Here is a 133,892-nt window from a genome sequence, read left to right as displayed (position 1 = left end):
TGACTGCAACCAATTGCTAGCATTAGTCTGACTGTGTGTCGACAGCTTAGACGAGGCACACTTCTGCAGCCGCCCTAATACTTGTGTGGGAAGGTCCTGTAGGCTCTGGAACTGCGAGGTAAGAGTTCAATTATTGATGTTTACCTGCTAGTGTCCTTCACTTCTATTGCTCCAGAGAAAGAGCTATTCAATAGACGGAGGAGAAAATGTGAAACTGCACACAGTCCTTGAAATGGATCATGCTATATCAAGGCTGTGTATTATGTGCCTCCTGCCTTCTTTGAGTAATTCATAGAAATAAAAAGAATGTGACCGACAAAAAAAATACCATTTGCTTACAAAACATGCCACAAAAGGCAGCATTTATATTGATTACTGCTAGAAATTATTAATAAACCAATAGAGAAATATAAAGGAAGGAGGGAAGGAAAGAGATAAATTGGAGTCATTTTCAGAAACACACCATCCCTGGGGTTTTGCCCGCCTCACAATACTAAAGTGCTGGAAATCAGTCTGTAAGGACAGGCATTGTCACAGAAGTCAAGGTTATAAAAATAGGTATGGCTGTTGAAAATACGCCCTGTTTTTACTTTTCCACACTTTAAAACACTTGCCTGGTTCAGCATCTTCTTTCCAGCATTGCCTATATAAATATAGCACGGCATTTTAGTAATCCATCACGGTAAGATTAGCTGTACTGCAAAAAGAATTTTAGCCTTGTAATGATACTCAATTTTTTTCTCACAAGTTGAAAATATTAGCTTGTTAGATGTTATTGTTTGTCTGGCAAGTGATATTTTCTGAGCCCATTGGCAAATCTTTAAATGAGTAAAACTGCCTCACCTCATTTGCAACATTTTTCTTATTTAACTAAAAAGCACTAGAAATAAGATTTTAAATCTGAATACAGGACAAAAATATTTAAGACTGACTTATTGTTTCCTGTATTGTTACTGTTTGCTTGAGTAAGTTAAAATGTAAATGAAGCAATAAAAATAAAGTATATTAGTCTTGAATCTTTTGGGGGGTTTTGCAGCTGTTCTCTAATTTTAAGATTGTTGAGGAAAATATATAATCCACATTGCGGAGGAAAGGACCACTGTGATAAGGCACTCTTATTTTATGCAGCACAGAGAGAATTCATAATACATCAGCATGGTGCTTTCTCTGAAGCAAAGCAGCAAGCTCTCTGATTTATATACAGAGACTATGTACTGAATTTTACATCAAAACAATACACTTGAAGCATTCTATCCAGCTCCAGCCATGTACATATTCTTCCTGTTCCTGCTTAATCATCTCTTCAGCAAAACATCTTTATCACACAGCTGGGCAAAGCCACTTTATCTTACTGCTGAGGAACAGACAGACACAAGCACGCATGTGATCGCTCAAAAGTCATCCCTTAAGTGTGCGCAGTCTTCCACAAGATGAAGGAGTGAGGACGGGTGCTGTTTAAGAAGATATTAAAAAGCGAGTAGCCTCATATTTTTCCAGCCGCACTGTGCACATCGTTTGGAAAAAGGCGACACGCTCCCATGAGAGAATTCTCTGAGCGTCCACCGTGCCACTATAATGGGCGCTATACTGTGTCTTTTGAAATAAACCGGTATTAAGAAGAAAGCTTTACTCAGTCTCCATCGCTCGCGTGGACGGCACACTCTAACTTAATCCCCGGGCAGAAAGATGTGGTAACCATAGCAACGCAGCCTGCGCTAGAAGAATGGAAAAAAAAAAAAAAAGGGCGTAAAGTACCTCTCCTGGGTAACAAGGTCACACTGAAGAGAACTCTTCTCACAAGCGCAGGAAGGCTCTCCGGTCCACATCACCCAGCATGCACTGCTCTCCGCTGCAATATGAATACGACAATTGTGTTTCATTGGCCTTGGTCGAGTCCTCAAATCTCAGGTCCTGTAGGGACAGTAGGGGAAGGGAAATATAATTTTCACTTAGTCTGCCATGTCTACTGACTTCTGATGTTTTCACAGGGCAAATGACCATCCCAGACGGGGTAACGGATGGGGCTTCAGCGAGTGGGCTGATTGATGTCCTGATCCTGCAACTTCCCCCCCCACAGTCTCCCGGATCCCTCAGGCGGAATCACGGGCGTGATGAGAGGCGAATTCCAAAACCGTTCCCGGCATTCCAAACGGATCCGGGACCCATTAAGAGGAGCGCTGCACAGTGTGTGCAGCCCCAAGTGCAGATCAGACAGGCCGGGGGTGATGGGTGGTCAGGGAGCGGGGGAGAGCGCTCACACACTGGGTTATATAACGGCAGCCAGTCCTGCTCCAATGCACACATATTTCATTCAGCACGGAGATGGACAGTGAACATGGAGTTGCCATGCAATATAGCGTTTGAGTCTCGTAATGAGACTTAAAATCATATATATTTTTTTCTCGTTAGCTCATTAGTATTAGCTTTGCTTGACAAGTGAAATTCTGTTGGCAAATCTTGAAATTGAAATAAAACTGTCTCATCTCATTGGCAACGTCTTTTTTTGTTGTTGCAAAAACGTAATTGAAATATGATTTGAAAGATACTTGTTGAGGCTGACTTATTCCTTGGTTTTTGCAGTGCTGTGGAGAAAAGAAAGGAGACATTCGAAGAGAGTAAACATGCAGTACAGAGCTGAAAGAAGCGCGGTGTTGCAGTGAGAGTAGAGAGTAGAGTAGTCTCTGTTTCACTGTGTTTTCAGATGAACGCTGGTGCGGGCATATTTCCCTTTGACTTTGAGGTGCATGACAGTGCAGAGGAAAAATGATACTCCCCTGGTGAGCGTGCACACACACACACAGACACACGCACACACACGCACAGACAGACAGACAGACACACACACACACAGACACACGCAGACGCACAGACAGACACACACACACACACACACACACACACACACACAGACAGACAGACAGACACACACACACACAGACACACGCAGACGCACAGACAGACACACACACACACACACACAGACACGCACACACACACACACACACACACACACAGAGACAGACAGACACACACACACACACACAGACACACACACACACACACACACACAGACACACACACACACAAACACACAGACACACACACACAGACAAATGCACACACACACACACACACACACACACACACACACACAGACACACACACACACACACACAGACACACAGACACACAGGGTGTGTGGTAATGGAATGGGACGTGCTGCAGGTCAGTATTCACAGTGCGATCCACTCTCCTTCCCTGTGGTCAGTTTACTGTCATGTGTATCCAAGGATGAAGAATAGATTACTGTACATTACAGTCATTTAGCTGATGCTTTTATACAAAGCGACTTAGAGTTTATTAGAATAGGCAGGGGCCAATCCCCTCTGGAGCAATGTGGGGTTAAGGGCCTTGCTCAAGGGCCCAACAGCTGCACAGATCTTATCTTACAATGGGTCTTAAACCACAAACTTTCCAGGTCTGAGTCAAGCACCTTAACCACAAGGCTATATGCTCTCATTTCAACCAGAGGGCAACAAACAGGAAATCGTCCTTTGAATGTCTTTTCTGGGGGGCTGGGTGCAGGGGGTAATAACAGTACAACCCAATATAACATTATAATATTTTGGGGGTCCGTGTGATCCATCCATCCATCCATTATCTTAACCCGCTTATCCTGAATAGGGTCTGGAGCCTATCCCAGCATACATTGGGCGAAAGGCAGGAATACACCCTGGACAGGTCGCCAGTCCATCGCAGGGCACACACACCATTCACTCACACACTCATACCTATGGGCAATTTAGACTCTCCAATCAGCCTAACGTGCATGTCTTTGGACTGTGGGAGGAAACCGGAGTACCGGAGGAAACCCACGCAAACACGGGGAGAACATGCAAACTCCGCACAGAGAGGCCCCGGCTGACGGGGATTCGAGCCCAGGACCTCCTTGCTGTGAGGCGGGTCCGTGTGATGTTTTCCCAAATTTAGGGGGGTGGGGTGTCCCCTGTCCTCTCTGGGATCTACATCCTGGGACTCTAGACAGTGGGGCCATACACTGCATTTACAAACTGGATTATAATCATTATAATTGATTTGCATGTGGAGAGTCATGAACGGCTTAAAACCCTGAGACAGATCTAGGAAAGCTGAACTGATGCCAGTGCACCCAGTGACAGTAAGGAACATTCAGGGGCATTCTCAGGTCTGACCAGGGGATGATGGACCCACTATAAGGTTATGTACACCAGCGCTGAGTCAGAACATTCAGGGGCATTCTCAGGTCTGGCCAGGGGATGATGAACCCACTGTAAGGTCATGTACACCAGCGCTGAGTCAGAACATTCAGGGGCATTCTCAGGTCTGACCAGGGGATGATGGACCCACTGTAAGGTCATGTACACCAGCACATTCAAGAGGTCTCAGGTCTGACCAGGGGATGATGGACCCACTGTAAGGTTATGTACACCAGCGCTGAGTCAGAACATTCAGGAGCATTCGCAGGTCTGGCCTGCTCCCTATATCAATGGACAGCTTGCATTGTGAGTGATGATGCCATTCCACCTTTAAAAGGCAGTGTTTCTGTGTCTTGAATACTGCATGTTTTACAAACAATTGTTTGATTTCCCACCGATCTCTCTTTCAAGGCAATTACTTTCACACAGTTAAGCTCTGGGTCTAAATGATACTAATAATATAAAATAATGAATCTGAAGTGATTTTAGATCCCCCATTTTCTTATCAATATGAATACATTTTTCTTCAGCAGAGCCCACACTGTACCCAAAAGTTATTTAGTAATTTTGTTTTAATACATCACCAAACACAGAGGAACAGTATTATAAATGTTTCTCTGAACGTTTTTTTACATTTCTGTGCTTTCATTACTCAATGTCAAAGCAAGTTCTTTCGGTGCATCTATTCTGCATTTTTCTATTTAATTTCCCTGGAGGAGAACTTTAATCTCTCCAAGTTTTTTCTTTCCTTTTTATTCAGGCAAACTGAGGTCCAAGGCTTCTCCTTAGTCTTCTGCGCTGAAGGACAATTACTGCAGGAACGAAATGCATATATTTATGAGATCATCAATGATACATCTATTATAATAGTGCAGGGAGGGCATATATGTACCTTATATATATCAAAATATGAAGATCCTTCATCAAATCTGTCTGTTTGAATAGCTCAATCTGAGAATAAGCCAGTGAATAATGAAAAATGAAAAATAATGGCCAACTTCAGGCAAAAAAAAAAGGGGCAGACTCAAGATGTTTTTCTGTATTATGATCACATTAGTGCATGTGATGCATGGGGTAACATGTTGCCCATTCAATTTATAACAGTCATAGTGTTGCAGAGGTGTAACTGGGCACTGGCCAATCAGGAGACATTCCATGTTCCCTATAAATGAACAGTTACCTCAACTGTCCTTGTTTCTCCAGTCTTTGTATCTATGATTCTCTCTCCTCAAATGCTACTGTCTATCACAATCAACTAGGAAACAAAACTACCTTTCAAGAGTTTCTCCTAAACAATTACAGATGGGAGTTACTGGCTTTATTTTTCTTCCTTAAATGGAGTGGGCAAGGTTGTTTCCGTCTGTATGACGACCAGGTTTCTGGTTTTTCAGATGCTTTAAATTGGTGAAACTGCTCACAGACCCGTGCCTTTGTACCAAACAAACCCCCACCCCCTTCCACCGACCTGACCCAGTACAAGGACTTACAACAAAATACCAAACTAGGCACAAACATCCTTGTACCTCCCTGCACTGATCCAGAATATTTCTGCATACTCAAAATAGCACCCTGTGTGTCATATTTCAGAGGGAGTAACTATTGTCTTCCTGAACTTGTTCATAATAGGAAAAGAATCCATCTCCATCTATACTGCATTTCTATCTGATATCTAACAGCTGGATACTGCAGTGCAATCAGCTATGAAGATGTGGTCATCATAGTCCAAATACACTCAGTGGTCACTTTATTAGATAGACCTCCCTGCTGTCAGATCAGCTTGAAAATTGAGCCGGTCATAAGCTGGTCTGGCTGCGTACGAGCTGCTCAATCAGCATGGTCAAGCGGCTCATACAACCGGTCAAGCTAATTAATACCTAATAAAGTGGTAACTGAGCGTAGGCCTATTGAGGACATAGCCCTGCTACAGAGCTGCAGTACAGACACAAGCCGTTTCACTTGGGACAGTTTGTTTTTGGTTGCAGTGCAGGCCTGTTTGACATGTCAGCTTGAGCTGCAGGGTGACTAATGTCCAATCAGGCGAAAGCATTCGATGTGTCTCTTCACTGCTGCGTCAATGCCATCCAATCCAGGCCCTGCAGCCATCGTCTGGCAGACTCACAGCCAATAAGGTCACAGCGTGCCAGAGGCCTCCTTCTGCCATGGTTGGCCAGGGTCACACCAGGGGACCAGGGATTGACAATCCCCCCCCAGTGGTTACCAGAGGTATTGCAGCTTATTAAGCCTCTGGTGCCAAATACCCCATTGACATTCATTCAAAACTACGACTTTACCCTGGCGAATTGATACGATTTTGGCCAGTACTTTTACAAAGTAAAATTTCTTCACACTGGACTAATTACTCTCTGGGGGGGACCATTTTTTCTAATTCCGATTCATGCCTTCCAGTTTCTGTACCCATGCGGGGCCAAAAACAGCCCCAGTGCGGATGTTCTGGAGCCAAAAAGCCCCATAGTCAAACATGGCAGCCTCTGTGAATTGGCTTCTTGTGCCACTGAGGAGTTCCCATAGGCTGGTAAGCAGAAGCTGTCTCCAATTCTTACATATCTCAACGGAGCAGTCTATAGCCTGCTTTGGCTAAGGTACATGACTGGGACCCGGAAGGTTGGTGGTTCGAGCCCTGGTGTAGCCACGATAAGATCTGCACAGCTGTTTGGCCCTTGAGCAAGGCCCTTAACTCTACATTGCTCCAGGGGGGATTGGATTGCTTTGTTTAATCAACTGTAAGTCGCTTTGGATAAAAGGATCAGCTAAATAACTATAATGCAATGTAATCTGAGAGTATGAGGGTGACCCATTAATGGCATTTGGCAGACCCCCACCACAGGTCCTAGAGATGGATGGGGAGTGCGGTGACGCTTGTTCCTCCAGGAGCCCACAGTGTTATTGGAATCGGAGCAGAGACGATGAGGGGAGGTGACAGCCCTCCGACAATGTCATTCACAGAATGAGCTGAAAACAGAAAGAGAAAATTTAGGTCTAAGTTTAATCCCCCACAAAAAAAAATCTGTAACACACTTCAATCTTCAATCGCCCTTTCCAAGGCATCTCTACTGAAAAGCAATAAAACTCAGCACCGCCCCTGTAATGGGATTTTCAGTAGGGATGCGGGATAGTGGGTACCTCTCTATTACTTTTTTGTGATTATTGAGGTGGACTTTGATGGTATTACCGTGTTAATGCAATGTGCCAGTATTACTGACAGCAAAGCAAAACATGCATTTTGTGTCCTAACCCTTCTACTTTCTACTTTCCGAGGAGCATACGTAATGGGACTGAAATGAAAGAGCCGAAACAAGAGCAACGAGCAGCCTAACAATTACACGGAGATCAAAAGACGTTTTAGTTCAGAACCGGAGAGACATTGAACCGTCACAGGGAAATAGAAAGCCCATTTTGTCGGAGTTACTGCTGCATTATACATTTCAGCGTTCACGTACCAGCGCTCACGCGCCCTGAAGTGCCGCTCGTTTATTTCATCCGTCTTCTTTTGTGAATAATTTAAGATTTACTTTTGTGAAATTCAGCCAAGCCACAAGAAAAAACCCTTCTCTCTACTTTAAAGAACGGTGGCTTTTTTTTTTTTTGTCCCTTTCCTTCTGGGAAACCACAGAAACAGTCACAGGTAGGTTTTAGTGGCTCTATTCTCGCAGGGCCCCTGTGTGAAGCACACTTCACCGTGACCCACGCTCTCGTTGTGAATCGAGCCACATCAAAGTTTCAGCGGAGAGGACGATCTGACCTCGGGGTCTCATCGTTCTGATTCAGCGTCTGTGATACTGAGGGCTTTGTACCGGCACCACTGGGAGATGAGAAGACAATCAGTGAATACAGTTAAGAGTTTTGCCACGTACGGTCTTTTACCGCATTACCTTTCAAGACCCACAGCACTAAAAGCCAAATTATTCCTTTTCATCCACAGTCTCAGTCTTTGCTTGCCAGACTACCAACATAACCAGCACAATCTTTACTTTAACAACTAACACTGCAATTGCAATGATATTCACCATAATGTTAAAAATAAGCCCATCTTCACAAGAATCTTAGTCTTATATTTATACTTGAAATCTTATTTCGATGACTTTTTGGCTAAATAAGAGAAAAAAGATTGCCAATGAGGAGAGACAGCTTTGCAAATGATGTAAAACGTTTTCACTAAACTTAAAACAGACTAGTATTTTCTACTTAAGAGAAAACAAAATATGATTTTAAATCGTGCATGACTAAAATACTTTAGTCAACTTTTTTTTCCCCCAGTGTGATGAATCAATAAGAACATCACCACCATAACCACCACCGCCAGGAGCAACATTTCACATTTCACATTTCATTTTCAAAAGAACCGATAACCTGATTGCTTTGATCCGGGGAAACGAGATGAAGAAGCAGCAGACATCTCTTTCATCTTAAAAGGAGACAGAATGTACTACAGAGCTCACGATGTACCTTCAGCAGACGGTGAAGTAAGACTCCTCCCACAAGTGACTCAGCCTCATTAACAGAACCGGGAGGAATGCAGAGAGAAAGGATAACAGCATCGAGCACATCTCCTATCCCATCAACACCACAGACACCCCTACAGATAGACTCAATTGTGCTAACCTTACATAATTAACAGATCTATTCATTGCTACATGGATTTTATGTTTTCAATGCATTTGCCCTAGTAGCTTCATCAGCAAGGCCAGCAACTCTACCTGGAAACCTGTTTCTCAGGCTTGGAAATCTCTGATTGGTCAGTACTGAACAACCGTGACCAACCAACCATCCCCCCCCCCAGCTCTGTAGTTACAGGAAAGGTTGATGCATGCAGTTATTAAATTAATATGGTTCACTGCATTTCCTGTTTATTTTCCAATACGTTTCAGCAAGCCGGTGGAATTTTCTGCCTTGCTGCTAATTGATGTTTATGTTTTAACGAATTATTATGAGTGCCCTTTTCTGAAGTATCCAACGCACTGAATCTCCTGCTTTCAGCAGGAGAGATTTTCATGACTCCAATTAGATCTCATCATGAATTCATCTCCTTTTATTCACAGCAATTCAAGCTTGCAGAGAACCCTCAGGAGCGACTACTGCGGAAATTGTTACTTTTTCGCCTTACCTCATTAGTATGTGTGCAAACAGAAGCCCAAGCCCTGGTTTCAGAGTGCACCGTAACCACCAATTTCCCTTCACAACCACCTATAATGTACGTGCGCAGAATATGCACTTGATTCCGACGACTTGCAAAAAAGCCTTAGGCCCCAGGCAAAATATGAGCCACTAAAGCACATACGCGTGATTACCCTGAAATACCGAAGCAATTTACTTATTTACGGTTTTCACGGAAAGGCTGGCTTTCAGCTCTACTTCTCAGGACACACTGACTGCGTCCACTCTGCATGCCAAAACAAAGCAGGCATACATTATTCAACACAATAAGAAAGAACGGGGAGCTAATGCCAACATTACGGTCACATACTTTACATCGAAATATATGTTACATTAAGGCACTTTAGCAGATGCATTTACCCATAATGATTCACACCGATTATAGTTTGGCATACAATCCCTCCACACAACTGAATATTTGAATATTTAAGTCATGCTTAGTATGTTCAGGGGGTTAAACTGCAGTGCCCCAGCTGGTAGTAAAACCCACAGACTTTGAGTGACAAGTCCAGTTCTGTAGACATAATACTGATGTGGGTATTAATAGCGGCTCCTATGCACTAATTATGATGTTCATTAAAATGATGACTCATCATTATTATCAATAAGAACACCATCGCAACTATTACTGCCAAAAGCAACATTTCATAATTAATCTTCAAAAAGAACCAGCACATAAGCCCAGTTCTCTAAACATTATACTACACTGCCACTGTAAAGACCTAATACTATATACTGCATGTTCTTTATACCCATCTTATATTGAGGTTTTGTTTTAATAATGAGATAAAAGATAAATTGGTTGTCCATTTTCCTTTCAATTCAACCAGAAAGTGGAGAAAGTTTTCATCTGCTGACAGAAAATGAGCCATGAATCAATTTCTGCCCTCATCAAAAGTCGAGGATTTAGGTTGTGTGTTTTAATTCCCCTTTGCCAGTGTTATTTTTGAATTCAGGAGCTACAAATAGACAGTGTAGGAGATTAAAGATTCCCAAGCAAACAAAGTTCTTCAGTTATCGTTAGTCAATTATTGAACTGACGGTTCAGGCTTAGAGATTATAAAAACTCTTGTTCATTTAATCAGCACAGTGTCACTGTTTTGTGGTTTTGCCAAAGGTATGGTCCCTGTCCATGCTCTGAGTCCGGTTTTGGCATCTTCCAAAAACGATAATCATAAAATGAATATGTACAGCCTGCAGACAGTAAATGACATGACAAGCCATGCAATACCTTTAATATCCAACTACATTTTAAATATTCATATCTCAGCTTTTACCTTTTTTTAATTTTTTTTTACTCAAAGCCATTCATTATGGCCATCTGCTGATAGTTCAATACTCCTGACCTCATCCATTTGTGCAGAGACAAGCTCTTCCAATATCATACCCGTTGTCAATATACATTGATAAAGATAATTGTTTACAAACAGCGTGTGTGTATGCTACTTGTAGCATCCGGTGTACAGTGGCCGGGCACCCTGTACAACCATATATGCCCATTCAGCACAAGCACGAAGAGCATCGGATTAATCCCAGAAATGCACTGTAATGTGATACAGAGTAACGGGTGCTTATGAGGCACTCACGAAGTCATTATGAAGCGGATTCACTTTCGCAGAAAGCGTGACCAAGAATGGCTGCAGATCCTCAGACAAGTGGTTTCTCGCACTTACTCAAGAGCATGACACATTACATTCAGGTCAGCGCTGGCCTACTGAAGCCGGACGTTTATTTGAAGGGAAGAGGAATCAATTGAGAAAATGTGCACTTATTAGCAATAAATCATCCGTCCAGTGTGCGTATATGCCTTTACATGCAGTACAAGCGTGGGTAAATAAAGCATGAAGGTCGCTCTCCAGTGTCGTTCCTCTCCATCCATCCGATAATGGCCGCCAAACAAACGTTGAGTACAGACAACCAAGTCAACCAATTATTATGATATTACCCTGAATAATGGGCAGTCCAGCCCCATTCCGCCCACCTAGTGCAAAGGTAAAAAAATAAGAGAGAATAAAACACAAACACCAACACAAACACCTTTTTGAAGAGCTCTGTGCAGTTCCCAAGTATCAATATTCCCCTCCAACAGCTGCGCTTGCAGTAGCAAGCAACTGTTTGCATTTCACATCCTCAAAATAAGTCCTCCGTCTTCAGAGACCATGCCTGTCAACCACTTTGCCAGTGATATTTATACAAGCTGATTCATACTGTTGACAGAGCTGCATGCCCTCTGACCCAAAAAATGAAGCATAATTCTCCGAGCCATCTAACTCCATCTGTTCGTGGTAATGTTGCTTGGACCTGATTTTCCCTCAGAGACAAACAGGGACCAAACTGTTATACATTGTCTAAGTTAAACAACTCTTTACCACACCCAGGATTCAGAAGAAATAATCTATCGCAAGTAATTAGTTTCTTTAATCAGCAGAGCAGTGGTGCCAGGGAATCTGCTCATTAAACACGTTTTATTTTCAGCACGCATCAAACAAGCCCACTGACGAACAGCCCACTGACTGCTTCAAATGAGAGCTACTGCCCTCTCAAAAACAGCTTAATAAACACACAAATATAAATAAGTCTGATGGCATTTGCTGTAGACATCTCCGCAGGCAAACAACACTCATTTGCATTCCAAAACTTTAGTCGTTGAAATGCAAAACCAGTGGAAAAAAAGTTTCTGTAAAAACTTTGATATTTCACAAATATCAACCAGAATGCATGAACTCAATAATGCTATAAAAATGCATTGTTGTCATCAGATTATTTATATGGATTTTTTTTTTTCCATGTCAGGCTTGAGGAAATGCAAGAATCGCTTGTACAAAAAGATTTGTTCTTAAACCGCTCATACATGTGATTTAAGAGAATCAAGAAGTTTATTCAGAACGTTTAGGAGCGTTTGTCGAATCCGACCCGGCACACCCGACACGAGTCCTTAGTAAAAAAAAAAAAAAAAAGCTAAATAAATTTATGATAAGAATACGACAATGTTCTCTCACGAGGGTCAATGTTGATATGACTTTAAAAAGTAGCATTACTGTGCTGTTCCTCCTGCCAGGAGCAGGCCTTGCATTGGGGTAGCGTCGAGTGGATTTAGAAGCCCAGCATCCCGGAGTCCTTGAGAGTGATGAATAGTGTGCTGTCTGTCGGGAGTCAGGGGTGAACTGCACTGCATAGGAGAACTCGCCGCACCACGAGCAGAGGAAACGCAATCAGCAAGACCCATGGCATAATGGGAGAAACAGGGAAATAATGGAGGCTTTTTTTCATTAGGTGAATAAAGGCTGGCAGCCTACCGGGGTGGGTGTTGTTCAGCTGCAGTGTGTGGAAACCGCAAAGCAAGGGTCTGATATTGATTAATCTCCCATGTTTGTCCTAGCACATGCTCCTGAGCCGGAGCAGTCTGTCCAGTCAAATACAGAACATTTATGTTCTACAATTTAATAAAGCAATACACACACACACACACACACGCACGCGCGCTGACACACATACACGCACGCAGACACACGTGCACATACACGTGCACACACACAGGCACAGACACATGCACACACACGCGCACACACACACACACACACGCGCACACACACACACACACACACGCACACAGTGAGACAGAGAGAGAAGGAATAGTACAGTGGAAGAATAGATGGATATTTAGCTGGGCTAACCCACACCATCCTATGATATGGAAGTGAAACTTCACCCCATAAACATCTAGTTTTGTTTTGTAAGTACACTCTACACACCGTTTTCATAACATAACATGCTGCAACACGCCGTGGGCTCTGATAGACACATTAAAGGGCACGGCTGCCAGGCGGAGATACCCTCACATCCTGCTCTGGGCCCACTCCTGCCTCCCAGAATTCCTTCTCCTCGGTCAGCTGTTCTGTGTCTTATCCAGCGCCAGACACACTGAGGCCTTACGCACATTTGTAGAGCGGCTTGAGCCATCATTAACCGGGCAAAGCACCAAACGGAGACAAAACTGAAGCCTTTCAGGCAGCGGTCACCAACCCTGTTCCTGGAGATCTACCATCCGACAGGTTTTTACGGTTCCGAAAAATACACACGTCTGTATTCACAAAGCCCATCAAAGTCTAAGCGCCGAGTAAGTACCGACTAAGTGGAGTGCTGATCTCGTCAGCCGCAGTTTCGTAACTTGAATAAAGTCACAGAGACAAGTGTTTCTGGTCACTGACCTCCAGATCAGAAATCCTGGTGAATACGGACCTGTGCTATCACAGCAGTAACGGGAAGATAACGGATCTCGCCTGTCAAGTGTAAAGTCAGCAGGCGCAATAAAGAAGCGCAGTTACGACGCCGTCGGTGTGACAGGTCCGTGCAGCGCCGTCTCCGTTTCGCCATCAACAGCAGCTGTTGTTTTACTCCCAGCGCTCATCCGCACATCTGCGGCAGAGAGCTCGGGAACAGCAAACAGATGCCTGTTCATAAAAATCTAACCTCGTCGCCGTGAATTATGCAAGGCTACTCCACGACGAGAAGCCGCTTCCGTAGACTGCGCCCCGTGTTCGCAGTTAATAAGCGCGGCGTATTCTGAACGCTGTCTCGGCGCTGCGGTAAAAGCATTTGCCGTGAAGGAGTTCACATGTTTTTCCCCCCGGGGACTTACAGCAAACTGGTATGTTTTAATTTTTCCAGACTCAAGGGAGAACTGTATTAATGGAACAGCTTTACACAAACAAGCATACGGATAAATGCCTATATGGAGATGCCTGTCACTCGCATTGATTTGTGTATCGAGACTTCTGCATAAATAGCCAGAGATCCTGCTGCAGATGCCTGCACCGTGAATGTAAATTGGATTGCATAATCTTGTTTAATTTGAATATCTTTAACATTTTCAGTTTGCCTGCTTGGGGCATAAGCCACTTCAACAGCAACTTTCCCTTGAAAGCATCTAATATTTATTGTTTTCCAGAGGGACAAGGCATATATCCCATATATATAGCAGCTTGATGTATTGTACTGGAATTTTCTAAACTTTTAATCTGGATCAAAATCATCCAAATTAAAATGTATCCAGTCACCTGACCTTCCACAAGTTGCCTATATCAAACACAGTTGTTTCAAACACAAGTCAGGCTACCAGAGAGGTGTGTGTGTGTGTGAAGAACACACCTGCATGGAAATATCTGGTATTAAACATCTTCATCTGGTAAGGTAGTCCAACCCCAGCATTATGCAATGCTTAAAGAACGCAAATGTGCAATTTCCTTTAATTTCCTCTTCAATCAGACAAGATTGGATTTATACTCTGTACAGAGGATGCACAATTCAATATGCTGTTATAGTTCATGATTACACGTTTCATTTGTAATGGGTATTGTTTTTGAACTTGCTTTGAAAGTTTTTATTTTCTTTGGAGCTAGTGAGAACGTTAAATCGATGTCAAGAGTAAAATGAAATGGTTATTGCTGTAGTGCTATGAAGAAAAGTCTGTAAAATAGAATTTTCAAATCCACCCTCAGTATTAGAATCTATCCAATATATAGGATCTCTACCTTTAATCGTCATCAGATTAGATCATTAAGGCAGGATCCATATCAGAATGATGAGAATTCTTCAGTTCTGAAAAAGACAATCCAAAATGTAAAGATCTGGAAAGTTTAATAAAAAAAATCAAAAATCAAAAACAGGGTTCAGCCTTACCTGCTATATGGTTGGCGGTAGACAGTCATGGTGATGGGAGTCACTGCGATTGGTGGAACTGGTCATGTGGTGTCATCCTGCTGAATGTCCCAGTTGGGGAAGCAGTGTTGCTTCAGGTCATAGCCCTGCAGTTTTGGGCTGAGTGCTGGTTAAAACTGAGCATTTCTTGGTTCTAGAGGCAAGTCTTCAAGGCTGGTTTTTTTCAGAATTTGCTTTTAAGGATTTAACATAAACCATCACTCAGTATAAATTTCCCAATTTGGATTTGGACACATTTCAATATTTGCCAATGGGGTAAGAAGATTTCACTAGTCAAGCAAACTAAAATAAGCCCATATTTTCTATTTGAGAGAAAAATATTTCAAGATTTTAAGTCTCACTGCAAGGCTTGTTATCACAATTATCACTTGTTTAGACACTGTTTTCAGTAGAGTGAAGCCAATTCTCCTGCACTAGACACACTCCCCCACAACCATATTTGCCTGTCCCTGTAATTACATTTAAGATTCCACCATTTATTGCAGGAATCAAAGCTGGAAGACATGACCTTTCAGATGAAGACAGAGAGCTTAATTGTATGTCACAACAAATTAAATGCTTTAAATTCCTTTAATTTTCATGGTTCAGTTGGTATATTCAAGAGTTGGGCAGCAGCCAGATAACAATAACCAACCAATCGATATAAACTAGAAAGACAGATCTAAGCAAATCCATTTTAAGACTCAAGCAATAGCTATGCATCAACAGGTCATCACATTAAGAAGGTACGCAGCTCTAGTAACAGAAAAGAGCATGCTGTAAATATGGGTTGCAGATTGAATAAAAGTAACCAAATACACTGACAATCAAACACGTACAGTACAGAGCAGAACTGTAGGTCATATTAAAAACCTCACAAAAAAAAAAATGCATAGACAAATTCATTTTGTTTTTAAAACAAGTTTTCAAAACAAGACTAAAAATGATGGCTGTTTGTTGGCAAAATGCAATACACTGCCACTGTGTAGACATTCATAAAAAATTAAAAGTGATAAAATAATAAAAAGTTTAAGTCTCGAGACCACATTGACTGCATTCTATCAAACATAAAGACAAAGTACCAAGCATGTTAAAAAGAGCTTGTCTGGGTTTCAAAAATGTACAAACAATATGATTGTAGAAAGGGCTTTTACTGGATACTGTAAACCACATGGTAGGCATGCTTGATTTCAGAATATTAAGTTACAATTATTAATTTAAGCAAAATAACAAATACACAATAAACACAGAGCAAAAAGTAACATTACCACACACTGTCTATCAAAAGCAGGTATTCACAAAAAAGTGAAAATTCAACACACGCATACGTCCACACAGGCATCCATGCCAGCACAAACACACACATAATGCAATACTTCTTTCAAGATTTTTGCAGTTACAGTATAGAAATAAAATGAAACTAAGCCAGCTAGATTAGATCCAGATTAGTCTACTCTAAACCAGCTAAACCATGCTGAGTCATCTTTGAGGATTCTGAGGCCAAACTATTGCAAACTATTACTATTGCTCAGTGAGACACACCTGTGCAGTGTGTGTGTGTGTATGTGTGTGTGAGTGAGAGAGAGTGTGTGTGTGTGTGTGAGTGAGAGAGAGAGTGTGTGTGTGTGAGTGTGTGTGTGTGTGTGTGCTGTACATACAAGATGGCATATCTATTGTAAAACTGTTTAAGGCTATTTTCATGATATCGTCAATTCTGTTATTCTGGATATATAATTATGCTTTTTCTTACATTTCTTATACTCGTCGACAATAAATGAACACATCCCGCTTCAGAACAGTTTGAAATAATACAATAAATCAATAAATTAGACCCCCCAAGACAATCCCCTTAGAAACATTTTTGTTTTTTCTTGAACACAGGAATACAATAACACCAAACTGGCACATACCAGTTCTTTCATTTTCAGTGTTATGTCGTAATGGCCGACACGGTTCCTTTTTGCAGTAACACGGAGAGTGGCTGAGGGGGCCCTCTGCCTGAATTGTCCGCAAGCCCATCCCTTTCTGCAGCTGCTGCAGCGTCAACACACGACGCGTGTTCGGGCGGCAAACGTAAACAAAGACAAGTGGCTCCAAAAATAAAGAAACAGCGCACACGCACCAATGCTCACAATTCACACTCTTTCACGCTCTTTACAGCAGCATCACCCCGCAGAAAGTAAAGAAATGTAACAAAAACTGAATGGAGCAAAAAGAAAAAGACATTGTTTTCCCCATCACATACGCAACAGCCATTCGCTCCTTCATCCACCCTCTCCACAATGTTCTCCATCTGTTCAGAATTCACCACCCTGGAGTTAAAGAGCGAGAGCGCCACAGCGAGAGAGAGAGAGAGAGGGGGAGAGAGAGAGAGAGAGAGAGGGAGAGATAGGGAGAGAGGCATGACACGCTCTTGCCGATGTCGTCTCCTGCTCTTTTTCACAGAAGCAGGAGGCCCAAAAACAGGCCCAGTGTTGTGGCAGTCTGTTCAGTGAAGTTGGAAGAAAGGACAGGGGGATGGGGGGGCTTGTTAGCTCCAGGGCCTGTCCACTCACTTCCCTCCCCTGTCCTGGGCAGCCTCTCCCAGTTGGGAGGACGATGAGGCCGGGAGCTGGGGTGGGAGGTCACAGTCACTGTCTCCGGTCCTCAGTCTCTGATCTGGAGAAGGCCATCACCACGTCCTCAGCACCTGGGAACGCACAGGACATCAGGACATCAGGACTGTCTGACTGACACGCGGTAAGGTGGTGGACATGCGGTCATGTGACGGACACGCGGTCATGTGACAGGCACGAAGTCACGTGACGGACACATTAATGAGACAGGCACACGTGGTCACGTGACGGACACACTATAATGTGACAGACACGCGGTCATGTGACAGGCACACACGGTCATGTGACAGGCACACGCGGTCATGTGACAGGCACACGCGGTCATGTGACAGGCACACGCGGTCATGTGACAGGCACACGCGGTCATGTGACAGGCACACGCGGTCATGTGACAGGCACACGGGGTCATGTGACAGGCACATGCGGTCATGTCACGGACACGTGGTCACGGACTCTGTACTCTGCTGGTTAAAGACCATCTGCCATCAGGATGTAGGTTCAAACCCCCTGCAGACCACTGAGCAAAGAACCCAACCAAGCTGCAGCAGTAAATATCCAGCATGTAAACGGCTGATTAGTAACGTGAATGCCAGCCTGATTAAGAGCAGGAACTGAAATAATGAGGCAAGCGTTAACATAAGAAAAAAATTTCACTTTCAATTTCCCCAAAAAATACACTGATTTGCAGTTTCTCCTCTTTCCCATAATGCACCCTGAATAGACAGAAATACGGTCCATCAACCAAAACAATCATTGCAATTATTCATCAGCAGAAGTCAAGCCTTCTGTAATGGTATGCCACTTGAAAATATGCATTTAATAATCCATCCATCCATCCATTATCTGAACCCGCTTATCCTGAACAGGGCTGCAGGGGGGCTGGAGCCTATCCCAGCATACATTGGGCGAAAGGCAGGAATACACCCTGGACAGGTCGCCAGTCCATCGCAGGGCACACACACCATTCACTCACACACTCATACCTACGGGCAATTTAGACTCTCCAATCAGCCTAACCTGCATGTCTTTGGACTGTGGGAGGAAACCGGAGTACCCGGAGGAAACCCACGCAGACACGGGGAGAACATGCAAACTCCGCACAGAGAGGCCCCGGCCGACGGGGATTCGAACCCAGGACCTCCTTGCTGTGAGGCGGCAGTGCTACCCACTGCGCCATCCGTGCCGCCCGCATTTAATAATGCATGGAATAAATAAATAGATTTGTTCAACCTACTCAAGCATTTGGGATTTTAGCTCAAATCTTTAATAAATGTGTTATGCATATTTCACACCTGGCTTGGGCAATCTCATGCTACAAAAAATGTAGATAAACAGACTATGGTAGACAATAAATTCACTGCTGTACTTACAGACCACATAACAGGTTAAATACACTCACTGAGCATGCAAATATTTAATCAGCCAATCATGTGGCAGCAACAAAATGCATAAAAGCATGCATACATGGCCAAGAGGTTCAGCTGTATCGATGCATCTATCCAACCATAGACTGTTTGGGAGTTTGTAGAATACAGAAACTATGGAATTAAAATAACGATATAAAGAGGTTTTGGCACATGATAGATCCAGACAGTGGGCAGTTTAAAATAATAGAGAGAAAGAATAAACCCAGAAGCAGAACCACAGACTGTTTTCTCAACTAATTGGCCCCACAGACATCAGTGATGAAGCTTCCAAGTCACCGGATTTCACCCGAGACAAACTCCCGCTAATTATCCGAGCGGGAGAAGCTAATGGAGACGGGAAATGCCTCAGCCTAATTTCTCCCCTCTCTGGAAAAACAGACATTATCAACAATCAGCGTGTTTGAGCTGCGCCCATAACTTACCGCAGGGCATCTCCACACACGAGCGCTTCTCCACACGCCAGCCCAGGCCTGCAGACATGGCCAGAAGCGGGGCTGACCGCTCACCCACGGCTCCTGCGTGTTTATGCCCGCGCTTGATTTACCGGCTTTATGCCACGGGGGTGAATTAGCGGTTGGTAATCTTTCTCTGGAAGCCAGACCCAGAGGCAGCAAATCATTTCTGCGGGGGGAAATGAGTTTCTACCCCCTCAGTGAGCTGGAGTGGGCGGGGGGGGGGGGGGGGGGGGGGGGGGGGGTGGAGGGGTGGAGGGGTGCAGCACGGTGGTTTATGGTTCATTCTTCAGTAGCACACACTGGAATATTTACACCACGCAAACTGCACACAGGATTGTCGTTCTCACCCACTCGTCACTCCACGCAGTGCCGGCGTTTATCAGCAAACGGCACATTCGCATCTCAGCCGAGGGGCCCCCGAGACCACCATCCTGCCCTGCCGCCCGGTCCCCCCACCACACAGGTCAGGCTAACCTTCACCCCCTCCAGCGACTGGTCAGACTGAGGGTCAGCAGGCAGAGAGTAATGAGGTCATCTCCTTAGCACATGCCACTGAACAGCGTAGAGTAGTGGTTAAGGTACATGACTGGGACCCGCAAAGGTCGGTGGTTCAATCGGTGTAGCCACAATAACCGTTGGTCCCTTGAGCAAGGCCCCTAACCCTGCATTGCTCCAGGGGAGGATTGTCTCCTGCTTAGCCTAATGCCATTAATGTAATTTAATAATCACCCTCTGCATGCCTACTCGCATCCTCACGGACAGTGTGCAGGTACGGCAAACCAACACTGCTCCCAAAAAACTAAAACTAAAAAAAACAAACAAACAAAAAGAGTGTTTGAACATTGTCAACTGAACCACTGCATTCTGGGAAATGGGAAGACTGCCTTGTCCTGACAGGACCTCTGTCGACTGGTCAACATGTCCAACATTCCATTCTCTACCACTGCAATCAACATGTAGTAATTACTCAGTGGCCACTTTATTGGGACATTGTTATACCAGCTCATTAATGCAATCAGCAATCTAATCAGTCAATCATGTGCCAGCAACTGCTGATCACATGGGATTTTCACATACAGCAGTCTCTAGAGTTTACAGAGAACGGTGGGAAAAACAAAAAACAAAAAAATCCGGTGAACAATAATTCTGTGGGCGAAAACACCTTGTTAGTGAGAGGTCAGAGGAGATGGACTAGACTGGTTCAAGCTGACAGTTCAGCATCGCTGAACACACAACACTTTCATCATTCAAGTGGACAGGCTACAGAAGCAGGAGACCAATAAGTCTAGTAAATAAGAATAATAAGCACATAATAAAGTGGTCACTGAGTGTATAGTATTTGTACAAATTAAGCACAGAACTTACTGGAACCAATTAAAGTGGGTAGGAACTAGGCATTTGAGCCGAACGGTGAACGGAGAGGAAAGCTGGTGGCTCTGCTGGTTCGGTTTCAGACCAGGAAGTACCGGAGCTATCAGACATCACGTTTCACTTGACATTTCAGTCAGGTACGAAGTCAGCCTCCAATATAACCCCAAGGCAAATTAAATCAAAACATATTACCCAGTTTCGGAAGAATAAGCGCAAACAAACAGGTCGTGGAAATTGTTTTCAGGGATTTCTGGCTGTCGGCTGCTAGAATAACGATTAAATTGTGATCTCTCCACTGGGAGTCGATGGAAAAGATTGAGCTCTCAACATTCAGACGCTTGTACTGACAGCGCATGGGGGAGAGTGTTTTTATCTGGGGTTGGGGTTCGAAAGCATTTTATCAAAATTAATTTATGTGGTTTGACAGAGCATATAGCTGGATTTAACACTTTTAATCTCATTTTGGATGTGCCTATTTGAGCCATTACAAACACTGACCTCTAAGAAATACCATACCTAAACCATATAAACCATAAACCATATAAAATCTATAAAAACTGACATCACCTCATATTCATTGTTTCATTTCTATATAATACCTGTATCTATATATATGCATAATATCCTTTCATATCGCAGTCTAATAAAACGCAGACCATCAGTTCTGACTTCTGCTTGGTCACTTGGTAACCTCCAGAGAAAGCTGCAGGGTTTCTATATAAGATCATGAGCTAATTTTCAGTATTTTGCCCAGACTATCCAGACTCCAGGAGACGAGGAGCACCGCCCACAGCTGGCCAAGACCCAGAGATCACAGCGACACCCGATTTCAGGCCTCGCAGAGACGGCACACAAGCAGGCGGCATCCATTTGCACAAATTAACTGCCAACACCTTCAGAGAGGGGTTCTGCTAATGAACCTCTGCAAATAGACGCTTCCCCACAATACCTACTGCCTGACGGATTTAATTATAGCAGGGACGGGGGTCTGTACGAAAAGCCATCAGACGGGCTGATTTTGCCTGAGTGCAGAGCCCGCCGTGGAGTCTCGGCCCATTAGAAATGGCTGCCTCTGCGCAGCACATCAAAGGGAGTCATTAGGACATTTCAATGCCAGGTACGGGTTGACCTAAATATCATCAGCCTTGGAAAACGGAGGAGGAGAGAAGGGGAAAAAAAAAAAAAAAAGGGTTGGATAGAATCAGGTTCCTCATTTCTTTAACATTGGAGGGGTCGGCCAAAAGATGAGCAGGGGAAAGAGCAGAACGAGAAAGAGAGGAGAGAGGGAGGGAGAGAGAGAGAGAGAGAGAGAGAGAGAGAGAGAGAGAGAGAGAGAGAGAGATTGTGATTGCTGGCAGTTTTCTTTGTTGTATTGTCACTAGGATTGATTGTTGTTGTCACTGACACTACAACTTTGGCAATATGTATTTTGGTATACGTCATGCCAACACACCATTTGAATTTGAGAGAGGCAGAGAGAGACCGACCATAAGCCATCCAGTGTTGGTTGTGGAGAGCTCTACACCATACACTGTCCACCTCTCTCATCTCCATCAATGCCAGCTCCTGGTCCAGTCACGTCAGCAGCAGTGTCCGGCCCACTCTGTCCCAGCCTGCAGGAGGTACAGCCCTCTCTGGGGCTCGACCCCTCAGATCTCCAGGCTTCCAGACAAGCTGCCCACCCCACACAGCTCTGAGCCAGGGCAGCCAGGGAAGCACCAGGCAGTCCTTCATCTTCCCACAAAATCTTTAAGGGGGTGGGGGTGGGAGTAGAGCAATTTCATCCCGACTCTTTCCGTTCACATTTTTCATCCCACAATCAGTTTGTTCTTCTGTGCACAGGCACTGAAGCCCATAATCCCGAGGTGCATTTCCTGAGATGACACCATTTTATTTCAGTCAAACCCGCCAGGACTGCCTTTATTTGGGAGGTGCGCGGTGTTTACACGGCCCTGTTTGCTGCTGTAAATTCAGCCTGTGAAACTTAATGAAGCTCAAACAAGCAGAGGCAATCTCCCAAGGACAGGGGAGGGCTGAGCTGAGTATTAGGGAGAACACGGAGCATTACTGTATCGACCGACTCACACACGGCGAAGAGGGTGACTGTGATAAGGAACGCAAGCAGAAGCAGAAAACCACTGTAGGGGTCTGTGGTGATCAGTTTCACCCCCCCCACCCCTCCACATCTGCCCATGGGCCCTCAAAATGTACCCCCACCCCCTGGACTGCAATCAGTTCAGCCACAAATGCTCTTGTTTAGGGTCACCAAAATCCTACAGCCCCTTCCCACAACCCACTGCATCTCCTACATGAAACTGCTGGGGCAGAACAGGCCTTCACTGACCGAACGTATGGAAATACAGAAACCCAAGGCTGAGGAAACGGAACAGGCAGAGAGCCTGGATTCAGCACTCTCCCGTAAAAAGCACATTTCACCGCCAGGGAGAGGAGCGGAAGCTAATGAGCCAGGGAGGGAGCGGCTGCACACACCGCCGTGGGAAGAATATCGCTGGGAGTTCTAAACAGGTCCCGGCAACAAATGCACATGGATTTCCAGGAATTTAACAGTGTAAGAGTTTCACTCAGGGCAGTTCATTATAATCAGACAAAGGCAAGGAGCACCTAGCCAGTACTGCTGAAGAAATTCATATTAAAAGAGATACACACGAGAAGAGCAAGCCGGCCAGCATTCATCCCTTTGAAGAGCAGGCGTTTTGGAATGTTGAATGCTTCAAAATTCCCAGTGAGTGTTGGAGAACTCCGTTGCCCTCAGATACCAGCAGTGATTGTTACATCAGCATGAGAATGTTCTAATCGTATATTTGTGACCTCACATCCAGGGGCATCTGGTGTGGATCAGTCTGTACGATGGCCCTCTCGCAATACGTACAAGAACCTGCTGATGCCAAATGTGGGCAGGGGGGTTCAATTCCCTCCCCATGATATTTCCTGTCCTGTGACCCGATCTCCACCCCCTCTCTGCTTTCCCTGTTTGAGTACAGTGAAGAAAATACACAAGGAGGGCAGATTGTCTGATGTCCTTCAAAAGCAGGCATCTAGATTAGTCACCTTTTTGACCTGGAATCATCTCTCCTGGTTACATAATGCAGCTCAATCTGAATTGTAATGGGAAGCTTGTAGGGAGGACAGATCAAATGGTGTCCCTTACATTCAATGGTCATGATAGTGCCTGTTATAGTGCCTGCTATAGTGCCTGACCAAATGAACATAATGTTCATAGTGCTAGGGAGGGGGTGGAGTGGGTACAGGCCTGGACCGCAGAGAGATTCTCCAGCAGAGACTTCACACAGAGCCCCCTCCCCACACCCACACACACAGACACAGAGACTCTCACTCTCACTCTCACTCTCACTCTCACTCTCACTCTCACTCTCACTCTCACTCTCACACACACACACACACACACACACACACACACACACACACACACACACACACACAAGCACGTTCACAAACACACCCTGCCACCCACCCACCTGCCCCCGTCGCACCAGCCACCACCGTCAGAACGTGCCTGACGCCATTCCCACGTCAAAACCTCCCTCGGCTTTGTTGCCTGGCAACAGCTCAAAATGAGATTGCATCACCGGACCGGCAGGCCGCTAAACGCCCGTGAGCGAACAGCTGCCGGCCGGCTGCAGTCCCCCTCGCTCTCCATGTCCGAGGACCCCCTCCCCTCCTCCCCCCTCGCCTGCTGCTCCTCATCTGCCTCCCCAGGACAGAGGGACAATATGGCCACAGTGGCTCACTTCCTCTCCTTTACAATCCATTATTTACGCCTCTGAACAGCTTATAAACTCAACAGGACATCCGCTCTTCTTCAGGCATTGATGCCGGGACAATTTCTCGAAGGTCCGATAGTTTCACGTTTGATAAATAGCATGCCTGGCTCAAAGAAAACGGTATGGAAATGCTCAAAATAAGTTTAAGACCGTGAGATGAATATAGGCTTTTCCACCTCAAAAGCAGTATTTAGAGACACTATATACAGACGGACATAAGCGCACGCACACTTATATTTACAAGTCACATGACCAATCACATTGGTGCAACAAAAGCAGAGGAATATGCTCAATGCTTTTTTGATGCATCTTAAATCTAGAGACAGAAAGCAAGAGAGTGTGTGGGGGAAAGGGAGAGGGAGAGAGGGAGAGGGAGAAGAGAGGAGAGAGAGAGAGAAAGAACATGTAACCTTTCAGACTGATTTATTAGCTCAGCCGTTTCCAGTCCTTGTGGAGAGCAGCTACACGTCACATTATTGCACAGTCATGCCTTTCCTCCTGTGGCTGCCTGTGTGGTTCGTATTGACCTGGCATTTAGCACGTTAATGTGTAAAAGATCACAAATGGGAGATTAGAATGTCCTGAACTGAATATGTCAATGCTGAATCACTGCTGGTAATTGAAAGCAACAGTTTTTTAAAACACTGACTTAGACTATTGCTAAAACATTCCAATAAACCTTCTCTTCATAGGTGAAAATACACACGAACATCAAAACTATAATATCACAGTGACAAAGACAAAATGGCCTTCCTTTTTCGACCATTTGGCAATAAAGCAACAGTGATTGAAGAGCAAATGTAATGGTTGGGGACTGTGAGAATGATCTAGAACACGGGAGCAGGGGAGGCAGACATTAATGACATCATAACTCAGCCACTACCACAGGGCACTGTCCATGCACATAACCCTCCACAACACCAGGGGGCGCAAGACCATCAGAGCTTTACAATGAGCGGTGAGAAATGTCTTATTTCATGATGGCAAGACTGAGACGGGTCTATTTAACCAGCATTAGTGCACTCTTATCACACTAATAATGAGTAATTTAATTAGTTTTAATCCTCTTAAAGAGGAGACGAAAAGTCCATCACACTCATATTAAAACATTCTCTGAGCACCCCCCACATCCAACAGAAAGAGAAATGACTTCTAATTGACACACAAGGCCCAGCGGATTGGTCTTTTCGCACTGCTGCCGCTCTTAAGCTAGCTCTGTAAACGGTTGTGTACGCAAGCACAGCAGGTTACGCGGGGCCCATAAATAGCATCTGGTCGACACTGGGCGACATTCACTCCCACTGTGAGAGGAGCGCTCCGCGCATACCGTGGGCGTCAGGCCCGGCGGTCTCCTCCCACACGCGAGCTCCAGCCGGGCTCGGAGCCGCGCGCGCTAATGGCTAACATCGCACGGAGCCACGGCTCTCAGCCCTCGTCCTCCTGCACCACTACGCTGAAGGGCCCACTTCATTCCATGGAGAGCAGTGTGCAGTGAGACCCAGTGTGTGATTTTTTTTCTTCTTCCTTTATTATATCCAATTTGTTGTTTAGGAATGTACCATGGTATTGGGGTGCAATCGGTGTCGGCTGATAATGGCTCACACTTATCCGCTCGGCATGGAGCTAAGCTTGCGGCCGACGCTTCGACATGCGTGTGACAGAGAAGTGAAACACTCGATGAGGAAAATTGAGTAAAAGCGTCCTGCTCTTCAGAGCACTTTCTCCCACTCTCTGTGCTCCAGTCAGGGCAGAGAGACCGGAGCGCTCTCAGAGGGCAGTACACAGGGCCCCGCTGCAGACGGGCCTGGACTCAGTCCTGCTCCAGGGCTTCTGATCTGCAGCACTCTGCACTGCACTCACAGCACACAGGTAGCCTGCCGTGGGGGGAGGGGATTATGAAACTACAGACAGACAAAAAGACATGCACATGTGCACACACACACACAGCCACAAACGCCCAAGCGCTCACACACACGCCCACATGCTCATACACACGCCCACACACACACACACACACGCCCGCACGCACACACACACCCACGTGCTCACACGCACACGCACACACACACAGACAGACACAGACAGACACAGACACACACACACACACACACACACACACACACACACACGCGCACACCCATACACCCGCACACACGCACACACACACACACACACACACACACACACACAGACACACACACACACACACACACACACACAGAAAGGGTGTAGATTCCAGTCATGAAAACGTCTAGAATGAAATGAATCAGAGACAGCACTGCCGGGAGGAAGAAGATGAAGGAGAGAATGGTTCTTGCATCACCAGCCCTTCATAATTAACACTCCAGCTTGTCTGCAGGCCTCCTAATGAGACCGTACCCCCCCCCCCACACACACACACGAGCCCCCGCTCCCCCACCCGCCAACAGCACTACATCGCGGCACCAAGTTCCGTAGGGAGCCCCCTCGCATGGGGACTATTAGAGTTACCATGGAAACCCCTCTTCTGAAGCCTCCGCTCCTCCCTCCCCAGGCCCCCCCCCAGCAACGGGGGGGATGAAATGCTGAAGAAAATGAGATCGCACTTCTACACAGAGCTCACATTTCCATCTATAGTTCACCATTTCCCACACACACGTAACTTTCTGCCTCTTGGCTCAGATAAAATAAAAATAAATAAATAAATCCCATAAGCTTTGTATTTGTATGTATGGTAATTACTCAATTAAAAGTGTCTAATATGCAAATGCACTGACCCATAGCTTTGTAGGAAGAAGTGTGGCTGGGAGATTGTTGAAGCACTTCTTATCTCCCCCTCAGATGCAGTCTCACAGTCTCACGAGGGTCAGGAGTAATTACTACATCTTTTCATTTGCAAACTAACAGTGACCACACCATGCCGAAACCTGAAAGAGAGCTCACCCCCCACCAGAGGACATTCTCCCACTCCCTCTCTCAACACACAGGCCCGTTTGTCCATTAGCGCAGAGCAGTAAAACAAAAGCCGTGCAGGGCTTTGAGGCCATCATAATGGACTCTTCAGTAAGTGATAGCATCCTATTCTGCTGGCAGTGGCACAAACACAATGGACACAGTGTGCAGCGGGTTCACGTACGCTTTGTTCCAGAGATGCCGCTTCGCCATGCTGGACAGCCACGTGACGGAGCTGCACGATAGCGCTGTTCTCATCCCAGCAAGGAAAGCACAGCCTGTTCATGTACTGTACACTAAAATGGGTACATTTTAGGTGTTGTCCTTGGACAGAAAAAATATCTTGCTATCAAGATAAACATTACTTTACATTATAGTTCTTTGGCTGATGCTTTTGCTAAAAAGCGACTGGCAGTCAGTTGATCAGACTATGCAAGGGCCAATCCCCCCTGGAGCAATGTGGGGTTAAGGGCCTTGCCCAAGGGCCCAACGGCTACGCTGATCTTATTGTGACTATACTGGGGCTTGAGCCACCAACCTTCCAGGTCCCAGTCAAGTACCTTAGCCACGTGGCTACAGGCTGCCCAAAATAAAAAGTGAAGTATCAAAAAAATCATGTCCATAAGGGGATACCAATACCATAAGTGGACTGCACTTATGGTCTGCCCTCATGATGACAAAACTTGACACAAAGGTGGTCAAGGTGATTCCTGAAGGTAACGCAACCCTGGTTCCTTCCCGTTAAATCACTCCCTGGATCAACAGCGAGCCTACATCTCAGTGCATAACGAGGCCGCCTGCCTGCTTTTCCTCGCTGAAAGCTCGTCTATTTTACAGACCACGGCCGCTGCTGTGGATGGCCCCCCGCTCCTCTCCAGAACTCTTTCAACACTCCTGAAAAAGCCTTCGGTCAGGCCAGGCGAGGGGAGGGAAGGGGATGTCGAACCAAACCTGCCCCCCTCCCCCCTTATCACTATTAACGGCCTTTCAATTATTAACCCGCCTAGGAGCTCCGCGCAGACACCATCGGACTGAAAGATGTCTGTGGTCTTTCTTTTTTTAATCCCTTCTTGGCACAGTGATTACATATCAAAGACACCGATGGAGATGAATGGCTGTCACAGCTCACTCCTACCTGGTCATGTCTATTGTACCTGTGAAATTTTACTGAACACGCATTCACCCTTTTGCCATTGGCCAGTGGGAATGGGCAATTGCGGAGAAGAGTAGCTGGATTTGCCTGATGCTGTCTAAGCCGTTTTCCCTGGCCACCATTTTGAGATGCTTCTCTACAGCAGCCCACCAATGAGCCGTTTACAGAATCGCTTCCTGTTTTCTTCTCCTCACCCCTGTTGTGGAGCGGTCTGTCGGTGTTCAAACACAAACGGCTCATATGGTACAGAACATAAATAATATGTGACCGACTCGATCTCCGGCTTCGCAGCTCTGATAACATTCAACTCGCGGAGCTTTATCCCGAAAAAACTGAAATAAACATCAAACAAAATATGTTCAATGCACCGAACTACAGCAGATGTAAGAGAATATGAGCACCCGCAAATTAACTTGGCTGATTGCACATAAAGAAACCCTTCCTGATCTAAAAGCTCCCTCATATGATCTGAACAGCCACATTTGTGATCTATAATGGATGTACTTAAATACATCTTTGACAAATAATCCTTGATAAATAATCTATGAGTATAGTTCGAGATAGAACACACAAACACTACTCATGGGCAGCTGGGACCGTACATATTTTAAAAGATCCAAACGCGGAGAAATCCGGTTTAAACTCCACACACAGCAGTGATCTGACTGACAGCCTCCTCAACCTTAAAGCAGATGGTTATTGATGGGACATAATGCCTAAACTACTGTCAGATATAAAAACAGGTGCACCGTAATTTTCGCGGGTAAATATTAACATTACTATTACAACAAAGCTTTCCCAGAGTGAAATAAAGAAAGCATGAGTTGAGGTGTCACTAACACAGTCATTTAGGCCAAAGAACAGATGATCTGCTCAAACACGCCAAAATCAAGTCTGCCTGGTTTAACCTTTAAAAAGTTTACTTGAGCATCAAAGCGCACCCTGACAGAATTAATGTGGCAGAAAATCTGCTCAAAGCCCTGGTGAAGATGTCGCCCTTTTGATTTTTGGCGATAGTTAGGCCCAGAGGCCTGCGAAACCAGAGATAAAGAGAGGGGATGAAAGGCGTTTATCTCATTTCTACACTGCGGCTCTTCAGCGGGGAGCGGGGAAGAGGCCGCATCACAGGGCCGAGGGACAGCGGTCTAACACTGCGGGTGCTTGGGCCAAACACCGCAACAGAGAAAACCACAGATAATGTGCCGTCTGCCCTTTTTATTCTGAACCAGTGTCAATCAGAAGAGATTCACAAGACAAGGCTCCCCTGTTGGACTGGTAATCTGCACTCCCATGATCATTTTGCTGGCTGAAGAGACACAGATACAGGTACTCTGGCCAGCCCAGCCTAAGCAGGTGCTTTAAATCCGAGCATCAGGGGAGGCTGTGAGGCACCAGATAAGCGGGTTAAAAGGAAAAGAGCCATTTGTTGCTTGTGTAGACGCTCCTAATTACAGGGAGTAATGAGCCCTTCAGAGCCTCATGTCTGTGAACATGGCACCCCCTGGTGGCTAGCAAGAAAACTGACTGACTGAAAAGGCAAAATAATTTATCTTCAAAAAACAATCATACAATCAGAAATCTCAATTTGAATTGATAACCATATCAACATAATTAGCCTCCCACCCAATGCATGCTGGGATATGCTCCAGCCCCACCTTCAACTGTGTTGAGGTGCAATTCTTTACTCGCGGATGTCCATCATGTACTGTCACTTTCCTAGACTGATTTACTGTAACTAATGAACCTCCATCACCATGAACAATAATAATCCAGTGAGTAGATGCCCTTATCAACACTGACTTACAGTTGTTAAAAACTCTAGTTAATAAGAGGTAACGTGTTTTGATTTTCATGGTGATAAGAAACAAAGGAACACCAGTGAAGTGAGCACTGTTTGGCCCGTGTAATTAGAACATAAACGGGAATGACTCATTTAAATTAACGTCAGGTCCGCAGAGCACGCTAATGGCGAGGTAAAAGTTTCTCTGCCCAACTGATCTAATTAAGTGTTAGCAGAGCTGTTAGCAACCACAGTGGCAATCTGGAGGAGGAAAAACATCGACACTGGGCAGGCGTTGTGTAAGTTGGGTGAGCTGATTATTTTGCGGTTGATGAGGCTGTCGTATGTGGGGCACACAGGCTGTATTTGGGGTTAGAGTGTTAATGCAGTGAAGCGGTTGGACCGGGGCCTACCCTGGTCGATGGGGTGCTGAGGCAGCTGGCTCATCTGGCTGTGCACCACGCCCGCGTAGCTCCGCAGAAACGCCTCCTCACTCTGCGTCAGCTGGGGAGAGAAATAAAAACATCGATATTTACACTGACTTTTATGACGGTGCCCTGCCTTGAAATATGCGCTGAGATGAGTGTGGTCCTCCAGTACCATAGAGAGCAGTAAAGGAGCAGGGATTACTTTCATTTTTGCTGAATCTATGCTCCCTTTACTGAAGCTGACAGCATAGACTGCTGAAGAATTTCACTTTACGCATATTCGTTTGGACCGTGCTGTACAACATCTGACGTAACAAACATCTGATTACGTAGATAATGGATGACAATATGTATGTACATATTGTCACACTTTTCACTCTCTCTCACATTTCTAAAGACAGAGAGGTGTGTGTTATGCACGTTAGAGCCACACACACAGTTATAAAGACAGAGAGGTGTGTTACATTAGAGCCACACACACAGTTATAAAGACTGAGAGGTGTGTTACATTAGAGCCACACACACACAGTTATAAAGACAGAGAGGTCTGTTACATTAGAGCCACACACACAGTTATAAAGACAGAGAGGTGTGTTACATTAGAGCCACACACACAGTTATAAAGACAGAGAGGTGTGTTACATTAGAGCCACACACACACAGTTAGAAAGACAGAGAGGTCTGTTACATTAGAGCCACACACACAGTTATAAAGACAGAGAGGTGTGCTACATTAGAGCCACACACACACAGTTATAAAGACAGAGAGGTGTGTTACATTAGAGCCACACACACACAGTTATAAAGACAGAGAGGTGTGTTACATTAGAGCCACACACACACAGTTATAAAGACAGAGAGATGTGTGTTACGCACGTTAGAGCCACACACACACAGTTATAAAGACAGAGGTGTGTGTAACTCACGTTTGAGCCCATCTTCTTCAGCATCAGTAGCACGCGCACCTTCTGCTGCACGTACATCTCCTCCGGAGACTTCCCAGGGGCCTCCTCTCGGTTCATCCCCCCGGCTCCTGGGTCTCTGCAGGGACACAAGCGCGGAGTTTCAGCCATTCATCCATTCATCCTGCTTCATTCATCCATTCATCCATCCAGTTATCCTCCATCATTCATCATTCCATTCAAAGTTAAAGCGTCCTGAGGAGGGAAGTCAGCCGTTCATCCACCATCATTCATTCATCTGCCACCCTTCATTCATTCATCTGCCATCATTCATTCATCTGCCACCTTTCATTCATTCATCTGCCACCCTTCATTCATTCATTCACTCATCACTCCTTTCAAACTTCTGAAGAGTCCTGACCAGGGAATTCAACGGCAGTGCCTGTTCACAGAGGACTCTGACTCAGGTAATTCAACCAATGTTCAGAAGCCCCAGCCACAACTCAACCCTTTCCCCCTCTAAACTGCGTGCTTCCTCTGGGTAGTGAGAGGGCAACCTGAAACATGGCTGAAATGGAAAGAGTACAGGGCCACCATGAACCACAGCTCACGACAGAGCCTCCGGAGTATAAACGAGCCCCAATTAATGTTTAACGGCGGCTTCCACAGAGCACTTCTCCCTGTCCGTTCCCCGGTTCCTCAGCCCTAATGACCCGTCTGCACAGTGAGACGCCTCAGCGTTCCCACGCGCAGAGCACAGAGAGATGAAGGTAAAGGATGGTTTCTTTCACGACAGGGCCCATAAATTAAAGGGCCGCAGGCGTAGACTGTTTTTTCTTTTTTAAATTTGCGTTTGCATCTCCGCAGCGGTAAAAGAGGACACGGCAGAGGAGAGCTGGACTGCTCTGTTCCCTGCAGAAAGAAAAACAACAACCTTTTTATTCTGTATTCTGCTATTATTATTATTATTATTATTATTATTCATTCTGTGAGTCTGTCACAGGCAGGGAAAAGGCAGGGACACAGGACTGAGAATGCTGGGTATTTATGTGCCCTCTCCTGTGTCCAGGGGGCTCTGGTGTGTGGGGACAGACTGTTTGATGTTGGGGAGGGGGGCTTTGTTGTGTGGTAACGGGCTGTTTGATGTAGGAGAGGGGGGGCTCTAGTGTGTGGTAACAGGCTGTTCAATGTTGGGGAGGGGGCTTTGGTGTGTGGTAAAGGGCTGTTTGATGTGGGGAGGGGGCTTTGGTGTGTAGGGACAGACTGATGTGAGGGAGGGGGCCTCTAGTGCGTGTGGTAGCGGGCTGTTTGATGTGGGGAGAGCGGGGGATGTTTAATTGAAGCGCAGGCACAGGTCCCTTTTGCACAGAGGAGAGTGCGTAGCTTCAGGGGTTGGAAGGCGTGAAGACACATCCCTGTCGCCACGGTGCCGTCAAACATCCCATCAGACCCCAGGCCTTTTACTCTTTAAACAAATTTACTCTGAAACATCTGACCATGAATGGAAAAACTTCAAACCAACCTGTTTCAGCTTTTGAATAACCAAATGGAGCACATTTTCAGTGGAAAAACACACAAGCAGGGACAAGTACTTTAATGTGTAGTTCCTTCCAACCCAAACAGAAGTGGGCGCCATGCATAATATGAAATGGTGGGGGAAACTACTTTAGTTACTTTAACTACAGTAGCAAAGATTAAAACACTAAATAAATAAAAAATGGTACAAACGAAACATTTTCATTGTGCGCACCAGGCAACATTTATGAACCCATCAAATACAGCCATTGCAAAACGTGAAGTGATTTGATCTCTTAACTTAAATCTACTAACCATCCACGTCTTGGATTAAAAGCAATGGCAAGAAAGCAGTGCGTAGAGCGCAGAGCAGAGAGCAGAGAGCAGAGAGCAGAGAGCAGAGAGCAGAGCAGAGCACAGAGCAGAGAGCACAGCACAAAGCACAAAGCAGAGAGCAGAGAGCAGAGAGCAGAGCACAGAACAGAGAGCAGAGCACAGAGCAGAGAGCAGAGCACAGAGAGCAGAGCACAGAAGGCAGAGCAGAGCACAGAGAGCAGAGAGCATAGCACAGAGAGCAGAGAGCAGAGCACAGAGCACAGAGCACAGAGAGCAGAGAGCAGAGAGCAGAGAGCAGAGCAGAGCAGAGCACAGAGCAGAGCAGAGAGCAGAGCAGAGAGCAGAGCAGAGCACAGAGAGCAGAGCAGAGCACAGAGCACAGAGCACAGAGCACAGAGAGAATGACACACTGTCACACTGCCAAAGGCTCATCAGCATGCAGACTGCTGCAGCCTAGTAATGACTCCACACGACTGCCTTTCATCTGCACCATGTCCTTTGATCACAACTACTGTCACAACTGTGTGTGTGTGTGTGTGTGTGCGTATGCATCAGGTTGGAACCAGGCAGCAACAAATCAGCATCGCTGATTTCAGCACCATAGACGATACACACACTGAGCTAAGAATCAAAGAGGCTTGCCCAGCATAGCATGTGGCTCACTTAGCTTAGCTTGTGTCATCAGATCTGAGTCACCAGGTGCTCCAGGTTTCTCAAAGAGACAGGTTTCACTGTACACCCCATGTAAAGATATTGGCTTGCGGGCCCACAGTTCAAAGCGGTTCCCACTCATTCTCTGGAGTTTCTTCAGTCAGCCATGCCCTGTTATAGACTCTCCAGCATGCTGACAGGACAGAATACGTTAACTTTTCATGGGTATTTACACTCGGCATACCACTCTTCATCCACCAGGAGGCGCATTTCTGACTGTGGAATGTACCATTCCATTACAGGCATCTTACACAAACGTCTTGCATTTTTACATTACATCCACAGGACATATACTGAAGCAAGTGCTCAAGGATACTGCAGAAATGTCCAACCAGGGAATCAAAATGGGGGGGGGGGGGGGTTACACTGGATACTTAAGGTGGTGATTACTCTCTGTACTTCTAATTTAGACCAACTTTCAGGGAAACAGATGGCACGAGCCAACCTTATCCAATTATCCACGTTGCACATGGAACACTACAAGGGGTCAAGCTGTCTTGAATCCAAGCCAAAATAATTAGAGGATGGATGTGCGTTATACGCTACGGTGCTCTGCAAGCACATAAGAACAGGTCCTGACACCACCAGCCGACCCGCAGAGGAGGATCAGCAGAGGAACGTTGCTCTTCCCTCTCAGAGTGACTCACGGCCGTCGGCAGACAGCTGGTCCGGTGGTGTCAGCTCGGCCGTGCCCTGCAGAGGAGAGGCAGAATCCCAAACCTGCGCCTATTTATAGACACGCACAGTCCTCAGCCAATCGGCTGCTTTCGCCTGTTCCTCCAAAAAACCCAAAACCTGCCACAACCCTCTCAGATTCCGCATCGGTCCAAACACTGCACCACTGCTCCTGTGTGCCAGGAATACACAACAGGTTTAACTTGCATTTATACAGCCCTTTCATCCAATATCAAAGTGGACTACAATGCGGAGGTCTCAGTCACTAGTCTACCACTTTGTATCACCACCTTGGTGATGCGCGGTGGCCTGCTTTGCAACCGTTTTGCCGGTTCAAAACAATTTCCAGGGAAACTAATTCAGGGGTTGAATAGTTTTGTTGCTCCTTCTCTCTTTTAGGACAGGCCTTTGGTGGTCATGGATTTTACCGACAGTATAGAATGGAAGAACCCATTAAAAAGCTAACAGCACAGCATGGCAAATGAAATCAAATGTAATTTGTAGAGCACTTTAGAGGACCGTCACAAAGGTGCTTTAGTGAGTAAGAGACTTGTGCCAGTCTCAGACAGGGCTGAACACCCAAAAAAACTGGTCTAATGAGGTGACTGTTTTGCGGTAGCTGCGTCAGCGTAGCAGGGTGGTGTTCTGTGAGCTCTGCTCCATGCCGTGTTGCAGGGGGCCCTCTGCTGGCCGCCAGGCGCTATTGCAGCCATTCACTGCTTCCGTTTCGGAAAGGGATTTGGGCTCAAAGGTAGAATTCGTCAATTCAGTTTGGCCTGCTATCTCACATGCCGTACTTAGAGGCTGCGGTCGAGTTTTTAGCAAAACAAGGGTCACAGTAACCTGGGACAGGTTTACACTCAGAAGCCAAAATAATGACAGCAATAACAAACATCTTAAGGAGGCATAGTCTGCTCACAGGAAAAGTGAAAATAAACCTTAAAAACCTTAAAAGTAAAATAAACTACTAACTTTATTTTCACAAACTCAGTTTGGCGAGGCACGTTTCTTTTCTTTTTTTACACAACCCTAACAAATTCAGAAATCAGAAATCACCGAGTGTCCATCAGAGGGCTGGACCCTGCAGTGCAGTGAACAGAGAGCATTACCCGGTTCAGTGCAGAAGGTTAAAATCACAGCAGTTCTCCTCCTAATCCCCACTGAGCTGCTGCAGGCTCACGAGCATCATCCTCATCTGTGGCCCAGAGACAGCCCTGCAGAGACCGCTCGGACCCCCACCGAGGGGCACCCGGACTCCCAACGAGGGGTACCCTAACACCCGCCGAGGGGTACCCTAACACCCGCCGAGGGGCACCCTAACACCCACCGAGGGGCACCCGGACTCCCAACGAGAGGTAGCCTGCCTGCCTGCCTGCCTGTTAAATCTGGGCTGCCCAGCTTAAGAATCAAGGACTGCAGCCATGCCACCACAGCCAAAAGCTTTTGAATTACAATCAGCACAGGGTTTATAAAAGACACTGGCTAATGCCCAAAGTCAATGTAGATTTAGGCTACAGGGATAGTGCAAAAATAAACGGGCATCTGCCAATTTGTAATGTAATGTCCCAGTATAACTGTCTTTACTTCTACAAAAGAGAGAGCTGAATAAATTATATTTGCACAGAGGTACAAAAATATTTTTTAAATAAATGAATAAAATATTGCTGGCTAATTAAAAAAAAAACAACAACTGCATAACGGATGCTTATATGCACTTATTTTTGCGCACACACATTTATTTGAGTGTGTACTTATTGAGTGCTGAAGTGTGTGAGCATTTGTGCACGTATGTGTTTTTGTGCACACACACACACACACATCAGTGCCTCTGACAGCGTTCAGACCCAGTTCAGATCCTGCGCACTGCGCATACACACAGCTCTGGATTGAGGACTGCATTAACGGCCTGCTGCAGTGGCTGACTATGCAATGTCTCGCACGAGGGCCGGTCACCGGGGTGACAGGCCAAAGCTTCAGCTCTTCTCCTGTCGAACGCCAAATCCCACCCAACCACACGCATCTCGCCAGCCTGTGTCACTGAGTCCATGGACCTCCGGGGCAGTAAAAACAGGAGCATTCTGCAAAACGGCAACAGCGGTCCTACAAAGCATCATGGGAAAACTCAGGGGGGGTCATCAGCTACAGTGTACATGGACAATCCACATCCCCCATCTCCAGAGTCTATGGATTGTGTCACAGGGGAGGAGCAAATGTTGAACACCACTACCATATAACAATAATAGACATAATAATAATGCCTAGCTTTTACCGCTTGCATTTTTGACAGTTAAAGTGCTTGAGTGCTTATTGTCAATTACAGCACCAGTTACTCTTCTGCAGAAACAATAAAGTACAGATCTGCCAAGAAAAAAAGAAAAAAAAATCACTGTATTGAAATGAAAAGCTTTTTAAACGAGACATTCACAGGAGAATTGCACTGAAGTGCGCGGTAGCGCGAAACACACCTGTCCTTCACGTTCACCGTGTGCACGAACCGCCTTTGTGCCAGTCACTGTGCGTGTTTACAGTGTGCCAAGAACGACAGCAGCATCCAGAGACAATGGCTGCGAAAATGTGGCTGATAAGTAGGTCACGCCTCGTTACTGCCACACGACACTACAGCTCGCCGAAATCCTCACGTACCGCGTCCCCATAAGTGCGTCCCACGCCTAAATTCACTTTAATTACGGCTTACAAGAAAGCGAAAGAGTAGAGAGAGACAGAGAGGGGGGGAAAGGAGAGCTGGATAACAAGGCATAGCAGTCTATGGGGGGGGGGGGAGACGCGCTCCACGTTCATTAGCATTCACACAACGCTTTCAAGCCCTGTGCACCACACTCAGAACCGTGTTACCTGCCCCAACCTAAGCTCCTCATAAATATTTTAACATCAGGCACAAATGCATTTTTGTTCAAAGCCAGAAAATACAATAATGTACGTCATACATGCTGCGAAATGACATTTGCATCTATTGAATTCAGATGCACATGCTGCTGCCTCTCCTATAAGCCAGTCCCTGAGGAGTAGCAGCGAAAATGCAAGCAAGACATGAGCCTGGTATACAACAAAGACAGTCATAGAGAGACTCATGAATATAAAACAACGCACTGCTGGAAAAGTACTCAGAAACTAGCCTACTTCTACTCTAAATAAGAAACGCTGCTTAGTGAAAGAGGACATCGCCCTTGTCCGTGGTTGTTAGGACTGTCTCTCTGACACGATCCGCTCTCGAATGTGTGCGATGTGTGACAGTCCTGGGACAGGAGGTGGTGGTGGTGGTGGTGGTGGTGGTGGTGGTGGGGGGTTGGGTGAGAGCATCCGCTTCCCTCACGGTTAGGAGACAGCTGAGCAGCTCTAGGGGGTGGGGGGAGGGGGTGTTGGGGAAGGAGGGGTCTGGCAAGAAGCTAGCTCTAGCAGAGCTGCACCTGCTTGGGGTACACTGGGGAGTGGACCAAGTCTTCATTTCTTTTCAAACCCCTGCCACCCAAGGGAGTGAGCAAGCTGCAGCCTGTAGGAGAAACAACCACCAAGTTCAATGCCAACTTCGTGAGCTGATGGCCAGGCCCAACCCCACATAGCCAGCCCTGTAACGCAGCCCTCCCTACACACACCCCGATCTGTCGCCTTCACACAGCGGGCAAACTGCCAGCTTCGAAACGGGCCAAATAATCTGAGTCAGCTCGCTCTCATGAGCACAATGCGTTTGAATGTGGAGAGACGGAAATAGAAAACAACATTCACTAACTACTGGAAATAAAGTACGATATGAAGAGGGCACCTTTCAACTAATTATTACATATTAACAACTGTTAATTAAATACACTTCATTTGAAAACCGTCGGTGAGAATATTGACCAGCATAAAAAGTTTATTTTGTGATTTGAAAAAGAAAAAGGGGGTCTCGTGATCGATTCACAGGTATTTTTTCAGGGACAATAACGGCAACGCCATACTTTTGTCACTGCATGCAACTATAATCGTATTTCAGAGACTGATAAACTCCACAATATTATTATATGCCCCTATCATTCCACAAAGGGTTAAGACGGGTACAACGCCGAGGCATGTGGCTATAGTTACACACAGTACATCTCGACATTTCTGCAATACATTCAGTGACTGTGATAACGTTACAATGTATAACTTCACCTCGCCAGTAACCAGGTTGCAAATGCAAAAAAGTAGCAGTTGAGTACGCTTTAGCTACTGTAACAGTGTTGCTCGCAAGCAGACAATCAACGCCAGTTTCCTGTCACCACACCAGAGCAACCGGCAACGAAGGATACTGAGCGCGTAGCCTACGCGGGCAGCTAACTAGCTTGCTAACCGCTTTATTCAAAACGAGCTTGAATACTGGTAGTGACTAAAATATTTCGACTACTTTATGTGTGAGCACACGAATCAAATAATCGAAAGCATCCAGTGTAATTGCATTCACGCTTCGCACGCCTTCAGAAACACGGTTGAGACAAAAGCGTTGAATGAAGTTCCCCGGTAGCTAGCTAAGTTAGCTAGCCAGTCAGCTAGCTACGAATACAATACCGTCCAGGTACATCAGCTCTTGTATGCCTTTAAATGCCAGCATACGTCGGGATATGCCCTCGATTCATTTGGTGCGCGTATTGAGCACTGAGTTAAACACAAATTAGAGTGACGTGAACAATAGATAGATTGCATACCTCTGCTGATCCTGATCCGTTTTTTCGCCTGTTTTATTTGAATGGAGTGTTGTTTCTAAGAAGGCGTCCTGTTCCGGGGTCACATCCCGACAGTCCGTATGGCTGCGTGTTGGATCCGAATAATGACTCACGCTGAGCTCCCGGTGTGGAAACAGTTCCTGCCGGGCCGCTGGTTGATCACTAGACACTAGGGGGAGATATTCGGCTTTGATTTTGAGGATCTCAATAAAGTAATAATTATGTAGTGTATTTCGTACATACACGAGAATGATAGTCAATGCAGCAATTCCTCATTTGCGCTGACATTGCGCTATTCTAGAGTGAAGTGTAGGGAGGTTTCAGGGCATACTGATACTAATTTGGAATTTCCAGTGTTCATGAATCCTAAATAAGGCTAACGCACCGAACAAGGTGTATGCAGTTGTGTATCCTAATATTCTAACGCAACAGCATGACATGAACAGATATGAATCCGAGGCACATCCAGCCAGCTCCCGGCAAGCCGATTGAGCGCTCATACTGTGGGCACCGCAAGACATCCACGGCACAATAACGTCTGCCGCTATGCCACTAATGGCAGATCGTGCAGTCAGAACCCCGCCACACACAGCTCTGCTTGGCAGACGCCCAGATGCAGTTGGCAGGGACATATTAATCTCAGGGTCGGGGGGACAAAGAGAGCTTAAGCAGTGCTTGCGGGGGCCCGGCCCCCCTGCGGGCCTGGCGCTATTGTCCCCGACCCCCTTTTTCAGCTGCGGACACGAAAGAGCAACGGACACCAGCAGCTTATCTGCCCCGGTGCAGATTCCAGCACCGCTGATGCTAACAGGCCATGCTCCTGCCAGGCCATACGGCCCTGTACCGGGGCACTGAATTTGAATTAGCCCTGTGTTTCTGAGCATTGACACTGCGTTGCTTAACATGAAGGATGAGACAACGCCTCTGGGATGCCTGTTTTGGCGTGGCCCAGGAGAGATGCTTGCATTGCTACAGGCAGACCTGGAGGTCCAGCTCAGAGTAGGAACCATCATGCAATGCATGGCTCCCAGGTGAATTTATTTTATATTATTTCTGGGCCAGGGACAATTATATTTACAGTTGGCATATATTTATAGTTGGCATTTTTTATATAGCGCCTTTATCCAAAGTGCTGTACAATTGATGCTTCTCATTCACCCATTCATACACACACTCACACACCGACAGCGATTGTGCTGACCAGCTCGTCAGGAGCATTTGGGGGTTAGGTGTCTTGCTCAGGGACACTTCGACACAGCCCGGGCGGGGGATCGAACCGGCAACCCTCCGACTGCCAGACGACTGCTCTAACTGCCTGAGCCACGTCGCCCACTACCACAAGCTCATTGGCCATTTTACCCCCTTCAGGACCCAAGACAACGTACCTGGCTGTCCCCCCTTGACCATGGCCCTGAATCAATGCTAAATATGTCCACTCATCCTTTATGCAACCTGACTGTTCAAACTGCATTGTGTTTTCCCACTTCAAATAGCATTTCAAAGGGCACAAACCAAAATAAAATAATCTGTCGAAATCTGGTTGCCGTTTTTTTTGTGTGAAGAAATTGCAGAACTTGCTCATAAGTTGTGAAAGATATATATTTATGTATCCCATGTTCAAAAACAGTGATGTTTACAAATAAAGTATACATTTAACTATGTATGAATTAAAACAATATTTAAAGTTTGCTTTTTTTTTTACTTCTACAACTTTCATCTTTGGAAATGTGTGTTGACTCGGTTTGGTTGAGAACTGAAATCTCACCGTTTTTGTTGTTGTTGTGCTGGATCACATACATGAGGTAGCAGGTCTGGGGTTTGGGTGGTTTTTCCTGCTTAAGAGCTGGCTGCCACTGCAGGTAGACACACACTGCAATCTTGTAACAAATCCTGACTGTACCTGATTGGCTGGCTGAAGGGGCTTAGCATGGTTAACCCAATCAAAGGGACTCCCCTGGTCAGATGGGCACCCTCAATCTACTGCAGTGATATAACAGAGAAGCGACAACTGGCAGCACAGATTTACTCTCCCCAAATTATCGAGGATATCGTGGTGATGTGATTGGCCTAGGTTTGGGCATTCTAAATGGGAAGAAAAGGGTAGCTAACAACATTGATCATCACTCTATTCACCAGAGCTGGCCTTACCCAATGAGCAATATAACTGACTGCTTATGGCCCCGTGACCACCAGGGGGCACCCTAATTTAAAAAAATATATACAGTATATACTATAAATATACAGAATGTATTATTTATAATGTTGAGTTGGGAGGACTCTCAAATCAAATGCTATTCATATCCTGACACTTAAACTGTGACTGGCTAACCTGAGAATTAAAAAGATATATTTTCTCGTATTCAGGAAATGGATACCTGCCTCCAGCACATGAATACTTTGCACACACAGTAATCATTCTATGATTTGAGGATGTATCCTTTTTATTTCATAATATTTAATATGCTATTTGAATGTTATTAGCGGCAAAATGCAGAAGCACATTTATGCTATACGTAGGTTTTATTGACCAGGTCCAGCGCTTCAGAAGCAACCAGTAAAGAGAAGGCAGTTGCATATTAATGCTATTTTGCTTCCAGAAAGTCAGTGAATATAAAATATCTCATAAGCAAGAATGCTGTGAACATCAGCTCGAGAAATTCAAACAGGAGGGAAAGGCAGGAATTACATTGCATTATTTTAGTGATCAATGACTTATTGAAGTTACATAAAATGGTTGCCAAGGTCTATATACAAACACCCAGATCTTTATGACTACATCTATATTATAGATAAAAAGAACTATTAGACAAACTAATGCTTAATACATTTTGAATACTAATGCAAAATACCCTTGGACAAATGATGAACCAGACATTTGGTAACTGTTCCAGAGGTCTTTCTAAAACGTTTGCATACCACATTGTGTCGATAAAGATGAGGAGGCTTGAGCAGTAGTGGAGATATTTAATTTTCTCCAGTAATAATAGGATTATTGTTGTATTTTTCTCCAGTAAAGTATGAAAGGAAATGTATTCAACTTTAAGTTTAAGTTCTAAGATCAGGTTCTAATATCACTTAGAATTATTCCAGCATAATTCAGATTTGGCCAAACATTTTTCTCTTATTTTGTTGATAGGCATACTTGTATTTGCTATGTAGTTTGAACACAATGGAAATACTTGAATAAGGTTGTGTAGAAGATGTACACCAGATGGCGCATGACTACAAATAAGCTGTCGAGTACCACTTGCAGTTAACCAACGGTCATCTTTAAAATGTATACAATCAAATCTAAAAATTGTATTCCTATAAATACAATAAATATACATTTTGGTCAAATACAATTCAAAGCCGTCACCAAGAACATTGTTTGGTGTCTTAGACAAAATAGATTTAAACCTTGTAATGTAAGAGCAGAAGTCCACATTTAACGGTATTCCAGAAGGATGAAGGCTCATCAAGATCCTAAAATAACAGGTTACTGTTATCGATCTCAATATAAGGCTTTCTCCTTTCGTTGTTTCGACCTTGTGAATACCATGTTTATAAAATGAATTGAAGCGGGTTGTGGCTTTTGAATAAAGAAAAAAGAAAGACGAATGTTTATTACGATTTTAAAAATCAGTTTTTAGTTCAGAGATTGTGAAGGCTGGAGCAAGGTGCTACAGATGAAACTGTATCCCTCATGTAGACTAGTTTATATACACATTTAAAGCAAGCTCCATAGGCATTGTTTATTAGGATATTAATCTGTAAACAGTTAAGTGTAAAACAAACTCTGGTAGATAATATTTTACACTAATACGGAACGTTTGGTGTCGCGAAATCCTACATTGTTCAATTCAAATAGAACATTTACTGTAATATTATTATAATATAATAATAATTATAATTATTGTACAGTGACAGTGACAACATACATGCTGTAGTTCTATAAGGACATGAGTAAATGTTAATTTGGGGAGAAATAAAATATTTACAAAATAGTTCATGATTATAATAATACTTCTTATGTAGTCCTCAATTCGATTCAACATATGCGAAGGAAGGAAGGTCGAAGGACAGTTTTCAATTTGGTAATTCTCATTGCAAAATGCGAGAGCCATTGCAAACGGTTCTTGCATTTGCTTTGGCAATTTCAAAGCATTGTGAAGGTAAAGTATAAGGTATACCATGTGACGAGACACTTTGGCATAGTTTGAGAATAACTACAAGGAGGGAAATAAATGCAGCTCCAGATTTTATTACAAAATTCAGTGAAATATAATTTCATCAGAACATTCAAAGAAACAGGCAAGTGTATTTAAAATTCAATTAGCCCACGTAAAGTGTAAAACGGAAAGTCTCTACTGTGTACAGGCCGGAGGAGCTCGTGCAGAAACAAACAGCCTCAATCTCTTGCTGTAAAGGGCATTTCCAAGATATTGGGTTTTTTTTACCAAAGAAACGAGTCAAAACATAATCGCTGGGCATGACTATAGCATTTAATGCCTACTTAATTTGTTTTACAATTCCCATATATCCTTTGTAAACGTTTTACTTGCACCCACTATATTCCTAAATTGTTTAAAATAAATACCGGAGCAGATAAAACCAAACTTGACAAAAATGCATTGCTACATTGTTGTAGGCCTATGCTACAGAAGATTTAACGTTTGCTATCCGACCAAACTGAACTATCGGTAGGCTAATTGATACTGACAATTCAGAAAGATCACTGTCCCGCTTTCTGCTGCAATGAACACCTTAAGTTACTAAGCTGTGCAACGGTCACTTTGAATGCAAGAATATTAACTTGGTTAGGTAAATCAAACTTATATAAGTACTTCAGCAAATGATTTTTGAAAAAAATAAATAATGAGATTATTAATGATCCCCATTGTTGATTTTACGAGTGAACTTTTGATTAACATGACAGAGTAATGGACTTATTGAGTCAGCGAAAGAATGTCGAACTATGAAATACATAAACAAAAATATAATTTATTAACATAGCTATGTAGAAACGTCTTCAAACCACCACAGATGATGACAGATTTCATAATGGCTATTCATAATGAATACATAGTCCCTATAGGGACATTTCTTGCTGTATGCTATACGACAACGGATGATAACTACCTGGGGGCGTCTGACCCCCACTGGCGCTAAATGTTTGGGTTATCCCAGGGTAGTGGCTGCCGTTGTGTGGCACCCATACATTTGCGTGTCGAGGGTATCCGCCATAGCCTGGGTGGAGATGGTTTGTGTGGCTGTTCACCGGCGAATTCGGAAATCCGTTTAGGGGCGCCGGGCTGACATTTCCGTTGGGACACTGGGGCTGCTGGTAGATTGACGATGCTGTGGACTGCAAAGGTCTGGGCTCAGAGAGGGTCCACGCGTTGTTCACAAAGTGTGCTGGTAAGTACTTGGGATTTTGATGCACGTAGGCGTCGGGATAATTCAGATACGGCTGCGTTTGCAAGTACTTTGTATTTTGGTACAAGTAGGCATCCGAATAATTCAGGTGCGTCGTTCCCGGTCCACAAGAAATTGGTGAAGTTCTGAAAGGTCTCTTCACCCGCCTCCGGCGTCTGTAATTCCCTTTATCGAACATGTCCGCAAAAGCTGGATCCAAAGTCCAGAAATTCCCTTTCCTCTCCCCGTCGCCTTCCCTGGGGACTTTGACGAAGCACTCGTTTAGGCTGAGGTTGTGCCGAATGCTGTTCTGCCAGCCCCTTTTATTTTTCTCAAAGAAGGGGAACTTCGTGATAATGTATTGATATATTCCACTCAGCGTCAACTTATTTTCGTCACTCTCTCTGATCGCCATTGCAATAAGAGCTACATATGAGTATGGTGGTTTTTGAAATGGGTCCACGTTTCTCGTTTCGACCTGAACTTCGTCTTCGGCATTGTCTGAACTGCTTTCCTTCATGGTCGAAGACTGGTCCAGCGTACCTTGCATGAAATCCGACAGCGATCAAACACTCTGTCTTCGAATCTTGTTCTGTTGCGTCTATATCCTAGCAATGCCGCATACCAAAGGAAAGCTTCCCATAGCAGGAGACGTCAGTGCATTGCAGGTAGGCTATACTAGCCTACTACACTTTCATCAGGTAGTTATCCAGTTAACCCCACCCACGGTGGATGCAATGCAGATGGATGCGCTCTCACTGCTTGCAAATGAAAGTTCATTCTGTTCAAAAGTTTTAACATCTTTACTGTTCAAGTGGGGGGCGCCTTTTGACTAGAAAACTTCTGGTAGCCTATAAATAATTACTCCCGAACTATATTCTACCGGTATTTGAAGTACTGACGTGAAAATAAAATGTATAAGAAATTATCATTAAATCACATTTAATAATTCAGCCTGTTGCAGCTGAAACCCGGTTTAAATAATACATGGGTTATGTAGGCAATGAAAAAAAAAAATACATACACGTATAGTGCCCAGTTTTTTTTGCACGTCAGCCATTTCATTTTCTTACTAATTTTACAGATTATAAATTACTAATTGCGACTTTATTGTAAATCAAGAATACGATAAATGTAATTTAGTTAATTTATAGCTATATATATTGAGGCATGTAGGATAGTTTATTATTGTATTATTTAGCCTACGTAAGTTGGAGGTAGGTTAGGATGTCCAAAGTTACCAATTTCCTTGTAGCCTACAGTATATGGTGAAAAAGAGTTCACAACACAACTTGAACCTATTTATAGGAGTAATATGTTTTTATAAATAATAATGTTGCATGCTATAGCCAAGGCCTGCTCATGTCCCAAAATACTTTGTTGGGAGTGCTCACTAGCAAATAATAGGATTTCTATAGATAAGTTTAAGATTATTGGATATTCAGAAACAACATTACTAAATATTCGTCACAGATTTGCATTGTAGAGTTCAGCCCGGGATTTAAAACTTTGCCAAAATGATATATTCGTGAACACAAATTCGGTAATTCCAGAATAAAAATGGGTTCCCACTGTTCATTATAAAAGTAAAAAAGTATATACTGAAATATTTAATTTGCACAAACAAACAAGCCACTCGAAAACAAGGATCACCCATCAGTAACTCATTCTTTCTTTCTGTTTTTGATTGTAGGACCTTTGTGCATTTCACTTAGAATAATTTTAGTTATAGCCACTGAATTTAATTTGAAGTCGATCTCTGACCACTTCTATTCATCAAAGTATTTAAACCTGGCCAAATATAATGGAAAATATGGAATTAAGTAAAATACATGTAATACTAATAAATCATCAATCATTAAACCAAGCAGTTAAAATAAAGCAGCATCTGATGATTGATGTTTATTGACATTCACAAACTTGTTAATAATAAAAAGAGAATTACAGTTCTCCGTAGCCCATTCCTTTGCACCGCTGATATGGAGCCGGTGGATTTTTTTTTAACGAAATTAAAATCGTTTAAATCCACTGCTGTTCACTGCTGTGTTATATTTTTAACCCTAATTGCTATCAACTTAAGCTTTATAATTGTGACAGTGGTTATGCCTTACGGAAGAAAGAAGTTTTGTTTTTGAACGCATGTGGCCTTTAAAATCATGTTGCATGTGCTGTCTTCAATGGTCTATAGCCTGAACAAGACGATTGCTGAGTATAAAAACAAATATTTAAATATACCATTTTATATAGAACTTTGTAAGGTAATGGCGAGGTTGTGCAGTTTTCTGAGCAATTTTAAGTACAAAAAAAGCTTCATATCGAGTAAATGTGGGAGGTCTACATGAGTCATACATTTAACAGGCGTTCTTTTATCATATTATTGTAAAATGTGGCTTATGTGATCCCATACGTTTCTCCATTTAAAACAAGAACAACAATGAGCGTAGTGAATGTTCAATGGCTCAAAATCTACTATAGGTCTACACCTTGTCTCATAGAAGTACAGGTTTCATTTCAACTTTGGGGGAGACACACTGCTGGACCGCCTAAGTCCCACACAGTGAAACATCTCGTCTTCAAGCATACTGGCTTGTCAAGCAATTAATTCGTATTCAAAATATTGGGATGAAACGTCTCCCTGTCTCCACAAACCCACGCGTATGCTTTGTCTAGGGAATCGCAGAAGCACGTTTGAAATCCATCGGACAGAGAGGATCAAGCTCAATGCGTGGAATGATTAATCCTCTACGAATAAAGACATGCCCATTTCTGAAAGGAGGAAAGCCCCACCGGTATATAATAATACATTACCTTTCAAATGTGTTCACGCACAGGCTACACATAGGCTAGGCATGCACACCGCTTCTCATAATAAGTTGCGATATCCCAATAAAAACGTTCCAATTCCATATATCAGTATTGGTGAAATCTCGTACGCCAGTTTAGGAACATGCTTCGGTTAGTAGCTACAGTGTGATATTATATATTTTAACATATAATATGATAGCCATGACGTAGCCCCATAATGTCATCTTATACATTTTTGAACCCCTCCATTCTCTCTTCATTGCAATAGTATATATATATATACGGCACGCATTGTGCCTATCTTGGGAAAGTAATATGCTTATTTTATAAGCTTAATTGCTTGACCAGGTCTGCGAGACTATGTTTTTATGGAATTTCCGAGGAACACGATTTTATTTCGGGTTTCCGTTATAGGAGTTCTCTGACATCTAATAGCCTATATTTGAATTACTGCAATGCGAATGCGTATTCTTGTATACCACGGTGTGGTAATTTTCTGGAGAACAATGCCTCAAAATATAGCCGACAGTGAATGTCATTTCAGAAGCATGCATTCAGAAGAATGCATTCAAGCGCATTGCAGGGTTAAGTATCACAATCCGTTGGGCTATCCCAGTGCCTTTAGGTACCGTGTAAAAAAAGTTCCGTGCGCATGAAAGTGCCAAACCACTTGGCTACCTGACAGACAGTCCCAATGCCAGGCAGAGGTAATTTTCTCACTGCCTGAGAACTGGGGTATTTCCTGTCTGTCTCGAAGGACCGCGTTCCCTCCGAGCGGAGCATGAATGGGATCAACGCTGAGCCAGTAGCGCGACAGCGGCTGCGCGGGGATCGCCACCCACGTGCAGAGACGGTGGTATGGAGACCGTGACTAGGGGAGACTGGAGATAATGATCACCTGGTCTCGACAGACAGACTGTCTCCCCCGAACAAGTGATAGGGAAAGCAGCGGAGCTTACAAGTAGCTAATTCTTCGCATCAGCACTTGTTCTTTTTTGGGATTTGGGCGGTGGCTAATTACAGTAGAATAAATATAAGGCTGCTCTTCTATATTCTCTGATAAATATTAAAATAATACGAGTGCTTCTTCAAAAGCGCATGAACATGCGCTATTCTTAAGCTGTTTGTTTGCTATTTTTGCTTTTAAGCTTGATAATCGGAGTCAAGAAAAGCGAAGAATTGTCTGATTCGGTTGATGGACAAACCGCACTCCCTTGGATGCTCTTCGACCAGCTTGCTACCGCTCCAGCAGACTTTTACAAAAAACCCACGATCTCAAAATGTAATCCTTCTCTGTCTGTACTGGAGTGCTTACACATTGAACATACAATGGTGCAATCTGCTTTGATGGAATTTCACCAGGGATTATTTTTTACCATCAGATAAAAAAAAAAAAATACAAAAACATTTTTGAAAGACTTCCGATTGAGGTGAAAGACAAACATGTATGGTAGTTCACGGCCAGACCGCAGTGCACTTTCACGACGCAGTGGTCAGATTTTCATCTCCCAAGGGCCGTCTCACAGGCAGTCGAGCCACGTTTCTGAACTCAACCGATTTAACTCAAGACGGTATCGTGCGCCCAGAGGAAGGCGCCCGGCTGAAAACAATCGCTCCACAGAAGAATGCACATTGAAGACATTCGAGACCCAAAAAGTTTAGCCAAAAGAAAGACAGCTACTTGAACAAAATCCCGGTGCTAAAAGATAATCTAATATCAAATTTATCAAATACATTTCTTAGTTGCAGAAAACATTAGACTGCTTCAACACACGAATAAGATAGGGAAACGTGAAGCAAATCTTTCTAAAACGACTTCCAAAAGATTAAGACTTCATACGAAATATACTTTATTTGATACTATTCGAGAAATGTCAGTTTTCAAAAACATCACTATGCATAAGGAAATTACTAGTTTGGCTACATTGCAACTCAACATTTAGCAGACACTAACATTATATATTTTTAATGTATATTTTTTTTCTACATGGAATCCATTTATACATCTAGATGATCAGTCATCAGTCGTTTATAGCATTAAGCTTCAGCAATTTTCGCTCCTGCCTAGTTTAATTAAAACTGTAGTGGGGAAAATAATGAAACATTATTTCAGGAAACATTAATAATGGCATTTACTGATATTATTGATGACTAAAAATATTTTTCTTTTACTACAGCCATATTGAAAATTGTGAACAAGTCAAACAAATTTGTTTCTGAAAATCAAATTATGTGTCAAAGTGTAAATGAGTAAATGGCAAATGGCATCATCCACATAGCATAGGGTACATTAACACACATTAAATATGAGTACTTCTAGACAAATTAACAGGACGTGTAAAATGATGAGGTAGAATGGAACAGCAGAGATATTTTAGTCACTGACCTTTTTGGCAAGATAAAGGCTACATATCAAACAATCCCTAATCTAAAAAACAAAACAAAAACGTAAACTGGTGTGGAATCTTAGAAACTAATGTAATCAGTGTTAGATTAAATGTCAATAACATCAAAACCAGAAGTACATCAACAAATTTACAATATTACAAAAAAACGAACAAACAAAGGTATAGAAATGACGGCCTTTTGGAAAAGGATACATCAGAAAAAATGTTTTGATATGCTGTGAAATTCTGGCTTTCTTAGCGTTGAAATGGCAGACCAATGTGTCACGTGCTGGTGATGGAGCATGGTATTGAACCGGATTATAAAAAATGATCGCTACGAAACAATTTGTTTTGGCCCAGTTCAGTGGCAATATTTTTTTAAGGACATGCTTATGGCTTTACCTCTTATTTTATTTATTCTTCTGAATGTTAAATGCTGCCAAGGTAACCAGGACATTTACCTAAATCTTCTTAGAATGTTACCTGTAGACATGTGACTTAGCATTTTGTTAGTACAATGTTTTACAATGCTTCACACATAAAATCATTAAAAAATTAAAATGAAACAGACTGTTCTGTGAATCTGAACCTCATTTACCAAAGATAGATGGATAAGATTACATTAATTTAGGAGCCGTTCTTCTTCAGCACAACCCAGAAAGTAAAATAACAAATGCATGTGTGGGATGATGGGATGATATTAGCAACAGCACGATACCAACAACACTCCCCGACTTGAGTGTGCGTCAATCATCACCAACGGCCAAGAGATTAATTACTTAACCGTTTAACATGCAAGACGACAAATACATGATGAGTACGTTCTCAACTGAACATTCCAATGTTTGTGTAACAATCAATGATGGTAATTTGGGAGTTCTAGAACACAGACTTAGAATATCCCAAAAAAAACCTACACTTCAAAGGTTTAATATGGATAACATCCGTGATGCTAAAAATACAATGATGTGAATGAACTTCATCAGACAGGACTGTGGGGCTTGGGGTAGAGGAGGTGGGCCCTCAGTCTGAGATGGCCAGCCATTGTGTCTTCCTCACCCGAAGGGGAACAGTGCACAGGGGCATCATGTCTGGAGGGTGCATCATTCTCTGGGGTAGTGTACAGTCTGAAGTTTGGCTGATGACGCAAGCTAGTAACACAGCTTTTTGTCTCTGAGACAATAAATTGATTAATTTCCAAGTGGCAAGAAGCCATATTTTCTTCACAATGCAATGCAAAGTACCTGTGAATACGAACAAACATGACAATTTGAAATAAGGTAGATTTACACAAATAAAGATATAAAGTTAACCACTTCATGACAGCTTGGCGCTTTACAGATTTATGGACCCACAGAAGTACAGTATATACAAAATTGCTGCAATTAAAGAAATATTATTTTAAAAAAGACCAAAATATTGAGTAAAACATATTTAATTGGCAAAGACATGCTCAGACTTCAAAGGGAAAAAGGGGTTTGAGTGATGAACCCAGATCAACATGACTAACCATTTTCTTTAAAGCTTCCATCAGATCAGAATGGAGGATTCTGGACCTGATGATTTCAGGCTTAAGTCCACGTAGGCGTAGGCCATCTCAATTGAGCATTAAAGAAAGGTAATATCCTTGAATGAAGTCAAAAACCAATCTGTAAAACTGGGTTAGGGTACAGAATTGTACAATTAATACAGTACAATTATAGTACAATTGTTGGCAATGTAGTCGGGATGAGGCATTTTCATTTTTAAATATAAAAGATATGCAATACACACTGTCAAGATACCAGGCTGGCAGGTTTAGGAAAACACTTTCCTCAATATTTTTTGCAGTAATTACAGCAGTAGTATCCCCAGTAAGTCCACTTTAAGGACTGAATCTAAAATACTAAACAATAAATACTTTTTTTCCCTCTCGCTGACAGAAAACGGCTCTTAAGCTTAAGTGCCGCTATGGTCTGGGATACAGTAAGACATTCTGAGGTGACATTAAGCTAACATTCTGAACACCAGATATGAAGAATATCAGAGGACATTTTGACTCAAACACCTCTTCATATTCAGGGGACCACATACTCGTAAAAGTATCAAAGTGCTTCAGTCGCATTCCAAGTGTCTCTTTCTAAACCCAGATACAACAAGTGGAGCGTCGATAAAAGTGATTTGTGTCCGTTAAAAAAGGTTGTGGTACAAAAGTATCTCATTGTGTCTTTGTGCCATATATGCTGACCATTCATGCATTTTTCATTCATGAGATTTAGAACATCATTTTTAGGTTGATCATTAAAAAAAAAATATATATAAAAAAAATCTTAGCCTAACTTATGAACAGCTCTTGGCCGCGTTTCCCGAACGCGTTAAGAACGTTCTTAAGCTAAGAAAGTTCTTAAGGACCTTCTAATTGACGGTCCTTAAGAACTTTCTTAGCTTAAGAACGTTCTTAACGCGTTCGGGAAACGCGGCCCTTGTCACTAACTTGCAAGCCACAAAAAAACAAAAACAGAAATTATGTCTGAACAACACCACCGCTTTAAAGATGTTTGCAAAAAAAAACCCTGTAGCCTACATTAGAACAGCCATTACATCGACTCACTTCCCTTTGGCTGGGACTGCCAGGTAAACTGGGCTATTTCTTCTTTCCTTTAGGAGAATTGTCACATTGAGGAGCCAATTGATACATCATCTCTGATACAAATGCAAAAAGAATTGCATTGCTATATCAGAATTAGCAGTTAACAAGCAAAATGGCAATTCCGTATTGTTAATAAGCTCATCAGTGTTTCTGCCTGTTCTATGGAAGAATCCACAGAAAAATATATAAATCTGTCACCATGGCAACATGACGCAAGACTTTAGCAGGCCATACTGGTGGTTGAAGAACCACCAAGTAGATGTCACCCATTTAAAAAGTCAGTGCCCTTTCCGGCTCCCGTAAAGAAGTCCCTGTTCCTCTGAATCAAATGAAGTAAAATAATGCACCATCCCTCAGCACGTTAACTACCCATGGCCCTCCTCCTCACAAGCAGGCAGCACAGAAATGATAGGCGGCTGCCTGATCCTTAAATGACTTTGTTCACTTTGCAGAACGTTCATTATGGAGGAAGTGGTCCGCTGTCCGTGAGGAACACTACCCTACGTAATGAGCGGTTTGTAGCGTGTTGGAACTCATCGCTGCATCTCAAACAGAGCGACAAACGGTTAAAGATAAACGCACACACAAGATAACCAGCTCTGCGCTGTACACACCTCCATGGCACCCTCAGCAGCTCCTGCACCTGAGGGCAGGGGAAGAGGAGTCGTTCTGCTTTAAATAAACATGGCATGCAGCCCACTGTATGACAACGCAGTGCCTTTTTCACCGGGCAGGAGGAAACCTGACAACTGAAAGTTTGATATTTTTCCAGAAATAACACACTCAAAAGGACGCTAAAGATTTATAACTTTGCATTCTCTTCACATGAAAGACAACAAAATGTCTGCCCTGCTAGAACATTTAAGAAACAGCTTTGTAGAGAAATAAATGAATAACCGTAAAAACACTTGCCTTTCCCTCCCAATGACCTGAACAATAACGGCAGAACCAAGAAGGTTCTGGAATGTGCAATGAAAGTGACTTGATTTCTGTAATAACACTTCTTGTGTCGGAACATTTTTATCCAATACGTTTTCAGCTGAAACAGCGACGCCCAGTCGCCCACCCTCCTGGAAAGGTTGTGCAATACCTCAAAAATGGTATCATAATAAATATGTGCTCAACTCTGGGAAAAATAAACGCCCACTTAAGAGACTTACACACCTGTACACTTAAGCCAAACAGAACTTTGTGTGGACAATCACAGACTGGTTATTTACACTGTATCACAGAAACGCTCTTCCTGTCTTTCAAGTCAATGTTGTCAGAGTAACAAAATGTGTAGGAGCCTCAACCTACTGCAGCAGACACCAAAAGGGCTCAGTCACATTTCAGGATGTATGAAGAATAAAAAGGTTTCCATTTTTGGTACACTTCCCAAAGAACAGATTCCCCCGCAGTTAATACAGACACTAAATTAGCAGCATCAAAGATCCGAAAAATAAAGTCACGGCACCACTGCCGATGTATCTTATCGATATTTCGACCGTGGTAGGACCCGCATCACGTACCCCCTCAGTATAAAATTCAGAAGACTAAAACCATGATCAGTGTCCTCAGATGAAGAGAGGGATCAGTCTGTTCAGTCCAGTCAAACGATCAGAGGAACGAAACAACCCCACGTCCGCAGACAGAGCCCCTCCCCTTGCAGTGTGCTCAGATGGGATTGGACGGCGGGTTTGAACGCTCAGGTGCGATTGGACGGCGGGGGTTGGATCGCAGAGAGAAGGAGAGCGTCTGTAACTGGGCTCAGCTCCAGGTGCTGTACATGTACAGGGCGCTGAAGATCAGGTTGGCAGTGAGGCTGGCACAAAGCAGGCCTGGCCACAGAGAACATCCCAGCACACCTGCAAAATCAACCAGATGATCAGCACAAACAGCCCATAGGCACAGCCATCAAAACGGTAAAATACACTCACTGAACACTTCATTGGTATTTATTAGACTTATTATACTGCTGTAGCCTATCCTCTTAGAGTTCTGATGCGTTGCATGTTCAGAGACGCTCTTCTGCATACCACCGTTGTCATGTGTGTTTATTTGCGTTACTGTCACCTTCCTGTCAGCTTTGACCAGTCTGGCCATTCTCCTCTTACATTTCTCATTAGCAAGGCATTGCTATCTGCAGAACTGCTGCTCACAGGTTTTGTTTTTTTGCACCATTCTTTGCAAACTCTACAGACTAGTGCAGGTGACACCCGCCACCAGACAGGAGCAGCTAAAATTCAAATTGTGGCCGGTAAGATTTTCTACGCTAGCAGCCACTTTTGGCAGGCAACCAGCCGGGTTGTGTCGGTAATGCGGCTGATAAAATGCCAGTTGGTGATTTTTAGAATCCACAATCCTCTCTGGCCAGTGGATGAAAAAGCACACTTCCTGCCCTGTTGTGCAGAATGATAAACGGGCAGAAAAGCTCCAGGAAAGTAGCCGAACTCTCACCCCTCCACTTGGGGCTGTCAGGCCCGGCCCCAGTGGTGGTGTCCACCAGGCAGGCTGAGGATGTGGACGTGTTGGCCTTCTTCTTCTCCTGCGCGTCCTCGAACACACTGCTGTCCTCCAGCAGGGAGCTCAGCTCTGAAACCAAGCGCAGCCATACGCACATCAGACGGCCGCTCGAGACCGCAAACGTTAGCTAACGTTCGCCAGCATATTCAAACTTCAGCCAACAGTTTGAAAAGGTACCGAGCAGCGAAACAAAAATGGCTGCTGAAATGCTGCAGAGAGACTATGTTCATTCCATACGGTCCACCTACAGCAATCCTGCATACTGGGGTCCAGAACTGACACACTCACTTCGGGCTTCCATTTGTGTCTGAAGCTAACCCTTTGAAGAGCTAGCCATTGTATGTTCAAAATGTCAAAATTCTAAGTCAGTGTTCTAGATCTCCACAGCTCACAGCGTGATTAGACATTCTAATGCTGAAGTAACAGTGAAGAACATTCTCACCACATGCAGTGAAGGACATTATCACCAAGTCCAGTGGAGGACATTGTAATCATGTCCAGTGAAGGACACTGTAATGTATTTGTGATCTTACACCTTAAAGGGTTAAAACAATTGTGCCTCATGTACGACCACAGATGGCTAAGAGGGAACTTTCCATCCGCAAAATTCCCCACTGATGCTCAACAGCATCCAGTGATGTACCTCACATCATTTCCCCATCAAAGACACATGCGGGGGCAGACCTAATCTCTCGCTGACAACAGGCTACCTGAGATTAAACAGACTGTGCGGCTTAAACGCTTCATATAGCAATAATAAAGCATTTCCATCGGTTGTTTTCAATTCAAAATGATCCCCATGTTTCTGCCACCCTCGCTAAGGACTAATTACCAACAAAATCATAAGGTAACAATGTATGTGGGTTGGATATCAAGGCCTTAAAAGGAAGGCAAAAAGCCAAATCCCTTCACAAGTAAAACACTGAACGCTGTACACAGTGCTTTCCATCATCGCCTGAGCAACGGAGGTATTCCATCAAAGGCTTCAGGCTGGATAATTACAGTCGACCAGTTACAATGAAATAAATAGTTTCTGTTGAATAAAAGTGGCTCCCCCGCCTCCTCTCTCTAACATCCGCCGTCCATACGCGGCAATAATTACACAGTGCGCAGACATAAAGACAGGTTGGGGTTTGGCACGTACCATGGTTGGGCGAGGAGAAGGGGGAGGAGCCCTCCGGGGAGAACCCCCCGCTGTGGAAGTTGGTATGCTCCGAGGGGCAGGGGGGCGGAGCCAGAAGCACTGGGGGCTCGGGGTGGGAGGAGAAGAGCTGCAGCTTCTGCCCGCCCAGCTTCAGGCGGGCGGGGCTTATGAGGGGGCGACGCTGACGGGCCGAGCTGGAGGTGGAGGTGACGGACCCGGCCACTGAGGGGGCGGGGGAGGGGCCGGGGGAGGAGGGCCGGCTCGCGGACTTCAGGGAGAAATAATCTGCCGCAAAACAAACATTCATGAATATGTAAATATAACGGACGGTGGTGAACTCCACCTTATACTTTTGCAAAGGCTGACAATTTGTCAATGTTGTGCCAACAAAGCATTTAAGACCAAAAGCACTTGGACAAAGCACATAAATCATTATGTATTACTGTTATGTTCAAATAAACAGCAGTGCGTTAAAAAAAGTGTAAATATTTTTTAATAGCTTTTCGTTCAATATTTCAAATGTGGTGGAAACATTACACATTCAATTCCAAATCAAAGCAATAGCAAATTTATATCAAGTCTGCGTTATTGTTTTACAGGAAGCAAAGAAAAGGAATATTAATCTTTTCAATCTGGCAGTGCCGACATTTCTCTTCAAACCGTATAAACCGAATACATTTTTCAAGATTTAACTTCACTTTAAATTACTGAACTAATATTTAGTTGCATATAACTGCTGTGCATCTGCGTTGCATCGAGTCAACCAACATCTGGCACCTAGAAACAGGCATTTCTGCCCAGGATGAACAAACTACATTCCCATACATACAAACACACTTTTCCTGTGAATTTTTGGGTTTTGCTTCAGAAACTGCATTTTTAATGTCACCCCACAAGTTTTCAATGGGGTTGAGGTCGGGGGATTGAGCTGGCCACTCCATTACCTCAATCCTTTTTGTCTGGAACGTCGCTGTGTTTAGGGTCGTTGTCACCCATTCCAGGGGCATTTCCTCTTTGGAATACGGCAACATAATCTCTTGAAGTATTCTGACGTATTCAAACTGATCCATGATCCCTGGTATACAAACCCAACACCGTAGTATGAAAAACATCCCCATACCATGATTTTTGGGCCACCATGCTTCACTGTCTTCACAGTATACTGTGGCTTGAATTCAGTACCCAGAGGTCGTCTGAACTACTGTCGATGACCACTAGACCCGAACAGAACAATTTTACTCTCACCAGTCCACAGAATGTTACGCCATTTCTCTTTGGGCCAATTGATGTGCTCCTTGGCAAATTTTAACCAATTTGGCACATGCCAATTTTTTTACGGGGGCTTCTTGCTGATAGCTTAGCTTCGATCAAACGTCTTCTGCCTGTAACAGCACTTACAAGCAATTGTAGATCATCTTTGATCTTTCTGGAGCTGATGAATGGCTGAATCTTTGCCATTCTGACTATTCTTCAATCCATTTTAACAGTAGTAGTTGTTTTCTTCGGCTTGTTTCTGGTATTTATTTTGGCCATTTTAAAGCATTTCAGAAGATTTAAGCTGAGCATCCTATAATTTGCTGCACTTCTTTATACATTTTCCTCTCTCCAATTAAGTTTTTAATCAAATGACGTTGTTCCTCTGAACAATGTTTGGAATGGCCCATTTTACTAAGCAATTCAGAAGGAAATTTATTTTATAACAATATGTGAATGACACCTGTTTTTTCACAGAATGAATGAATGCTCTAATTAAACTCCACCCAGCTATTATTGTGAACACGCCCCTTTCAATGAATGAGTCAATTACTCAGAACAAGCAGCGTGCATGTCATGACAGTTCTGTTGTTTTTCTATTATACTGCTACATCTACAAGTAAAGTATTTGCCATGCAGAAATATCACTACTACTAATAACAGTGGTTCATCAGGTTACTGATGTTATACTGCTATTTTCTTGAACACAACTGTACATTTATAGTTACTGTATAGAGACTGAGCAGGATAATATTTTGTGTGCAAAGTGAATAGTTGTAATTGCCAATTTAATTTTGCGTAGAGGGTCATTATTGATTCAACAATTAACGGATAAAAACTGAAAAAGAGTTGGAAATGCACTGTTGTGTTTGGAGGCGCCTTACGTGACTATGAAAATCTCCAGCGACCTTAAACACATTTTAATGATTTAAGAGACAAAAGGCAGAGTAACAGTTCTAATGAGCCTAGTTCTAACGAAGCTGTGATTTCAAAAACCTGACCATTCTCTACTGTGAAAGCGACTAAGTGGATCACAACTGAGATGTTGTGACTGGGGTTGTGTGGAGTTACCTGACGGTGGGGAGTCTTTACACTGGGAGGACGGCCGGCTTCCACTGAACAGATAGCCCGAATCTGAGGGGAAAACAGAAAGACTTAAGAGGCAAATAAAAATTGTATCTACCTGTGCAGAAAATGCTCAACACCCTGCAACTAGGGACCAAAAAAACAAAAGGGTCCCCAAAAAAGGCACGCTTGTACTCCAAAGGAAGATGAGGAGGGGGAGAGGACCCTTTCTGCGTGGAAATGGAATACTAAGCATATAAGGCATATTGAAACAAACTTTAATTATGCTTCAAATATTCTTAAGTATAAACTAGTATTATTCAGTCTACCATTAATTCACATGGGTTAGCTACGTCAATCCACAGCATGTACTCGCATTAGCGAACACGTAAGTGTGCGTCACAGTCGCAGGGCTTAAACACACACAGTTGTTTAAGCTCTGTGACGGGCACGGCGCGTGTTTGGCATTCCGCGGCGTTCCTGGGAGCGCTGGCGGGAGCGATGACGGAGAGAGCCGCCATCTCGCGGGTCAGCGGTAAAGAAGCACTCAGAGAGAGGCAGGGACAATGCGCCCGGAGCACCAGCGCGGATGAGACGTCAGCGCTGAAGCAACGCTTCACTGTGCTGCTTTCACAACGCTACGCACCACGGCAGAATGTGTGATTCACCGCTACGGGCCAACAACGACGAGTTCCAGTACAGCAGCATGGCTAAGAAACATCCATGGCCTGACTTACGAAGACCGTACGCATACGCAAAACTATCAACACAACCAATGATTGGGGCAAATAAACACCATCATCATGGGTCATCTTATAGTTTTTGCATGTGCAAAAGGTCTTTGTGAATCAGACTAAGAGTATACAGTATATAGTATACATTTGGTAGTGACAAGTTCAGTTTTACTTGCCGTCTTGCCACCGTATCAGGCATGCGGGTCCACACAGGATACTAATCCTTCCAATGAGTGCATCCAGCCAGGCTTGTCATCATTAATAATTCTCAATCACAGCTACAGCAAAAAGCACTGAAGGAGTGCTGAAACCTTTAAAAAAATAAATATGTTCACCAAAAACGGTTCCGTTTAAATAAATAAAATTAAACCAAATCTGATCAGGAGAAAATGTGGGTATTTACAACCCTCCCTGGCAAATTCACAAACACTCAGATGTGTTGAGTGTTCCAGAGCACTGAGTAAACATTTTAAACTTCCTGAAACACTTTCCTCTGAGTACCCACATGATTGGCGTATGATGAAACACTATCCCACGGCACTCCTGATGTTTGGCAAAGACTCAGTTTCCCCCCTTTTGTTAACCTGCAGGGGGCTTCGGGGGGAGAACATTTTTAAAATGCGGGCTCATTGAGCTCTGGCTGCCACAGTCTCCCACATTTTACAGGGGTTATGCAGGCACAATATATGTAAAAAGTAAAAAGTACAAAGTCTGAAGTGGATGAGAAATGTTAGATATCAATTCATCATGGACTGAAAATAAATTGTGTGATGATGCAGAAATGACACGGTTGAAACCCCAGCCACACTGTCCACAGTATGCTCAACACACGCTCACAAGACGACAGCTGAAACCCCAGCCACGCTGCTACAACTGCTGACAGCCAGGCAACACATGACCACACAGCCACCGGCCTTCTCCCATTACATAAACACGCTTCTCACTCCCAAACAGACGACTGGGCCCGCTCAGAGAAGGAACTGAAAACACTGGACAACTGCGAAACAATATTTCACACCGGCAATTCTGTCTCAACACCCACAGCTTGGGCATAGGGAAACAAAATAGCACAATGTTGTCATAATGTGGAACTGGCATCAAAATAAAAACCATCTTCCTTTACATATATCAAACATCATCCCAATGCTCAAAATGATTTTTTTTTTTTCCACAGCGAAGCCCAAAACACTCACTGTGACTAAAAGCGGGAGCACCTGTCAAGCTGGCGGCCCTCATTAAAAGGCAGGGATGTGTGCCCTGGCCTCACCCTAAAGCACGTGTACCCCACCCACAGGCACACACCGCTCATTTAGTCTCCACAACACGCCACCACTCCCCGATGCGTCCTAATCCACCCGCTAAATACCCCCCTGCCAGGCAGCCTGGCACTCGGCCCACCGGCCCCGGATAAAAGCCCCTCTCCTGGGCTGCGGCGGGGCCCAGAGGCCGGGCATCCTGGGAGGAAATGGAGGCTTTGCTCTAATCAGCACTGTAGCACTGGAGCCTGCGCTCTGCCACTCTCCACCCCGCAGCCTGGGTACTCCCGCTCTCCACCTGACCGCCAACCCCACCCAGCGTTGTTATTCAAATATTACATCTTACATATGTATCTTTACTAGCAAAAATAATCAATATTATCCACGTCGATAATATTGGGGGCAGCTCCAGGTTTTTCCACTAGGACCTGGAAGGTTGAAGCTTCAAGTCCCAGCATAGCCACAATAAAATCAGTGCAGCTGTGGGGCCCTTGAACAAGGCCCTTATCCCCTCATTGCTCCAGCGGGGATTGGCCCCTGCTGAGACAACTGTAAGTCACTTTGAATAAAAGCATCACATACAAATAACTGTAACAGCTCATAATGATTGATTTACCTTGTCATTTAGAAGGCCTAGACTCTCTCTACAACCTCGCTCTCTCTCAAACACTAAATGGAAACCAATGGTTAAGAATCAATCGCACCTTCAAATATAAGCGCGTGAGATGATCAAACACGAGGAAGCTGATGGTTCTCGTTTGTTCCCATGGGCCCCTGCCTGAATTCCTCCCCATGGGTGAGGCACTGCCTCAGAAACAGGCTCGACTTCCCTCTTCGGGACAGAAAACCGCTGACCCGTGCCCTTCCCACGATGCACCTCTCCGCAGGTTCTACATGACTGCTCTGGAGGCTCTCCTCGGCCGACACCCTGAAGCTGACGGCAGAAAAGGCCCGTCTGTGATTCAAGATCACGCCCTGCATCCTGTAACCTCTCTGCTGCCTGCAGAGCACAGTGCCCTCCCTCAATCTCCTGGGTGTGGGGGATTCATGATTACTAGCCCTTTACTGTTCCAAAGGGCTATGTTCATTTAATCAGGCAGTAGAAAAAAAACCTTGTTTCAGGTTCTGAAACACACCACAGTGATGGATGCCAACTAAAAAAACTCCATGCATTTCTGCATGTTCCTCTCCATTTTTCAGTGCAGTAAAACGATGAAATGTAATGTAGCCATCATCTCCCAGATTGATTTGAGTTTAGATTAGAATGTAGATATGGGTAAACATAGACGTGTTTGTATGAATGTAAAGGGGTATGTAAGTATATTTATAATTTTTGGAAATGAATGTTTCTTTTGTAAAAGTATTATTTTTGTATATCTATTATTGTTTGATGTGTTTAGGGATTAAAGGGGTAGGAGGACATAAGTGTTACTTCTTCCTACTCATTTTCGCACGTAAATAGGTTTAAGTTTTAGTGCTGGTGGAGGGAATTGATGATGTCTTTTTACATTTTGTTTTTAACTACCGTTTCTGTTTTGTTACTATTTCACGAAATAAAGATATCAAATCAAATCAAATCAAAATCATATCAAATCAGATTATAGCTCTCTCATTCACTCTGATCATAGAACACCTCCATTATACCGGGGCCTGGGAGCAGGGGGACAGTCTGACACAAATCTTAAGAGAAATGCACATTTGGGCAAAGATGAGCGGCTTAATTTGTCCAGAGCAGGCTTGGCAGGTTCTGATTTATTTTGTAAAAGTACATTCAGCAGTGCAGTGGGAAATCAACCATTTCCCAAGTCCATGGAATTCAAAACGTACACAGCGAGTGAAATTTCAAGTTGGACAAGGTACGGAAAACAACTTTAAGAAATGCATTTATTTTGCATTTTAATGTTGCTTAAAACACAAGAAAATTGCGACCCCCATGGAATCACATACTTCATCCGTATCACATGAGTCTCTGAGGAACGAGGGAGCCTCCCAGAAGCGGCCTAACTCGACTGTACTTGTCCAAGTTGCCCAATTTGCAGATCCTAATCGGCCGTCTTCAGTCACTGGAAGCGGTTCATTTCCCGAGGAGATCCTACACCCGAATGAGCCGCCGCTAGAAACCGTCCGCCTTGATAAAGTTATGAAATTTCCAGCAATTAATCTCTGCCACCTGAAAGACGGGGTGTCCCAGGAGCGCGATTCACAGGGGAAAAACAAGAGGCGCTCAGTGGCCGTCGCTCGCTCACGCGAGAGCGGTCTGCCCAGACTGGTCGGGAACGAAACGGCGGAGGGGGGGCGTGAGGCGTGTTCAGCGAGCACCGGTAGGGTAGGCTCTGGCCGCGGCTGATTGGCTGAAACCCGATAGGGGTTGAGACGGGCGAGCCTGCTCGGCGGTGAATTCCGCACATACTGTGCTAAACTTATCATCGCCGCGCAAGCGAGCAACCGCGCGGATAGCTGCGAAAGGCCAGTAACTCAAACGCCGAAAAGAAGATCAAACGTGTGGAAAGGGCATTGGAATTCTCCTCACGTTTCTGCGGCGTTTCCCCAAATGTTCTCAATTTCAAAAACACAAAATTTGGCCCCTTATTTAACCCTCTGTGGTAAACATTACAAAATAGCACTTAAAAATGAATTCCCATGTATTTTTTACTTTTTTTTTTGTTCCATTTGACCTTAACATCAATTCTACAATGACATATTTTAAGTTTAACATTTGACCTATTATTAGGTAATTGTCATTTACAAATGACTTTGTCTAATAAGGGGTAATTTATTTTACCCAAAAAGCCCCAATACTTACATCATGGCCATGACCAGCTAGGTCTAAATGCATAACTGCAAATGCAAATTCTTACCTCCTACCCACTGAACAATTAGCACTGGAGAACATTAGCCTGGTTTGGGGGTGAGGTGCGGGCGAGAGAGGGGACGGTCCCTGGGGAAAGGGCCCGGTTCAGACCTCCCGGCAGGTGAGGGGGGTGGGGGGGGGGGAGAGCTCACCTGTGCGGGCGAGAGAGGGGATGGTGCCCAGAGACAGGGCCCGGTTCAGACGTCCCGGCAGGGAGGAGGGGGAGGCCTTGCGGACTCGGTGGTTCAGCTGGCGGCTGAGGAGGTGCGACAGGTTTGGGGGAGGCGTGGGGACGAAGGAGGAGGACTCCGACAGGGAGGGAGCGAGCGGGGGGGCCGGCTGGCCACTGTAGAAGGACCCCAATGAGCTGCCAGAGAGATACCTGCAACAGACGAAGAACACAGTTCAGCCAATCACACGCTCCCAACCCCCCACCGTGGACCTGCTGATTGGCTGGTGTACAACTGTGAACTCCGAAAGGTCAAGACCACTGTGACCTTGCGGACTGAGTTCAGAAATATAAAAATAAGGCAAAAACACAATTTGCTGGAATGGACAGGAGTGCAGCTAGACACGACGGCCAACAAAATAGCACTTCCTCACGGAATCAGCTGCAGTACCGGTTATGTGAAGAATAATCCATGACGACGTATGCATTAAGAGTTTGACAGAATGACCCAGAGGGAAAAAAAACAAAAAAACACCCGGCGCAAAGCCTTTAATGCACACCTCAGTGCAGATTATATAATGCAGAGTCATTTGCTGAAGATTGAAACTGAAACTTGGGGTTGTTAATACTTCGGGGCAATTCGCCCTCAAAATTCACCCCTTTTTTCCGCTGGCTGAATACATAAGTTAGTTTGTTATTAAGTTGGTTACTAGGCTTGCGTATGTATTGGCTCAGGCAGTAAGAGCAGTCGTCTGGCAGTCGGAGGGTTGCAGGTTCAATCCCACCCTGGGTGCGCCAACGTGTCCCTGAGCAAGACGCCCAACCCCCGATTGCTCCGGACGAGCCGGTTCGTGCCTTGCATGGCAGCCAATCGCCATTGGCGTGAGTGCATGCATGAATGGGCGAATGAGAAGCACCTATAGCACTGCGCTTCGGATAAAGGCGCTATGTGAACGCATTTCCAGCGGGGCAGGCACTGAGGATCACAGGACCCGCGGTGCAAAGCAGGCTGTGGTGCGGTTTCCGTTCAAAGATCACCATCGCACGCCACGGACATTCAGGAAACGGTGTGCCTCTCAGCCCCCTGTCATCACATTTACATAGAGCACGTACGCAGTCAAGTCAGGACACATTCCGCATTAGCATTCGCATTAAACGCACAAATATTTTCAAGTATCACTCAGTAAACAAGCTTGTGTCAGTCAACACGTTCCATTAAACTGATGCATCTACTCGCTACCGCATGACAAACCAGTTAGTTTAGAAAGATGAGGACTAAGTTAATAATGAGGAATTCTCTGCAGCGCATGCTACAGAACTGTTACTTTTAGCAATGTTTGTGAATGTTTTCATCCTTCAGTGTCATTTGGTTGTTAAAGGTCAATGAGGACATCTTAAAAAAAAAAAAAAAAAAAAAAAAAAAACAACACCATTATTTCCTGAGTATCGCTATTCAAATGATTATTTGTGAGGCAAAATTCATACGCCAACCTTGTTAACTGTTACAACATCCCAGCAACAATAATAAACAAAAAAAAGGAAGGGTGATCTGGCAGCCGCCTGTGTGGGAGGAGCGTAAGTGTTTACATTTACTCCACAGCCAAAATCAAATTACAGCCACCTTCATAGCACAAACAAAGATTATATCTTCAATGACAGGGAAATCCTTTCTTCAAACAAACCTTAAATAAAACCATTTGTGGGCATTATTACATTACATTATTGGCATTTGGCAGACGCTCTTATCCAGAGCGACGTACAGTTGATTAGACTAAGCAGGAGACCATCCTCCCCTGGAGCAATGCAGGGTTAAGGGCCTTGCTTAAGCCCAATGGCTGTGCCGATCTTATTGCGGCTACACCGGGATTAGAACCTTTATGGTTAAATGGTAAATGTCTGCATTTATATAGCGCCTTTATCCAAAGTGCTGTACAATTGATGCTTCTCATTCACCCATTCACGCACACACTCGCACACCAACGGCAATTGGCTGCCATGCAAGGCACCAACCAGCTCGTCAGGAGCATTTAGGAGTTAGGCGTCTTGCTCAGGGACACTTTGACAGAGCCCGGGCAGGGGATCGAAACGGCAACCCTCCGACTGCCAGACGACTGCTTTTACTGTAATGTAATGTACTGCCTGATCCTTGTCGCCACCTTTTCAGCACAAACAAAGATGATATCTTGAAAGACAGGGAAATCCTTTCTTCAAACAAACCTTAAATAAAACCCATTTGTGGGCGTTAATATTGCGGGGATTAATACTGCGGTACACAGCAGCTAATCTACAGTCACTCTTTCCCATTTCCTCAAAACACTGCAAAACAGTTTCATTGGAGTGGAGGAGTGTAACATTGCTTGTTTCATTTCGCTTGTCAATGGAAACTTGCAGTTATGGAGGGCAGTGCCTTTCCAATTCATTATTAAGCACATATTAATTGCCTGAGTAATAATGGCATTTTGTTTTGTTTTACAAAAGGAGGTTGAGAACACAAAATGTCCTAAACTAGTGGTGGGTTCACTGATCAGCGAAACACACACACACAGACACAGACACCCCAGTACTAATGCAATACTCCCACGCCAAAATGTACAACAATAGGCCTGTAACCGCCCCAACCAAAAAAAAAACCTCAAAAAACACTGAAAAACATCTACTGGTATGGAATGTGGTTGCCAAGCCAAAGCAGCTTAGGTTACTCTTGAGGACCAGGCACAGACCAGGCACAGACCAGGCACAGACCAGGCACAGACCAGGCACAGACCAGGCACAGACCTTCACTGTAAACAGGGGGCAGCCTACTGGCCCCAGAACAAGCCACCACTCACTTGGCATTATCACTGCTACCAAGCTACACTAACAACAAGAAAACCCCACATCTCAGAAAATACCATGTTCACAGTGCAGTGTGCAGTGCACAATGCTGACATGTCAACCCTAACCATACAGCACTGTCTGAGTCTGAGTTTTAGGAAATCCTGTGTGAGAGGTACATTATTAACCTCCGCAACATTAATCACTGCCTATCGAAGTAAATGCCTTCCAGGTCAAGAGGGAAAATGATCTAAACAGCCATTTTGCCAGCAAGGACAATACTACTCCTATATAAGGAGTATTCAGGATTCATTGAGCTGCACATAGCAGGTGGCACTTGGCTAGTTTGCGGGTGAAGCACAGTGAGGTGTGGTAAAGGGTAAAGCAAAGGCCTCCTAGCAGGTTACCATGACAATTCTCTGAAGACATAACTGTCAAATTCAAAATAAAGTTGCTGCCCTTTACTGGGAACTTGTTTGTCTTCGGAATCACTGGGTGAGTGAGAGGCCAGGTTTCAATTCCCACCTCTGACTCAGGCAAATCTGCAACTCCTTACGCAAACACATTCAAATTTCCGGTTTGGCGACCTATACGATTCTGGACAATCTCCAGACAGCAGATGAATGACTAGCACTGATGGATATTAGAACACAATGAACGCCCGGTTGTTAATTTAGAATCTGCTCATGACGAAGAACTCTTCCATTCCATTCTGAATTCAGTAGCTAGAGTGTATAAAGAATCCCAGAATTAAAAAATAAAAATGACAACAAAAGGACAGCGTGAATGAATTGTATGAATTGATAAGTGAAAGCACAGATCACTTACGTCAGAGAAATGAGTAAAAGGAGCAAATGAAAGGGAAATCGAAACATGAATAAGGCACACAAACACCACGCATACAAGGGGAGTAAAGATTACGATGCGTCAAATTCTGACCTTCGTCCTCTTGTTCTTCTCTGGCCCGGGGACCTGCGGGTTGCCACGGCAGCAGCGAATCCAACCAGACAGCAAAGCGATGCGGTGCTGAACTTGAGCGTGTCCAGCCAGCCGGCAAAGTCCGTCTTCAGGTAGCTCTCCAGCAGGTACAGGGTCAACAGCAGGAACCACAGGACAGAGGCCACAGCGTCGATTCTCCTCAACCTTCAGCATCAAAACACGTCTCTCTTCATCACATTACACAATTCAGACTGGCTAAAACAAGCACAGCAACAGCCAGCGCAATCTGCCGCCCTGCGATATCTTCTCCCAGCTTAGTGGAACTACAGGTTAAAGTTAGTTCCTTATTGATACTTATGAGCAGGATAAGCCTCTTGAAATGTCACAGTTTTCTGTGGGGTCCTAAAGTTGAAGTTCAAGCTACAGGTTAACAGAGCGTACATACAAAGCAACTTCTATTGGATTATACTAAGCAGGGGACAATCCCCCCGGAAGCAATGTGGGTTCAAGGGCCTTGCGCAAGGGCCCAACAGCTGTGCAGATCTTATCATGGCTTCACCAGGGCTTGAGCTACCAGCCTTCCGGGTCCCAGTCGGGTACCTTAGCCACAAGGCTACACAGCGTTCTTTTCCCTCCCTCTTTCACGTGGCAGGTTAGATCATATGGGTGTCATTTCCGAGTGAGCAGGAGAGAGGCAGCCTATAGCCTCGTGGGGAAGCTACTTGACTGGGACCTTGAAGGTCAGTGGTTCAAAAGTCTGTAGGCCCTTATTACCATTACCCAATATTGCTCCGGGGTAGAAAGGTTCGTCGAATCAACTGTAAGTTGCTTTTGCATTAAGTGTCCGCTAAATAACCGTAATGCAGCGAGCGGTCGCTCACCTGGCAGGTCCAGCCAGCAGGACGCCGGTAACGCAGGCGAGGAGTCCCAGGGAGACCACAGCCATCTGGTGGCTCCCGCCCAGGAGCAGCAGCACCCTGGCCTGCTCCAGGAGCTCCTCTGGGACCAGGTCCAGCAGGTCCCCCCAGAGCGGCCCGCCGCCGCCCCCGCTGGCGTTCCCCTGGGGCTGGGCCGTGACATTGGGACCGCCCGCCCCCTCTCCGCGAGACTGCGCGGGGTCTCCGGACCCATACACGCCCACCGAAACCAGGAAGACAGAGGCCAGGAACGCCAGCACCCGAAAGAGTATCACTCGCACCGGCGTGGAGAAGGAGTATGTGTTCTGGACAAGCAACAACAGAAACAATTAATAATAATAATAATAATAAGTTCTTGTATAAGTTCTTAATAACTGCAGACTTTTCAGGCACATATAGAAACTGCTGTAATTCCTACACCGTTCACCCGATTTGGATGTAAATACACTCAAATTAAAGCTGAAAGTCTGCAGTTAAAGCATATCTTGTTCGTTTCATTTCAAGTCCATTGTGGTGGTGTATAGAGCCAAAAAGAGGAGAATTGTGTCGATGTCCCAATATTTATGGACCTGACTGTATATCTTCAACACAGGTACGACGGCCGAGTACAACCTGGGAATTTAGGCAACAAGGCCAGGTCCTAACCAAGAGGGGGCCTACCCAGGTCCTGGAGAGCCACAGGGCCCGCTGGCGTCTGCTGTTACTCGGCACTTGATCGACTAAAGCAGCTGATTACACAGTTAACTCACCGAATCATTGGGTCTAACGTGGCTGTAGTATTTAAAGTGAAAACAGACCAGTAGACCCCTGTGGGATCTCGGCTGCCCACTTCAGTACTAAACCCTCATGCTACACCGCCATTGTGAATACCCCGTATAAAATGGCGGCACCTTCACGAAGGCCTTGTCCGTGTCGCGGCTGCGTCGGAGCTGGGGGTTGAAGAGCAGGGCGCGCAACTGCCGGTTCTGGTGCTTGATGTAGTACTCCGCGGTCGTCTGACACGGCCGACACAGCTTGTACGTCTGCTCCAGGTGGTGCTTGTACACCTCGATCTCTTCATCGTACTTGTCCTGTGGCAAAACAAAACAAAACCATCCTTAAAACGAACAATTACAGGTTTCTGATTGGCCTTTTCCCCTCCTAGAATTCCTGTTTTACAGGTAATATATCATATCAATAATCATACCGGAGTTATAACGTACTGAAGTATATAATCCCTACTGTATACATGCCAGCTTCAAGTGTCTGGCCAATAGAAATGCATTTCACAAGACACAATCAAAGGGAATTTGGGAGAGGAACATGGAATCAAAAACATTTCACAGCATTAAAAGGAAAACAGAATAAAATAATAATCTTGTAAAATACACATCTCTGGCAAGAAATATGCTTTTTCAGAATGCGCTGCCCTTATTTTAGGTCATCTCCAGCACACAGCAGACTGCATGTCACTCCTAACGGAATGGGACACATCCAACTATTGACTTGCTATGCGAATGAACAACCCATTACACATGAAATGCTAAATAAATCACATTCACAGAACTCAGCTTGAACCTGAGCTGAAGAAGGTGCCTCAATGCCAACTGAAAATAACAAACTTTCACATCTATCAATATTCATTTCTGTATCGTTCATAAAGTCTACTTTTCCTGTTAACCCTTTAATGGTCTGCTCAACTGTCTGCTAGAGCACATTTGGAATTTTTTCAGTGCTTTTTTTCCTTGGCGAGGACAATAAGGGTGGATTCAAAGATGACAGCATAAGCAGAATCTAACAAGAAAATGCAGCAGAGAAAAAAATGGCTGTATAACGAATGTCCTGAATGGCAGTCAGCCGTCCGTGAAAACCCCACCCCCCTTCACTCTTCGCTTTATCTGGATTCCTGTCAGGTCACTCAAACCTAAAGACACTGTGTTTGAGGAAGCACATATCCAAGATCTGGAAAAACCACTCTACAATCCAAAACAGATTCTGAGGCAAGACGGAGCAGTAGCTGGTTCAGAAGCCAGGCAGCACTAGCCTGCGCGATGCGATACCACACACACATACACACACACACACACACACAAGTGAAACTGATCTTTTGGGGGAATTTCTCATTTTGATTGATGACAAATAATGGGGGGGGGGGGGGGGGGGGGGCGGGGGTGTCATTAGATGGGAATACATGCCACTAGTACAGAATTAATCTTGTGGATGTTAAAGGACTTTGGCATGAAAATAAAGAAGTTTTACAATTTTATAACTTTTTTTGAAATATGCTGTATACCTCAAGATGTGTTCGTATGGTAATGAAAAATTGAGGAAAATTTTGATTTCAGCTCATCTTTAAGTACACAGTCTTCAGAGGAAAGAAAGCTACTTGGCCCAACACATCTTATACAAACGCCTTCTTTGTCATATTTGATGTAACTTTAGTGCCTACTGTATGGGCCAAAGGTATTAGGAGACCTGTGGTTATAAAGAAAGACAAAGATAGATGAGACTTAAGACTGTAAATTTAACTACCCACAAACTTTCCAAAATGACTGGATAGACTCCCAATGGTTTCATTGTGATTAAAGCCAATGAATGCCATTTTGAGGAAAGTATTGTCAAATGTTATTTTACCAAGTAAAACTCAACTTTGTGTTATTTTGCATAGAAATTGAATAATAATGTTTTATGTTTGTCTGCTGCTCTTGGCCTGTACTCAACTGAGCACTTAGTGAGGAGGAGGAAGGACTGAACCCAAGATCCATGTTATAGTGCTGCTTCTCTCAAGGGAGTAAAATATACTCTTTCCCCAAAACCAGTGAGGAAGAGAAATCACCATCTTTAAGTGTCTCCAAGCTGCACGACACTTAAAAGCAATTACAGAACCTTACACTGGCAAAACGAACCTGTAAACATTCTGTTTTCCTCTTCATTTGCTTAAGAAAACATCCTTATCTAGCATTAAAAAGCCCACACTTTAAACACTATCCATTTGAATAGCTGGTTATTCACAGGAGTAGTTCAGGCTAAACGCATTGCTACACTAAACATGCAATGTCTCACCAAGATCTGGACCTGCACTCTATTCATCACAAAGACCATGACCTACCATAATTCTAATGTGAGATTTAAAAACAAATTGTATTTATTTTATTTTACTTCGTATAATTGTCGTAAATTCCGTCTACAGATTAAAAGAAAACAAATCGACTTTCATCATAGTTACAAACAATCAGTACATTTCTGTCCAAAGATTATACTATATCCTATTGCATACCTATATACCCTGTACAAACACACACATACACACACACACACACACCTGTAGATGTGTCTGACATGCATTTGTTTGTGCAAATTTGCAGATGCACGCTGTAATTTGCATGATCCCTCAGTTTTGATATGGAGATCATTCTAACAGTGTTTTCCGTTGTCTCCACACATATACATCCATGCTTACATCCCCTTTGCAAAAAAAAACCCATCATTTCTTCTAAGTAACAGATTTGCAATGCAAAATAGTTGTCTGTCCATCCGCTTACTGTTAGGCCTACTGCAGCAGTTCATCTGAGTGGAGTTTGCATGTTCACCCTGCGTTTGTGTAGGTTTCCTCCCACACCGAAAGACACATGTAGTATACTCAAGGGCACGTATGTCGTATTCCTGCCCTGGACCACGGCACTGGCTTCAGAACTGGTGTTGGGCCATGGGCGCCGCACTGTAGCAGCCCACTGGTCCTCAGTAGTGAGGACGGGTTAAATGCAGAAGACAACTTAACCCCATGGGGTTCAATAAAGTATCACATAATTTTCTCACATGGTACTCCACCAGCGAGAGGTCACGACGGCCTCTTTTTGAAGCCCCTCCTCAAACAATTATCCCAGTTGTGCCACCTCAATAATCTAAGTTAATAAAGTAACTGACACCAATTAAGCACAGATTATGATGGACAGTGATGTTTACAAATCACTCAAATGTTAAATTCAGGAGCACTGTCTGAAGTGAATGCTTTTCATAGCATTTAAACATTTAAGCACTTCCATCCATGTTCACTTTCCTTCCTGACTGTTCCGATATTAGATCAACCAATTGTTTATAAATATCTCAATTAGAAACGGAACTACATGAACAGTCACTTCACAGTGCCATTGGAGTGCCTATGGGGACCCCTTGAGGATAACCATTGAAATTCAAGTTTAAATCCCTGCAGGTCACATGGTGGAGACAAACCGGTGGCCCTAGTTAAGACACTTACACTTACGCTGGCGTCTCAGGTAACGTGTAGGCAAACAAGTGGGCAACTTGGAAGTTTTCATTTTCTTTCTCGGCTTAGGGTCCCTTGCTTAGGAAAGTCAAATTTTACCTACAGATCTTCAATGGCATCAATCTTCAATGGCATCTTCAATGGCATCAATGTCAATTCAAACCTTGAATTGTTGGTTGGTTGACTGAACGCAAGCTATTTTCCTGTGAGGGTTTCAAGCCAGAATATGTGCACATATCCTCACTAACCTTTATAATCTCTCTGTTTTCTCCCGTGTTTACCTTCCCTCCCCAGCTGTGGAGACAAAGTCCCCTTGTGGAATACCAAAGGAATACATGGGGGGCATGATGAATACACACAGCGCACTCTCTGGTGTTTAAACTAGGCATTACACCAACCGGAAACAACCTCCGAGTGCTTGTTCAGAGCAGTTCCCATTGCTAAAGCCAATTTACTGTCTTGGTTAGTTGTCCACGTAAGTTGCACTTACACAATAAAGTGTACAGTTCTGGTTTAATGTCCTTGCTCAATGAACTAGCCTAAAGAAGGTCCACTGTGTTGGTTTACATTCTAACCGGAACTGCAATTCCAGAATATCAACAAGCTGACCATTTTTCTTAATTAGGCGTTTTTCATATCTAGAGGGATTATTTACCCTCTTAAGCCACAGTCTATGTACCTTTATCTGACAGTTCTCAAACTGAATGTGCAATGCACTAGAATAAGTCTTAAAGAATGGAAAATAATAAAAAATCCCTCAGCTCAGAATCAGAAATTCCAGGAGCCTAGTTTCTCAAAACAGGACAGCGAATAACAAAAAAATGCCAAATAACCACAGCCAATGAACACTTTGTGCATGTCTCTTCATGTGTGTGGGCTAACTATACCAGGCAATCAATCACAAGGAGCTCATGTAAGCTGTCAGGTTGCTGGAAGATGGACACCGCTACGTGGTTCAGCCACAGCAATCCTTTTGTGCAGAAGAATAAACTCGTTCTCTATGTATATTCACCATAAGTGCCAAATATCATGAGAAAACGCCAAGATACTTTACACATTCACAGATTCCCTTATGTCTAACACCAGCTGCCTGGACTGTCCAACTCTTGGCAAAAGCACAGGGGTTCATTCGGCACCTGTGCTAACAGAGCATTACTGAAAACAACTGCACAGCAAGCGCGCAACACTACCCCACAATGACACCCGGAGGCGCCAGCACGGCACATGTGCAGCACTACCCCCACGAGACACCCGGAGGCCCTGGCACACGTACGTCTTCCCGGGGCAGGAAGGAGGACAGCTGCCTGATTTTCAGCGTCTGGTTGTTGTTGCACTTCTTGCAGAGCAGCAGCTGGCCGTTGACGCGCTGCGGCCTCCTGGGCGACTCGTGCAGGGAGAAGCCCGGAGACACGCCGTGGTTCAGGTGCTCCAGGTACTGCGCCGGGATGGGCTTGTTGTAGTCTCCGTTCTAGAGATGAGCGCGGGTGAGAAAATGGTAAATGGTAAATGGTTGGCATTTATATAGCGCTTTTATTCAAGGCGCTGTACAATTGATGCTTCTCATTGACCCAGTCAAACACACACACTCATACCAATGGTGACTGGCTGCACCTAGACAAATCAAAGTGTCGCACGATGTTTCGCATTTATATTTCGGGGGAAGGTCTGCAATGACTGCTCTGTTGTCTCGATGGTAACAAGATGCCAAACAGCTGATGTTTACATTTCTGAAAACCAAATTGGGAACAGTGCATGTACAGTGACAATGCAAAACATTTGTCAGACACCTGTTAGACAGAGGGCCCCTTGAGCACCATTGGAGGAACTTAACTGCGATTTATATTGATTCATTTACTAACACTGATCTTCAGACCCCAGAAGAGGCATATCATAAGCATACTCCTCAAGTGCTTCTACACTGTTTTACAGCGGAGAGCACATGAGAATGCTCAGTAATAAAACCAAAGACATGATGTTACCATAGACCATAGACCATAGACAGTTAGGGTCTAAAGAATCTGTATTTCCAACTGTAAACGATCACCTCCCTGCTACTGGACAGGTAACGCAATTGAACCCAAGGATCCCAGGCTGATTAAAACCACCTTTTAAACAAACTGTGTCTACTGCTGTAGACTTCAGTTCATCAATGGCTGATGGCAAAGCCTAGGCACACCCCTGCAATTACAGGGTCAGACTAGACTAACTATGAACAACCCCAACCACCTCAGGAGGTCAAGAGTGAACAAGTCGCACAAGCACTGCGATTATGGTTACCCTTCACTCGACAGACCCTCCCCCCTGATTTGACCAAACAGAACTCACCTCCTGGAACCCGTTGTACTGGTCACAGTAGGGGCAGTCCCAGCAGTTCCGGTTCCCGTAGGGGACCTCTGTGTCCTGGTCGCAAAACCAGCAGTTCACGTTCACATGCGTTGGCTTCTTTCTGCAGGAAAGGTAGACCTTTCAGAACGGCACACTTCCATCACCTTAGTGACCCGTCTACCAAACATTAGACAGACACACGCGTGTTAGATCAGCGTTTCCCAACAAGTGTGTAACAGCATTTTGGTCTGCCATCAGGAGAGTACAGGTGGGACGTGTGAAAAATCCTTCAAAATTTAAAAACTTTGAATGAACAAATCCGATTTGCAAAAAAGGCAAAATACATGGCACCAAAATGCATATTGCCCAATTAAAACTGAAAGAACACGTAGGTCTACCGTTAACCCGTCACAGCAACGTCAGTATATCGCTGTGTTTCACGAAAGTAAAACGTTGGGATATGCAGAGTTAGATCACGTTATAGGTGCAACATCCCTGGCACCCAACCTCTCACTAGATATGTGGCCATTTCAAGTCAATTTACCAGTCAAACTGCCCAATTTGAAAAGTTAAGAACCTTACAAGCTTGCTCCAATTGGCTTCATAATCCATATGAGCTGGCTGGAAACTATGATTTGTTACTTTTCGTCTGTTTAAAGTAACTGCTTTTCCGATATCATGAGTGACTATTGGGGACCGTCTGGTTGTTTGTGATGCTAAAGCACTTGTTCTCTGTGCAGTGTTTTACCTATGGTCTGGTATTGAATCTTGACCTTGCTGTGTAGTGGTGACAGCGGCATGCAGTGAACAGATCGGCGTTTACATCAATATTACGGATTCGTGCACCTGGTTCCAGGTGCAAGTGAGATGGCATTTAAGACATGTCATGACGACTATAGCGTAATAATGATAAATATTATGTTTTGGTTTGGGAGATTGTAAAGGTTTTCGCTTAATCTGGTCAAGCAAACAAAACTACGAGCAACAACAAACCTGCCAGAGACACGCGGTCTGACTTAGTTATTAACGTTAGCTAGCCAGCTAATGCTTCTGCAAAGTTCCTCTTGGTTGCAATTTCTCATTCCATTGGGCAACAAGCTAGCTACTGGTTTGTGGTAGATAGATTGTCATGTTAACTTTATAACGGTACCTTGCGTTATCAGTCTGAATCATTTCGCCACATGGCTAATGTTGTCATGTTGACATGCTAGCTAGCTACAGTAACTTACATTCTACGTACAGTATCAACTTAGCAAGACAGCGTGGGAGCAAGAAGCTGACCTTCTAATACTCATAACGGTTTGCTAGCCATTTGCTAACTCTATGGTCGTTATGTTTGTAGCTAGCTAGCAAGCAAAGTAACTAGTCTAGCTAACGATCCCGTCAGCTAAATACAGCTAGTGGCGCGCCGGCAGCGTGCAGGGCCTTTTTGTGTGCATAACACAGATGTAGCAAGCTAGCCGAAAAGCTAGCTACTTACCTCGTTGAAATTTTGTAAATCAACGTTCCAGCAGCCGCAGCTCCGACTCCCCCATACAGTATCTGAGGGTACTGCGACAGAATTTCGGTAAATGCTTCCATTACTGTCGAAGTCCCAAAGAAAACTAGCGCTACAATATTAGCGGCAAAGCTGATGAAATGATAGGAACACGCGAAAACAGCGGCAGGAACGGAGCGCGCTCGGGAAGCCAGTTTGACCTAAGGTAACCAATGCTCCGCTAACAAGCCCCGCCCCATGAGCTGGGAAATCCTAAGATCGTGGACAGCCAAGATATAGCAATTAAGTTATTTTTCCCGTCTTCAAACTTCAGTGCGCCCTCTGTTGGCGATTAGAGCTAACAGGCAGGGAAATTGATATGAAAAAGTGAGTGGGCGATGCGGTGGGGAAGACCCACAGAACCACCGCCTAGACTTGTACTGCATATACCCTCCACTTAATTAAGGAGGCTTGCCTGCCAGCAACAAATTTCATGCGTATGTACGTTTCACGAGTGTATGCATCCACTTAATAGTAGTGTGTAAGAGGAAGTATTAATCAATCCTGAGCCACTGAAACTAAAGGTCCAGTTTCAGCTAGTGAAGGAAACATCTTTAAATTCATACTACACTAAACTGGTGTTTTCTCGACTTTCCCCCCTCATTCATTCATTCATTCATTCATTCTCCTAACCCGCTTATCCTGAACAGGGTCGCAGGGGGGCTGGAGCCTATGCTATGTATGCTATCCCAGCATACATTGGGCGAAAGGCAGGAATACACCCTGGACAGGCCGCCAGTCCATCGCAGAGCACACACACCATTCACTCACACACTCCTACCTACGGGCAGTCTCCAATCAGCCTAACCTGCATGTCTTTGGACTGTGGGAGGAAACCGGAGTACCCGGAGGAAACCCACGCAGACACGGGGAGAACATGCAAACTCCGCACAGAGAGGCCCCGGCCGACGGAGATTCGAACCCAGGACCTCCTTGCTGTGAGGCGGCAGTGCTACCCACTCTTTCACCCGTCATATTTTTGTTAAAAAAAAAACGTGGGTCATCGTTTCAGATGTTTAATTGTTAAAATGTAAAAAATAAATTAGAGTGACCCAGCCTGATTAAAATGTAAATGTTTCCCTAGACTTGACAAACTTAAGCTCCGAGATCACACACATAGAACATACTCAGTTTCAGGAATGCCAAAACAGAACAAAAAAACAAGTCCTTGCAAATCAAGTTGGGAACATCATAAAATTGACCTTTACTTTCACGGTTCATAAACTTGAATTCTCAAAATCCTTACTTGTTTACACATCCAAATGCAACACAGACAGTTCATTAAATGCATTTAATATTTCAGAAATCCAGAAATATAACTCTGAATTCTAAATGACTATTTTGCATAATAAAATCACAACTCCTAAAATGTATGAATGCATTTTATTTAAACCAGTGTTTAAATATGCATTTAGGTCCTCTTTCTTGTAAAAGCCAAGTATGTTCTATTACAAACAAAAGGAAATCTGCAAATAAACAATGACAAACTTGAAAAATGAGGTGTTGAAGTGGGCGGACAGAGTAAACTGCACAGCGTGAAGACTAACTCTCAGAACCCACTGCAAAACATGGTACAGTCTGTGTCAGCTAAAATTAAAATAAATTATACTTTTGCCACAAACGGTTTTCCTTCTTGAGCAGTTGGTTTTGCTTTCATACACGATCATTACCTACCAAAATGTTTGATCAATTATCTTTGGATAATTAACAGAAGTTAAAAACACAAAACTAATAATAAAACAATAACAATAATTTAGCTTCAGATAATTTTACAGTACAGTTTGTTCAAATGCACCACTTCCTACATTTTCATTTACTGCACATAAATGCAGTATTTTACCTAAGATTTCTTTCTGTACCTTATCTCTTTCTATAATGTTGAAATATAAATTAGGCTGCAACTCGGGACATACCCTCAGAAAACAAACAGAAAAAAAATCTCTCACGAAATGAATGTGCATCACTTTAAATAAAATAACAGGCAGGCCTACAATGTCTTTGGATCAGAATAAAACCTGCTTCCCGTTCTTCGAGGAAAACGACGCCTGCATTATTGTCAGAAAAAAGAGCCTGCTGTCCTCGTCAGCGGTCGCGTCTCTTCCCCCTCCGCTATCCCACAGTGCACCGGGGCGCCGCTCCTGGTCACTGAGCGCGCTCGGCCAGCAGGTACACGATGAGCTCGTAGGTGGACAGCACGATGGCCGTGTTGGGGATCTGTCTGAAGAGCTGAGGGACCAGTCCTCTGTAAAAAGCAGCGGGGCCCTCCTCTACCATCACCAGCCTCATCGTCTGGAAGAAGTGCTTATATTTGCTGCCCTCCTCTCGGAGTCTGGTCCGGATCACCTCTGGGAGAACAGAAACAGACATCAGTCAGTGAGTAGCTCAAGAAGAAAATACAAATAAATGAGTCTGAAGCAAACCTTTATTTCACCGTCATCTACCAACATTATTTATATTCAATCATTATTTAGGGGCGGCCTGTAGCGTAGTGGTCAAGGTAAATGACTGGGACCCGCAAGGTCGGTGGTTCTAATCCTGGTGTAGCCACAATAAGATCTGCACAGCCGTTGGGCCCTTGAGCAAGGCCCTTAACCCTGCATCGCTCCAGGGGAGGATTGTCTCCTGCTTAGTCTAATCAGCTGTACGTCGCTCTGGATAAGAGCGTCTGGCAAACAACAACAATGTAATGTAATATTCCGAGGGTAGGCTCGGATGCACAGTACAGACTTTAATGGTGCTGGTTGACCTGATGTCTCTATCAAGGACAACTTGCAGCTCACACATGGAGGGACACGCAATATGCAAAAACTAATCAAATATCAGCCTGGCCAGGTTGGCCTGCTTTACATCTTAGTCCAAATATGAACTGCAACCAAGTTTCCACATTCATGGAAGTGGACGAGTGGACATGAAACAACAGGTTAATGACACTTAATGGCTGTTGAACAGAATAATAATGTCTCATTCACAAACCTCAAGTCAGACTGCAGATACAGTACTGTGCAAAAGTCTTAGGCACCTGTATAACACTCAGATAAGGTTCTTTCAAAAAGAATTCAATGAAAGGTCCTAAATAAATGTACTATACATTTGACATAACATTTTAGTAATTTGGCAGAATAGTTAAAAACTGAATCAAATCAATATTTTTTGTGACCACCCTTCGGCGTTAAAACTGCATCACTTCTCTGAGATATAGAACTGCAGGACAGCGTTGGCTAAGACATTCAGCAGGGAGGTTGTTCCAAGCATGTTGGAGAACTTGCCACAGTTCTTCTGTAGACTTTGGTCGGCTTTTTAAAAATTAAATACAAAAATGTCTCCGTATAATAAAATGTTCTTTTATACTAACACACACACACACACACAAAAACATATATATAATAAAGTCTAGGGTGCCTAAGACTTCTGCACAGTATTGTACCTTAATCACAACTGTTCTTTACTCAACCACTACTACTACCACCACAAACACCACTACTATGTCCACAACCTTTAGTACAGTAGTACCACTGCTACTACCAATACAACCATTATAGTCCCAGTCCTTCTGCCATACGCCATTAAATTACTAACAAAGGACTGTCCAATCTTGTTCCTGGAGCTCCACCATGTTGGTTTTCATTTCAACCCTAATTTAGTACTACTGATTCTACAAATTAGCAGCTCAGAGAGAGACCTCTACCTGTTGAATGCTGCACTTCGTTGTACGTCGCTCTGGATAAGAGCGGCTGCCAAATGCCATTAACGTAATGTAATGAATGAAGTGTGCTTTGTTCAGGTTGGAATGAAAACCTACAGGACAGGAGATCTCCTGGAACAGGAGCCCTGCACCAAGACATATCCGTCCAAATGATTATTACCAACATAAATTAAATTAAAGCAACTGAGATGCCACTGCTGTGAACCCAAATATAATCTTGGCTGCAGGACAAAGACACAAATTCCTTTAAATGTGTATTGCCCTAACGTCACCACAGGGGGCAGCAGAGTATCCAAACACTGGCAGAGGAGGAGTTGATTTTCCAGTCTCCACAACTCTGGCCAAAAATACCCTGGACCTATATTTAGAGACCGTGTGTCTAAGCCTTTCTGAGGAGAAGGAAGTGGCTTTCTCTCACCGTGAGGGTAGGCTATGCAGGAGGTAAGGGGAGGGGAGGGTCTCTGCTCACCGTGAGGGTAGGCTAAGCAGGAGGTAAGGGGAGGGGAGGGTCTCTGCTCACCGTGAGGGTAGGCTAAGCAGGAGGTAAGGGGAGGGGAGGGTCTCTGCTCACCGTGAGGGTAAGCTATGCAGGAGGCTAGGGGAAGGTGGTAGCCCTTACTCACCGTGAGGGTAGGCTAAGCAGGAGGTGGCCCCTACTCACCGTGAGGGTAGGCTATGCAGGAGGTGGCCCTTACTCACCGTGAGGGAAGGCTAAGCAGGAGGTGGCCCTTACTCACCGTGAGGGTAGGCTAAGCAGGAGGTGGCCCTTACTCACCGTGAGGGTAGGCTATGCAGGAGGCGCAGCCCTTGGCGAAGGCCGCCACCATCATGAGTCCCAGGAAGTCGCACGCGCCCCTGTCGGCCTCGCCGCTGGACGAGGCGTAGCGGGTCTCCGCCAGCCGCTTCTTCAGGCTCTCGTAGATGACGAAGCAGATCACGGTCTCCGAGATGCCGGCGTAGGACGCGGTCAGGCCCCGGTAGAACCCGCGGACGCCCTCAGTCCTGTAAACGTAGCGCCCGCACTGCAGCGCGTTCATCCTCTTCTCCCCTCGCGCCCTGGAGGAGAGGAGCGGGGGGGGGGGGGGGGAAACGGACACACCTCCGTCAGCTGAGCGCGTGGCTCCTACCCGTCACATCGCACGGCCGACAGCAGGCCCCGGAGCTCAAACAGGGCTCAGTCTACAGAAACACAGCCTTTTTTTTGTCCCACAGAACACACCGTCTTTGTGAACAATTTATGAATTCTGCCATTGTTTCGGTGGATTAATGAGACGGTATTATTAGTGCTGAAAAGCAGGTTCAGTGGTTTGGGATTACATGAGCTCCTGTTGTATAGCGTGGCCTGGAGGTAAGGGAGCGGGGAGATTGTGCTCATTTCATAGTGGCACTTGTGCAGTCACATTGTTCCACTGGCTCTACACCACTGACTGCTTTTTGGCAAATACAGACGGCCTCTCAAAGTGCCCACTGGTGCAGAAGCTGGATATTTCTAATTTAGGCTGAGTCACATGACACATGATCATCATGAAAGCTCTGAGCAGTATTTGTGGTATGGCACTCCTGCTGTAATTATAAGGTAGTTTTACATGAGGGGGTACAAGACTGCACGTAGTCCAGTTCCACCGAGCATGCGTCTACATGCCTATGGATGTATACAGTGTATAATATATACTGTACATGGTAAATGTATATTTAATAATTTTTACAGAGATACAAACCCTTTGTCTTCCTAAGTATCATATGATATGAATAAACACTTCGGGCTGCAAGTTCAGATTTAATTGTCGGTGAAAGATTACATTCTATTGTAGAAGTGGGGATATGTTTGGGTTGGCATGAGGTGATATTGGAATATTCACACACGCACTACACACACACTACACACACAAGCGTACTTTCTTTCCAGCTGCATGCGGGTCTTCACCATCCAGATGGGGTTCATCAAGGAGTTTGTAACAAAGGCTGAAACAAAGACCAAAGCACACAGAAGGTTACAGTTCTTTCCGCTGAAGGACTTTCAGTGGAGTGACATGACATGACAGGATCTGAAAGTGTGAATTCTGCTTTTCCTCACCGAGAGTGACCCACACACACACTCTCTCTGTGCGTGTGTGCCCTGTGCACGCACCAGTCTCTAATTTGCAATCTCATCATGTGTCAGCAGCAGCGATTCATTTTATTATTCGGCAGAAAGCACTTTGACCCTGTGAACGAATGTCTCTTGTTTCCACAATAGCAGGAAAAGACACTGCACAACAATGCACACTTTGTCCTGGATCAAGGACGGAAACCAAGGTGTGTCATGTCCTCACAGGGATGGTAAGGGTAAATACGGCCCCGTGCTAAAACATCCCTTCACCTCGGACTCGTATGGACGGTTAGGGTGAATACAGCCCTGTGCCAAAACGCCAAAACGCCACTTCACCTCCGACTCACCTGCGATGCCAGCTGAGCACATGTGCACCCACCCACTGTTGGGCACAAGGACACTGTTGAAGGTCTCCTTTGACTTGGAGTATGCAGCGAAGTAAATGGCTCTGTGTGACCGGGAAGAAGAGAGAGAGCAACAGGGTTAGGAACACAAAAAAAAAGGGAGGGAGGGTGGAAAAGTGCAGTGTTGGTACTTCAGAGACGCAACATTTCAGAGCCGTGATGATTTTTTAACCCCACCCCTCCCAGCCGCGTCGTCTCTCAGCTTAGGCCCGAAACACACAGGTTCCAGAGCTCTGCCTGTTAAGCCACGATCGCTCCCTCTGATGCGTTTCTAGAACAGCCTCGGCGCAGCAGAAAGGGCAGCAGGATCCCGAGTTCTGCCTGTTAAGCCATGAGCGTTCTCTCTGATGCGTTTCTAGAACAGCCTCGGTGCAGCAGAAAGGGCAGCAGGTTCTAGAGCGTTACTGGAGCTCTCCTGAATGGGGGCTTTAAAGACCACTGCTCCCAGACAAAGAACATCAAAAACTGAGATTAAATGATCCTGTACTAACCTGCTTTACATCATACCAGTGAAGAATTAAATACATACAATACATACATTAAACACATGACAAAGGCTTTTGTTTATAAAAGATTAATCTGCTCGTCTGTGCAGTATTTCAACTAAATTTTACAGTTTTACGCTTTTGTTGATAAACAAAGAAGGCTTAAAATGGTCTTAAAATAGCGAAAGCTCGCTAACAAAACTTGCCATGCCTGCCAAACGTGCTTGAAGACTCTTTTTTTTTTTTTTTTTTTTTCCCATCAAGGAAAAACACTTCCTTTAAAAATCTCCCCCATCAGCAAGGAAACCATAGCCTTAAAAATACACTGAATCAATAACTACCCCTTTCATTCACAACCCCACAGAGGGGAAACGTATTGACAGCTCTCAAGTAGACCGTGTTGCTTATTAAACCCGGCGGAGGTACCTGCCTATTCACACCGAACGGTTCCTCATTCAACTATTTCACAAGGTGTGAAGAGGTGTTTACCTCTCCCTGTATTTTGTTTTTCCAAAATGGGTCTCTCAGTTGTACTCTAAAGGTGTTCAGTTCATGTTCAGACGTGTTAATTCCCGTCAAACGGTCCAGTGTGTAATGTACACAATCTGATAAAGTAGGGAAAAACCAAAACCTATCATTACCTTGAGGGAGCCACTCCAACAAGATTAGGCCCCAGTCCTCTGAAAAGTGATTTTGGTCCCTCTTTTTCCAGAATTGATCTGAAATAAAAAAGGGGGTTGGTCCTTGCTGGTGGATTGACAAATATTGACAAATATTTTAATTTCAACATTCTGCATAAACCAGTCTTGCTCTCAGTTAACTCTCAGGGGGCATTCAAACCAACAGCTATTTTAACTTGCTCTCATTTCAAGTTAAAATTTAGGCTTTTACGTTTAAATGTCTTTTCAGTTCATAGGTTGGAGGATCGCTGTTATAAATGAAAAATATAATTAATGACACTGAACCATCAGCCATTGGAAACATTTTTTATCAGTAAGCAAAAGTAAAAGGTCATCACAGCCGTTTAATAATTTAATGAGTAACACATTCCCACATCTCTCCCTCTGTGACTCACACACACACCTCTGTAGACATGACTTTGGAAATAAAAGAGGAAATAGTGGTTGATGAGTGAGAGAATTAAAATGATGACAAAGTTATTATTTTGGCAAAAACAGCTCTCGAGAAAAGCACACATCTGACATTGCAGGGAAGCTAAGGTCTTGTAACTCATAAGTCATTCCGGGTCACACAAAGAATTTACTGGCATAAAGTACCTTAATCATTTAAAGTAAACATTTATTCCCAACTCTACAAACGTCTGGCTGATAAGATGCCAGTGCCTTTCCACAGGGACTCTTCTCTAGCTGGCCCCTGTCTGAAGGAGCTACGTGAAGACCCTCATGAAGCAGGGAGAAAATCCTCACATGACTTAGACCAGAGACTGCCAAGAACACATTTGTATTTGAAACCACTTGTATCAGGTTTCCACTGCACAAGTTCTTTCTAGCCTGACTTGCACCTTTGACTCATCTCTTTTCCTCCAATCAGGCTGCAGCACTGTGTGGCAAGTGTAGCACACACAGGTACAAGCACGCACACGCACACGCACACGCACACGCACACGCACACGCACACACATACTCTCTTTACAATCAAGGTATAAAAATATCAAAAAGCCAGAGACATGTTTTTAAAATGAACACGTCAACTTCTTGGTTCGTTACAAAGCATTAAGATTATTTTCCAGTCCTGTGCTCAGTGGTTACACAAGGTCACTCAGCACCCTCTTTGCTACGGGAGGGCTTCCTGAAACCATCACAAGGCGGAAGACACGCGAGAGCACTCTCCTGAACTCACACATGATTCTGCAAGTCACACACCCCCTCCCGAAATAGAGTCCAAACAGCTTCCCACCCTGCAGAGTTCAGCAGGTCTTATATAAGATTACAGAAATGGAGAAATCACCCAGCTCCCTCTCAGTTAATGACCTCTCTCTGCAGACAGGGCATGCTGGGTCATCACAGCAAGACGGCCGGGTTTAATCCCGTCTCCTTTCACACAAATCCAGGATTACCATCGGCCTCCATCCTATTAGTGCCGTTTACATACCCCTGAGTTACCTAGAGCTAATGGAGACCGTGTAGCCACAGGGGAACTGGGGCACCAACACAAAAGCATACTTACAAGTGTGCCAAGCTACCTGGAGACTTCTGTGGACTTCAGACAGCAAGTATAGGCACCAACGAGTGGTGGAAAATCGAGGTTCAGAAAAACTGAACTGAAGTAACAGGCCGCCCCAGTATTTTGCACCAATCACCTGGATTTGCTAATTAGCTCAGTTCTTCAGCCAGGAGTTCATCAGAGGACTTTCTGACCCCTGAACTTTGTACCTCTGTGCACAATCGCTACCAAATTCAAGTACAACTATAAGACTGAAGGGGGGTCGGCCATTTTAAATAAATCAGAGATGATGGAAAATGAATGAAAATGAATGTATTTAGGTCTCCATATTAGGCATCATTCTAGCAAATCCCTGTTTGTTTAGCGTGTAAAATTGGGGCCTGTCTGTATGCCACCACTTGAGAGACACTTGATCAGTTTTTCCTTTTTCCGTTTTATTAATCCTGCTGTGAAGCTCTTCGCATGAATGTTCTGAACGACACAGTTCACAATAAGGGCCGATGGAGCGGCTGATGAGAAACTTACCTCAGAACCTCGAGCAGACCCGGAGTGACTGATCCGGGTCTGATGACGCCGGTGCCGTTGACCGTGCCCAGCTGGACCTGGAACACGGACCGGAGCGAGATCCCGGACGACTGTAGCCGGGTCTTCAGCACCTCCAGGGGGCAGGTGACAATGGCTCCCACCGTGCCGCCACACCTGCACAGGTGTAAACACACCTGAAGGTCATCACCTTCACGTGCGAGGGACACATCCACACACACCGTTTGACTGGCCAAACCGGTCCCTAAAACTGGGACTGAGATTCAGACGTGACAGGGTAATGGCTTGGCTACAATTTAGCAAAATAACAAACCCTTGTTCACAAAATACTTCCCCGTACCACCAACCCCAAATCCAACGGCTGTTGATAAACTGACTCCAGATAATGATTAAAAAGTGACTTTGCGCAAACACAACCCTCTGTTCTGCAAGCACATCTGCCCCTGGCTTCCATTTAGCTAATCCATTTTTTCCGATGTCACAGAAGACGAATGTTATCGCTGAACCTATGGAATTGACAAAGCCATGTTTTCGCCAACCGCTCTGGAGAAATTACACAAACAAAAGTCGTGCCACAGAAAACACAAGGCATACAAATGGATGAAACGATAGCCTTCATAACAAACGATAGGCTGGCAGTCATGCCACAACCCCCTCATCTGTTGCGTGACTCATTATCTGTGCCACGTCAAAAGCTTTCCCTGCCGCAACCCCCCCAGGATTTTGCCTTAAAACGGTAGCAGGCAGTGCATATTCCAACCAGTTCCCTTCATACTTTGAGTCTATGGCTCATTTTTAATGTAGGAACATATTAAACCATACTTCTCAATATAGTCATATTCACCATACTATATTATTTTAAACTTCTTGAAACAAAAACATGAGCATCTCATCATTGCTTTTGTAAATGTAGCCTATAAAGCATCACCATGCCCTGCCAGCTTATAACTTATAGTACCACATTATATACAAGAAGTGTATCTGCCAAGTCACTGTCATGTAATATTTTCCTACTGTAGATCGAGCATGCACTCCACACTGGGCAGCACAGCATGTGGAAAACCTTTTAACACTGCAAATGCCAAAGCTGGGATTAAAGGAAATGGCATGCAACTCAAAAGGCCTATTTCACTAATATTTATGAAACATTATGTAAACCCTGGTTAAATGGTGGTGCAGTGGGCTGAGTGCACCGTTGCCATACAGCAAGAAGGCCCTGAGATCGTCTCCCAGCCTGGGCCTTTCTGTGTAGAGTCTGCATGTCATCCCCGTGTCTGTGTGGGTTTCCTCTGGGTACTCTGGTTTCCTCCCACAGTACGCAGACATGTTGACTCTGCCTGTGTTTATAGTCCTTAAATTCTGGTTTCAAAATATACAGTTGATGAACCCACACTCTGTACCAAAACATTGTATAGCTGTACAATAATGCAAGCTCATTAGTTAAAAATGTGTTCTAATTGCCACAGCCAATGGCGTGGGGGGGGGGGGGGGGGGTAAACATCAACATCAGCTCGTTCAAAGAGAAGGGGGAGGGATAAACAGTGTTGTGGTTTGAGGGCGTTTGCTTCTGCAATTCCTCTCGACAGTTATGTGAGTCATAAATTACCAATTGTACATTTAATTGTGTGAGGAAATGGTGGAACTGACTCTGAAGGACAGAATCGGAAAAATGCCTTTAAAAGGAAAAGGCCCCTGTTTTTCCTGCTAACCCTACACCTTCCCCCTTAGTCAAACCAGGAAATGGGAAAAGCAGAGGGTATGAGGACGAGCACCGTCTCATTTAAACATATTCACAGAGGAAGAGGGCAGACTGTGGCCTGTTACGCAACACCCACACTCCCCTACCAACGGTTCAGAATTAATGCTCCGCCACTCCAGAATTATCCTGCTGCCACTGTGAGCTCCCTAAGCTGTTAAAAGAGGCATGGGGCCTGTTGAACATTAAAGGGACAAGCGTCACTAACGTGAACTTTGTGTGCAAATGAAAACAAAAGTACACGTCTCCAACCGTTTTTCTTAAACTTCACTGAGGTCAATGCTTATTTATTAGAAATACATAAATGAATAACCTAAGCTAAAATGTTGCAAGAAGGGCTTGAGACGCAGCTCAAGTTCACAACAGGGGCACCAGTAAGCCATAAAAAATTAGCGGTACTGGCAGGGCTATTTTTACTTTTTATCCATTTGACTGAGGTAAAACACTTATTCTGACCTAAAATTTAAGCACTGCTTCAATCCACACATTGCCTATTTTTTTTTGACATCAAGCAGCTGAAGCAATGAACTGGGTAATCAGGTTTTGTTTCATAAACAGAATTCCATTTCAAAATACAAACATGGAAAGCCATAAGCCAAGGCTTCAATTTCAATGAACTTCTGCGGATAGGAATTTGAGATACAAACTAGAACTGCACTGATTTACTCAATGGCCTGTTCAGGAGGCACACGTTTCTCTCAGTCGATTAAGTCAGAGTTCATGTTTCTCTTTCAATGTGATGAATGACTACCTGGTGGGGAATTAATTAATTAATTAATTAATTTTTATACATAGCACCCCCCACCCCCCACCCCCCACCCCCCATTTTAGGGGAACAAAAGTAATTGGACGGGATGCGTCTCTGCTGTTTCTGTGTATTCAATTGCTTCCTTAGAGCAGGTGTAAGAAAGCTTTGAGCAACGAATCTTCATTCAAGGCTTTTGATTTGCTTTTTGAGTTGTGCCAATGACAGCCACGGAAGTCATTATGAGGCGGAGAAATAAGAAAAACAGTCAAAAAAAATATTATACCTGGAGCTTGAGTGGTCGTCAACAGTAAAAACGAGGTTGCCAGCGAGGCAAGTTATGCAAATGCAGGATATGCCTATGGATACAACTAGTTGTATTCTTAGCTACAGAGTAAAAACCTGTTAGTACAGCGTCCCACTCAATTAATTAACTGATTATAAATGGGAAAATGGCCCATGTTACTAGATCGACACGGCATTGGTCGCTTTTAGGAACGATTATGCAATGACATTGTCTTGCTAGCTCTGTAATATTGAAGATAACGTCACACACAAGACATCGTTTTTATCTTAAGTCCCGTATAGTTACCGTCATCCATCAGCCACCTACCTATAAATGTACCGCGCTACAATTAATTCCACCACATATAGAAATGTCGCCAAGAGTTAGCCAGCTAGCTAACAAGCAACTGCTAGCCAGAAGAGATGCTCAGCCATCAGTTAGAAACATTTGTATGTAGCGAACGTTACAATTCCTGATACGTGGATAAATTATCTAACTTAGCCACGCTACGAAGTCCAAGGGAAAAAGTTCAAAGGAACAACACAAGCTAGCTCGATTTATTTCAAGAGCAACCACAGTGGAAAGTCTTGTGATACGGGCAGTCATGCACCAACCATTTCATTATTTGCATGGCTAACTATTTACAGCTAACGCCAGCTAGCCGGCTAACCGCGGTAGCAAGCTACTAGTCAAGCTAAGGTTGCCGAGAACACAACCAAACAACGCAATTTACTTTAAAATGTTAAACTTACCCTCCAGCGAAAAGATGTAACATTGTTTCTTTCTGTGTCATTTCAAGCTCTCATCATAATCTACATGTACATTATAAAAATGATTTTGATATAAATAAAAAGCCAGCGAGCTGGGTAGCTAGCTGGGATGCTACTGACACTCACAGCCTTACCACCCGGTTTGTTCTCAAGAACATTTGGTACTGCGCAGAATCTGAACGTGAGCATAAAGCACACCAGCAATTACGTCAGGGGGTTGGTCGGGGGTGTGTCCGTGACGTATTCGACGAGCGGATTCAGCTGTCTGTCTACCTCAGAAGCGATAACCAAACTCTCTCCTGTCAACTGCACACTTTTGCTTACAAACTCCTTGTTTAAATTCGAAATTCAATGTTATTGTTGATATACACTTTGCCTTGAAATAGGATAAGCTCAGCAGCCGCAGAGGCAGTGCCATGAAAATGAAAACAGAAGAACGCGACTTAAATCACGAACAAACAAAATGCAACCTGAATGGTCCTCGGTCCTGTAAACCTCGTGCATGCACACGTGCAGGACTGGTAGGGTGCATATCTGGAGCCTGAACTCCTGCTCCCTTTGCCCCCTGTATTTGGTTGGTGTGCCCTTTTTCTCACTTTGAGCACCTGCCCATCAACAGGTCTCTGCACACCCCTGGTAGAGTGCATGGTGACGGGAGATTTTCTCTATTTCTCCTGTGTAATCTAAAACACAGTGGATCACATAAGGAGGCAATGCCACATGTGTAAGTCTTTATATCATTCCATGTTTTTTAACTTCTGGTGTGCCGTGATGCCACGCGGAGACAGTGGCTGTGCATGGTTCCAAATAACACACATTCCAACGGTATATGTATTTATGCTGCTCTGATTTTTGTAGAATGTAGTCTTCTTTAGAGACAGAGTTATAGAGGGAGGGATATACCTTATTGTGTATGAGGAATGGTATATGAAAATACATGTTATTTTCTCTTGTATTTATTATGTTTGCATCCAAAGATGAGACGGCTTTAACACAAACATTAATATACTGTACATGAAAAACACGTTTGTTGACAACAAGTAGCAATAAATACATAATAATGTGGTAAAGCTATTGGTTTGACATTTTGTACCTTCTGAGAGATTTCACAGGCTTTTCACATTGTTTCCCCAGGCTCATTTGTCTCCGATCTCTGACTGATCATAGTTCAGAAAATAGGAAGTTATTTCACCGCTTTCCACTGAACCACTGCAACACAGACAGCAGACAAACCTCAGGTAGAACAACAAGTGCACACAAAAGGGCCAAAACCAGTTTGGTTGATTGCGTGCCAAATGTGCCATCAAAAAATAACACGGTTACCAAGCAACCAGGAAAGTTGCTTTCAAGGAAATCATTTAATTGTTGCTCTACTCTTATTTTTTCCAATATTTCGTAATCAGAGTTGGTGGCGCCGTTGTTGTTGTTTTATCCGAGAGAAAAGGGGTGGGAAAAATAAATTGCATACAGTACAAAGGTAAACAAAGAGAGGTGGGTGTTCCAGTAACCACTCCTCACAGGGCTGGAGAAATATTGGCTATATGTGAATAAATGCTGGCTGGGTGGATAATTGTCAGCTGCACACTGCCTGTGCAAACAAAACAAGTGTTTAGGCACGCCACAGGCTGGCCCGGATCTGCTGCTGCCAACCAGTAAGAAACAAGGGTGTGTGTTTGGAGGGTCAGTTAAGGTTACGGGACAACCGTTGCCTGAGAAAATTATTTGCCCCACCATTATGCAGTGTCATATTTTTTACTGGGTACATGTACCATCCTAATGAATCTTATTTTCTAAAGACGCCTGTCTGTCAATATATATTTATGTTTCAAACTCAATGACGGAATTATTTTGATGTATTTTGATTTTGGCCCTTCGGATCTGTTTTTGATCCAAAGGGTCAAAAAAAGAGTGTATTGCAACTCATGCAAAACAAATTATTATTATTATTTTCTTCTTCTGAAATACCTGACAAGCAAATGCCTATATGTGAATAAATACTGGCATACATGGTCAAATGCATATGGTATACGATAACTCAATGACAGAATTATCTTGATGTAGACATCTGTTTTTGATCCAAAGGACCAAAAAAAAAAAAAAAAAAATGTATTGCAACGCATGCAAAACAAATTCTGGAAAGATGTTTTTCTTCTTCTGTAATACGTTAAAAGCAAATGCCTCCCTGAGGTGTTTTTGTTTGCATCAGTGACGCGCATGGTGGCCGCGGGGAATTAAAGAGACGGCAACATCGCATACGCGCTCCCAGGAGACGAGGCCTGTGTGTTCAGGCCTCAGTGCAGCCCCTGTCTGTGTCCACACAACAGCACTCTGGAACAGCCGTCAGAAGAGGAGCTCCAGGTTCGTAGTGAGCTTTGTCCCTGAGCTGTGCACGAGAAACTGGATGCATTACCAGAGAATGTAATGTTTCAACTTTTTCCGGACACAAAAAGGTCACACCTAGCTAAGAATTTAACCTCAGTTTACTTAGATGTGAAGTTTTTTCATTGATAAAATCAAAAGTGTCATTACGAGTCCTAAGTAGGCTACATTTTAGTGCAATAACTTTTGAAGGATTGGAGTTATGGGGTTCCTTGTAAACTTTGGGGAAATACATATACTGTATCTCATAGAAAACAATAGTTTGCCACAGGACTTGATAACTGTAAAGTGTAATACCTTAGAATTATATAATCTGCATATACAATTATTGAATCTGTATATAGGCCTAATAGCTCTCAATTTCAATATATCACTCTCGAAATGTACTCTCGGTACATTGCAAATGTGTTACTAATTCAAAAGTAGCCTACAGCTAATAAAATAAAACTGCAAACTGCTGAGGCAGAATTTAAAAATTTCTGCTACAAACTCTGACAGTGACCGTTGTAAAAAGAAAGAGCTCTACATGTTTAGCTACCATGCACACGTAACAGTTACCGACCACGTGACCTCTGGAATCTGGCACCAAAGCCATAAAAACAAAATGTTCTGCGAGGAAAGGCTCTGTTATGTAAGAGCACCTGAAGAAACGACTCCTAACCGTGCTGCACCGCACCGCGCGCAAAAACAGGCCTTATTCACGGTTAGGCTATTGGAGTCTGCGTAGATATATAACCAAAGTGTTTAGACAACATCTTCAATCTTGAATACATTCCTGCTATAACTGAGAAATGGGTTTTCTTTTAATTTGCTACCAATTAATTAACCCAGTGCTGTTCTTGCAATTTTCAAACAGGAATTAATCCGTTATAACATTAATTGATTGATCGTTGAATCGATTGATTGTCTTATCCAGGCTATCATTTTGCTTAATTTCTGACAATATACTCCAACATGCTTCGAACAACCTCCCTGCTGATTGTCTTATAGAACTGCAGAACAGAGTTGGCTATCTCAAAGAAGTGAAGCAGTTTTAACACCGAAGGGTGTGAATATTGAATTGATTCAGTTTTTAACTATTCTGCCAAATTACTCAAATGTAATGTAAAATGAATAGTAGGTTTATTTAGGACCTTTCATTTAATTATTTTTGAAAGAATCTTATCTGTACAGAATGTTATACAGGTGCACTTTTAAGACCTTTGCACAGTACTGTATATATATATATATATATATATATATATATATATATATATATATATATATCCATTCATCCATCCATCCATTATCTTCACCCGCTCATACCCACGGGCAATTTAGACTCTCCAACTAGCCTAACCTGCATGTCTTTGGACTGTGGGAGGAAACCCACGTGAACACAGGGAGAACATACAAATCCGACACGGGGTTCAAACCCAGGACCTCCTTGCTGTGAGGTGGCAGTGCTACCCACTGTACACATCAAATATAAATATAAGATATTTAGCAAAACAAATCCATATTGAATGTAAAACAGGAAATGTGAATAGAAATTAAACCTACAAGCCTGCCCCAATAATCAACTCTTCTGACCTATGTTATACACTATTATAACCAATGCAGGAGCATAGACATTTTGAGCAAAAAATAAATCCAAACCAAAATTTCTGAAGTATTATTAATTTGCAATTGGATCAATTGTTTTCTGAACAGGTGTATAGATTCAACCACATCTCGTCACTGTGCCAACTGTAACATATGTGAATGGAACAAGTTCAAGAACATTTCCAATATGGCATTTTCTCACTTAACCAATCTCCTGAAGAACCACAATACAAATGTGATAAGCATGATCCTTTGGAAGCCCTTTATTAAGTTGGCTCATTATGCATATTATCACGGGTGGATTACAATTCTTCCGGTGAAGGGCACATGTTAAGTGAGCCTTTCCTAAAACAAAACTGTGTAACAGTATCAGGCCTGCGTTCTACAGATGTGTATGCAATATTTAGTTTTGGTATGACTGCTGCCAAACCATGCCACAAAGAGTGTTCCATACAAATCCATCAGCTTCATATTCCCTCACCACAAAAGACAGACTTTCTATCACAGAATATTGTATCTTCTTTACACCATGAAAATATCATGCTGTTAATAACTTGAATGACATCGGAACAGATTCAATATTTTTATGAGAAACACTGTGACAAAACAGGCAGTGAAGTATTTTGTCGTGAGCTGTCTGTGCAAAAAAAATGATGATGATCATATTATTTCATCACCACCAAACATCGTTTCTCATTTTGTTACTGGTCTGCAACGTATACGTTCCACATTTGGAATAAACCTGATATTCTGATGAGCTGAGTAGAACAAATCAATATGTCTGAATTTTGCTCAAGCAAGGCTCCGTGAGCTGATGGGGCTGTGTATAACCACTGTGTTCATAGCTGCATGACTAATTCAGAGGATTGCAGTGTTCAGCTGTGAACATTTGAATGATTGCTCAATAGAAGGCTTCTTGAAGACGTGTTGTTAGAGCCTTGGCACTGGCTGAGTTAATGGGGGACAGGCAATTTTATAATTATATTTCATTTAAAATCTCCCTGCAAATATCCTATAATTATTTTTAAATATTGGTGTTTGAAGGGCAATAACTAATAATAATTATAATTCATTAATAACTAAATGAATAGGGCATATTGCAGTTAGAGGTAACATGCCACACTCAATAACAGGACCTGGTGCAACTGCTGTGACCTTATTCAGGGCTGTGATGGACATGAGAGTAATTTTGCCTAATTTGTCAAATTTTACACTGCAACTGCTGTACTGCTTATATTGCCTGTAGTGCTGTTTGTATTGTTACAAAAAGAAGCAACTTAATTTAATTGTTAGAAACATCACTTGTTTTACTTATCTGTCATACAGAACACCACAGTAAAGGAAACTAAAACAACTAAGACACATTATCACCTATTACCATAATTTGGAAACAAAGAGTTGGGTAAAATTAACACTAAACTAAGAAGAGCTTCATTCCTAAGCAATTTGAAACTATAAAAGTATAGCTTTGCAAAACATTATTCTTTTTTTAAACATTATCTTATGGAACAAACTATTACAGAATAAACAGTACAGTACACACAGTGGCAACATGAACCTATTTAAAATTTGGTTTATTTCTGTCAACTTTCTGTAAAATATTTACAGTTTACAATATGTTTGAAAGTGTACAAAGGAATCAATGTGTTATTATAGTTAAATAAAGATGTTACTATAAAAGTCCCACAAATAATTCAGTGGCAAAATGTACCAAGCGTCACAGTAATTCCACCAGGTGGTGCAAGGGTTCTTTCATTGCATTTTCTTCCATTTGAATTGGTCTTTCCTTGACTTGGGGTATTCCTGAATCATAATATTCTGCACAGTTATTAACCAGTGCATTTTGTATTAGCTACTAATACAAAATGCTAAAATGAATGGCAGTTGCACAAAAAATATTAGCCGATCAGTCTATTTACATATATTTACATATAAGGGGCAACTCTATGGAAAGCCGTTTAACTGCAGTAATTTCCAACATTTGCATTTGCTGTACAAGCTGAGGAACCAGCGTTAAAGGATCATTTATTTGATTTCACAGAAGGGTCGGAGGGTGCTGGCAGGGCAGGTTCATTTGAGCCAGTCATCAAAGTCCTGCTCTGATTCATAGCACACGTGAAGAGCCACATACAGGCCAAAGCCCCAAACTCCACATCATTTTGGAGTGTGTTCAGGAATGCAGCCATTGACAGACCTTTTCATAAATCACAGGTTGTAAAAGCTATTGTTGTCCACTTCCGAGTTTTTATTTATTTATTTTGTGCAATTCTACCGTTGGACAATGCTACTGAGCCATAAAAGACACCTTGCTGTTGACGCGTTTATATTACAATACCATCATGCACCCTGCTCTGGCTGAAAGAAGCGGGCATGGGCTTGGTCAGTACTCAGGGGGGAGACCTCCTGGGAAGAATAAGCTGCAGGTGGAAGTGGTGTTGGTGGGCCAGCAGGGGACAATCACCCCTCTGGTCAAATGATCCCCAATTCCCCAGCGCAGTGATGGGGACACTGTGCTGCAGGAGGTGCTGTCTTTCGGATGAGATCCCATGACATTCATGATGCAACAGATATGGTTTACAAACCTGGAGTCAAGTGCTGCCTTCAGTTCTTCCTCTCTGACCTCCTGCACCTGTTTTTATTCGATTGTTTTTGTGCCCTTGAAAATCTCATGCTATTACAGCCTTAGAATCTTAATTTGATGGAAACAATATAAATACAGTATTTGTGAAAGGTGTAACTATGATCTGTATTGGACCTCTCTGCTGGCACCCAGCAGGACTTAATCGTAGCTTGAAGCAGATTCTCGTACTGCCTGAATTCAGCTGCATCAAGACCAAATTTCAGTGCCAGGGTAGCTCCATGCCTGTCTCATTCACATGCTGCGACGCTGACTTCGAGTGATTACCCTCCACAAACCTGAGACAGGTGGTGTTTTCCATGTATTATCACAGCAGGCAATCTTTCCAGGTAAATATTTATTTGAGCCTCTGGCTGCCATTTTGATCTGATAGTGAGTGACACCCCAGGGCATTCGCCCTTTGCTGGATTCCTCAGTCCTTACACACATCATTGGTTTATTTTTAACTTCATTTATTTTTCCAATACCAGAAACTGGACATGAGGTCAGCACAAGTTCCTGCACTTATGCTCAATTATTAGAAAATGTGTATTGTCTTATTGGGCAAAGCTCTTTTGTATCAAGGTTTTTTGGGATTCCATTACATAAATTATTCAGGATATGGCACACACTGTGGTACTGTAGCACAAATGACCTTGGATATTGGTGATGCAAAACCAGCTACACTATGTTCATTCTGGTTACGGATGAAGACAATGAGAACAATACACCAACCCGCATCCTGGTGATGTCATAACAGTCTGTCAAGTAGTCGAATAGTCACAACCAGCCAAAACTCAGTCAAGGGCAACCAATTGCAATCTGATACTTTATAAACATAGCACATACATGTAACAGATAATTTATTTAATAGAAAAAATATGTACTATGGTTTTAACACATCCGAACAAAAAACATGATCTAATTTATTTAATAGAAAAAATATGTACTATGGTTTTAACACATCCGAACAGAAAACATTATCTTGCTTTCAGCGACATGGTCTTTCATTTGACATACAATATCATGGGGCTATGGTCATAATTCATAATGGTCATAAATCCTTATGAATTTATTGTGGAGGGTATTATATGATTTAGTATGTGAATGCCTTTAGATAGTTGAGTCCTGGAAAATGTCCACCACAAGTAAATAATCCTCACCGTTATGTTACTGACGCATGTTACTGACGCATGTTCCTGTGCTTGTAAAATAGCTGTTCACTGCTTCGGTATGTGTGTGCCATAATGTATCCTCTCAGTAGTCAGTGTTGTATTACAGTTGGTGTGGATTACGAAGCTCCCTCCTGAGTGCCTACCAGGATGTTCAGGCACAATAAACTGATGAACAGCTTGTCTTCGAGTCCTTTTCTCGGTATGGGGAGAAGAGAATAAATTGGGAACGAAATGCCAGTCTTATTGGACAGATTTTGGAAAAGAGCAATAGGGACCTGGGGAGGGGGTGGGGTATCTGTTTCATATGGAGCTTTTAGCATTATGGCCTGCAGGTTATTTTAAAATCACTGGCCTTTTGAAATGCCTTTGTGCTTTGGTTGTATCCTGACCCCATGGAAAGCCAAGTTCAGCTCAAGCTAGGTTTTGAAATATCTCGATTGAAACAGCTGGTTGACCAGCTCAGACCAGCTCCAAGCCCAATATGGTTTGACCAGCTCAAGCTATGTTTTGAAGCAGCCATGGATTCCTGTGCTAACAAGGGTATCACAACAGAACACATATGTATTTCAGGTACTAATGTTATTGAAAGCATTGCTTCCTGGGCTTCTGGGCCTGGTTTTATAATATGCATACAAGCAATAGTGTAACATAACATTAAATGACTCCACATAACATAATATAAGAGCATATAACATAACATAAAGCAACATAAATTGTTTAACAGCACGTTAACGGACAGAAACACAAGTCGCCCTTGGTAACTTGCCTGAGGCCTGCAGGCTCTTACTCCTTAACCTAATTTCTTCACAGGCTCCCTCTTGTGGCCATTATTGGCATTGTTGGCTTTGCGTGCTACTGCTGGACATTAACTCGATTGATAATTAAGACCAGTGTCAAGGCCGACAGAGACACGGAAACTCTAGTGCCTACACGGAACACTCAATTAGAAACAGTCATTTCGGCAAATGAACCGACGTTCCCAGAGAGATGAAACGAGGGAGAAAAATCAAACACACTCACCCAGTTTGAGGAGTTAATTAGTGTGAAATACGTTCTCATCTTCGGAGCGGTGGTTATGAAAAAAAAAAAAAACACGTCCAAGATCATGTGACAATGCAAAGACATCAACATTGATTTTGCGGGACTGATATTCAGTTAGATATTAACATTATAGTTATAGTTACGGCGGGTTCTGTAGGATCTACTGTAATTGCTGCCTTTTTTGTACATTGACGGGCCTCATGGAGCGGGGAAATCTATATCTATATTGAGCTTTATTACTCGATCTCCGACAGACCTCCAATACCATTTTACATTTTCTGAATGTTTGATGGAACACAAATAATTAATGACGCGGGAGATATGAGGGGGAAGGGATAATTACTCGCTGACAGAATTTCATCTCGGATCATTCATAATTGATGGTGTCATCAGCACGTTGGAAATGAACGGCACGGCAACTGAAAAAAAAGACAAACTTCCATAATATTTGAAGGTGCTTCACCTCAAATGTAGGTAGCATGCACAGGCGCTGACTGAGGAGTCATAATCAGGAATTAGGTGTGGATGTTGTGACGCTGAGTTACACACTGACGCTCATCTGGGCAAACATCTTCAGGCTGCAGTTAAAAGTGTGTGAAAATCAGAGACAGGCTTATCTGATTAACTCCGTTCTGTGATGCCAGGACTCTCTATGATGACAAATTATTTCCCTTAAACATTTAATGAACAATATATGTGTACATCACTGGCCTGGGCATAGCCATTAAAAGACTGTACATATTATGGTAATAAAATGATAATAACATATCAATTAATTGAATGGTCAAAACAGAGCTTGATATGCGTGTTTCATAAGAGACAGACAGGGAGGAGAGTCCATCTCATTTAGTGTACTTAAGCCCTCTCACTAGAACGCTTCCTCCTCGAACTTGGCCGAAGAACAGCCTTTTGAAAATCCAGAAAAAAAGACAGAAATATATGCAGAAGGAGTTTTTATCTGTTTCTCAGAGATTACGCTCTTTTGGGAGGCATCTGGGAAAGCTTGGCTGTAGCCTCGTCTATCCTGGAACTTAAACCGCAGCATTGGCACAACACACCTGACAGATTCTTCATTGTCTGGGTCTGCCTGCGCACCACTGGCTCCGAGTCCAACACAGGTGCACATGCGATAAAATATACTCCGACATTCACAGTTCAGTGAAATATGCGAGGTGCATAACAAAATGAGAAAGAACAGGAAAAGGTTGTTTGTCAGTGTATTATTAATAGCATGATTAATGTCTGCTTTAATGTTTAATGAGATGGAGAAGAAGTCTGACTGTCGAAATGTATATCAATGCTATAGACGTCTTCCTCCTCGAGTATCTCACACATCTGCGCTGGAGAGATTTATGCACTTTGATCTCGCTGGCCGTGTCATCAGCACCAGTGCGTTCCTGCTAATGTTTGTGTCCGCGGGTTAGCTTGGACGCGGTGAGAACTGCGATCCCGGCACAGCTGCGCATTATTACTTTCACATGGCAAATGAAGCGATTCGCTCGGCCAACTGAACAAACACCAAAGCAATGAGCGGTTAAACCCAGGAATTAATGGGTCCTACTGTCTGCAGACTTCAGACGGCCAGCATTCTTTACAAAGGGGGCTGGCCCTGTCATTTCAGGATACATATATATGGTATAATGGATGGAGAAGAGAGGTAGCGAGACCATTCCTTCGCATTCGATGAGCCCTCAGGAACAATATAACACTGCTGTTTTGGGCTACAATCAAGGACCTCTGTCTAATATCATCTCTGGGTGTGGAACAACAAACAGGACATTTGGGGGGACACCCACCAAAGGAGGGGGGGGGGGCACATTTTCCTAAAGTTGTGGGGATGCATGGCTACCATCAATGTGAACAGTATCACCGTGCGAGTAATCTCTCTTCTCCTCCTTTTCCTTTTCCTCCTTTCCCCTCTTTCTATAAACAGGATGTACAGTAACATCCAATGCCGCTCAAATAGCAGGGGACAGCCCGACTTAAACCTGTAGCACAACCGGTTCATTATTTCCTCTTAAAACAGCGTTAAAAAGACACACAGGAAATGAGGAGCCTCTCTGATCCTCCTCTCCAATGCCCTGCAGAGATGAACAGACGACCACCGGGCTTGCCTGACCAGCTCACACACGTCTCTCTCAGCCGTTCTCCCGCTATGAAATCACTTGACATAAGAAGCAAGCCCAAGCCCCATTGCATAATGCCATCAGGTGTTCTGGGAGACTGTGAGCGGGTCTTTTATGTTCAAACCTGGGTTCAAACAGAACCCCTTTAAAAGTCATGACGATATGCAGTTTAAGTGCAAGAGACGAAAAGAAATGCATGTTGTGTGTCTGCGAATATCCAGAATTGTACTTTAAGCCGGATGAAGATAATGTCCAGACATCCATTGAACTAACAACGTGAACGTTATTGTTTATGAACAAATCCAAATGTTTTATTTTTTCCACAAAATGAAATTTTAGTATGCTTTTCCTTAATCCTCTTGCTTTCAGTTTGGAAGTGCAAAGCCACAATGCTAAAGCGTTCATTTTTTCCGGTACTATGCCATGACAAATACAATGACATCACATGTGATGAGTCGTGCTGCATAAACATGAATTATTTATGTCTTCTGCCAGTTGTTTTTATCATTGCAATGGCGTTAACTCTTTAAGGTGTCAGGAATATTCAAATCACCTATTTGTGCTCTATCTGAACATTGTCATTCTCGTGTCATTCTAATGCTGATGTAACAATCACAACAGGGAATTGAAGCAATGGAGTTCTAGAACACTGACTTAGAATTCCGAAAAAGCATTCCAAAAACCTACTCTCCAAAGGGTTAAATCCGCTGCAAATATTACACGCTAAGAACTCAGATCACGGGTCTGGCATGGCCGCATACTTCCACTGAGATTGAGGTCATTTTACAAAGTGTTGTCCATATGTTCATTTTTTGCAACGATTGCAACTTGTTGATTTCCGTGTAATAGTAGAATGCACAGTGAAAATAGAGAGCATTCATGGAGCTTGGCAAAGTGTGGATTCCTCAGAATTTCTTAACATCACCCAGACAGGCGTAATACATAATACTCACCCAATCTTCAGATGAGCCATTGCTGAACTCAAATGACTGACACAGTTCAGGGTGTTTTATAAGAGATATTTACATTTGCCAAAGAGATGGCAAATATAAACAGGCAGATTTTTTTTTGTTTTTTGTTTTGACAGGATCTGCTGATGCAGATGTCTGTGTCCTAACATACAAAACATACACTCTCAGAAAAAGGTACAAAAAGTGCCATCCATAGCCAGTAATTAATTTGTACCTTTTCTGCTTGGAAAACGTACTCATTTGTACCCAAAGAGAACATTACCCTACTTTCAGGGTACATTTGGAAAATGTGATCCTTGAGGAACAAAAATGCAGCTCCACTGCCACTTCATTTCTGAGGGTGTAGCTTATTTAGATATTATCCTTTTATGCAGATACAGACTATGTCCTTTCTGGCTAATTTAATGACTTGCTCAAGTGCTCGACAGGAATGTAAACCTGAATCTGGGTTCATTTCACTCGCGGAGGATCTGAGCAGAACGGCGGGTGTATTTACTCGTCCGTGGGCACAGTGTACGGCGCTGTGGTTATCCCCGTTCCGCCGCGCGGAAGCGCCGCTAATTTCCTCACGGCGGGAACGCTCCGTACGCACGCGGTGTTCCTGCAGCGGCGGACCGAGCCAGGGTCAGCCCCGGCCGCGGATCAGGAGCGGTCCCCTCTCTCTCTCATGCAATGCATTCCCAGCCATCGCCCTCAGGACACTGTTCCATCAGCCTCCTCCGAGCCTAATTCAGTCTGAGTGCACCTTCCTCACTCAAACTCCAGGCTTTTGATTAGCCATGTGAAAATAAACGGGAGAGAGAGAGAGTGAGAGAGAGAGAGAGAGAGGCAATGAGGGATAAATCAACCATTAGGTCTATGATATCAATAATAATTGAGGAATTCATTTTTACATTCTGCGCCTGCTTGTTAAGATTTAATTTCTGATAGCACCTGAAAGGCGAAGAGAATAATGAGGATGGGGGAACCTGGGAGTTAGTATGAGATTATAGAGATGCCCTTTGAGCTCCGAGTGTGGATGGGAAGTTTATCAGCACTAAAGAGAGAGAGAGAGAGAGAGAGAGAGAGAGAGAGAGAGAGAGAGAGAGAGAGAGAGAGAGAGAATGGACTCATTACCATTCTGCGTTTAGCAGTGCCACAATTTAGCAGCGATTATATTTTCCATTAACTGTCAAATCAAAGAATGAAACAACAAAAAAAGAAAATATGAAGCTTTGCTTTTACAAAACAAAATACTAACTATCTCAGGATATCAGTGAGTGGACAGTCAGAATTCTTTGGTCCTGTGTTACATTGCTCTCTTGTTCTGCTATGGATTCCAGATTCAGACATTTCTATCTCTAAATACAGCGGCCAGACTACTTGGGGGTGCCCTCGTCCCCAGTGAAACCTCGAAACGCAAGTTCCAAGTCACCTTTACCCATTCAACGAAACATCAAAGAAGATCTGAAATGAAACTGTTGGTTTAAAAGAGTTATTCTTCTTTTACATTCAGCCATTGCCTTTCCTGTAATCACAGAGGGCCGCACACCTACGGTCTAATTATAGCATGCCGTAGTACACACAGTGTACATTATCCACAAGGAGCGGTTATGGGTTCAGGTGGCAGAGTGCTGACTTCATAGTTCAAAGAATGGTGTTTCTAAGCTCTGATATGGAAGACCTGTGGAATCCGGCTACCTGACACACGTGGGCCTTTGTGATAGAAGTATTCCCTGAAATAAACAGCTGAAGCTATGTTTTGAAACAGCCGGTAGCTGGTTGAGCAGTTGAACCAGCTCCATATTCAACATGGTTTGACCAGCTGAAGCTATGTTTTGAAACAGCTGGTAGCTGGATAGCTGGATTTTACACCAGGGTACGGACAGATGAGTGATGTCACGACATCACCTGCCGGTTTTCACGTAGACATTGTAAGGCCTGCGCTTGGTGACTGCATTCCCAAATTCCCAAAGGGTTTAGGGGGTGGAGGGAACCTCCAGGCAGGCTCTGGAGTGCCTGAGACAACAACTGGGACTGGAACATATTCCCCTACAGACTGTTTTCAGCCAGCTCTGAATCTTTTTCTGCCCTCTTACATGCATGCAGCCACCTGCTGGGAGCATAACAAACGTGGATACACACACATATGCACACACACGCACACACACGCACACACACACACACACACACACAGTTACACACACACACAAGTACACGCACACATGTGCACAGAGCTAGATTACATCTGAGGGAAAGATTAATTAGAGAGCTTGCTGGATTAACAGCGAATGCATTAGACACCATTTCCGCAACGAAAACAAAAAACAAAAAACACGGTAGCCATGTTTATTGAACTTTGGCTGGCGGTTTATTTCCACGGCTCTGACAGTCAGCAGCACCTGACGTGCTTTGCTGAGGATGTGCGTCTTCCTTTAAGCGCGTGGTGTGAACGGAGGATGTCTAGACTCCATGTGCGCAGTGCAGGAAAGGCTTTGTGTTTGATGGGGGGGAAAGAGAGCAGGGAGAAGACCGGCTTTATGTGCCACAGTGGGATCCCTCAGACTCTGGCAGGAGGAAGGGGGATCAGGCCAGGCTCACAGACACGGAGCTAGGATCCCAGCTGGCTCCACTGTACCCACAGCTTCACGCTCTGGACTTTCCGAGCAATGGCTCTTTACTGGCTGCACAAGAATATCAAATAGATGCTGGAAAGTACAGAATTACTGTGACAAAAAAAGGTATTGCAGATTATTAAGCCTCTGGTGCCAAAACATACAAACCAATATAAAACTATAAATTTGCTCTGGTGAAATTATACTATTTTTGACAGAACTTTCATATTCTAAGATTTATTCTCACTAAACTAAACTAATTACTCTCAAGGACCTACTTTCTCCTGGAGTTGGTGCAGTGAAAAGATGATGTTAGTCAAAGGTAGTCAAAGTTAGATCTTTTTGCACTGAAGCTGCATTGAGGTTCAGTGTACATGCGAGCAGCAAGTAAATGCAGGCTATCAATAACTACTTGGGCAAATGCCATCCAAACAATACCAACCTATAGGCTAGTGGCTAAGTTGCATGACTGGGACCCAGAAGGTTGGTGGTTAAAACCCCAGTGTAACCACAATAAGATCCATGCAGCTGTGAGCCCTTGAGCAAGACCCTTAACCCCACATTGCTCCAGGGAGGATTGGCCCTCGCTCAGTCAAATCAACTGAAAGTAATTTGGATAAGTTTGGATAAAAACGTCAACTAAATAACTTATATAATGTAACAATACTCAGCGTTTTTGCAGTCGCTTTAGTCTCCCTCATTCTTGTTCACGGTGATGATGTTGGCATCATGCCTGTCTTGGGGGACCCTCCCTTCTTCCCAGCACTGGCACAGAAGTTCATTAAGATGGTTGAGAATAACTGACTGTTTGCCCGCCGTGATGACCTCAGGTCGAATGCCATCTTTGCCTGGGGCTTCCCATTGGGGAGGGAGTCAACGGTCATGCAAAGCTCTTCTACGGTGGGTAGATCAACATCTCCTGTGACGGGCAGGCACCTGACGCTTGCAATTGCTTTTTCTGTCAACATAGTCACCCGACCATAGAGAGTTTGGCAATGTTTGACCCAGCTAGTCATTGGATTGCTCCTGTCTTAGTTGTTGAGGGCCCAAAAACAGTCTTCATTCCATCATACATGCTGTGAATTTTACTTCAGTATGCAGCAAACTGGAAGTTCTCAAATAGTTTCAGCCAGTGGTTGCTTGAAAAATTATATAATATATTTGCACTAAGGAAGCAACTAAACACACCCGACTTAATCAGAAGCACCTCAGAAGCTGTTTGTCCCAAACATTATGGTATGGGGGGGGGGGGGGGGGTTATGTATAAAAACTGGAGCAGTTGCTACATGTTGAAACCAAAATGTATAAAAACACCCTTCAATAAAGCTGAGACTTTGCAGTTTAACCACATGTGAATTTGATTACAAATCTAAGCCAAATCAATAAAAAAAATATGTCTTTGTCCCAAACATTATGCAGGGCACTATATATATATTCCACTGAAAAATCCTACATAAAGTATGTAGTCTAGACTCCCTTCCAAAGTCCTGACCTCCAACAGGAAAATATGTCATATTTTTATAACAGCTGAGGTTTCTTTGAACTAAATGAACCCCATATTACAGCGGAAAGAGGTGAGGGTCTCGGATACGTACATATTTTCCTTAGGGTAAAAAAGGACATGCGCTTAGCATTATAGTAGCTGAGCATTGGCATTCGATTTTAGATGTAGAAGACATTTAAGGACAAAGACAGTATACTATAGCTGCTATGAAGAGGACTGAGGGCTACAGTACGGACAGTGACCTCACTCTACCGATCCTACTATTATTCTACTTCCAGTAAAGTAGCAAAGGACAAGGCACCTGCCGTACTAGGTCTGGAATTTCTGCCTGTTAAATGATGAAAAGTTTGGTGCAATATAAAATTAAACCCGGGAAAAAAAAATTTGACTTTCATTTTAAAACATTCATCATTGACCCATTGGCTCATGTCAAAAAAAAACAAACAGAAAATACAAAAAAAATAATAATTCAGAACAGATGGCCAGCTCCCTCTGTGATTCTTTGGACTCAACAACCTTTTTGGAGTTACCATCTGCACAAAACTTTGTAATCTGCGATTGGCAAATATTTTTGTCTTCTGAGTCACTTTCAGAATGGGGTGCAAAAGTTCTCCTCGCCCCAACCTGCGCCGCAATTATGAGCTTCAGAGGATCCCACGCTGTCCAAAGCAGGTGCGAAGCAGCGCTTCGGTGGACACAGTGAAGCTGAAGCTGAATAGCGAAGCAGAGACTCTGAAGCACCGAGCACGTCTGGCCCGAGCACTAAACCACCCCTCCTCAAACACGTGTGGAAACAATCATCCGACAGACGCCCGGCGACATTCCCCCGCAAACAATGATCTCGGAATTCCTTTGTGTTATTTCACAAAATATGGAATCCATGCACTGCATTCCTTTTTGGAACATTCCAAATTTCTACCTCTGGGGTCCGCCTGTTGTTCTATTTTCCAATCCGCGATCACCACGGGACCTCCTGCTGTGGACCGGAGCTCCTGACGGTGAGCGGTAAACACTTTGCAATGCATGACACCTCCCCTCTGCTATTCCTGCCCGAGCTTTACACATTACTTACAAAGGAGTAGTCACACCACACACGCCGCGCAAATATTGTTCAAGTAATTAAGCTTCGTAATTTGTTGCAGTTTTCCCCCGAGCAGCAGACTGTACGTTCTGAAGTCGGGGCTCCTTGCTCAAAACTTCTACCTCTACTTGAGTTGCGAGGGGTTTCACGAGAGAAAAAGAAACGTGGATTCCACGGTGTGTTCCCACATCATCGCAACAAAAGAGGACAGATACAGTAGTTTTGTCCCCCTCTAATCTTGTACCCGCTCTCAGCAATAGCCCTTGTTAGTTTGATTAAGAGCCGTTTCCCTAAAGTAAATAAACCCAAGAAGGTTCAGGCTGTACTCCCTGCTTCGTTCCTCAGAAGGAGGTCGTTTCTTCCTGGGAAGCAAAATTCTGGCAGAAAACAACACTTGACAAACAGTTCCAAAAACAGGCCCGTATTTTTGTTTGGTTCCCAAGGTCTGATGAAGAGCTTTGACCCCCCCCCACCACCACCACCCACATTATCGTGTATTCAAAAGAGACAATGCTTCAATATCTGGGCTATTCAGATATCCCATAAAAATGACAGATGGTAGGACAAACCAATTTTATTCGGATTCATACTACTGTGGGAATGTTCCTTGTCACGGCACTGAAACTGAATCAAGTCGGAAAAATGTGTTAATATTGACCTTTTCATCTCAACGCTTATTACTACCTGGAAATGTTCTTTTGGTTTGGCCTTTTGGCTTTCAAACACCTTCACGCAAGTATCAATTTCAGAATCAACTCCAGTCATGGCAAGCACAAAAGTTAATGTGGGAACCGGTCTGGTTAGTTTCAATATTGCCGTTTTGTCTGATGAAGGCGTGGAATCGAATAAAGTTCACTTCACCCTCACACCCATAAAACCTATTGAATGGGACCAGCAGGAAACAGGTGGAGAAGAGGAATGCCATCCATCCATCCATCCATTATCTGAACCCGCTTATCCTGATCAGGGTCGCAGGGGGGCTGGAGCCTATCCCAGCATACATTGGGCGAAAGGCAGGAATACACCCTGGACAGGTCGCCAGTCCATCGCAGGGCACACACACCATTCACTCACACACTCACACACTCATACACTCATACCTACGGGCAATTTAGACTCTCCAATCAGCCTAACCTGCATGTCTTTGGACTGTGGGAGGAAACCGGAGTACCCGGAGGAAACCCACGCAGACACGGGAAGAACATGCAAGCTCCGCACAGAGAGGCCCCGGCCGACGGGGATTGAAACCCAGGACCTCCTTGTTGTGAGGCAGCAGTGCTACCCACTGCACCATCCGTGCCGCCAGAGGAATGCCAGAAAGAGCTAAATACAATACAAAATTCACAGAAGTTTGTGTCATTTTATTATGTGACCAAATTTAAGAATGGGTTTATTCGGACTGTTTTATTGAGGTAGGGGTTGCTTCATCCAACCAATACACATTCCCCATTATGTTCATTCTATCATGTTCAATACTGCATATTCGTCGATCTAATGGCTTTAATGTTACCTCAAAATGACAGTTGTTATATCAATAATATTATAGTTTTAATAATATAGGTTTTAAATTCCACAGAGCAGTGGTCAAGCATGAAAGCCAATTGTCAAATCATGATCATTGAATATGATAATTAATAAATGATAGAAAACATGTACTTTTGGAAGTATCTACCAGATGTCAAAAACATGACAGGAAGTGAAATGATCAGCAATATAAATGCGGTGAGGTTTGTAAGTATTTGGACATTGTGAATGTTCTTAACTCATTATTGTTCCAAACAGTTTCAGTAAGCCTATTGTTTGGCCTATGTCTCTGACTGTTTTTTGTTTTTTTCTAATTTCTCATAATGGCTTCTTTGGCTTTCATTGTCTTCCTCATTTTTCATTTGGTCCTCATGTTGACAAACCTCAATAACAGACTCCAATGGCAATCAAAAGTTTAGAACCAGGACGAGATACTGACTGCTTTCTTATACCTGCACGAAGTGATTGGATACACCTGACTAACCAGAAACAGCTGAAAATCCAACTGCCCAATTACTTTTGGTCCTCTAAAATGGGGGGGGACTATGTATCATTCTGACACGGATCACCCAATATGGATGTAGTCAATAGCCTCAAATTAAAAAGTGACAGTCTGCACTGTTTCACCTCATATTCATCATTTTATTTCACATCCAATGTGTAGTACAGAGTATTAGTACCACTGTCGGAACGCAAACTGAAGACGCACCTCTTCAAGCAGCACCTCTCCCCATCCCTCCCTACCTCCCTGTGATCCTTAATTGTTGTCTTTGTGATTTACCTTGTGTTTTGGTATTTTTAGTTGGCTAGGTAAGCAGTATTTGGATAGTTAAGTTTGGTCACTTTTTGCTTTGTTGTTTGTTCAAAAAAAAAAAAAAAAGCCCTGGTCCTTATCTTTGTTGTACGGGTAGCAATTGAAATTGTACTTCCCTCTAGGGTCTTTCTGCGCACTTAGCCCTGGTTATGGGTATGCACTTTGTTGTACGTCGCTCTGGATAAGAGCGTCTGCCAAATGCCAATAATGTAATGTAATGTAATGAAACACTTACGGACCTCACGGCGGATGAAATGTTTGCAACAGAGGACGTGCTGTAGGGTCATCCCTCATTTGCTCGCACACCACCCCGCTGAGAATGGCACTTGTAAGTTTACCTATGATGCGATACGTGGTGGATGTGGATGTATTAATCTGTGGTCTGCCCGGCCTGGAGAAGCTGTTAGCATAACTCAGGCTTGACAAGACGTTCGGAGACATCTGCTTACCTCTTCAAATCGGTCTGTGTGGTGCGAGCATGGCTGAGAACCTCTGACTTATGGCATTCCTGTTCCCCTTCACGGAAATTCAAAGGTTACAGGCGTCGACTTCCCCGATGCCAGGTGAAGGACCCCCTGTAGTTACATCATGAGTTTTATGTAGAATCACCTTAAGTCTGAAACACAATATATTCTTATTTATTAACTAAGCAGATGCCCGAGCCCAATATTTTTCCACACATGTAAATATGATGTTTTCGCATTCTTGATGTGTCTTTTTGCAAGACTATTCTGATAATATATTCAGCATTAAACTTCACAGGCCAAAGATATCTAGGCATAATACTGCCTTATTTGTTGAATAAGACACTACTACATACTTAGATCATACAATACATTATCATTTGCATTAATATTGGCAAATATATTTTGGGTATTTCAGCAAAATTTCAATATATGATATAAGGAATTCTATTTTCATTGTGTAAGGGCATAGCAGTTGAACATAAACTGATTTAAATGAGGATGAGTGATCACACAGTGATGAGAACTTCTTATCACTATATTTCATAGTCACCCATCTTTCCATACACTGTTCAAGGTAAGGTGACATCCGCTGTTCAAGCCAGTTACTTTTTTCCTGTTTTTATAGCGCTTTCTCAAAGAGTCTGATCCTACGTAGCAGTGTAAACACCTGTGTAATAGGAGCACCAAAAACACACCTTTTGCACCTTACGTCAGGAGGGTGAAGCAGACGTCAGAGTCAGACAGGCGTGAAAACACGCACGCAGACGGAGGGCTGTGGCAGCAGTAATGGAGAAGTGCCCTGAGGACCGGGGCCCAGTCTGCAGGCCTACTGCATTACATCATGAGAACCTGGAACAACTGCCTCGCATCTGAGACAGGGCGAGGGGGAGAGAGAGAGAGAGAGAGAGAGAGAGGGAGAGAGAGGGAGAGAGAGAGAGAGGGAGAGGGAGAGAGAGAGAGAGAGAGAGGGAGAGAGGGAGAGGGAGAGGGAGAGAGGGAGAGGGAGAGAGAGAGGGAGAGGGAGAGGGAGAGAGGGATACAGGGAGAGAGGATGAGGGGAGAAAGAGAGAGAGAGAGAGGGAGAGAGAGAGGGAAAGGGAGAGAGAGGGAGAGAGCGAGAGAGAGAGGGAGAGAGAGAGAGAGGGAGAGAGGGATACAGGGAGAGAGGATGAGGGGAGAAAGAGAGAGAGAGAGGGAGAGAGAGAGAGGGAAAGGGAGAGAGATGGAGAGAGGGAGAGGGAGAGAGAGAGGGAGAGAGGGATACAGGGAGAGAGGATGAGGGGAGAAAGAGAGAGAGGAAGAGAGGGAGAGGGACAGGGAGGTAGAGAGAGTGAGAGAGAGAGGGAAAGGGAGAGAGAGAGGGATACAGGGAGAGAGAGGGCAACGGGGAGAGAGAGAGAGAGAGAGGGAGAGAGAGATGGAGGGAGAGAGAGAGGAACACCACAGAACAGCTGTGCGTCGACTGATCGCATCACACTGGGGGGCATTACCGCATGGTGAACAGAGCTGGGGGGCATTACCACATGGTGAACAGAGCTGGGGGGCATTACCGCATGGTGGACAGAGCTGGGGGGGCATTACCGCATGGTGAACAGAGCTGGGGGGGCATTACCGCCCGGTGAACAGAGCTGGGGGGCATTACCGCGCGGTGAACAGAGCTGGGGGGGCATTACCGGGCGGTGAACAGAGCTGGGGGGCATTACCGCACGGTGAACAGAGCTGGGGGGGTATTACCGCATGGTGAACAGAGCTGGCGGAGTGTCTGTCCCCCTCCGAACACCAGTGTCACGAGTCACGATCTCGCTCTGCCACTGAAGCTCCCTCCGTCTGGGACGAAGGCCTTTTTCGCAGCTCTCATGGCGAGAGGCTGGTACATTACATTACAGTCATTTGGCAGATGCTCTTATCCAGAGCGATAAGTACAATAAAGTGCAAATCAGAACCAGGACAAGTGCGCTGAAAACCCCAGAGAGAAGTACGGTTACAACTGCTAGAGCGATCACATACATAAAAACCTGAACCCATGTAAATGGTTGGCATTTATATAGCGCCTTTATCCAAAGCGCTGTACAATTGATGCTTCTCATTCACCCATTCATACACACACACACGGCGATTGGCTGCCATGCAAGGCACCGACCAGCTCATCAGGAGCATTTAGGGGTTAGGTGTCTTGCTCAGGGACACAGCCTGGGTGGGGGCTCGAACCGGCAACCCTCTGACTGCCAGACAACTGCTCTTACTGCCTGAGCCATGTCGCCCACATGTATATTCATCAGATAAACTGACCAAGAAGTAACAATAACACAGTTTTGGCTACTAAGACACAAAGAATAGCTAAATAATTATTCAAAAGTGTGATAGTTACAGACAGTGGCCCTGTCTGCTGGCTGTCACTCGATGGTAACCATGGAAAGGACGGAAGTCCCGCCCTGTTTAAAACATGCGTGGTGATAATCCTATCATGTCAACCACCCAAGGGAACATAATGGCCAAATAGGATTCGCACCCCAAACCCAAAACCCAAAGAAGACAGTATCTTTGAAATAGTTATCATCTCCATTTTTTATTCAGTAAGATAAACACCATGGCAAACATAATTTGTTCAACTGAACCTCAAGTTGATTGCCTGCATTGAAATGAAATCAAGGATTATGTGCCATTGAGCTGGCTCATTCTCGAAACTGGCTCTTCGCCCAAAGTCAGCCACGGAGTTGGTTTATGAGTGAATTTTCTTTCAGTTGTTAATGGCAATGAAAAAAAAGAAGCAATCATGAACAGCCTCGATTTAAGGTCTTAGAACACAGACCTTCATACACTGTTGATTCGAACTGAAAACTAGCCTGAAGGCTGATGTTGGCAGTTTGATTTAGTGTACTAATGCATACAGCCTGGCCTTCATTTGGCAGAGACACATTGTTATTGCTGCAAGAATTTTTTAATCTTCACATGATGATTAAAAAGTATAAGAATAATGGAGACACTTCCCAGTAGTATAACCATTTATTTATTTCTTCTTCAGAAGTTGAATACTGTTCAATAATCACAGAGTAAACAAGAATGTGGCTCTTCCATACTGTACACTACTCTTTAGATGTAAAACATCTGCATTTTTCTTTCAAACATGGTATTAGATGAGGTATTAGATTAATAAGCAGTTGTGACCATCTCAACCGTACACCAAATCGTCTATTGCTCATTTTCAGGAATAAAACCAATCTGTTTAATGGAAAACAATATGGAATCAGGACTTTCATTTGTATATTTGCCTAAAGCTATGGTTTGAAATCTGATAGATCTCAAAGAAATTGGGAGCAGATAATTGGCAAGTGTCCTCCTTGCTTTTAACAGCTAATGCCGAGGGGTAGACTCGAGGAATGTGCACATTAACATTTTTGTGGTGAAAATTTGGTCAAACGCCATCTAGACATTCAGGTGAAAGTGCGGCTGCATGTCATTTTCCTAGAGAAAGTTTTAAAGCTGACTAGGGTGTAGCCAGGCTATATCCAGGCAATGTCTCAGCTATATTGTGGATAATCTAATCCGTTTACATCAAAACATTTCACAAACTGAGATTTCCACCTGTCTAGATGTCTAGATTCTAGCTTTTGCTCACTGGGATCCTCTCAAGCAACGGATGGCAATGGTTTCTTTGTTATCCAGTAGAGAGGCTTGTTAATGAGCATTATTATGCTATGCTACGCTACGCTATTATCTTCCAGGACAAGAGAAGAAGCCGGGACAGAGGACCTACTCCTCTTAGTGCAATTGATTTACGACAAACCACGGTGCTCATGATGTCCTGGTAATGACATCACTCACTGGTCTCGACCCCAGAGGCAGTTTAACACCTCATTAGGTATCACATCCACCAACCGACAAATCAAATTTGAATTTTCAAACGTAGGAGACAGGAACCTTGGGAAATGAGGATGCCTTCTCAGCTGCTTCTGGAATTAACGACTGCTAAACCCCACCACTGTCATCCCCGTTCTTTTATAAAACGATTTTTCTTCGCTTAATTTCTTTTTACTAACCCAGAATCATTATATGACAATTAAGTTACCTCCCGCGTGTAAGATTTCATGGAGACAGTTAAATTAATTTTTCCATTGCGCACTTGACTGCCTCTGTTAGGAGTGCAATCTGACAGGGATTTGGTACGGTATCACTGGATCTGTCTCTGCGTGTCTTATGGATCGCTTGCAGAGTGCCTCAGACAGTTTCCAAGTGTCGTAATCCCCACATGAAATGAGCTCCTGTTTTATGACTGCTGTGCCATTTATTGGCTCATGAGCATAGCCATAATCGCACAGTGTGTAGCGGCCGTTGCCATGGCGATCGGCCCTTTTATAGGAACCGGGAACCGATTGGACGCCAGGATCCCACCACCTGCTTGTTGTGCACAAGTAGCTTGGCAGTTGTCTAGAACCTGCTCCTTAGGCCGACACATGTTTGGAATGACCGTCAGCTCATGGTGCAACGGCACTGACCGCAGCCCTGAAATTACACACAGACATCACACGTGCAGCTGGTGCAAATGCTGCGTGTCCAGCACATAACAGAACTTCGTAAGTATTTGGTCGGTGATGAAAAGGCCTCCATGTTGGGAATATAATACCTTTGGTTTCTGGGTGGCAGAACTGCGAGAGTGATTTACCATGGCCTTGGGTATTATCGGCATTTCAGATGGTTTCTGAAAGCACCCGATTAAATAACAGTCCTTTTAAATGTGCATCCATAGAAAGAAAGTGTCCTCCTATGAGATACCCTTCTCCTGTGTGTGGAAAAGCAGGCAGCTCTGTCCCTAAACACCCTATGCAGCAGCCCTGGCCGACACCCCAAAACTTCAGGGAAGTACTCAAGATAGATACATGCAGTAAAATAGCACCCTGGGGGCCTTTTCCCCCATCTTCTTCAGTAAATTCAGCCGCTATTACTCAACCGTCTCCAGGCAGACATCATCCTCCTTCCTCCCGGTGACGGCATAGTTTATGTCTGTTGTAGGCAAGTCCTCAGGTAAATCTCCACTGTCTGACCTGGCGGTTTGATGCGTTTAACATGTCTGGTGTCAGGTGTCCAGGCTCTTCGATGGATATACAGGGAGCAAAGGCAGACGTGGGGATTTGACTGAACACTGTACAACATGCTAACTGATGAAATGGAGTGGAACAGCCTTGGACCACTCCCGCAAATCTACAGCTGTGAAGAGGCTTATTTATTGCTCCGATGTGAAGCCGAGTATTTAACAAGTCTGTTGTTCATCTGAGCATTGTCTATTATCTGTGTCTATCGTCAATGGTCCTCACTCCTGGTCCTGGAGAGCCTCCAGGGTCTGCCGGTTTTTGTTTTTACCCAATGATTAGCCCACCAATTCAGACCCAAGAAACCAGGTGACATGACTTAAGTGTGTAATCAACTCAATTGCTGTGCTACTCAAGTGCAGAGTAGCAATGAAAGCCAGCAGACCCTGCAGCTCTCCAGAGCCAGGAGTGAGGACTACTTATCTATGTTCTTGAGGACTGCTGGCCAGAAGAGACATGTCAATCACACATAGCAAAGCACTATCTCCTACGACTCTTCAGAATTTACCACAGAATGTATTTTTTCCACTTAAGTTCCATATCAGGACAGAATATTTCTCCCTGATGAGTAATATTGCAGTCTGTCATCTAGCAAACATTACTAATATGCACCATTCTAACTGCTGCCATGAGATGTTGTCAAGCATTTACTTCTATACATTTCAGTTCACTGCTTGCTGGCAAAGCAAGCCATTTGAAAAATCATACAATTATTTAAAAAAACACTGAAACTGGAATGATGCATGACACATTAATCTTGTGAAGGATCATTTGGAAAGTCTAGAAAGTCTGCAGAAGGCAACAAGTTTGAGAGTTTTTTTTTTTTTTTTTTTGAGACAGCAGTGTGATATTTTATCAGATATTAAACCGGGCTGAACTGGTCCCTGGACATCGGGCTTAATGGGCACAGCCTCTCTGTTTTCTGAACGGTCTGCACTGAGTGTAATCTGCTGGTCGAACATAATGGTTCCAAAGTCAACATATTGCCATTCTGATTTTTTCCACTCTTTCTGACTCTTTGAAATGTGGGTAAAAAAAGCAATGCCTTATCTACTGCGCTGAAATGGCTCGCAAAAATTCAGACAAATGAATGCAGTGGATAGACATTCCCTACATCAAGGCTGCCATGTTCCTGGAGTTCTACCATGGTTTAGGTTTTAACTCCAACCATACCAAAGCACACATCATTCAACAGCTAGAGATCTCATTGAGCTGCTTTTTAATAGCTGTGCCAATTTAGGATTGAAATGAAAACAAAGAAGATGGTGCAGCTCCAGGAGCATGGTTGGGCAGCCATTATCTACATGACATTAACAGAATGATAATGATTGAAACACAAGCACACATGAGATAACACATGATACACCTAATGTACGACTGACCTTTTTGGTTTCCAAAACTCATTTTGACCGGTTATCTTTTTCTCCAACTTGTGTTCGCCAGCAGACTTTTTGTTTTGCGGTTTTGAAGGCCGCTCTGTGAATTTGATTCGGATCGTGAAGGAACGGAACCAGTTAACTGCACGCTCACGCACTGCAGCGATCCCGTCGGGCGGCGCGCCTCATAAAGTGCGTCTTCGGCAGGAACCCGAGACTCGGGCCGGCGTGTCCCGCGATGCGTTGTTCGCTCGGAGATGTTTAAATATTCAGCGGCGCTCCGCTGCAGTGAACGCACCTGCTGGAGCGCACGGGAGCACCCATCCGTCACTCCCCGCGCCTCTCCGAGCCCCGGCTCGCCTCAGAGCGCAATTAAGTGAGCGAAACATGGAACAGAGATGTCAGAGGGTCAGAGAGAGAGAGTGCGTGTGCCCCCCCCCCCCCCCCCCTTACTCCGGTTACGTGACATGATGGATACAGTTTACGGAGTCTCTTGCGTGCGGAGTGAAAGATGGTCCTCCAAATGCTTGTACATCACAACAAACCCGGCTCTCCAGCACTCTCCTCTCGCCGTCAGTCCTGGGCCAGGACGGCCGCCCTGACTGGGACATGGGCCTGGCTGGGCGGCGAGCTGCCCTTGTGGCCATCGCCAAGGTCACCACGCACGTCTGGGGCTGCCAAATATGTCCTTGCCAAACCCCTCGGTGCCCGTGTCAAACTTTAAACAAAATGTTTACACCCTCAACTTGTAATCCATATACTGGGGTCATTTGCAACACTGTGCATCAAACGGTCTGTGAAATCGAGCACTGAACAGTTTCTTGGAATAACACACAAATATTTGCCGTTTTACCCCACACACCGCGGGGACTGACTAAGACCTTCTCCTGCCTGTGCCACGAGTAGTCTCTTCTAAATCCGACAGAGGTGGGGACACCCACAGGAAAAAATAACGCACTGAAACGTGGGTCACTCAATCATAGCTTTGTTTTCCCTCTCTGGAAAAAGAAGCAGCACTTCTACTGTACAAAAATACCTTTTACATCACCCTCTGGTTATAGTTTGAATTGTTGACTGAATCAAATTTTACACTGAAATAGATGCATAGGCACTAAATAATCCACACAGTACATTACAGTAAATACTATCACACTACAAGTCATTTGGTAAGTGTGAAAAGCTCAACCAATGCTTGTTTTAAAATGGTATAACTACTTTCAGGAAGACTCTTGTTTCTTTTTTAAGGTCAGTATTTCCGGGTCCCTTTACACATCTCTAATCCTCAGAAATAGCTTCTGCTCTGAATGCCTCTCCTGGATTGTCCAAGCATACTTCTACTCCCACCATGTTCCAACAAACATCATTACCTCTCAAGTGTGAAGGAAAGATACATTTCATATTCTATTTTTTATTTTCTCAGAAAAAAGGCGAGTGTCCTTCTGAGAGATCTCTGTCGAGCGCAGAGCTATGTTTGTGCAACAGGCCCACCAGTGGCCTGGCCTGGAGGGGCTGTTCCAAAAGCCGCCTTCTTGGCACCTCTCCCCAAAACCCGGCACACCAGCCATTGTGTCAGAGTTGCTGTGTACATGTTCCTGTTCCCACAACACTTTGAGAAGTTCCAGAACTTTCTTCTGAGGCCAGCCTGACCTCATCCTACCCTTGTGGGACTGCAGAGCAAGCCCTGGCACCATCTGCTCGTCTCTTCTGGGGCCAGATTAATGGCAGCTCTACGCCCATTACTCTCAGGTTTTGCCACCTCCGCGGGAGGGCCAGCTGTTTGGCACAGAAGACATTGGGTAAACACGGGCCATGCTAACATGCCAGAGAGTGGAAGACTTTGACCTGAAGGGATGGACAGACCCAGGCAGTGAGATAAACTAGACTTTGCCTTGGTCTGTTTTCTTTATTAAAGCACTGCCCGTCCCCAAGATTTTCTGTTCTCAATTTGTAACATTCATATACATCTACAACATATATAAATGCTAAATCTCCATAATATGGTGAATTAATTTTAATTAAAGTAATTTCTTCATTTTGTCATTTTCATATGAATATGGCACGTACGTAGAAGCAATTCCATAATTCCAGTTGAGCCATTTTCCTGGGAATGTACCACGGCAGTCCTTAGAGGGATACAGGGAGGGAAACATCACATGGTCACTGTTGACCACTTGGTGGAAACGACAACTAACAGCCACCTCTGAAAACACAGTCATGAAAAAATTTGGTTTCAGGTTCAATATTTTTTCCATAATAATGTAATAAATATGACGGAGCTGTTCCTTTGAAGCAACATGCAAATAAACAGCTGGTGTAATGTCGGCCCAACTGCAATAACGTAGGGACTGGAATGCTTTCTTAATGAGCAGCGATGTTTGTCTCCACAGCATTGTCTGTTATATTTTCCCTATTTTTCTCTCCAATTTGGAAACATCTTGGTTCACCTCAAGGCAACTTTGGGCCACTGTGCAATAAGCACTGCAGTCAATGACTAGACCTAAACTGCCTCTTTAGGCTACACAGCACTACAGGTGAGCTAGCACCATGCTGAGGGGAGACTTCTTTCACTGAAACACTAGTGCTAGCTTTTCTAGCTAACACTATCTTTTCACATTACTGTCACTGCATTGTTTTATAATCTAATGGATCCCGAGGCTGTGTGCCATCAATATGACTATAGTAGCATTAACTAGAAGACTTATACTGTATTCACGTTTCCATTGCCTTTCATAATTGTGATACGAATAAGATGTGTGCCCGGGGTCTCCACAATATTTCCGGCTCATGGTGATACTTCATACGTTAGTAAAGTCATTTGGAAGGAGAAACACACTGAGCTCCCTCTTCTGCACTCACACATAAACAAAACAAATTCTAATCCAACTCTGTGCCATTTTCAGGAACAACGATGTCTTTTTTCACACAGAAATGACTACTTCGCCACTATAGAAATGAAATAAGCTTGTAAACAAAAGGCTAAATCTTTACATTACACAAGGGGAGAGTTTTATGTTCAGTCAAAGAAACAAGCCAAAAAACAAGGCTCTATTGTGCAACCTTTTCAACAATGGCTTTCGATGAACTAGCAGGCAACTGTCTGCCAAAGGTCCTGCATTTTTAATGTTCTATTTTATGGATGCATTACATATAGAACATCAAAATGACACCTACCATGAAATAGCATAATTTCCATACCTACTTGATTTCACTATTGTAAAATAGCCAGCATTTCCATTCTTCACAAATCATGGTTAGGGTTCAGTACTCAAAACATCTTCACGACATGCCTGAAGAAAATGCAATAACTAACGTGTTATGCTTAACATGCATTTTTAATGTACACAAAGAAATATTCACAAATGTGGCAGACATGGAGAAAATCTGATGCAAAGTATAAATTGAGAATTAGAAAGCTTCCCTCTTTGCTAAAGTACACCCAATCACATGCAGCGTCTACATTCAGTTGCTTCGTACATTCAACGAGGTACATGTGTCAGGCTAACTTGCCAAGATACTGTATGTTTGGATACATGAGGTCAGTATATTTTCCCGGAACTCAGCTATCTGTGGATCTGAATGTCTTTTTGAAGCAAGCCATGACACATGTACATACAGTGAGGTTGTAATGGATGGTTTGTGGGAGCTCCTCACTGGGCTCAGTCTGTTAAGGCATTGCCTTACAGCCCAGCAGACAGAGGTCATCAAATGCCTCCGCTATATCATTAAATAACTGTGACTGGCAGTCTGTAGCAGCAGGACATAGCCGGCCCAATTCCGCAAAATATGATGGGCTCGGTTTTTTGGGGTTACCGCGACATCCGTGTCCGCACCCCCGCACTCCTCCAGAATGTGCTGATTTTAGTGATGTTGCATACTGTAGGTGGTTAGCCAGACCTGGCACTGTTGCTAATATAATCCAGCAGAATGTCCTTATATTCTCCTGCATGGTAAGTCATTCTTGATAAGCATGTCTGCTAAATGATTGTGATGCTAATGCATTGTGAACAGGGCAGCCTGTTGCGGAGTGGTTAAATTACATGACTGGGACCTGCAAGATGGGACCTGCAAGGTTGGTGGCCACAATAAGATCCGCACAGCCGTTGGTCCCTTGAGCAAGGCCCTTAACCCTGTATTGCTCCAGGGGAGGATTGTCTCCTGCTTAGTCTAATCAACTGTACATCGCTCTAGATAAGCGTCTGCCAAACGCCATTAATGAAATGTAATGTAACACCAGCAAGTTGCTAGTTATCATTCAAAAAGAGATTATAAAAGAAGGCATTACTGTAACAGCCAAAGCTCAGAGCATAAAAATATTTTTTCAGTTCTACACTGACACAACGCACCTTGCCATGTTGTTACATTTGTGTTGTTTGTCATAGAGGGAACCAGAATGCCATCTGTGTATACGGGTGTTATATAAGTATGACTCATGTTGCTGCCGTGATCATAAATTCTACTCCGGTAAACATGTTTTGCGAGTCAGACCATCATTCTGTGATCTACACTACATTGTGTTATGACAGATGCATTTTGTTTCCACTCTCCTTAAATGCATGAACCCATATTAAAAATGGGAAGTGTTACATTGATATTGTAATTCCCTCAAAGCACAGGCAGACACAAGTGACTTTCTTGCTACTGGTTTATTTGAAGGCTTCTCTCCAAATCCACCGTGAAAACTAAACACAGTATTGACAGGAAAATATCGAGACGATGTTAGCTTAACATAAAACAATAGCATGCACAGCATGTGAAATAACGTTTATCAAGTAAAATACACACAAACAAAACAACACACCTCGTCGGCTGCACGCTACAAAAAGGGAATAGTCTTCAAGTCTTCCTTATTAACGTTCACAAATTAAACCTGTTGCGACTACTTGCTTGCCGGAGTTGCTTCAAATTTGTACTCACGCGAGAGCATCTTATGTACGTAATTTTGAGCTGAAACTTCAAAATAATAGTACTATTGCTTGCACTAAATTAAATTATTTATAAATAACAAATGCAACTTAAATTAACTTAATATTGGTATTGGTCTTCCAAAAGTAGACAAATTATATAAATTATTTAAACAACAGAATGACAACAGTTACAGATACAGGGGTCCACAGCTGAGGAACCTGTGTGGTGTGCAGCGCTGAGTTCTACATCTTTTTAATTGAATCCCGTTAATTATTTAATTAGTGGGCGGTCCTCTTCAGCAGTACTCCTCTTCAAGAGAGAAACGCGAGAGGAAACAGTGAGAGGATCGGAGAGCGGAGCAGTTTTTGGTTTAAGGGCCATTCTCTGGGGCCCAACAGCAAAGTTCTTCCCTTCTAGGAATTCAACTTCATCTCCCCAGATACAAGTCAGCATCTCTGTGTGACTCAAACCAGCAACTCTACAGTCGCCAGTCAAGCAACCGACCACTATGCTACCCTGCCGCCCAGAGCAGCCCGTTATTAGCAGTCCTGTGGAGCGACACATCGGTCGTAGCATTAGCTAGGCACCGTACAAGGGTTTAAAAACACAAACAAGCCACGGCCGAGGAGGCACCAGCGCTGAATTCCAGGCAGTAACTGTCACAGCTGAGTGCCGCAGAGTGAGAAGAAGCAGTTGGTGTATTGAGGTCTGACTTGAGACTCCTAACTTAGATCTGAACTTAAGATAAAATTCCACTTCTATGCCCAGTTAAGTGGCTGGTCATTACGGGCTACATATAATAGCAGTGACTTATTCAGAAGTCAATAGGCACCTACAGACGCGGTCAACTGAATATGGAATCAAAACCAATTGTTGTTGTTTCCAAAAAACCCTAAAAAAAGGAACAGCTTATATGGTAAGCAACTAAAAGTAAATACAAGTTTTCTACAGATCTGTCTGGTTATATTTAATGTACCTTGAATGTACCGTTTTCCAAATAATCCTAGTTTGAATTTTTGGTCATTTAGCAAAACCTTTATTGACATTTGTTTTACTAGAGCAACCAGGGCTAAGTGTCTTGCTCACAGGAACAATGACAGTACTGTGTGTCCCAACACAGGAATTGTACAAGCAGCCCTTAGCCACTACGCTACTGCCCCGGGAATGTTCTTGACTTTTCCATTTGACCATTCAGATGAATAAAGCTAAAGTTATTTGGCTCGGACCAATATCTTTTCCAGAATCTTTTTTAAGGGAACATCTACTGAAATTAATTTGTAAGAACTCCTGAAAATACCCACTCAGCAAAAAAAGCCAGTGTTTTTGTTTCGTAATTAGAGCATGACAAGAAATGGGATTAAATGAAGAACACCAGTGCAGGAGTGCATGGGATAAAGACGCACTCTGACCGCCTCTAGGAACCATTTTGAACACAAAGGTATTGGAATATAACGTTCAACTATAAATCATTGTCTTGTTTGGCACTACACGACAATAAACAAGTGTTTCAGATGTAAAATCTCTTTTCTCTCAAGTAGAAAATATTTGCTTGTTTTAAGCTACTGTATGCTTGACAAGTGAAAATTTCCCCATTGGCATATCCGGAAATTACTAAAAACAGTCTCACCTCTTCAGCAATATTTTTGTCCTTTTTTACCAAGTAACAGAAATAAGATTTTGAGTCTAAATAAAAGACAGCAAATAAATATAAGACCAACTTATTTTTAGTTTTTTGTATTCTCTCAACTCCGGATGTGGCACAATAATAGTACATACATTTGTGTGCGATATCATGACGGAAGAAGAGAGAACGTTCAGTGTTGTGACAATGCTCTTTAATCTGTGAATCCCCATTCCTAGTGTCCATTTCAGGTAAGGTAATTTCACAGGTTGTTGTGGGTATCATTCTGCTCTTGTTTCACACGTGCGTATCATCTCTTCAAAGCTGAGAGGGTGACGCGATAAAATGTGCAGGCAAAGAAATGCTTGTGCAGCATAAAATCCATGCAGCACAGCCAACGGGACCCTGATCCCGTCTTATTCTGCCCCCTCAGCTCTGAGCCCTGAGGGCCTGGCCATTATCCATGGCCTTCTCAACAGGGCCCTCACTGCAAGCCTTCATTTTAAAGCATGCAACTCTGGTGACAAGACTGAGCACAGTGTTCTTTATTTGCATGAGAACAAGTATGTGCAAAGAAAAATGATGCAAATGCATGGTAATATGTAAAAAAAAAAAATGTTTTGCCAATGTCATAATTCATCAGGGGCCAAATATAGTTGTCTGAACTCCATATGGCCTTAAATGTGTTAAGACCACTTTGCTGAGATGCTGACATACATTTTCCCAAAACAGCAATCCTTCCAGGCTATAAGCTTGGAGGGCCATGTTAAAAGGCTCGGCACGCACTCGTTTGTGGGTACTTGTGTCAGACAGTGAGGAAACATTCTGTCTCTAAAGCCTACCTACACTGGGGATACTAAGACCGATCTACTGGTCGACCACCTTGCAGAATGCATGGTTTTACATCTTGAAATAAGAAATATTCCCCTTCAGAGGACTCTGTGGACATTTCCCCATGTTCTCTGTTGATAGACCATCGTGTGAAAGAAAGCTCAGTATAACCCAATAAAAACCTCCACATGGTTTTCTGGCTCCTTTGCTGTGATAAATCTCAGCTCAATCTCAAAAGGCTTACAAATATAGTGTTTATGTGCCTTCTTCAACAAAACCTTCGTCCAGACTGTCAGAACGAACGTAAAACAATTTATTGGTGAATTCCGAGCCCCTGTGAAGTGGCTCTGCGGTTGTCTGCCGGTGGAAAAGGGGTCTCTATCCTCCCTTTGACAGAAGTGAACAATCTGACTCCCCACCATCTGTGGGACTCCTTTCTTCTCCTTTCTTATTTGGGATTGCCAAAGAGTTATTTAACATGCACAGAGACACGGGCAGGGAACAGCCCCGGAGCCTTTGTTCTGTCTGCGTTCATTTGAATGCCATTGTCTCCCAGCACAAATGGTAGAACTCCAAATTTTACAACAATATTCTGGCTAAAACTGATAATTAATCTTTCACAAATTTCACATTTGCATTTGCCTCGGGAGCGACGGTGGGAAATTGCAAGAGAATAGCTTTGAATGTTTCCTTCGATTTCATTTTCGTATTTAAAAATACGTTTTGAAAGATTGCTTTTTCCTGTGCAAGATTTAGAACTGGTAATTACCAAGAATTAGCGCTGGCGAATCCGGTTACAATTGCCACCCACCTCAGGAGATTCCACCAGCCAGAAAGAAACTCTCTGAACAGAATTTGCTTCAAAACCATGTTGCTGTTCCTAACTGTACCTTCTGAGAACATCCCAGCTAATACAAAATATTCTCACAATGTTAGTAGAATGTTATTTTATAACATAGCCAGTACATGGCAGCAACATTGTAAAAACATTTTGTGTTAGCTGGTATATTTAACCTCTTGTGGCTTGATGACACAAATAAATGCATCGAAAAATGATCCTGCATTCCATACAATATTGTCAGGGAAACATGTCCCAAGAAAGAGCTTTCTGTTTGAGAATGAAATTGTATATGGACACATGCATTGAGTATTCTACACTAAGCACTTTATTAGGTATTTATTAGACTTTTTCAATTTTATTCTATTGCTGTAGCCTATCCTAGTTATGATGCGTTGTGTGTTCAGAGATGCTCTTCTGCATACCATTGTTGTAATGTGTGGTTATCGGCGTTACTGTCACCTTCCTGTCAGCTTTGACCAGTCTGGCCATTCTGGCCATTCTCCTCCGACGTCTCTCATTAACAAGTCTGCAGAACTGCTGCTCACTGGATTTTTTTTAAATTTTTTTTTGCACCATTATTTGCAAAGACTAGTGAGCATGAAAATCCCATGAGATCAGCAGTTTCTGAGATCAAACCACCCTGTCTGCTACCAACAATCATTCTACAGTCACTTAGATCACATTTTCTCCCCATCATTGATCTGAACATTGCCTGAAGCTCCTGACCCATAGCTGCATGATTTTATGCATTTAGTTGCTGCCACACGATTACTTGGTGAGATAATCGCATGAATATGTAGGTGTACAGGTGTTCCTAATAAAGTGCTCAGTGAGTGTATACGAACACATTCATAGAGGAATTGTATATCTCTAGTTTTGGTCTGCAGGGGATTTCGGGATATAATTCCACTTGTGGGTCAGCTTTTATGTGTTGCGAATAGCCTGTTAAAATATGGAGCGATGAAACAGTATGATTTGTACGTCTCATAATTCTGAAAATAACAATCGGAAAAATATTACTTCTCTTCACTTCTTTTTTTGGCAGGATCATCTTAATCCCCGCTTTGAAAGAGGAGCGCTTTGGGCCGAGATAAACATTTTGGATTTTTAAAAAAAATTGGGCAGTTTCATATTGTATTTTCTTCGGCCGGTCTTGCCGAGTTTTGCCAGTTTTCAGGAACAAGGGAATTATGGTCAGACAAAGAAATGCAGGAAAAGGAGCCAGAAGAGTGGTTGAGCTCCTTGGGAAGCCTGTAACGCTCTGCTGATGCGAAATAATCTCCTTAGTAAAGCCAATGCAAGCGTCATCTACCGTACTATTACTAATGCGAACCCCAACGGGAGGGAGCCGTGGCTGGGGAACTTTCCCGACTAGGGGATTTCCGAGACCACCTAAGATATCTATTTTTCAGCTTAATGGTCTGTTGTAATGCAGTATATTTTGCGTGTGATCCTTTCTAAGCTGAAATAAAACTGCAATTATACACCTGAGTAGGTGTATGATAGTCAAGTATGTGGATCCATTGTTTTACTGAGATAAAGCAGCATGGTAAAAATATCAATTATCACTTTAAAAACTTTCTAAAATCTTTGCTTCATTTCAGCACACTTTTTTGCAGGCCTGCACACTGTAAATATCCGTGCGTGTAGTATGCCCATATTATTTCACGCGACAGGGTCTCACAACACTGACAGCGACTGACGCTACCTGTGATTCACCTGGTGTGAACGACAGACTCAGCTCTTTCTACGACACAAAATGCAGTGTTCATGTTTTCCTTTCTTTTCCTTTCGTTTTAACCAACCGACTCACCACTGCTCATGAGCATCCCTGTGACTGAGCGGAAGCTAGGATCATACCTGCTCAGGTGAATCACAAATAACGGGGGCACTCTAGATAATAAATGGGCCTGTTTATTACAACCAATGCCACAGTGACTGATTTCTGAGATGAACCGAAGGCCTCCACCAGCTTCTCCCCCATGCTGCCTAACCTGCCCTGATTAACAAATGTGCTATTTTAATTAAATGACAAAATAAATTACCTCATAATAATTTCTAGTCTTTGGCTTGCTGGCCTATTCACAAAGTATAAGAGGCATTGTTTCTTTAAGGCAATAATATAGTCTAACCTTCACAATGGATGCCTATTTATAATTTGTTGTCCAGCACAAACACAATATGCAAACACACTGATTATGCACATGCCTTCATGTGTACAGTGCACGTGCAAGCCTGCATACACATGCACACATGCACGTACACACACTAATTCCTTGTCCACAAGTGTTGCCCACAATTATTTTTCACGTCATGGATTTCATAGACCTCGTAAAGCAGTCACAGTCAACACACACACACACACACACACACTTTCTATTTTTATTCTTCCCCTCTCTTCTCTTCTTCTCTTCTCCGTTATTATCCCGGTTTCTGTTATGATCGGGTGAAAAAAAAACGCTCCCCAAGGTCTCGTATGGGATTGACAGGCGCGGAGAGTCGGTGTCAGAGAGCCAGAGAGCTGTGAGAGAGTGGGGTTTGCAGGGAGAAGATCAGTGACAGAGCTGCTGCTATCTCCACTCTGCCACCGCGGGGGCTTTCCCTTTATAACGCATCCAGCAGCCGATGGCAGACCGCGAGCTTCCACCGCAGGTGTCCCGAAGACAAAATGTCGATATCACTCACCTGAGCTCCAGGTGGCCGGGAGCTTACTCTTCAGGCAGGCGGCTTTGTTTTCCGCCTGTCAATCATTTCACTGCTTTCGACTGACTCTGTTCTCAGGATTCGCAGTTAACTTGTTATAGTCTATTTTTAGTCGTACAACTGTTTGGTGTGTAAGTGGGTCGGACGCAGCTTACACTAACAACGAAGCACGGTGCTGGGTGGGTAGAGCGGTTGGCCTACAGGCGGGCGGACAGCATCGTGAACATCGTGGCAGCTGGTGGACCACACAATCAACAAAATTAAACCGACATCCCAACTAGATTTAGTCGTGAGCTGGTAGCAGAAACGCCTCTCAACACATCAGGCAAACAGCAGGCAATCACAAATCCCCCACCAGTTGTTTTACGCAGACGGAAAACATGTGCTTAAGGAGAAGTGTATTTGCAGTTTTTAAGGAAAGTGTGGTCTCAGAAACCAACTTTACGATGACCTCAGAAACTTTGCCAGCTTACGAATCTTAACAAATGGAGATGAGAACTGTGATTGTGAATTAGCCTTGAATCTCATGGCCTAGCGATTGTACACCTCCACCACCCGCATTTACTCAAATAACGAGGACAGGCCATTGAAAAAGGCATACAATTGCGGGAGCTGTCCTTTCTCTCCTCGCTCTTTTGAAAACCATTCCTGAGAAAAACATCTGCGAAGTTGCAAGAGGCCTTGCTGCTGACAATCCCCCAATTGAGAACTGACCTCAAACTTTAGGTTACTGCTGTAGCATTGCATTGAGATATTTCCCAGCAATCTTTGTAGGTAATATCAACCACAATATGAGAGGATGCTACATACAAACAGTTACAGACCTAATAAACGATGTGAATCTTACTTATTTGTTTGCGAACATCATACTATAACGGAATAACCATACATGTAAACATAAGATAAACATATGCTTTTTGTGTTATTTACAACACTATAGCACAAATGGAAATTGAAGCCCAGGGTTTTTTTTTTTCCCAAGCCTATAGGTAAATTTATAAAAAATGTCAGGTAAAGTTTTTTGAAGGGATTTACTTCTGTGCCTAGTAGCTTACTGTCACACAAGCTGTCACACCTAGATCTGTCAGACTGGAACTCCCTTCAGCCAAGTATGCGTCACCTATTTGACTGTATTCTGACGTGTGACATCTCTCAGGTTACTAGTTTTTTTTTTAATACAATGAATACACTTCCTGTACTGTTGTTTTTCCTGCGTCCGACTGTGTTCGGAGCGCTACGAATTCAGAACCTCGGCTAATCCTCCCCCGCGCACAGCGTGACTCAGGGTATCGATGGCTCCTGGGACCGCAGGCCTGTTGTGTTCGCCGAACCCAGCGCACACCCTCCATGTCCCAGAGGGGACAGGTGAGCACAACGGAGCGCTCAGTCACCTCCCTGCCGCGCCCGCCGATCCCTCTGCTGGTTATTCACAACAGCATCACGCCCAGAGAGCCGTCGGGTAAGGCCGTCTTCACCGCATTGGCACGTATGAAAATTTCATTTAGCCTGGTGAGGAGAACGAGGCCGCTGTCTTGTAGTCTGGCAGAGCAGACTGCTTGTCTTGGCATGTGTCCTGGCACCATGCTGATTCCGGGAGTTTCTGAAGTGCACAATCCTTTTTATAAAATATTGGATAAGTGAGAGGTGCATTTCTGGGTAGAATCTTTTTTTTTTTTTTTTTTTTGTTACGTCAAATCGAACAGTTGGTGACCGGCTTCGTAACGAAAAGGCTGCCAAATCACAGGCAATCGCTAGGACTGCACACCTCTCATGTTATTAATATCTCGGTTTAAACCAAAGTATTCATACATAGTACATACACAGTACCCAACACATTTAAGACACTTCACACATTTGATGTCTAGGACTAACTGGAATTAAGAAAAAAAAAATCTTGTAATTTACTTAAAAGCCGAAATGTGGTGCTCGTGTTCGACCACTTGTTTATTCAGTTGCTCAAACTTGTGATTGCAAAGCCCTGCTACCAGCCCTCTGAATCCCAAACCTCTACCCTGCGCAATATGTTCAGATTGCCAAAGTCTACTGGCTTTAACGAGACAGTGGAAAACAGCGTGAGTGGATACAGCTCATCCTGTTTCAACGCTTACTGTATTCGCTGCCTGCTCTCCATAAAGTTAAGAGCGCACCATGATGCAGCTTTTATCCACAGAATCAAATAAAATCCGCTACTAAGTTTAAAATTACACATTGCACGGTCACAAAGGACGAGTCCAAAATTTATAGGGAACTTTCCTCAAGGAGGCGTGATTACAGTCATGGGAATCCTATTAGTACAAGATTCTGTTCTAGGAGCGTTTTTACCTCAAATGCCCCACCAAGACTGGCGCTTGCATTGCAGCCACTCGTGCATTTGGCGGTTGGCTCTTAATGTGGAAGGTGCTGAGGCTGCCCACTCAGTACGTCTCAATGCAGGAGCCTTGTTTTTTTTTTTCTCTTTACTTTTTGAGCCTGGGAACAAAAAAAACGAAAAAAAAAAAAAACACTCTCACACATTTCATTGCTAACCACAACATCCTTCTGCCGATTTTCAGGCAACGCAACCGCCCTGGCTGATGTGACCAAGACGTCTTCCTGTGAAGAAATCACTCACAGCCCTCAGCCGTTCGCTGCTCTCGTCCTTGGCGAGACATCACAAGCCCCAGCCAGACACCACAACATGATGTTTTTCTGCTATTTTCATAGAGTTTACCACAAGCTGTAATTTAACTGAATTAATCGTCTAAAAGAGAGAAGAAAAAAAAAACACACACACACACACTCACACACTCTGTGCCCTGCTCTGTTCCGCGGAGCAAACATTACTGCAGTGGGCTGTTACCACCGCTGTTTATTTTACTGCCCTGACCCCATTCTCTGTGTGATTCTTAATTAGTGTGCCGCGCTGCATTATAAAAGCCCTGGACATCTGCGATAATGAATACTTCTTTCTTCAGATGGTTTTGTGGTCTGGACAGGGTGTTGGTAGGGTCTTTATCCTCCACATTATACACGGGATTGCCTACTCATCAGATACTGCATGTGGGAGGGCCGGTAGATGACTTGGACGGGGAATACGAACCAATACATTTATCAGAAAAGGAGTGATATTCTTCGCCTATCCAATCAGACGCAAAGGAAATGACATCACGTCATGGCATCAACCCCTTAACAGAATGTGACAAGTAACACAGTATTTTTCCAGGACATAGAGACATAGATTCTTATTAAAACATTCCCCATAAATTATCATTACTATGTGTCAGAACGACAGAGCAATGCTTGCCTGCATTATGAAACTCAGAACCCAGAAACAGCTAAACCAAAAATCACAGTGAATCGCTGCTTACAGCCCTCATCACAAGTTGCACCCATCCACTGAAGCTCCAGGTCAGACTTCCCTGATTGTGCAGTTTCAAAACCATACGCCATTGTCTCACTTTTTTGTGGGTGAGCAGATTACAGTAAAACTGACGCATGGATAAGAAACTTCCACTTCCCTGTCTGGGCCTCAAGGGCATCCCCTAAGCCACAGGCCGCACCGCCGACAGACCAACCGGCCTGCAGTATCCATCCCGTCTGTGCTTTAACACGCCAGGGTACCCCGATAATCACTACAGCAGGGGTCTCTCCAGTTTAATTTCGTACGCTGACTCGCTAATGAAGCAGGATGCTTAAAACAACTGCTTGTGTAGTCATCGGGCCTGGTGCCGTTTGAAGTGGTTTCTGGCAGCCCTGCGCGGCAGTTACGCCCGGCCCATGACCGCGTTTGGCGTTACGCACCGCGGAACCTGTTTTTCTCCCTTACACGTCGCCTGGGTGGCATTCTGGCAGTTTACCCCCTGGAATTGGGCAAGAACATGTGGGCAGGAGGTAACGCTCACATTTCGGCACACCGTTAGTGGCTAAATCGTGCGTGGAGGACACTATCAGGCTGCCCCATCTCCAGTGCCCAGGTCTCCCCCTGTGGAGCAGAACAAATAAATAAATGGGAAACAGGAAACGTTTCCGTCTGGACCTGAGAGAAACAGTGACTTTGTGCCGGTAATGCAGATATCATCTATTCTCCTTGTTCCTTTTTTTTACAGTCTATGAAAATCCGAATTGTAAAATAAAAATAAAAAAAATGCTTTGTTGTGGCAAATGCAGAGTATGTTAATGTGCAAATACATGAAAAAGTATGTGGTTCACACAAGTATTTATGAAAAATTCAATCCAAATATTTGGATGCCGGAAAAAAACAAAGCGAAGAGATGTTTAAGTGTACTAGTTTGAAGGATTTAAAGTATTTGAAGAAACAGCAATACTAATTTTACAATAATATTGCAGTACAACCACAGATGTAGAACCCGTTTCTTTGGGACTGAAATCAGTACTTTATCGACAGTTCCCTTCCAGGAGACCCTTACATGGCATCTATGTATCAAGCCACTTCCCCTCCTGGTGTCGGCAAAGCTTCAGCTGGTCAGTCCGCTAACCCTTCTTGCAGGTTTCCCTTCCTTATTTACAGGTAGTAATAGCAAGTTAGCCAGCTTATGAACATAACAACCGTGGCAACCACCGCACAGTTAAACAAAACATGCTAACCCTGCCTCTCTTATTTGGACCAGAAAAACCACAACTAATGCACAGACAAGCAGACGGGAGACAGACAGGTCAGAGAAATATAGGCTAGAACCGGGGGAAAGGAATAAACAAGGGCAGACTCGTACACCGGAAAAGATGAACTACCAACGAGAACTGAAAATGACAGGCTTAAATACAATACTAACAAGCACACAGTGAGAAACAGGTGAAATGAATGACAGGAGACAGGAAGGAAGTACATTCAAGGAGTGGAAGATGGAGACACAGGTGGAACAAATGAATGAGAGTGAATGAAACAGAAAACAGACTACGGTGGTCACAGAGGGTACCAAAAGGTGAAACGCTAGGAACAGAAACAGAGACAGAAAACACAATGGCAACACACCCACAGACATGACACCCTGTTTACACCACGTCCTGCTTGGCTGCCTAATTCATCTCTCTACATCACAGATACAGGCGAGAAAACCAGCATCAGAGAGGCATCATGGAAGTCCTGTAGAAACCAGGACTGTTGACGGGATAGCAGTTTCACAGCAGCACAGAAATATGAGGGGCTCTAAACTACAGTTATTGCTGAGAACCAGCGAGGGTACAGAATTTAACATGCGGCAAGGCAGAGGGATGAGCGAGATTATTTGACTCTGGACAAAATCTGTGCGTGTGTAAAGTGCAAATGCACTCATCATCTGCGCATTCCTGAAAAGCAAACATATGCATTCCACCATTCCCCACCAAGGAAAGTTATAAAGAAGGATATTTACTGACCGCTGTCAATGGTACTGGCCCGATCCATGCTCTCTGTTTATCGTTGCTTCCTTAGTCCTACTACTAGCCACCAACAGTGATTATTTAGCTGACGCTTTTATCCAAAGCGACTTACAGTTCATTAAGCCAAGCAGGGGACAATCCCCCCTGGAGTAATGCTTAGATAATAGAATAGATTCTATCCTGGCTACATCCTGGCTGGTGTGGCCTGGGGTGTGGGGCCTAGTGCAAGATATATTTTTTAGTCTGGCTAGGTATATCAAGAAAAAAATCCCTTTAAAAATGCACATGCACAGATATATTGAGGAAGGTTCAAGCCTCATATTAAAGCTCATATTCGTCTTTATTTTAAAAGTTTAAATTGACCTAAGAGTTAACAGAAATGTTCCCTCCTAATTCTCCGAGGTTTTCTTTCCCTCCCCTGAAAAAGTGCTGACGAATGAAAGCAGCAGAGAGCATTTTGGGAAGGAGTCTGACCTCCGCTGCAGCCGAATTGTACATCCCTTAAAACCTGTGGGCAGCAAAGAGTCTAAATACCCGAGGATGCTTAAATCCTGAGGATGACATTAAATACATGGCCAAGGAAACAACACTTGTGGTCCACCTGTATCTAGCAACATATTTTTTCAGAATATTTGTCTGGGGCTAATTTGTTCTTTGTGTCAAGCACTTGTTTTTGTCAAAGCCCGCACAGCGCTGCGTACTTACACCATACTCAGTTTCATCCTGATCATTATCATGTAGGCCTTACCCTCGTGAGCTCATTAACGCGCAAGGTCTCATTTCTGCCCCGGGCATTTACATTTAAATGGGAGATAATAGCCGTGAATAATCCTTGAACTTAAATGGATAAAGGTTAAAAATTGAACAGCCCATTTTCAGTCAATTCCCCGCCAGTAATTTTGCATGGTAAAATAACCCATCCATAATTCCCGTCTGTAATGTCCTGTTTTCTGAGCGCTGTTTATCTGGATACATAAGTGCTATTACCAACATTTCTTGATCCCAAGCCACCTGTATGAACATCCACACAGTCAGAGTATGAATTTTCATTATTTTAAATGTAATAAAAAACGGACATTTTAGTAATACATTGCTGTCGAAGGATGAATGTGTGCTGATCCCTGCAGCAGTTTCATTTCCCTCTTGACCACATACTGCAAAACGGAAAAAGAAATGCTGGCTTAAATGATTTGTATGTTCCTATGCACTGCATATTGAAAAACCACACACGCACAGATACACATACACACACACAAAAACAAACATACCCACGCACACCTCATCAAAGACTGTTGCAGTCTGACTATTTTAAATTACAGGCAGACATAAATATCATAACGGACGATGCTTTTAAAACACTTAGGTTAGACAGCTTTCTGGCATTACCTTTCACCATTTACACCGCTCAGTCAAACATGCGCACCCAACCTGACAAAATGTGCTGTCTAGACACCACTGAG

At 43.8% G+C, this 133,892-nt stretch overlaps 4 protein-coding genes across 6 annotated transcripts; all 4 read right to left on the bottom strand.

Moving 5' to 3' along the window:
* Positions 1–15,681: 15,681 nt before the first annotated feature.
* Positions 15,682–40,049, bottom strand: LOC133138957 (beta-catenin-interacting protein 1). Its single transcript, XM_061258133.1, has 4 exons — positions 39,886–40,049; positions 31,994–32,108; positions 31,053–31,143; positions 15,682–17,793 (listed from the first exon to the last, which is right to left on the bottom strand). The coding sequence occupies exons 2-4, from the start codon at positions 32,087–32,089 to the stop codon at positions 17,735–17,737; spliced, it is 246 nt and encodes an 81-aa protein (XP_061114117.1). The 5' UTR covers positions 32,090–32,108; positions 39,886–40,049; the 3' UTR covers positions 15,682–17,734.
* Positions 40,050–44,130: 4,081 nt separating this feature from the next.
* On the bottom strand, positions 44,131–46,038 carry LOC133139098 (forkhead box protein L2-like). Its single transcript, XM_061258397.1, has one exon. It carries the CDS (start codon positions 45,848–45,850, stop codon positions 44,975–44,977), a length of 876 nt encoding a protein of 291 aa, XP_061114381.1. The 5' UTR covers positions 45,851–46,038; the 3' UTR covers positions 44,131–44,974.
* A 7,872-nt stretch (positions 46,039–53,910) lies between these two features.
* Positions 53,911–77,061, bottom strand: LOC133139443 (transmembrane protein 201-like). 3 transcript variants are annotated; one of them, XM_061258994.1, is made up of 11 exons: positions 76,818–77,061; positions 75,338–75,458; positions 74,286–74,480; positions 69,660–69,839; positions 68,734–69,074; positions 67,853–68,056; positions 64,083–64,312; positions 59,096–59,158; positions 56,771–57,055; positions 55,561–55,695; positions 53,911–54,968 (listed from the first exon to the last, which is right to left on the bottom strand). In XM_061258994.1, the coding sequence occupies exons 1-11, from the start codon at positions 76,916–76,918 to the stop codon at positions 54,871–54,873; spliced, it is 1,953 nt and encodes a 650-aa protein (XP_061114978.1). In that variant the 5' UTR covers positions 76,919–77,061; the 3' UTR covers positions 53,911–54,870. The 3 variants fall into 3 exon arrangements, with proteins under 3 accessions (XP_061114978.1, XP_061114979.1, XP_061114980.1); XM_061258996.1 differs by lacking the exons at positions 53,911–54,968; positions 55,561–55,695 and adding an exon at positions 57,715–57,845 and having other exon boundaries at positions 56,957–57,055; XM_061258995.1 differs by lacking the exons at positions 53,911–54,968; positions 55,561–55,695 and having other exon boundaries at positions 56,938–57,845.
* Positions 77,062–78,054: 993 nt separating this feature from the next.
* LOC133138910 (solute carrier family 25 member 33-like) lies at positions 78,055–89,986 on the bottom strand. The gene is made up of 7 exons (XM_061258051.1): positions 89,822–89,986; positions 86,265–86,438; positions 84,197–84,274; positions 83,014–83,114; positions 82,473–82,539; positions 81,353–81,633; positions 78,055–79,219 (listed from the first exon to the last, which is right to left on the bottom strand). The coding sequence occupies exons 1-7, from the start codon at positions 89,860–89,862 to the stop codon at positions 79,017–79,019; spliced, it is 945 nt and encodes a 314-aa protein (XP_061114035.1). The 5' UTR covers positions 89,863–89,986; the 3' UTR covers positions 78,055–79,016.
* Positions 89,987–133,892: the final 43,906 nt, after the last annotated feature.

The sequence above is a fragment of the Conger conger genome, chromosome 10 (genome assembly GCF_963514075.1).
Source record: "Conger conger chromosome 10, fConCon1.1, whole genome shotgun sequence".
Taxonomy (NCBI): Eukaryota; Metazoa; Chordata; class Actinopteri; order Anguilliformes; family Congridae; genus Conger; species Conger conger.
Note: the sequence above shows the minus strand (reverse complement) of the source record. Positions and strands in the feature narration are given on the sequence as shown.

What these genes read in the sequence shown, in the direction of transcription:
- LOC133138957 (XM_061258133.1), bottom strand. Translation starts at nt 32,089, where the DNA reads ATGAACCGAGAGGAGGCCCCTGGGAAGTCTCCGGAGGAGATGTACGTG. An exon ending in TGAAGAAGATGGGCTCAAAC is followed by an intron (nt 31,144 to 31,993) that starts GTGAGTTACACA and finishes TTCTCTCCCCAG; the next exon opens with CTGACGCAGAGTGAGGAGGC. An exon ending in TCAGCACCCCATCGACCAGG is followed by an intron (nt 17,794 to 31,052) that starts GTAGGCCCCGGT and finishes GTGCGTTCCCAG; the next exon opens with GTGCTGAGGACGTGGTGATG.
- LOC133139098 (XM_061258397.1), bottom strand. Translation starts at nt 45,850, where the DNA reads ATGCAAGGTACGCTGGACCAGTCTTCGACCATGAAGGAAAGCAGTTCA.
- LOC133139443 (XM_061258994.1), bottom strand. Translation starts at nt 76,918, where the DNA reads ATGGAAGCATTTACCGAAATTCTGTCGCAGTACCCTCAGATACTGTAT. An exon ending in CCTTCCTGCCCCGGGAAGAC is followed by an intron (nt 69,840 to 74,285) that starts GTACGTGTGCCA and finishes GTTTTGCCACAG; the next exon opens with GACAAGTACGATGAAGAGAT. An exon ending in TGACAGCCCCAAGTGGAGGG is followed by an intron (nt 54,969 to 55,560) that starts GTGAGAGTTCGG and finishes TTGATTTTGCAG; the next exon opens with GTGTGCTGGGATGTTCTCTG.
- LOC133138910 (XM_061258051.1), bottom strand. Translation starts at nt 89,862, where the DNA reads ATGACACAGAAAGAAACAATGTTACATCTTTTCGCTGGAGG. An exon ending in TTACATCTTTTCGCTGGAGG is followed by an intron (nt 86,439 to 89,821) that starts GTAAGTTTAACA and finishes ACACCTGTGCAG; the next exon opens with GTGTGGCGGCACGGTGGGAG. An exon ending in CTGCATAGCCTACCCTCACG is followed by an intron (nt 79,220 to 81,352) that starts GTGAGTAAGGGC and finishes CTGTTCTCCCAG; the next exon opens with AGGTGATCCGGACCAGACTC.